Source organism: Marmota flaviventris, chromosome 2 (genome assembly GCF_047511675.1).
Source record: "Marmota flaviventris isolate mMarFla1 chromosome 2, mMarFla1.hap1, whole genome shotgun sequence".
In the NCBI taxonomy this organism is placed as follows: domain Eukaryota; kingdom Metazoa; phylum Chordata; class Mammalia; order Rodentia; family Sciuridae; genus Marmota; species Marmota flaviventris.
The window spans coordinates 36,564,153-36,708,331 of NC_092499.1; the positions used below are offsets into that span (position 1 = coordinate 36,564,153).

At 41.6% G+C, this 144,179-nt stretch overlaps 4 protein-coding genes and 1 non-coding gene across 6 annotated transcripts; 1 reads left to right on the forward strand and 4 right to left on the reverse strand.

Annotated features, from left to right (window-relative positions):
- Positions 1-8,020: 8,020 nt before the first annotated feature.
- Positions 8,021-10,349, reverse strand: Cebpe (CCAAT enhancer binding protein epsilon). The gene is made up of 2 exons (XM_027920129.3): positions 9,151-10,349; positions 8,021-8,526 (listed from the first exon to the last, which is right to left on the reverse strand). The coding sequence occupies exons 1-2, from the start codon at positions 9,658-9,660 to the stop codon at positions 8,191-8,193; spliced, it is 846 nt and encodes a 281-aa protein (XP_027775930.1). The 5' UTR covers positions 9,661-10,349; the 3' UTR covers positions 8,021-8,190.
- A 4,653-nt stretch (positions 10,350-15,002) lies between these two features.
- Slc7a8 (solute carrier family 7 member 8) lies at positions 15,003-72,168 on the reverse strand. 2 transcript variants are annotated; one of them, XM_027920115.2, is made up of 12 exons: positions 71,697-72,168; positions 71,213-71,397; positions 54,870-55,074; positions 53,828-53,979; positions 28,687-28,812; positions 26,925-27,078; positions 26,261-26,384; positions 24,569-24,672; positions 20,608-20,704; positions 18,745-18,894; positions 17,546-17,723; positions 15,003-17,041 (listed from the first exon to the last, which is right to left on the reverse strand). In XM_027920115.2, the coding sequence occupies exons 2-12, from the start codon at positions 71,361-71,363 to the stop codon at positions 16,875-16,877; spliced, it is 1,608 nt and encodes a 535-aa protein (XP_027775916.1). In that variant the 5' UTR covers positions 71,364-71,397; positions 71,697-72,168; the 3' UTR covers positions 15,003-16,874. The 2 variants fall into 2 exon arrangements, with proteins under 2 accessions (XP_027775916.1, XP_027775917.1); XM_027920116.2 differs by lacking the exons at positions 53,828-53,979; positions 54,870-55,074; positions 71,213-71,397; positions 71,697-72,168 and adding an exon at positions 39,751-39,847.
- A 16,916-nt stretch (positions 72,169-89,084) lies between these two features.
- Positions 89,085-89,190, reverse strand: LOC114079046 (U6 spliceosomal RNA). The gene has a single exon (XR_003580428.1). It is a non-coding gene; the product is annotated as a U6 spliceosomal RNA (small nuclear RNA).
- A 14,191-nt stretch (positions 89,191-103,381) lies between these two features.
- Rnf212b (ring finger protein 212B) lies at positions 103,382-132,489 on the forward strand. Its single transcript, XM_027920111.2, has 14 exons — positions 103,382-103,481; positions 104,315-104,367; positions 105,093-105,167; positions 116,366-116,481; positions 116,834-116,894; positions 117,612-117,640; positions 119,067-119,113; positions 119,314-119,356; positions 119,507-119,567; positions 119,931-119,979; positions 128,572-128,611; positions 129,037-129,134; positions 130,177-130,238; positions 132,424-132,489. Exons 1-14 carry the CDS (start codon positions 103,382-103,384, stop codon positions 132,487-132,489), a joined length of 900 nt encoding a protein of 299 aa, XP_027775912.1.
- Homez (homeobox and leucine zipper encoding) lies at positions 130,741-142,767 on the reverse strand. The gene is made up of 2 exons (XM_027920077.2): positions 142,607-142,767; positions 130,741-136,059 (listed from the first exon to the last, which is right to left on the reverse strand). Exons 1-2 carry the CDS (start codon positions 142,644-142,646, stop codon positions 134,504-134,506), a joined length of 1,596 nt encoding a protein of 531 aa, XP_027775878.1. The 5' UTR covers positions 142,647-142,767; the 3' UTR covers positions 130,741-134,503.
- Positions 142,768-144,179: the final 1,412 nt, after the last annotated feature.

Below are 144,179 nucleotides of genomic sequence, written 5' to 3' on the forward strand. Positions count from 1 at the left end.
GTGTGTGTGTGTGTGTTTATGTGGTGCTGAGGATTGAACCCAGGGCCTAACCCACGCTAGGCGAATGTTCTACCACTGAGCCACAACCCCAGCCCATACTCTGTGTTTTCCAATAGCATTTCTTTCACATCTTTGAAGTAGCATTGCTTGTATTATCCTGACTTTTTTGGGATGTTTGTTTCCTTGCTAGACTGGGGGTGGGGTTTGAAGGGGAGGAAAGAGCAAGGATGTAAAGACAGAGTGATAATAAAATCATTTTATTGAGCACTACTTTATAGCCTAGACATTGTTCCAAGTACTTTATACTCAACCAATTCTTCCAGCAACCTTACAAGGTAGGTGGTATTATCATTATTATTACCCTCCCATCACAGCACAGTGAAGTTGGCAGTGTACATAGATGGCAAGTGGCAGTATAGGATTTGAACCGTCATGGGCCCTTGAGCACAGGTGTTACCCACAATGTGCTGCTGCTTCTCAAGTGCATAGAGTAGAGAGGAGGCAGCATTGTGAGGAGAGAAAGAGGACATAGAGAGAAGACTAGGGTGAGGAGAAAAGCTGGTGGCAAGCAGAGGGAACAAGGATATATAGAGAGAATGTTGGGATACGAGAGGATGACCTTAGATGAAAGAATAGAAGTAAGAGTGGTGGGATGAAGGAGACTGGCATGGAGGAGGAACTTAGTGATGAGGGGAGAGGAGGTGATGAGCTGGGTGGGTACAAGAAGGGATTGATAAGGAGCACAGTCATCATGAATGTGTCATCACCCACATGGAGGCTCTGCCAGCATGCTGGCCTTTAGGTTCCTTCACCCTCTAACATGCTCCTCCATCCCACTCCAGTGAGCCACTCCCAGGGGTATACCCAGAGGCTTATCACCAGAAACTGTAGCACCTACGAAATAACTGAATTGAACATCCCCTCTATGATATGATCTCTTTTCTTGGTTCATTTGCAAAGTTGGTTCACTGCAGCTGTTCAACAAGCATTGTGGGGAACCATGTGATCCTTCCCATCTTTAGGTCTCCCTTTCTTTGCTTTGGGTTGCAGTTTCACCACTACAATCCCTCTTTGATAAATGCCCTCCACTCCCCTTCCCTCTCTGTCCTCCTCATCCCACCTCTCTGGTTAAGTGCCAGTCCTAGATGGACCCAACATTTCCAGTACTAGGCTCCTGGGCAGCTAAGGATCACTGGACAGAGAGTTGTCACTCTAAAATCCTCATCAGCTTCAGTTGTGTGCTCCCAAGTCAGAAATCACAGCGATCAGTTCCCTTTCCACCCTCAGCAACTGGGATTTTTAAAATTTTTTTTTGAGGTTGGATAGAATGCCTTTATTTGTTTATTTTTATGTGGTGCTAAGGATGAAACCCAGTGCCTCACATATGCTAGGCAAGTGCTCTGCCTCTGAGCTACAGCCTCAGCCCCAGCAACTGGGATTTTATACCTTCAAGCTTCAAGCCTCCCATTCAACTCAGCCACTTTTAGTTACCTCTTTTTTCTTTTCTTTTCCTGTCCCCCCACCCTTTCTTTCTTTCCCCCTGTGGTACTGGGGATTTAACTCAGGGTGCTTTATCACTGAGGTACATCTCCAGCCCTTTTTATTTTTTATTTTGACACAGAGTCTCAGTAAGTTTCTTAGGACCTCACTAAGTTGCTGAGGCTGGCTTTGAACTTACAATCCTGGAGTCACTAGGATTACAGGTATGGGTCATGGTGCCTAGCTAGTCACCTCTATTTATTTATTTATTTATTTTTGGTGTGGTTAAAATAAAAGCTATAAGACAGAGACAACCTCAGCTTGCCACAAATCTATTTGTGTTGGTCCCCATTGCCATTTCTTCCTTTCTTGTACAAAACCAGGAAATGTCCACTTCTGTTGGAAGATTAGCCCTCCCTTAACACTCTAAACCCCACCTGTGGGAGCTCTGGCCTCAGCTTCCCCTTGGCCTCTTCCTGTGCAACACTGTCCCACTTTGGTCTAGTCTGCTCTGCCCTGGCTGTAGCCTCTGCCCTGAGAGGAAGAACCTGCTTAGGGACCTTTGCATATACTTGTCTCTCACTAGGAACTACTTTATGTCCTCAAAGAAGTCTTTCCAGATCCTCACATTTAAATCAGGTGTTACCAGTCACTCCTCTCCTTGTGTCACATAACAATACCCACAATCTAGAATGATATATTTGTTGGGGTATCATATTTGTCTGTCTTCCCTCACTAAACTCCACAAAGGACAGGGACTAACCTTATTTATCCTGTAGCTCCTACAATAAGTTAAGTGCCTGGCCCAGAGTGTTTAATGACTATTTTTTAGTAAGCGAATGAATGTGGTGAGGGGGCAGGAAGGAGATAAGGATGGAAGATAGGAGAAGAGAGGGAGAGTGAGGAAAGGGTGTAATGAGGGTAGGAGGCAAAGATGAGGCTAGGGATGAAGGGAAGCGCCTGGGAGAAAGGGTACTTCTGCTGGGTCTGGTTGGGGTCTTACTGCTGAGGAGTTTGAAGCCAGGGCCAGTGGGCGGGGCTCCACTTTATCTTGGAGCACAGCCCTAACCTCAAATGGTGACAGAGCTGGAGCCAGCAGGGGTTTTGCAAACCGTCCCGATTGCAGCAGGCCAGCAGTCTGCGGGACAGGCGGGTGGGGTCTGAGCTTATCTCCCAAGTACAGTCCTAACCTCAGATGGTGACAAAGGGGGAGCCAGCAGGCGTTTTGCAAACCGTCCCGATTGCAGCAGGGTTGGATAGCCTGGCCAGAGGTCATAGTGCCACTAGGTACGGGAGACTATCAGGATTTGGACAATTTGGGCTTTCAGGATGAAGCTTAGCTTTCAGGGCATGGGGGATGAATCCATTCTATGTATGGCTTGCTCCACCTCAACAGAGCTCTGTTGCTTCCTAAAAGAGAAGTGGAAAGCTATAGCTCAGCTCTGAAGGTGGGCTTCTCCCTCGGAAGCCTTCCCTTTCCCTTCCTAGGACCTGAAGTCACAATTGGTGGCTTTTTTGATGAAATCGAATTGCATCCTTTTCCTTTGAAACCATCTCTGCCCATGGGAAATATTTCTCATATGCCATTGAGGTTTTCTGAGGCAGGACCACAAGTGCTTATGAGAGTACAAGGACACGCAGGAGTTCTGTCCCAGGTTCGGCTACTCTCACTTTGAAGCAGACCAGACTGAGTATTGGGTCTGCTTGCTGGGGGCTGGGTTCAAGAAGAATGTACAGGCTCTCAGCCCCCGCATCTTCTGTACCTTCATCCCAGGTCTCCTCACTGGCTTGAAGCAAGGCAAGGGGTAGAGGTGAAGAGGCCCCTTTCTACCCACAACCCCAACCGGGATCTTGCAACATTGGGATGGGGGCCCTGGGGGCCTAGGCATGTGGCAATCTGTACGTGGGGGGTTGGGAGGTGTGCACTGAGCAGGGGTAGCTTTCACAAGTTGCTACCTCCTCCTGTCTGACCTTGACAGGCTCACCTTGGACAGCTTCCGCCCGTTTTGTTTTGTTTTTAAATACTGGGCATTGAACCCAGGGGCTCTTTACCATTGAGCTATATATACTTCAGTCCTTTCTATTTTTTATTTTGAGACAGGTTCTCACTAAGTTGCTGAGGCTGGCCTCAATCTTTCAAGCCTCCAGCCTCAGCCTCCTAAGTTGCAGGGTTTACAGGCCTGCGCCACTGCGCCTGATAGTTTCCTCACTGTTCACAGTGTCTCCCACAGTCTTCCTTCTCAACGACTTCCCATGGCCTGAGATCCTACTCAAGAAGGAAAAGTGGGCCCAACTATGGGTTCTAAAGCAACAAGAGTGTGTATGTGCTGTTGGGGCATTGCTTGCTGGTTTTCAAAGATCCCCTGTTCCCAGTCCTTGAGCCTTTCCCTAGGCACAGGTGGCCAACTGTCCCCTTCTGGGCTCCTTTCCTTGGGGAAGCTCTGGGAATCTGACTTTAGGGGCTAAGTCCTGCTTCTTAGTATCTATCTTCCTGGGCAGAGGAAGTAGGAAGTCATTTGCAACTACCTTCTGCAGCAAAGGAAGTATTTTTCTTGCTTGCCACTTGTCTTTCTTTCCATTTGGCCAGTCACGCTTGGTTTCCTTTCTTTTCCTTCATCTATGGACACCTTTTGCATTTGTTCTCTCTGCTCACTTTTCCCAGTTGTACATCAGCCTCCTTCTTGAATATTTTTGTTTCCAGTTAAATATCACTTCCTCCAAGAGGCCTCCCTTAACCACCCCAGCTAACATAGCCTTACTACAAGTTTATTTGGTATTCTTCAAGGGTACGTTCAAATAGAGTCATGCAGAATTGAACGAAGGTACTTTATAACGGTAAAAGAACAGGATCTGGGGAAAGCTACAGCAGTGTTGAGTTACCCTGGTCTCCTGCAGCAGGGGTGCCACTACCCATCAGGCCCTAAACGCAGGAGAGGCCCTGAAAGAGGGGGCAGGAAGGGTCCAGTCTAGCACATCCATCTCCTGACAGTCTCACCCTCTCCTACTGGGGAAGCCTGTTGAGGTAGGAAGGCAACCACCTGAGAGCTGAGCAGGGCAGGAAAGTTAGAGGGGGAATCTAGATGGGCCAAGAACATTAGGCCACCTAGTTTATTGCCTTTGCCTTACCCCTTCAGCTGATCACTTGTCCTGTTCACAGATAGATGCTTGACAAATACTCATCAAATAAATTACTTTGGCCAAAAGCAGTTGGTGTCAGATTGAAAGTCTCCTCTAGGCCTTGTGCCTTCTGGCTGCAAGTCATCTCCCTGGATACAATCTGACAGAGAGGAGTGGGGTATGCTCCCCATTGCCTCTGGCTGGGATGCCAGTGGAGAGGTAAGGATGTGGCTCTCCTCTAGATTCTGGGCCAGTCAGAAAGCCTCCAGCAGGCTCTGGTCCTAAGGAGCTGACAGGTGGGCTGGGAGCTTGGTGGATCTTTGGGAAAAAGGCTTGAGGTGTGTTGGGGCAACCCAGGTCCCATCTTCCAGTACCTTGAAAGGAAGTCGAGGGGCAGTGGTCTTAGCTGAGAGGAGGAAATCCGGAGGTTGAGTCACTCACCACGTTCTGTACAAACCCCCTTATGCAACCCATCCCTCTTGGCTGAAGGGAAGGTGAGAGGATTCTCCTAAGCGCCTGCAGAGACAGGAACCACTCCCTCCCAAACTCAGGTGGCTCCTGTCGATCCCTCCATTGGGGGTTCAGGTCTGTCCCCTCAGTCCAGATCCAAAGCAGGGGGAAAGGGACAGGGTCCTGGCTGGGGTAGTCCTGGTGAACACAGATGCCTGAGGATGCAGGAGGTATGGGAGGGGAGAGGAAACTGGGTTGATCCAGATACAAGTCTCTCTCCCTCCCAGGGAGTTAGTTATTCCTTCATGTCTAACTCAGGCTTTCCCAGCAGTGAACTAGGAAAGACTTCAGCCCTATATTCTGTCCTGAGTCTCTGCCACTGTCGGGCAATTAATGATCACTTTTTGCCCCCCACCCCAGCTTGTATAGGGGATTGCTCTACCACTGAGCCACATCCTTAGCTCTTTTTATTTAGTTAGTTTTATTTTGAGACAGGGTCTTACTAAGTTGCCCAGGCTGGCCTCAAACTTGTGACCCTCCTCCCTTAGTCTGCAAAGTCAAGGATATTACAAGCTAGTGCCACTGCACCCAGTTCATAATCATTTATTCTTTATTTCTTTTTTCTTTTTTTTTTTTTTTTGTGTGTGTGGTACCAGGATTGAATTCAGGGGTACTCAACCATTAAGCCACATCCCAGCCCTATTTTGTATTTTATTTAGAGACAGGGTCTTACTGAGTTACTTATAGCCATTGCTGAGGTTGGCTTTGAACTCTCCAACCTCCTGACTAAGTCTCCCGAACTGCTGGGATTACAGGCATGCACCACCATGCCTGGCTCATGGTCATTTCTTGAACATGATTCCTGTCCCTACCTGAACTGAATATACTTGAGGATAGAGACAAGTGCCAACTATTAAGACAGTCAACTGGCTGAATGAGCTTCAGGAGGCTCTTATCCCCTCTGGCCCTCACTCCTTTATCTATAAAATGTGGCTCACACTATCTTGCTTGTCTGAGGGCAAAGCTCACCAAATGATCTCTTGAGGTCTTTTCTAGCATCTCTTAAAATCTGTGATTTTGCCTGGCATGGTAGTGCATGCCTATAATCCCAGTGACTCAGGAGGCTGAAGCAGGAGGATCACAAGTTGGAGGTCAGCTTCAGGAACTTAGCAAGGCCCTGTCTCAAAATAAAACATAAAAAGGACTAGGATGTAGTTCAATGGTAGAGTGCCCCTGGGTTCAATCCCCAGAAGTAAAACCAAACCAAAAAAATGAAACTAAGCAAACAAAAAAGACTGCTGTGATTTTTTAAAAAATAGTTTTAGTTATAGATGAACATGATATCTTTATTTATTTATTTTTTTATGTGGGGCTGAGAATTGAACCCAGTGTGTCACATGTGCTAGGCAAGTGCTCTACCACTGAGCCACAACCCCAGCCCCAACTCTGTGATTTTTATGAAGCTACTTTTTTGGTACTAAGGATTGAACCCAGGGAACTTAACCTCTGAGTCTTAATAGTTGGCACTTGTCACTACCCTCAAGTATATTCAGTGAAGGTGGGCACATCCCCAGAACTTTTCATTTTTTATTTTGAGACAGAGTCTTGATAAATTGCTTAGGGCCTTGTTAAACTGCTGAGGCTGGCTTTGTATTTTCAGTCCTTCTGCCTTAAGATGTGTGCCATGGTGCCCAACTATGGAGCTAATTTAGATTCTGCCTCTAAACAGTCCCATGATTCTTGGTAATTTCCTTCCCCTCTCCGAGGCCTCAGTTTCCTTATCCGTAAAATGAGAATTTTACAGTTAACTTTCAGTTAGAGCAATGTGGAATCATAACAACTATTCATGCTTATGATATGCCAGGCCCTGTTTTTTATAGGTACACATCTGAAATCCTAGCTACTGAGGAGGCTGAGGAAGGAGGACCACAGATTCAAGGCCAGCCTCAGCAACTTAGTGAGACCCTATCTCAAAGTAAAATAATAAAAAGGATTGGGGATGAGGCTTAGTGGTAGAGTGCTCCTAGTTATCCCCAGTACTGACTATGAGATAGGCACCAAAATTACTCCCATTTTGCAGATGAAAAAGCTGAGGCAGAGAAAGGAGAAGTAAATGGTTCAATGTCACACCACCAGTAAATAGCAGAGGGAGATGCAAACTGAGGCTCTTAATTACTGCACTCTTCTGCCTCCAAGGCTTTAATTCTGTGAAAAAGAAACTGCTTTAAATGTGGGTGTTTACTGGCACAGGCACACTGTCCTCCTCCTCCTCATTATCAATGCTCACATACAAATCAAGTCTCCCAGTTGAGCCTTTCCCAGGTGATAACTGATTCCTCTCCCAAACACTTAGATTCTCCACTTTTAGGGAACCATAGCCCCTAAAATAGGGGTAAAAGATAAAGATGGAAGTGGGTAGGTGGAAACAATGGTGAGGGATGTCAGTCCAATGGACTGAGGCTATCAAACTGAAGAGAAGATACAGAGTGCTGGATCAAGAGCTAAGGGACCATAAATATGGCAGAGCCATCAGAAATTTTCCTTGATCACCTAGGAGCTTTCAGACTATACCTTCAGGCGAGAGCAGGCTAGCACAGAGACTGTATGGTGCTGGAATTGCCCTACCAATTCCAGGGCTCTGTCAGCAAAGTATCCAGAGTTGCACCAGGTTGTGTGTGTGTGGTGTGGGGAGCCTCCCTTCTGCTTGCAGAAGGACAGAGTGGGTGGCTAGGGGCAGGGACAGCAAGTTCAAGGGAGAGAAGAGCAAAGTGACAGACATATGATCTGGCTGTGTGGTAGTTGGGAGAGAGCTATAAGGGACAAGACATATGTAGACCCAGGCACACGGCATTACCTGGCCTCGGTCCCCTGTGCTAAACATGTGCATGCACATGAAAACACATGCGCACGCGCACACACACACACACACACACACAAACAGGCCGAGGCCCAGGCCCAGTAAACAACCCCAGCAGCAAATCACAGTGCAATTTATTCAGAATCATTATGGGTCCTGCCTTCCTTAGCCATCAGCTGCCATTGTCAATGGTCTTGGATTTGGTCTGTGAAGGTCTAGGGTCCCAGCAGAGTAAAGATCTCCAGGGTCAAGCCAGGGGTCTAGTGCCCACAGTCCACCAGTCAGGTTCAGCTGCAGCCCCCTACACCCTTGATGAGGTTGGCAGCCTCAGGGATCTGGCGAAAGAGGTTGCGAAGGGTGTCCAGCTCCTGGGTGAGCTGCTCAACACGGCTGCGCAGGCGCTCATTCTCCGCCATGTACTCCAACACCTTCTGTTGTGTCTCTAAAATGCGCCTCTTGGCCTTGTCCCGGCTCTTGCGCACTGCGATGTTGTTGCGCTCCCGCCGCAGCCTATACTCCAGGCTGTCTTTATTCACTGCTTTCTTGCCCTTGTGCGAGGGGCCGGCTGGAGAGGGCGCCTTGAGAAGGGGACTGCAGGGGGGCGCGGCAGCAGCCAGAGGGGCCTGGAGGGGAAGGCACAGAGGTATGGAGAGATGAGGGCTGACCAAGAGGTCAAGTGGAGACAAAGTAGGAATCTCAGCAGCGGGGCTGAGGGGATCCCTTGGGGGCGTCAAAGAAATCTAGGGTTCTGAGCCAGCTCCTGTTTTCAAGGTAGACCTGTCATTGCCCTGCCTTGGTGAAAGATAGTAACCCAGATGCAAAGGGTCCTCTCCCTCACACCAAAATTCCCTTTTATGCTCTCACACTCTCCAAGGACACTTTTCCTCCATTTATCTGTGGTGAGTCTCTTGTACAATCGGCAGGCATTTCCTCTTCAGAAGCGGGAGGCAGAGAAACAAGAAGAGGGGCATGGTGGGCAACAGGGAAGCTGGCAAGGGGTCTGACATCAGCTAAGATCAGCCAGCCACGGGGGTTTCAGGACAGAGTGGAGTTCAGGGTGAGAGTGAGTTCACAGAGAAGGAAAGAGTGGGCTCATGGTCTGATAGTGAGCACAAAGAACCTTGGATGAGTCCATTTCACAGAGCAACACCAAACACAGACTCAGCATAAGCAGTGGCCTCATAATTCCCCCATCCACATAGCCTTGCCGCAGCCCCTGGGTAGCAGGGAAAACTGGTTGCTCTTACCTTGAGGACACGCAGGGGCTGGCCGGGTCCTGAGAGGGTTGGGGGCAGGTGCATGGCTGTCTGCCCACAGTGTGCCACTTGGTACTGCAGGGGATTGTAGCTGCCTCGACTAATGCCTCGGCTACCCTCTGGCCCCCGAGGCTCCTCCTTCACGGCCACAGCCCTGGGGTCGTAGTTCCCTGGGCTGCTGTAGATGCCAGGTCCCAACGCCTTCCTATCTGGGCCGAAGGTATGTGGGGGATAGGCGAAGGGTCGCGGGTCAGGCGGCAGGTAGTGGGGAAAGGCAGGAGTTCCAGGGACCTTAAGGCCTCGGGTCTCAGGCGCTGGCTTCATGGCAAAGAGGTCGGAGAGTAGTTGTTCCTCCCCAGACTCGATGTAGGCAGAGAGGTCGATGGAGGCCTCATGCTCACACATGTCCCCCAGCTCCCCAGGCCCGGCTCGGCCCTCTGAGAACTCAAGTGGCTGATGGCCACCCCGGGGCTCACACTCATAGTAGGTCCCGTGGGACATGGCCGGCCCGCCCCTTTGGCTCCCCGCCCCTGGGCCCTGCTCTTGGGGCACCCCTTAGGATGCTCAGCTTGCCTTCTGTCGATCTCCCCCTGCCCTAGATCTGCCCTCTCTGGTCTACTCTGTCACCCACTCATGTGCTGCTTCTCTCCTCTCTCCTCTGTTCTGCTTCCTTTTCCTTCCTCTGCAGTCAATGCCTCTCTTCTCTTCCCTTTTTCCCCCCTCTCTCTCCCGGGGGTGACTTAGGGAGGGGCTGGGCACACCCCAGAGGGAGGGATGCAGGCCTTTGAGAAAGGGGGGCCCCTGACCTAGTTAACAGCTGGAGCACTTTGGTGAGGTCCAAGCCAGGTCTGGAGATGCACAGGAGCAGAGGTTTTGGAAATACCTCCACTCCCTTGAGCCCAGGGATTCCAAATCCTTGCTGAGGATTCCAAATCCACACCTCACTCTGAACATCCTCCTCCTTCCAACTGTGCAGAATGAGGTGCCAGTTCAGAGTGAATAGAGAAAGCTCTCTTCCAGTGCCGACCCCCAGCTTGGTCTGAACTCCTCCTTTGACACGCCTTCCTCTTGGTCCCCCCTCCAGAGCTGAGCTCCACCTACTCTGGGGGGGCAGTCAGTTCCTTTTGTAGCCCCACCTCCCAGACCATTCTTCTGAGTGTTGGCCTGGAGGTGTTGTTTGAGGGGTATTGGAAGTAGTGATAGATCCTGGGAACAAGCTATGCATAGAGGCCTGGTGCAGAGTGTGGTCATTTGCTAGGTTTATGCATAGGGTCTGTGCAATAGCCCAAACACTAACATGTTTCCAGCCCTCACTACCTCTAGCAGTCTGGCATAGTCCCTGACTGCCTGGGAACAACTGAGGTGCCTGGTCAGAACTTGGGCCCTGCACCCCAAGCCTGGGGGGCCACTGCCCCCAGAACTTACAGACATGCTCCTCAGGTGGCTTCAGCACCTCTCTCTTCCAACTGCCGTGCATTGCAAGAGATTCAGGCTGGCATTTTGCCCCCCACTTTGGGCCTGAGGCTCTGCCTCCCACTTCCTGTGCCCTGGGCTGCCAGCTCAGGAGCTCGCTGCAGCTCAGTTTGCTGTCTTTCCTTTTGCATGGCCGTTGTCTGACCTCCAGCATGTGTCTCTTGGGTCCACTTCCTCTTGGAGGCTTGAGACGCCTTCTCTTTTGTCATTACCTCTTCCTGGGGCTCTGTTTCAGAGTCTTTAGGAGAAGCCCATAGCTCCCTCTTTGCATTTCTTGATATTGTGCTGTCCCCCAGCTTTCTTTTTCTCTTTCCTTTGGGAACTCTCCACTCTGGCATGTTGGAGACACCTGCTATGGCCTTCCTTTCACCTGTAAAGTTTCATCTTCAAAAGGGGCCCAGGTACAGTGAAAAGAAAAGGACAAATAAGAAATATGTTACTGGCCCTTTTATTATCAGCAAGTGCTATAGTGTCTTGGGGTTGGCGGGGGGGGGGGCAGTGCGGAAGTTTTTATAGGCTGGGTCACTATGAGTGTGCCACAGTAGGGCACATATGGATGGGCTACATGTCTCATTTGCCAAGTCTTGATAACATCCTCCTTCCCATCCTCCCTACTCCACACCTGTCCCAGGTGCTTTTTTGTGTAGTTTGAAGTATGGACAGATATGCTTTATCATCAAGTCCTGACCTGGCATGCTCCTAGATACAGATCTCAGAAAATAGATAGGAGATTTTTCTTCATTTCAAAGGACTCCAGCCAAAAGAGGTACCAAAGCCAAGTGACTTCAATTTGGTGGCAGTGCCTGAATTGACCACTAGGTAGCAATATTGGCACAAAATTGTGGATTTGGGAGTCTGCGGTGGTTTGGAATCAGGTGGACTGCAGAGGGCAGCCTTTCTCAGCCCTGCACTGGCCAAGACTGTTCAACATTGGGAAGAGGAGGAAAAGGGGCAAGGATGGGGGGCTTGCAGTCAGGTTACCAGGATGAGGGCTTGCTGGGAGCAATGGTGCCAGTGTTTGTCTCAAGGAGGAAAATTTCTACCCTCTCTCTGACTTTGAAATAATGCTAATGGTTAGGGCTTGTATTTTCTGACAAATTATGCTTTTTTGGTGATTGAAACATTCCCTTTTTCCATGCTGACCATTTTGCTGTCGTTAAGTAGGAAGGAAGGCAAGGCAAGCAGTATTTTTATTCTTGCTTTATCAAGAAGGAAAACAAGACTGAGCTGCCCAAGGTCATGTGAGAATGCCTTACTGATTTCAGAAAGGGTCTTGGGCTTGTAAGTGAAATGGCCTGGGGCCAAAGGGATGGGGAAAAGGTTGCTGTGTGACTCAGTACCTCCTTCACCCGCCTTGGGCCACCACAGGGAGGGAGAAGTCAGCGTCAGCAGCAGTGAAGTGGGTGCTGGAGGAAGTAGGGGTGTGTGTGTGTGTGCAAATAGAGCCTGCAGGAAATGAGAAAGTCAAAGCTTGGGCCATGGTGAGATAAGGGATCTTAGCCCCTGGCCTCCCTGGTGGGTGCTGACATTGCCTGCACACTGCCATCAGTGTTGCCCAGTAACTGAGGGCTTGGCGGGGACAGCTGTGCTCCTGACATCAGGGCCAGGGAGGGGGCTCCTGACAGGATAGGATAGGAGTGAGGTTGGGAGGGCAGTGCCTATCAAGGGCCCCTTGGGGATTCTTGCTCAGGAGTGGAAAATTTTCTCTTCAGGGCAGCAAGATAATTTTCTTTTCACTGCTGCAGCTGCTACCTGTTTGGATTATCTAAAATAATGAGTGTCATCTCACACTCTGTGACTGATCTCCTTCAAGCACCACGTCCTTGGTGAACCAAGGCTTCTCCAGAGAGAGGTGACTGAGCATGGCGAAGGAGTGTTAGAAAGGGCTCAAATCAGCCTCTGTCACTTATTGATGACCTTGGGCAAATTACTGAGTTGTAAAATGGCAGTAGTAACACCTCCTTCATAGGGTTGTTTAATTAAACTTTGAATAAGATAATACATGCAAAGCAATTAGTCCCTGTAAATGTTGATCTCCTGTCTCCCTTCCTCTGATCTCTCTTTGCAGTTCTTACTGTGTCTCCAAAGCGCAGACCTACTACCTGCTGCCTTGTATGTCACCTCATTTCCACAGATAGGCTTTGAGCACTTAGGTACCAGGCCCTGCCCAGGCTCTGCCATGTACTGTACTGTACACATTCTTGGCTTCTTTTCACTGGGGTCAGCTATTTGCTCTTTTTTTTTTTTTTTTTTTTTTGGTACTGGGGATTGAACGCAGGGGCACTTAACCACTGAGCCAATCCCCAGCCGCCTTTAAAAAAAAAAAAAAAAAAAAAAAATATATATATATATATATATATATATATATATATATATTTTTTTTTTTTTAGAGACAGGGTCTCACTGAGTTACTTAGGGCCTCGCTAAATTGCTGAGGCTGGCTTTGAACTCGTGATCCTCCTGCTTCCACCTCCCAAGCCTCTGGCCTACAGGCATGTGCCACCATGTGTGGCAGCTGTTTGCTCTTTAAAGGTAGGATTGAATACATATTTTGGACCTCTTCAACGGTGGTGACCATATTTCCTGAATTAAATTAAGGACAGGTGAGGTCAAATGAGGTGGCACATGCCTCTAATCCCTGTTACTCAGGAGGCTGAGGCAAGGCGATCACAAGTCTAGCCTGGACAACTTAGTAAGATCCTGTCTCAAAATAAAAAATAAAAAGGGCTGGGAATGTAGTTCAGTGGTAAAGTGACCCTGGGTTCAATCTCTGATACCATAAAACTAAGAAAGAAATAAAGAATTAAAAAGGGCTGGGGATGTGGCTTAGTCGTGAAATGCCCTGGGTTCAATCCCCAGTAAGACACACACACACACACACACACACACACACACACACACCTTAGGGGGACAAAAAGAAATTGAAGTCTGTGCTGACTTTGAAAATTCAGGAATAAATTTGCCATTCCCACAGCATATAGCAAAGTCCTTGGGTACAATGATCAGAAAAACAGTGACTTTCAAAAGGTCTCCAAATTCTCTAGATTCAGAGCATCTGAAATTCCCAGCATTAAAGTGATTGGCAGGGTTAAGACAGGGGAAAGGCCCAGGTTAAAAATAAATGCATGTGGTCCAGGAGGATACCCACTTTTGCCCATCTGATCAGGTTGAAAAGATCAGCAGGTGTCACTTTACAGAGAGAGGGGGGCCCCAGGGACAAGTGTCTCCCTGGAGAGGGGACTGGGGAGAGCTGGACCTACCAGAATGGGGTGACGCAGAGGAGGACTGGGGCAAGCCAAGAAGAGGAAAATTATATGTGTTGAGGAAGGGGGCCTTGGATAACAGCCTCCTGGACAGGACTGGCCTCTTCCCTTTGGGGACAACTTAATGCCAGAAAACTGAGGAACAACAACAAAAAAATCACACACACAAAAATAAGACTGAGAAACGGAGACTGGGTCCAACTCTTTCTCCTTCCTCCGCCCCCCCCCCCCCTTGAAATACTGAACAGAAGTGACTTGCCCAAGGGCACAGTTCTGTTTAGTGAATGGCCTGGGCTTAGAAGCCAAGTATTTGGCCTGCCAGCTCAGTGTCCCTGTGGATGGCGAGTTTCCAGCCTGCCTGGAAGAATGACAGCCACAAAGCAGGAGAGCTGGAGTCGAGGAACAGAAGTGGAGGCGTCTCACCTGCCTGTGTCCTCAGTGTCCAGATGGTGGCGGGTGATGTCTCAACCCCCACCTCTCATGGGCCTGACCTCTGTCAGCAGTGCTCACTCAGGAATGATGCTGCCTCAGGACAGGCTGCTGGGAGGGCTGCCCAGAAAGGGAGGGACAGAGCAAGTACTGGGTCTAGTCCCATCAACTTCCTCTAGTAGTTAACCCTAGACACCAGGAGGAACTTGGCCTACCTTAACTTCTCCTCCTTTCCACTGTCCTAGTCAAACAATCCTCCTAGTCTTCTTCCCAGATGTTTCTGTATGGCTGAGTGGACCAGCCTCACCTCCCAGCATGCTCCTTGGGCCCTCTAAGTCTTTCCATAGACCCAGCTCATCACTTCCTTTCCTATTCTGCTCAGACTTTGAGGGGCACATCCCTGCTTTTGCCTCCCTCTACTAGCCCATGTCGCATCCTGGGTAGTGACTCTTTCTTCCCAACTAATCTGCAGGTTCTCAGGATGGCACAAAGAGCAGGAAATTTAATAACATTTTGAAGTCCTCAGGAGGAATGAGAGGTGACTGTTGGTTTATGGGGTTCCTGAGTATGGGACCCCAGAGAGGCATGGAGGGGGGGCTCTTAGGAGGACCTTCTAAGAAAAAATGCCCAGTGATTCTGTTTCTGAAAGTCGTTTAATTATCAACACAATCAACTTCATTTGCATTTAAAATTTTATTACATGAAAAGAAAGAAGAAAACCTCAAAGGAAACAAAACTTAAACCAACTCAATGACATATTGTCATTAAGGTTCTAACTCCACCCCCCAAACCACCTTACATTTAAAAAATCCAAAAGAAATAGAAATACTAGTTTCAAAAATATTTATCCAAAAAAGTAAGGCATCCACTTTACAAAAAAAACAACAAAATAATAATAACAAATAATGGAAGGAAGGGAGGAGACTGGAGGAATGAGAAGAGAGGGAAGACCAGGAAGATGGTCTTCTGGGGGCCCAGCCCAGCCAGTATCCACTCTGGGAGCCATAACTCAGCCCAAATCTAGCATCTCACCAATGTGGAGAGGCAAGCTGGGGCAGGAGCAGCTCCCTGGATATTCCAGTTTAAGCAGATGGGAGGGGGAAAAGGGAATCTTGCTTGGGATAAAAGAATTCTATGTCCCTAGCACTGCAAGTGGGGTGGGGGTGGGGGTGGGAGAGGCTGCAAGGTCAGGGCAGACACCATCCACTGCTTTGGAGTACAGGGAAAGGTCAGAGCCCGCATACCACAAGGTGCTTTTCTGAAGATCTTCAAAGTGGCTGACATTGTGCCACTGTTCTCTCATCCTGCCCCATGAAGGGTTGGCGGTAAGGCCAGAAAGGAGGGAGGGGTCATTTTAGTTGGGGGAGGGGAGAAGAACTGGCCTTCTGAAAACACTCTCTTCCCGAAATAGTCCCCCAGCCTGTGGAATGGGCAGCTCTGGGGATGTGGGAAAGCACCTTCCACACAGGGAAGGCATTTAATATCAGGTCTGTCCTGAGGGTTAGAAATAAGGGAGTATTTTTAGGCCCAGTTCTTGGATGGAAGGTGACTTAAGGCTGATTTGGCTCTGATTTCAGGCCTGGAGGCTTGGGGATCCTTCACACTGGGCCCCTGAGCCAAGGTCCAGGGAGGAGGAAAGGGCATAACTGGTAGCCGGCAGTGCTGGCTCCGCAAGGATATGTTAGGGTGCAGCTTTGGGGATAAGGGGGCCACTGCTTCTTCCCATGGAGATGGGGAGGGAGGAGGAGCAGAATGGCTTTGTCTTTAGGAGAGACAGGTACGTGATACTGAAATAAAAAGCCTTTTTGGCCTTGGGAAGCTTTGGCACCACGTTGGGGGCAGGATGCAAGAGGCAGGGGCAGGGCTGGGGCTTCTGCCATCTGAACCTTTCCCACTGTGTTCCACAGGCTTGGGGTTGGGGAAGAGGCATCCTCCTCCTCCTTGGTCCTCAGCTTAATGGGAAGGAGGTGTCACAAAAGGAGCCTTTCTTGGATAGGGAGCCCAGGGTGGATGGGTGGAGGAATGGTAGGATGAGACAGAGAAGGCGGCAGAGGGAAGCATCCCCTCTACTTTTGGGTCCCTAGTGAACAGAAAAAGGTATGGGTCTCTCCAGTTGACCTTAGGTGGTGACAGACTCTCTTGAGTCTGTCTTCCCAAACCAAGTTACTGTGTGGTTCTCTCTGAACTGAGGCCTCCTCTGGGCTCAGGGGTGGGGAAGGAAGGCAGTAGTGAGCTCAGGTACATAAGAGACATCTGAGGGTTGGGCCTGGGAGGGAGGCCCTGTAGGGCACCCTTGGTATCTCCACTCTCTTCTAATGGAACATGGGAAACCCTTGTGTGAGGGCCTTAGACACAGGCCCTGGGATAAGAGGCTGGTTCTTTGGGTACAAATGTCAGTGTATTTGTTTCTGACTTCTCACCACTCCCACACACAGGTCCTGGCCCTGCCTGATAGAAGCAGAGGGGTGTGTGTGTGTTGGGGAGACCCAGGCAGGGAAAAGGCAGAGATCAGGATGAGGGAGGAGTAGCCAGCTGAGGGGATGGTGGTCCTCAGGGCTGGGGATGCTCCACTGAGTCCTGGTCCTTGGTGGGAGTGGGTTGGTATATGGCCTGCTGCTGCTCCTCCATGTCCTCATTCACCCCTTCTCTTTCCAACCCCCCCTCCATCTGGGGGTACACAACCACGCACATCTTCTGGCTCACCAGGGTAAGCAACTCTGTGAAAGGAGACCACACAGAAACCGGGTCAGTGCTGGGTGTCTTGCCAACAGGGCCAATAAGACCGTGGCTTTAACCAGCTTTCCACCCAGGCTTTGCCTCAACAGAGCAACCAGTGCCTTTCGGAGATTCTGTCTGGGAAATGGCCACCTCATCTGTCTCCTACATCTTTTGTTAGCTGCCCCTCACTCATCAAGACCCCAGCTTTCCACCTTCCCTATGCCCACTGACCCCCCACTTCCAGGGTCTGCACTGATCTATAGCCAGCCTGGGGCGGCTTCTGCAGGGCAGCTGGTAGGCTGCCTGTTCTCCCAGGGCTAAAGTCTATATGGAAATCTCAGCTGTTCTCTGCTCAGGGGTCTCTGGAAAGATCTGCTGTTTCTGCCCCCAACTCCTTCTCCAGACCCTGTAGGTGAAGATAAGCCTAGGCTTCCTGATCCTGGGGGGCTCCCCAACCAGATGACTCCATTCCAGCCCAGGAGTTCTTGCCTTCACCAACTCACCAATGAAGTCGTTGAAACACTGGGGCTTGTGTTGCCAGTAAACACCCAGGAAATAGACAGGCACTCCTGTCAGCATGATGGCCAGGCCAATGCCGCACACCACCGGCTCCGACCACAGGCTGAAGACCAGCAGGAAGGCCCAGAACAGCAAGTAGATGATGGGGAATAGCAGGTTGATCTGAGGAGCAGAGGCACTGTGAGCTGCGTGGCCCCCACCATTCCCAGGATCGGGGAAACCTCTCTCATCCACATCCTTGAGTGCTAAGGCTGGGCTTCACTTAGCTGTGTGTTCCACAGGGCTGATGCTATGTCAATAAATGTTGATGAACTTGGACAATGGGACAGGAAGAGGATGGGGAAACCAGGGAGGGAGCCATCCTTATTGCTCATGTCCTCCCTCCCAGGTGGGGTCAGATAAGGCTTTGTCATCCAGGCCAAGTGCCTGTGGCAGCCAAAGAAGCCCATGAGGGTTGAGAAGCTTGCTCGTATGTTCCAATGTATTTGCTAAGGTCCTAGGTGGAAAGGGGGCAGGAAGACAATGACCTAGGTCTGTCTGGCTTCACTTCTAGGCTCACTGTGGGAAATGCCCGTCCCTCTCACCAGGTTCAAAATTGTTTCTCTTAAGCAATTTTGAGAAAAGAAGCACACCAAGACCCAAGAAATCAGGAGAGTGAGCATGGCATAAGGCAGGCTGGGGCCCTGACTTTAGTTCAGAAAGAGTACTAACTCCATGGGCTTCACCCATCCTCATTGACCACTTGTGAGTCCTGATTTCTCTTCCTTGTCTGCCCCTCTCAGAGGAGATAAGGTGATCCTACCTCTTCTTCCCTTTAATAGTCTGTTTACTTGGTGATCGAAGCCAGGGCCCTGCATATGCTAGGTAAGTGCTCTATCACTGAGCTAATCCCCGGCCCTTTTTATTTTATTGTGAGACAGGATTTTGCTAAGTTGTCCAGACTGGCCTCAAACTCGTGACCCTCGTGCCTCAGGCTTCCAAATCACTGAGATTACAAACATGCACCATCATGCCCAGTTTGCTCTGGTCTTATCTCCAGTGGAGAAAGGACTCTCATTTACATACTACTACCATCACAAAAATGGTCATCTGTGGCCAATAGCCAAGAATAGAGGTAATTCAGAAATGTGCTCTGCAGCTAGAACCAGTAGAAGAGGGGAATTCCAAAAGGACATACTCTCACCTTGATGGGGCGGGGGATGTCAGGCTTCTTCCAGCGAAGGACTATCTGTCCAGCAACTGTGACCCCATAGAAGAGGTAGTTGATGAAGCCCACGTAGTTGATGAGAGTGTACATGTCACTGGTGACTAGCATCAGCAGGGTGGAGATGCACTGGGGAAATGAGGGGGATCATCAGTGATCAGAAAGGCATTTGTAGACTGAAGGAGATGTTCAGAGGTCCGGAGCAGTTCCCTTCCAGACAGACTGTACCATTTTGTAATGGATGTCTCAAGACAGAGACTTCATGACTACTTTTAATAGCCCAGGTGCTACTATACCTTCTTTGCTAGGAAATTCTTACTTATTACAGGGGCAAAACCAAAAATATTTAACCACTGGTATGGAATAGGGACTAACTACTCAGAATGGACACCTGGATTGGCCAGACAGGTGCCACTGACTTGATGTCAACCTGGTCTCATTTGTATTTCTCCCTGGTTATAGCTCAAGGTAATTTTTTTTAACCCCTTAGGGAAGATTATTAACTGCAGATTAGAGTTTTATTCTTGTTGTCACCCTTTTCTCCTAGCTAAGTCATCTAATTTGTTTTCCTATCATTTTTTCTTTAAAAGCAAATATTAACCCTTGTAACATCCTTGAGGTTTTCATGATGAAGGTCACTTTCCAACTTCAAAATTATCTCTGTGGCTTTCTCAGAACATGCTATACTCTGATAATCTGTGAAGGCCAATGTGAGATCTAATGGTGAGAATAATCAAGTTTTTTTTTTTTTTTTTGGTGGTACTAGGAAGTTAACTCAGGAGTGCTCTACCACTGAGCTGCAACCTCAGCCCTTTTTGAGATAGGGTCTCACTAAGTTGTTCAAGCTGGCCTTGAATTTGTTATCCTGATTCTCATGCTTTAGCCTCCTAAATAGTTGGGATTATAGGCATGCATCATTATGTACTGATTGAGAAGGTTTTAATGGATGAATAGGCCTGATTCTGGCTATACTTGTCTGGCAGACATAGTACTCCACCAACAGTACTGTTAAGGCATGTGACCCAACTGTTCTCTCCAGCCACCTCCTAAAACTAACCAATCAAGATGACCTTCATCCTGTACCTGAACTTTCTGAAACTTCCCTAATGTTGTACAATGCCCTTGACTCCTAGGAGCTCTATTATCCAATTTCTAACTACTTCTCCAGTGGGCCAAAGTAATTTTTAATGTTTTATTCAGGATCCAGAAGAAAAAAATAAAAAAAAACTTAAAAGACTTAATGAGGACAAGTTTTTGTTCCTTCCTTTAGCTCTCTCTAGATGAGTCTACTCTAGGGACATGTTACCCCCATGTCTTCCCCATCCCAAACTTCCTTTTCTTCAACTTCAGTTTATTAGTCTCCCTCTATGATTTTTCTTATTTGATGTACCCTTAACAATGAATTAATTTCAATAAAGTTTCCCAAGAGACTGGCAAGGTATCCTGGGGCAAGAAGCTGGATAGGGAGAGGCAGGCACATGTTGTGATTAGCCGAGAGCAGAGGACCAGAGCTGAATCCCTGCTGTAACAGGTGTCAAGAGGCTCAGGGGAGCAGAACTGTCTCTGTGAGGTCATAGAAACCAACAGCAGTCACCTCATTTTGCCCCCAAAGGATGGGAGAATGAAAAGAGCCTAAAAGCCTTAAGGCGTTTCAGAGTCTTTTTCTCATTCTATTCCTTGATATTGACAAAGCCAATGAATACAATTGCCAGATTATTTATGGCCCATTGAAACTTAGGAGCAGATCAGAGAGTGACAAGGAGGTGTGGGTGCACTCCCACTTGAGAGGATTACAAAGAGAGGTAGGGTATGTATTAGGCCAGCAGCATGAGGGGCCCTTACTGTGAAGAGCAGGGCTGGGATTGGGGTACAGCGCTTCACGTGGATCATGGCCAGCACGCTGGGAAGGTGGCCTTCTCTGGCTCCAGCAAAGAACAGCCTGGCAGGGAGAAAAGCAAGTCAGTCTGGGAGAGCCCATGGACCAGCAAGCCTAGGCTCCTTCTCCATGCCCACCTTTTATCCACAGAGCAGCACCCCTCCTCCAACCAGGACAGCCTCTGCATTGCACCTTCCAGCCCACTAGTCCTAGCACCCATGTTCACAGGTGTAGGTGCAGAGACACCACAGGCAGCTAATGAGTGAAGAGGTCTGGCTGGCTCAGGGTACTGATGATGGCATTGTTGCTCTTCTTCATTTCCAATGCCTGCACGGCTGTAGGAACAAGGTCTCTCCTTTGCCTAGGGTCTTCATCCCTTTAAAAATGTGCCTCCCTACCTTCAAGAAATAAAGATTCCCTTATATACTGTGACCGAACTGCATGTGGAATAATTTAAAAACATTCTTATCTTACTTCTATGGAGGTGGTGGACTGGAAAGGGGCAGTTGGAACCTGGGCACACGGGATATGTTTTGGATGTGGTTGTGTGGCTGTCTATGATTGTCAAAACTCATCAAATTGAACACTTAGGATCTGTGCATTTTATTGCAGGTAAATTGTACTTAAAAGTTATATCCTTAGGGCTACTTATTTTACTCCTAAAAAGCCATGCTAAAGAAACTAATAGAAGCCAGGCATAGTGGCACATGCCTGTAATCTCAATGACTTGGGAGGCTGAGATAGGAGGATCACAAGTTCTAGGGCAGCCTCAGCAACTTGGTAAGGCTGTGTCTCAAAAAAAAAAAAAAATAGGGCTGGAGATGTAGGTTAGTGGTAGAGCACCGTGGGTTCAATCCCCAGTACTGCAAAATAAAGAAATGAAGAGTGAGGTAGTAAAAGGCATGTATATACAAAGACATTCTGATGAGAATAAAAAACTGGAAATATTCTAAATTAGCTGAAATGTATGAGATTGATTTAAAAAAATTATGGTATATATGAAATGGAAAATTACAAAGTCATAATAATGTTTTTCGAACAAAAACTGATTACATAAGAACAAGCTTACAACACCACTAAATGAAAAAAGTGGATAGAAAACTGATTCCAATTAATTTAAAAATTATTTATGGGCACAGAAAAATACACTAAAATGCCAACTGGGTGGTGGGATTGTAAGAAAGATTGATTTTCTTCCTTAAACATTATAGAAAATTTCTTAGTTCTGGTGATAAGGATTGAACCCAGGGTCTTGAGCATGTTATACATGAGCTCTAACATTGAGTTATGCCCCCAAACCCTAGAAAAAACATTTAAAATTCTAAAATGAAACATTTATAATCAGACAATTATATTTAATTTTTAATTTCTAATTTATTCATATTTTGCAGTACTGGGGGTTGAATCCAGGGCCTTGAACACACTAAGCAAGCACTAAACCTCTGAGCTACATCCCCAACCCCTAAATGTTTTGAAAATTAAATTTTTTGAGATAATTATAAATTCATATATAGTTGTAAGAAATAATATACGGGGAACTTTACCCAGTTTTCCCTATTGGTAACATCTTCCAAAGCTATAATATAATATCATGACTAGGGTACTGGAATTTAAAAGTTTTTTTCTTTATGGTGGTACTAGGGATCAAACCTAGACAACTGAGCTACATCCCCAGACTTTTTATTTTTATTTTTTTTAATATTTTATTTTAGTTGTTAATGGACCTTTATTTATTTATATATGGTGCTGAGAATCAAACCCAGTGCCTCACATATAGTAGGCAAGTGCTTTTCCACTGAGCTACAACCCCAGCCCAGGCTTTTTATTTTTGAGACATGGCCTCACTAAGTTGATGAAGTTGGCCTCAAAATTTCAATCTTCCTGCCTCAGCTTCCTGGGTCACTGGGATTATAACCAACTAAAAGTTTTTTAAAAAGAGAAATTGAAGATCCTTAGCACCAGAAAAAGGAGAAAGAGAATGAGAGGGAGAGACAGAGAAATCATAACATAAAATGCATAACAGAAAGTATAAGTTGTTAGCAGTCATTTACATAGTAGTGAGGATTAGATCACTTTTTTTTTTTTTTTTTTCCTTTTTTCTAGGGAAAGAAGGACCTAACTAATGAGAGGAGGATTGTATGATAACAGGAAGAACAGAATCAGAACACTAGGGAGTTCTGAAAAGAACTGTCACTTACTTTGTAATCTGTGTATGGGGTAGAGTGGAGCTAACAATAGCAACTTGTCACTGTGTTGGCGTTGACTGTGGCCTCAAGTACCCATAGCAGCTGCCACCATGAATGATCTAGGCCAATGTCACTGGTTTCATGCGGACTCATGCATCCCCCCCCTCCCCCACCTCCTCATGCTGCTGGGCCTCCACAAAGCAGCCACATGCACCAGGCGGAGCCCAGGCTCTGAGGGCCTCATCATGCACATAGCCTGGGTCTTGCATTCACATCCCTCCTCCACATGCAGCCAGGACTTGGTGTAACTGTCCAGGTCCCACAGTGTTTATAAGTGTCAAGTTTGCAAGAAATAATCCTGGCTGGGCTAGCTGACAACGGAGGAGACAATGACATTAAGCATAACACGCACCCACACACACTCAGACTCCTGGGGAAGGATCATCCTCTCCATACCACAGTGCACAAAAAAGTGAGAGGAGGGAAGAAGGAGGAAGGAATGAGGGAACTGGAAGATGAGCAGAGGAGGCCTTGGGGGTTGAGGTTGCACCTCTGAACCAGAGGCCGAGCACACTCCACACCCCATCTCCTGCATGCACACACAACCATACCACATGCACGCAGACCGCTGCATGGCCGGCCTGAGGGACAAACCCCACTCTAAAGCGACTGTGGGCTGTCACTGTCCTCCAATACATCTCAGAGAGTCTCATGGGTCACTGCTCTTCCACCGCTTGCCCCCGGCTGGGGCCTCCAGGTGGCCACTGCTCCTGTGTAACACGCACATGAGGTTGCTGTGGGTGAGTATCATGGAGTCCCGGGGCACAGGGGACACCCACACTCCATCCTTCCTCTCCTGGATCCTGAAAACATGGCATTCCCTTGTCATTTCACAGGTTCTTCTTCTTGATGTGACAGGAAGCAGTTGAACTCAGGGACTCATCTTTTGAGTAGGACTGTGTTCACAGGGCAGGAGGTGCTTTCTAAGAACTTTGGGGGTCACACAAATGGAAATCATCCAGCATCTGCTAGCCTCAACAGCCCATTATGGAGATGGTAGGAAGGGACACAGAGGTGCCAGACTCCTGAATATGAGAAGATGGGAGTGGGTGGCTCCAGGCCCACTCATACTTCTGGTTTCCTAGAAACCAGGGGGTTGGCTGAAAGGCTCTCTCACTGATGAATGCTTCTTTCTACTCTTCGCCACCCTCTCTCTTCAGATTCTCCACTGAGACTTGTGGGTGGCCTCCTGCAGTGCTGGCCTGTAGAGCAGGGAGTAGCCCTGTATCTTCAGGGCACTCAGAGTGATCCCATCCCACGTGGAGTCTGCTTCCAGAACATTTATGGGAGATAAGGCCCAGGAGACCCCAGGTACAAGTCTCCATCCTGGTCTCTTTCAGAGTGGGGTTCCTTTCTTGCCAGCAGCAGCTTATGTCCAGGCAAGTGAAAAGGGGGCTCTAGGACTGTAGCCAAGACACCATCCTGCTGCCAACCACAGCCCTTGCTCCTTCTGATATGTGCAGACCACTACATGTGAAGCACTTAGGACCTGCATACCACACACCTTGTAGGTCACCACATGAGCAGCATAACCCCTCAGCACCCATACTCACACGCCTCTGCAGAGCCACCACCCAGGTGCCCATACAACCCTTGCAGACAGAGACGAGCCACCATAAACACACAGCAATGTGCACAGAGAAGTGGCCCTGGCTTAGGGAAGGGCCCAGGTAGCACTCACCGGGAAGAGGTGAAGAGAGACCCATTAACTCCTCCAAATGTGGACAGGGCAACAGAAATGGGCATGATCCAGGCCATAACACCTAGGAGCTTCTCTCCAAAAGTCTGGGAGAGAAAACAAAGGGATTAAGTGGAAAAGGAGAGCTACAATTCCCCACCTCCGGTTCGCTCTCCACTTCTGGAGTGTTTTTTTCTCATCCCCATCTGCTGATTCTCTCTGGCTAAGTTCCTCGAGAGCCTCTTCCCACACTCTTCCACAGTGGTAACTAAATATTGGAAGTCAAAACATGCTTTGGGCTAATTAAATGGAGAGTATGTGCTGGTAATAGTAATAGTAATGAAATGACACTTACATCCTTGTTTAATGAATGAGGAAACTGAGGCGCATAGTGATTAGGTAGCTTGCCTCAGATCACACTCCCAGGAAGTAGAGGGGCCAGGATTGGGAGCTGGGTGGATTTAGGCATGTACCCTGCACAATTTCTCTGCCCAGGGAGGGACACAGGCTTGTGAGTTGGGTAGATCTGGGTTCAAATCCTGGCCCCACACTGAGCAAGGTTTTGTTTTGTTTTTTGTTTGTTTTCTGGGGATCAAACCCAGATCATCATGCATGCCAGGCAAGTGCTGTACCACTGAGCACTTTTACTCCTGGCCCCAGATATGTAATTTTGGGGCCTCAGTTTCTCGTCTATAAAACAGGGATTAATCCTGACTCATAGAGTGAGAATTTCTAAGTCCACAGAAACAAATTATATTGATGGAAAAATAAGAAGCAGCCAGTATTTAGGCTGAGAAAGAGAAGGCTGTGAAGTTATAGATTAGGCTTCTCGTATTGAAGGAAATAAACTGTCTGGGGACCAGTCTTCTCTGTAATCCCTGAACCAGATTTGAAGCACCAGGGAGGAACTGTTTAGAATAGGCATTCTGCTGGGGAAGGCCTTTGGTCACAGGCTCTGAACAGTCCTTAGAGATGTGACAACATGTTTAGCAGAGTGGGCCCTTCTCAGATATCAAGGATCCTGGTCCCTTGGCCCTTTCCCCAAAGGACATATACCACTCCTATCTGCAAACTGCTTACCAGCACTCACTTCTCCCTGATGAGGGAAGGAGTCAGTTTACATACTACTTTCTCTCCTGGGGATTAAACCCAGGGGTATCTACCATTGAGCTACATCCCCAGCCCTATTTATTTTTTATTTTGAGACAGGGTCTTGTTGAGTTGCCTCAAACTTGTGATCCTCCTGATTCAGCCTGGAGATTCCAGGTGTGTGTCACCAAACCTGGGCAGCTTGCATACTTTCCAGAGGCAGGAATGAAGGCGGAGAGAAATGGTGTACCTTGTGTAATATCATATCTTTGTAAGGAGCAGTCTGTCTCCTTGACACAATCCTCACACCCAGAGTTTAAAGTGCCCTAGATCAGGAGTTGGCAAACTTGTTCTGTAAAGGATCAGACACCAAACATTTCTGCTTTGCAGGCAGCTACTCAGTTCTGCCATGGTAGCTGCCCTGGAACAAACCCAGCCATCCTGGGCACTTGAAGACACCCTGTCAAGGGCACATGTGGATTCTGCCCTGAGCACTTGGGATGATTTCCAGTTCCACAGGTCCATGGGTCAGGGAAAAGTCAGTGGGCCTAAGGGGGCAAGTCTGTCAGGAATCTGGTTTGAGAGAGTGGGAGTTTGATTTCTTACCACAGCAACTGCGTTTGAAGCCAGCAGCTCCTGGGGGGACATTGCAGTGACATACGCGACATTGGCAAAGACATATACAAATGTGACCAGTGGGATGGAGATGAAGATGGCTCTGGGAAGGTTCCTGTAGAGGGAGAGGAGGTGAGAGGAAGGCTGTGCTGGAATGCCTGCTTTGCCATGGGGTCTGCACAGGACTGCCACTTCTACAGGCTCCCTCTCCCCAGGAGGTAGGTTGTGTCTCAACCAGGACAGGATAATTTAAAGGAAATGAAAAACTTAGGCTAGAAGTATACTCCACACCTGCTGATCTCTTCCTGACCCAGATCTCCACCATGCACCCTTCCCCCTGCCTCCAGACACAATGACTGGCCTATCCTGAAACAGGTGAATAAGATGCCCAGAGGCCTCATGGGGCACAGTTCATTCTCTAAGGGAGTGGTGTTATCTGGCATAGCTTTCAGCTTTTAGCTTGCTTTGGGACAGTCACAGGACTGACTAATGGCTTAAATTCCTGGGAAATAGACTATTATTCCAAAATGGCCACAGGCATGGCCAGAGCTGGGGTGATAAAGAGAAGTGGGCAGAGCACACCTGCTCCATTTTTTAGCACCATGTGTTGTAGCGTTCCATGGACAAGAGGAAGAGCTGGACTATTTCAACTCACTTGTAGGGATCAACAAGTTCCTCAGTCACGTAATTAAGAAAGTTCCAGCCTCCATAGGCAAAGGAACCCTGAAGGAAGGCCAGGGCAATGAGGCCGATGTCAGGTTCTTGGAAATTCTCAAAGGCGTTCTTTGGCTCCAACCAGAAGTATTCTCCTGTGGACACAGAGGGCAAGAGGCTGCTCAGAGAGATGAATTCAGGCCTGTCCCATTTGGTCTCTCACCCCTTCCAGCAGCAAACCTCTGTTTAGTCTCCAGTGAACCTACTGTACTGGAGTATTGAAGGAATGAGGCTAAAAGGAGCAAGGAGATCCAGGTCCAGGACCTCTCAGTACCTGGTCCAAATCAGGTTCAGGTTCAAAGTACAGTTATGAAATTATCCTTTTTTACAAAGGCAGGTTCTTGGATGGAAAAACCATAGTAAATTGGGAGGCTGGATTACTGGCTTTGAAACACAGGAATGCAGTCACTGGCTGTCACCACCTGCCTTGACATCTAAGTTTGTACATTTTCATAAGAAAGGATTAAGAACAACAAACAAAGGGCTGGGGATATAACTCAGTTGGTAGAGTGCTTGCCTCACATACACAAGGCCCTGGATTCAATCTCCAGCACCACAAAATAAAAAGAAAAAAAAAAAAAAAAACAATCCAACATAAGGTTCTATAATGCTATATTAGTTTGAGCTTGTTTTGCTTACTTTGTTGATATCCTATTTCTTTCTAATGTGTTAGGTCTGTCTTTTCAGAGGCCATTAGTAAAGAGCCTTTAAATTGTCTTCCCAGCGCTTAGCACAGTGTCCTTCACAAAGTGGGCCCTCAGAAAAGGTTGCTGGGCTGTAGGAGTAGCTCAGTGGTAGAGCACTTGCTTAGCATGGGCAAAGTCCTCAGGTCAATCCCCAACACTTTAAAAAAAAAAAAAAAAGCTGCTGACTGAGATTGTGATGAGATAGGAGCAAATGACCACTTATTCATCTGCAACCCTGTGTTTAGACAGGAAATGAGGAGATTAGTGTGACCAGGAGAAAGAATTGAGACCAGATTAGGAGGAACTCATCACTATCTTTGATAAGATAGCACAGTGATTTCCTTAAGACTAAATTCCTGAAAACAACATAACCTGATAAAGGACTTATTCCATTAAATCTATCCATTGTATAGCAGAAACTTGTTTCCTGGAGTAAACATCCAGTCTGGCCACCCACTCTGGGCTTGTGGGCAGATGGGAGGTCTCTCTGTCATCAGATTTTCTCCATGAGGCAGTGGCGTTGAGCACAGCCTTGTGGTGCCATGGGCCCCATGGAAACCAAATAGACTCATGCTTTGAAAGGACCAAATCCAGTGGGGAATGCTGGCAGGGGGCCCGGGAATGTAGAGCTCTCTTTTGCAGAGATTATGAGTAATTTTGAAACCTATAAAATTCTCCTTCTCTGTTCTCCATTTTAAGATATATATATAAGGTACCACAGAAGATGAGGGGAGGTACCCTGGACTTTGGGCAAAACAGCAATAGAGACCAGAGATTCAGGGTTATTACTTAGCCATGCTAAAGTCATGAGGCGAGCATTGTCATGGGGGCCAAATGAATCTTTGCAAGCTGGGAGACATTCCTTATCCCCAGCCACCCTGGAGAAATTGGCCTCTCATGCCCTCTGTCAAGTGAATGAAGAAGAGATGCCTCAAAGCCAGAACTGGGAACCCTCACGGTGTGCACATGCAAGGGGTAGAGAGTTATGTGGGGCCCTTGTGTTCCCATGACACTCACCTTTGCAAATCTGTACAACACCCATGATGATGATCAGGGCCAGAGCCAGGAGTTTCCCAGCTGTAAAAATGTCTTGAACCCGGGTGGCCCACCGCACACTGGAACAGTTGACCCATGTGAGAAGCACTGAAATGACAGAGCCCCAGACATGCCTTCAGCAGCTGCAGAATGCCCACTGCACAGGAGCCAATGCGCTCTTTGTTCCTAATGATGGGGTTGTAACAGGCCAGCCAAACATCTCAAAGCTCAGTCCCAGTGACCAGAAACTTTGGCTTGGTTAATAGGTTACAAATGGGGATTACGTGCCCCAAATTAGAGCTTGGTCAAAACATGCCCTGTCCCAAGGCTGGAAGCCAAAAGTAGGCAGGGAAGTGTAGGCACTAGCTTTGGCAGAGGGAGGGGAAATCAGCATCTGATCAGGGCTTAGTATGAAATGCATTATCTGTTCAAGGCAAGTGCTGAGCTGCTGTGTGATTTTTGGATGTCACCTTCCTGAGCCTGATTTGGGGACAAGAAGGTAAGGGACTCTTTTGCTATTTAGATTTATTAAGGTGCAATCTACATTTAGTAAAGTTCACTTTTTTTGAGTTCAGTTTGATGAGACTTGAAAAATGTATTCTAATGCTTTATCACTACCACACTCAATATCCAGAACATTACCAAAACTCCAAAAAGTTGTCTACGTGTTATGCTCCTCTGTACTCAGTCAATCCTCTTCCCTTACCTCTGGCAAATACTAATTTGATTTTGGTCATTATAGTTTTGCCGTTTCCAAAATGTCATACAAATCAAATCATGGAAATGTAGGGTTTTTTGTTTTTTGTTTACTTTTGGTACTAGGTATTGAACTGAGGGGGGCTTAACCACTGAGCCATATCCCCAGCCCCTTTTTAGTAGTTTATTTAGAGACAGGGTCTTGCTGAGTTGCTGAGGCTGGCTTTGAACTCATTATCCTCCTGCCTCCCAAGCCGCTGGGATTACAGGCACCTGGCATACATAGGGTTTTGTTTTCGACTTTTCTTAACATAATGCTTTGAGATCTACTCATGTGGTTACATATATTAGTATCTTGTTCCCTTTTTATTGTTAAATACTATTCTGTATATGGATGTATCGGTTTTTTTCCATTTGGATAGATATTGGGTTGTTCCCAGTATGAGCTTATTATGTGAATAAAGCTACTATAAAGAATTATGGTCTTGGTGGTTGGGGTGGTAGTTCAGTGGTACAGCACTTGCCTAGCACATATGAGATGCTGGGTTTAATCCTCAGCACCACATAAAAATAAATAAATAAAATAAAGGTATTGTGTCCATTCACAACTAAAAAAAAAAAGAAAAGAAAGAATTGTAGTCTTTGAGTGGGTAGTAAAGGGGTGGGGAGGTCTCATTTTTCTTGAGTAAATACTCAGGAACAGGATTCTGGGTCATGGGTCATTTAACTTTACAAGAGACTGCCAAGCTGTTTTACAAAGTAGCTAACAATTTTGCATTTCTACCAGGAATGATGAGATTCCTATTGTTCCTGTGCTTGTCAACATTTGGTATTGTCATTTTTTTAAAATGGCAGAGTGTGTTGGCACACAGCTATAATCCTAGTGACTTTGGGAGGCTGAGGCAGGAGGCTGAGATCTCAAGTTCAAAGCCGCCCTCATCAATTTAGTGAGGCCCTAAGCAAGTTAGCAAGAACCTGTCTCAAAATAAAAAATGAAAAGGGCTGGGGATGTGGCTCAGTGGTTAAGTGCCCTGGCTATTTTATTAAGTGTATAATAGTATTTCATTGTGTTTTTGATTTGCATTTCCCTAATGACTAGTCAAACAAGTTTTCATGGCCTATTTGCTAACTATCTGTGTACATCTTTGGTGGCATTGGGGGATTTCAATGTCACCTGCTTATCTGGGGGCTACCACAATAATCCCAACAACACAAAACCTGCAAGGGCTGGATGAAAGCTCAGAGGCTAAGTGCTAGCAGGGGAAGGCTCTCTCTGCTTTACCCTTGTTCTACCCAAGCCACTCACCAGAGCTCTCTCAATTTCCTTATGGTCATAAAGTGCTTGAGAATAAAGGAGAAAAAAAAAAAAATAGAATCCTCTTGCTTCCCCTCTTCCTGAAACAGTGAACAGACACCCCACACACTACTCAAAGGTACACATCAGGCATTTGTAAAAGCATGGGAGTATTTCTGTTTTCTTAAATCTCTCTCCAGGGCTATGACTTCATTTGAGTGGCTGATTAAGTAGTATTAATATCTTATCCTTAAACTGTACTTTTACTTTCCAAGTGTTTTCCAACTTTACTTGATTCTGCAAACATTTCAGGAGGTTAGGCAAGTCCTGACATTATTATTAGTCTGTAATTTCTCTCTCCTTACCATCTCCACCTGGCAAACTCTTTGTTTATCAAGATCTAGTTCAAATGTCAACTGTTCCACAAAGCTGTGTGATTTTATTTATTTCTAACAACATGCCTGCAAGGTAAGATATATTAGCCATGTTTTATATAAAGAAGGTACAAAGTTTGCCTTCTTCATTAGAGCAATCTTAGCCTACCTTATTTATATCTAATTGGGGTATTTCTTTATATTAAAATAATCTTTGGACTGGGGATGTAACTCAGTGGTAAAGCACTTGCGAAGCCCTGGACCCAATCCCTAGCACCACACATACAAAATAATAATAACAAATAAAATAAGCTGGATGTGTTGTCACATGTCTGTAATCCCAGTTTGAGGCCAGCTTGGGCAATTTTGAAAGATCCTGTCTGAAAAAATAAAAAGGTCTGGGATTGTAGCTCAGTGGCAGACCACCCCTGGGTTCAATCACCAGTATTGCAAAAACAAAACAAACAAACAAACAAAAGACAATAATAAATAAAGTAAAATGATGGTCTGGCTCAATGGTACACACCTGTAATTCCCACACCTAGGGAGGCTGAGGCAGGAGGATCAGTCTCAGCAATTTAATAAGACCTTCAGCAACTTACTGAGAACCTATCTCAAAAAGAGGTGGCAATGTAGTTCAGTGGTAAAGTGTCTGTGGATTCAATCCCTAGTATCAAAAAAAAAAAAGGGAGGGGAGTTTTTCTCTCTCTCTCTCCTTGTAGACTAGGAATGCAGGGACTATAAATTTTTTTCATTTTTTAAAAAATATTTTTATTAGTTATTGATGGACCTTTATTTATTTGTTCATATGTGGTGCTGAGAATCAAACCCAGGAGAGCCTCACACATGCTAGGCAAGTGCTCTACCACTGAGCCACAACCCCAGCTGTTTTTCATGTTTTTAATCCCAGGGCACATACTGGTGCCTGCAAATAAAGAAAATGCCACATTCCCATTAGTCTTCCAATCTCATCTCCTCTACACATTCCACAGTACACACCAGTCTCCCTGTTCTCCAGGAATGTTTTCAATAGGAGACAGTCAGTCCCCAATTAGTTTGAGGGAACCAAAAGAACAACAGGAAGCTCAACTTCAAGAGTAAAACTCCTGACTCCTCGTGGAGAAGCTGTAATCCAAGATGGTGTCATTTAAGGAGAATCAAAACATGTTGTTAGAGGAAAGATTTTTAAGTGCCTGAACAGGGAGAACATTTTGTAAATACTCGAATGTTCCAGATGGACAGAGACGTCCTGATAAATACACATTGGTTATCTTACTCAATTCAGTAAGGATTTCAAGATCATGTGTCTGGTGACAATCCAACCAAAATCACTCAACAACTGGGACTGTGATCTCAGCTTCTCCCTAGGGACCTGAGACATGCTGGGTACCAGGCTGGGCCTCTGAACCCAGGAATCCAGGCAGACACAGCAATAAGGACTAAAGGACACAGGAGGTGGTTTATGAAAGAAGGAAGATTAGAAAACAAAACCCAAGTGGCTCGAGGATGGGATCTTGACCTTAGAGAAGAAAATCCTCTTCCCCCAAGGGAAGGAAAAGGCAGGGAGGAGAGAAGACAAGAAAGTGCTGGGAGAAACAGGAGCAGAGTAGGAAACTTGAAGAAATCCCTCTTCCTAAGAGCAAGAGGGAGAAGGTCTCCACTTCATGTATGCTGGGAGAGAAAATCTCTCTTTACAAGATGGTCCTTGTCATGGCAGTCAGAAAGATTCCTCAGACTGACTGTCAGCTCCATGATATTCTCCAGTGATTGAGGTATCTGAAGATTAGGGACACAGCCTTGCTGTCAGTGTCTTGTTTGGCCAGGCTTTATCTCCACAACATCACAAGAACCTTACCCTTACCCTCACCTAATATTTAACCTCTTACCTTCACAGAGATCTTTCAAAACTTAAAAGAGAAATTCTAAGAATGAGGTGGTGATAGGTAAATTGGCTGTGCCCCCTAATCTCCTCAGAACAATGCTGCTGGCCCTAGGTCTCACCCTTTGCCCTGCAGTTGGGCCATCACAGCATGTGACTGAGGGAAGACAGGGCACTTTGAGTCTGCTGGTGCTGCAGGACAGCTTGCCTCAAAGCAGCTGAAACCTGAGCCTCCTTCCAGAGAGGAAAGGTCAGAGAGTGAAGGCAATACTGGTTGGGTGTTTGCCAAACCCTGCCCTGCTCAGGAGGCTGGCTACTGCCACCTATCTGCCACCCTCCACCCCTTTCTGTTGCTGGCAACTGAGGTCCCCCTCTGCTCAGCTGGACTCTGTATTGTGTGTGCCTGAAATCCAGTGACCTCAGAGAGGCCACACATAGATGGGGATCAGTAACTACTGCAGCCTGAAATGGGAGAGTTTCCATCTATTATCCATCCATCATCCATCCATCATTTACACAGGATCTACTAGTGCTAGGCACTCTGGTATGTGGGGAAGTTATAAGTAAGACACAAGTCTCTGCCCTCAGGGAGTAGACAGTGTAATGTGGGAGACAGGGGAGCTAAGAGATGATCACAAAACAATGTGTCGATAGCAGAGTTATTCATGGAAGCTGGTGGCATCCCTTAGAAGCCCCTAACTCAGCCTTAGGAAATTAAAGATGCTTCCTATATGAGGAGGAGGAGATCCTAGCAACATGAGTTTTCACATTTTGGTCCAGCTAAACAATAAAAAATATAAGACTTTGGTTCTTGTCCATTGTAATCTAGCTGTGGGAGTAGCTGCTGCTTCTCTAGAGGCCCCCATAGAATCCCAGGCTTATCTGTTTCTCTTAGGTATTTTTTGCCTCTCTTTCCCTTTTGTTTCATGGGGAAAAAAAAAAAAAGATGAAAGACCATCCAAGACTGGGTGTGGTGACACACATGTATAATCCCAGTGACTCGGAAGGCTGAGACAGGAGGATCTCACATTCAAAGCCAGCCTCAGCAATTTAGTGAGGCTCTAAGTAACTTAGCAAGAACCTGTCTCAAAATAAAAAATAAAAAGGACTGGGGATGTGGCTCAGTAGTAAAGCACCCCTGGGTTCAATCCCCAGTACAAAACAAAAAAAAATAACTATTAAGGACATGAGGCTTCAAAAAGATGCTGAAATCAAGGATTGGTTACTTAATCGACTCAGAATAAAGAGTTTTAACATCAAGGTGACAGGAGAGATACAAAGAAGGGGGGGGGATTAGAAACCAGGATTTAGTGTCCTGCCCAGAGCCTACAGTTCCTTAACTGACAAGTAGGTAAGAGGGACTCAACCCTTCCTGACCTGGGAAAGCTACACGACTAGCAGAGATGGAGAGATACTGTTCCCACCCTGGAACTTTGATTGCTCACTATGTAGCAGGTGGGCAAGTTCTGTTCCTTGCAAAGAAAGTGACCTCAACTCCACCTCAAGCTTAACCACCAGACTTTGATTCCTTGGTATCATAGAAACCTCTCCTTCACTTCCTCCCAATGATGACAGCATCTCATGAGGTCTTTGGAAGGCAAATAATGGCCATCCCAAACATGTCAACATTCTAATCCCTGTGATTTGTGAGTATTCAAAAGGAACTTTGCAAATGTGATTCAGTTAAGGATCTGGAGACGGGGAGCTTATCCTGGATTATCTGAACAAGCTTGATGTAATCACAAGAGTCCTTATAAGAGGGGGACAGGAGTTACAAAGAGAGAAGTGATGATGGAGTCAGAGGTCAGAAAGAGAGGGAGAGGGAGATGGGTTTGAAGATGGTATGTCACTGGCTTCGAAGACAGAAGGGGCCATCAGCCAAAGAATGCATGACAAGGCAAGGAAATAACTCTCCTCAGAACCTCCAGAGGCACACAGCCTTGCCAACACCTGAGTTTAGGGCTTCTGGCCTCCAGAATTGTAAGATTATGAATCTGTGTAGCTTTAAGCCACTAAGATTGTGGTGTGGTGGCACGTGCTTGTAATCCCAGTAATTCAGGGAAGTTAAGGCAGGAGGATTGCAAATTCAAGCTAGCCTGGGCAACTTGATGAGACCCTCTACAACTTAGTGAAACCCTGTCTCAAGACAAAACAAACAAAAAGGGGCTAGGGATGTTGCTGAGTGGTACAGTGCCCCTGGGTTCAATTCCCAGTACCACACACACATACACAAAGAAAGAAAGAAAGAGATTATAGTGATTTGTTACAGTAGCAATAGGAATGAAAAATGAATATAGGGACAGACATAACACAGAAAGACTAGAAAGCAGGGACACAATCTTAAAGAGAAAAATTTTTAAAGAGAACCAGGTGGGGCTGGGATGTAGTTCAGTGGTAGAGCATGTATGTATAAGGCCCTGTGCTCAATCTCTAGCACCAAAAACCACAAACACAAAATCAAAAAAAAAAAGGGCAAACAGGCACACACAGTATACCATGTTGTCATGGACAACACCAGACTCCAGGGGAGTGTCTGTCACAGGCCTTGCAGGATAGTAGGAGATGGGAATGGAGGGGCTCTCTCTAGTAAGTAAGTAGCAAAGATGAGTGACCCTGCATTCTAGTAAGTAGCAAAGATGAGGTCACCAATGTGCTGATATAGTGGGCAAATTTCCACACTATATGACAACACTCCAATTCTTCCAGCTTCCCAACCCTGCCTTCTCTTCTTTTCCTTGATAATTCAACACAGTAAGAAACCAGCTTGCCCTATAATAACTCTAGCAATGCTTTTCTTATCTCCTCCTGGTACAAAAATTCAGGGTAAAAGACTCCATAGCCCTTCTTCATCTAATCCCAGGTTTCCCTCCATATTCCATACAACTTCAAGCCATATACAACTCAGATGTACATACAAACACAGGCCTAAGAATTATAAGCTTCTTTGAAAACAAGTGGAGAGCCAGGATGGTCACAGGTATGATTCCCTTTTTCTTTATCCCATAATTGTGTTGGTCTTATTTTACTGACCAGAGACTACAATCAAAGGCGGTGAGAGGAATCAAGATGGAAAGTCAAGCATGGCGTAGTGGCACATGCCTGGGATCCCAGCTACTCAGGAGGCTGAGGCAGGAGGATCACAAGTTCGAGGCTAGTCTGGACAACTTAATGAGACCCTCAGCAACTTAGCAAGACCCTATTCCCAAAAATACAATTAAAAGGGCTGAGGATGTAGTTCAGTGGTAGAGTGACCCTGCATTCCATCCCCAGTACCAAAAAAAAAAAAAGGCAATTGATGTTATCTCCAAAGTCTTGTGTCCTAGTTCATTCAAGACAGAGGGTATAGAGTGCATGTTCAGTGTACCATGTTGTCATGGACAACACCAGACACACTTTGGTGGAGCCCATTCTGTGATTTCTCTAGGCTGAGTCAACCTAACCTGACTCAGTGGGTGTGGGACACATGAAGTTAGGGGATTATATATTCTGGAAGGGAAGACTGGGAACGACACTATGGAGGAAATTTTACCTCAATATATTGTAGACTGGAGGTAAAAGAGGCAATTTAAAATTAATCTCTCTAGATAATTTTGAAATAGAACATCCATGAATCACTAGCATAAACAAATCTTCATTTAGAAAGTTTTAAGGATGGATCAGGGAGTTGTGGGCTGCTTTGAAGTTCCTGCAACATCAAAGCCAGGAATTGTGACCTATCACTCTTCCCCTTGACTCCACTTAGTGACACCTGGTAAGTGAAGGCCCACATGGGATTCTTTTCCAAGGTACTGGGGATTGAACCCAGGGGCACTCTACCACTGAGTTATATCACTAGCCTTTTTAATTTTTTGAAATTTTAGGACAGGGTCTGGCTAAATTGCCCAGGCTGGCCTTAAACTTGTGATCCTCCTGCCTCAGCCTCCCAAATTGTTGGGATCACAGGCATGTGCCACCATGCCAGCTCCATGTGGATTTCTGATGCTTTTTGAAGGCAGAATAAGCAAGTAGAGTTCAGAGTAACTTGTGTAAGGAATGAAGTAGTATGAAGAGGCAGGTTTAATAGCGGAGGGAAGGAGAAAGATATGGCTTACTCAGAGACATCTGGCTGGTCTGACTCTGAGAACCATAGAATTTAAAAACTAGAAATTTCCAAAGGCCCCAGTTCCCCTCCCAGCTTGGTCAGTTACTCTCAAAGTGCCTGGACAAGTCAGTTAACCTTTTGCTGCTTTCCCTTCCTCTCTGTGAAGTGGAGACATGGTCCATATGAATTGTGAGAATACTCTTTAATCTTCAAGAGTTAAAAACTACGGAGTTCTATTGTTAGACAGAACATTAGGTACCTTTTTGTAAATGTTCATAGAAATGAAATCAAAAAGAGGACATGATTTTCTCAGGATTATGCTGTCAATGAGAGGCCAAGCAGAATGGTTGGGAAAGGGAGTGGTATGATTGGCTTTACGGAGGCCAAATTGCATATTTGGCATAATTGCTTTGCCTGTCCTTTGTTACTTCCTCCCATCCCCTTGACCTTTTTCCAATTTCTAATCTGATTCATCTTTTTCTCAGGATTCTTCTTCATAAATGATCAACTCTGAGATCCTTCAACCCATGTACAGGCCTGTACCCTACTCCCACAATTCCAGCCTCATGAGCAATCAGAGACAGGAATGATCTTAGAGACCCAGACCTTATTTTATGCTTAAATGAAATAAGACCCCAGTGTGGGGTTGCAGGCACAAGGATGGAGTTGGGGCTGTGGAGTTGGTGAGCATAAGGGTAAGGCACCAGACCAGAAGTGAGAGGGTCAACCCTCTCAACAGAAAAATGACACTAGCCCTTATGATTCGGGTGTCTCTGGAGTGCTGGGCAGGAATGCCCTGAAGAAGGCCAAGGAGGGGTCTCCTCCACAGACCCAGAGGAGAATGAAACTGCCATGTGCTCCCATGTGCCAACTAGCAATGTACAACCATCAATGTCCTGCTGGCTAGTGTGGTGTGGAGACCTTAAAACACTGTGTGGAACAGTAGGTGCTAAAGTATTGAACAGGTGAATAAATCTATACAGAAAATATCAGGGAGCTATCTATTGAACCACTGCACTGTTCCAGGGAGTAAGTATCAGGGTTTTCTACAACATGACATCATAAGACGGCTTTGTGTAGCAGGGAAGGCAAATGCCTGAGATGACAGAAATGGGTCCCTGAGAAAGCCCACAAAGTAAAGGCTATCCCCAGAGACCTCTGGATGAATGTTTTTAAGTACTCCCATACTTCCATACTTCTGGATATAGGTCTCTGGCTTCTTGCTAAGTTGGGCAAGTAAAGGATCGTTTTCTGCCTTTCTCAGTAAGCCAATGAATGCTTTTCCACATGGATCCCCAGACTGATCTCATTCCTTCTACCAAGCCAGCTGCTGCTCCATGAACCATACTATTCTGGTCTGATGGATGAAATTTAAAATAGGGCCATTTGGACAGGGGACTAGACTGGTTATTATAAGAACAGTGCTAAGAAAAATGAGCCAGTTGGGGCTTTCCTTGTACAAAGTTGTCCCTAAAGACAGATATTCCAGGCCTGTACCCTACTCCTACAATTCCAGCCTCATGAGCAATCAGAGACAGGAATGACCTTAGAGACCCAGACCTTACTTTATGATTGAATGAAATAAGACCCCAGCTAATTAGTGGGAAGGCAGGACTGGGACAGCTCTCCTGACTCCCAGTTGCTTATTTGGCCAAAGCCCTAGTCTTCCTTTCATCATATACACATCAGTCTTGTTTCCCTTCATCCAACCCACACATTATCTCCTTTCCCTGCTCCTGTCAGTGATACCCATGGTCACTACCAGGGCCATTTGGGACTCTGAGTTTGTCATTGACCCTAATCCAGATTGGGGTCGGGGCAGCAATAAGTAAGATGCTAACATGGTAAAAGTGGAAGAATAAGATGGCTGCTCCCCAGAAGTATTGGGCACATTACCCCAGGGCTTTAGAAAATCATTTCCCACAGGCCAACTAATTTCTCCACCTTATTTATTTATTGGTACCAGGGATTGAGTGAAGGATGCTTCATCACTGAACTACATGCCCAACTTCTTGTTTTTTATTTTCACATAGGGTCTTGCTAGGTTGCTGAGATTGGCCTTGAACTCGCAATGCTCCTGCCTCAACCTCCCCAGTTACTGGGATTACAGGGGTGCACCACCATGCCTGGATGTTATAACCCCACATCAACTATATCTTATATCCCCCATATCAATATCTGTCACATATTTCCCCCAACATGGGGACCTCCATTTGGATTTCTTGGTCTGTCTGGCACCTTTCTCAGAAGTGGGCTGGAGGTAGCCTGAAAAGACTTGTTTTCCTTTAACATCACTAGAATCAAGACTCTCCAAGGAAGTGAAAACAGACAAGTAGGAAGGAGAAAAATGTGCAGAGATGCCAAAGTCCATAAAGGCAGATGGCGAAAAAGAAAGGGAAAGAGTGAGCATAAGAAATAACAGGGGGAAGGAAGGATGGGGTGGAACAGCACAAATGAGAGAAAAGGAGCTTCAGAGGAACAAAACAGAAGGCCAAAATGGGAGGGGGCTGGGAGAAAGAAAAAAATAAAGATATAAGGCATTAAAAGGACAGCTGCTGAAAAAGGAAGCAGTGACGCCACTTTGTAGAAGTCAGAACGCCCTGTTCCTCTCTAGAACTTCAAAATAAGCACCTTGCTGGGATGGAGCTTCCCAGCCTCTGAAACAGTCATAAATTTCATCAGACTCATGGGCCTGCCAGAAAAGTTGGTTTCTTAGTCTCACCTTGTGCTGGGACGAGCACTTCTCTGCCTTCTGCGGTGCTCTGGCAGGCTTGCCTCCCTGGCTCTGGAGGTGCAGCAAAAAGGTGAGGTACTGCCCCTCAGCGCAGCCCTCAGGATGCCCTGAGGAGCAGGGGCAGCCGCCCAGCGGCGGAAAGGGGTGTGGCCACGCTGCGCTCTCTCATAGGCTGGCCAGGGCTCCTTGGCCTCGGAGGCTGCTCTAGGGAGGAACTGGGCACGTGTTTCTAATTGTGGAAAAACTGCCTGGGTTTGGCTGTCTAACCTCATCTGTTTCCAGATCTAGGAGGTAACCGGTGCCTGCTGCCAAAAGGGACTGATAGGCAAAGAAAACACCGAGCCTCTGAGTTCTAATGCACACAACCAGAGGCACTGATAAGGTTCTAGTTTGGCCCACGCAAATGGCAGGCTGGATGGAGCTATCTTTCCTCCACAAAGACCTCAGCGAGGCCTGGGGCAAATGGGGTAGGGGCGGTGAGACAGAGTTAGCTAGAACCCTCCCAGATTCCCTCCCTTCTCCACCGCACACCCACCCTCCCCCACCAAGACATTGTTCATATGGGGAGAAAGGCCAAATTATAGTCTTCAGGCACCCTGCCTACCTAAAACAAAGGTTCCTATTATGTAATATAACTTGACTATTGAAGTTATACATGTAAATAACTGGACTGCTGAAAGATAAAAACATCAAAAACAAAGAAATAGCAAGCAAAAAAAAAAAAAAAAAAATCAAAGCAGCTTTCTTCATAAATTACGCTTTGATCCCAGTGTCTTTAAAGTACACAGTGGTGAGTTTGGTTTTGAAATAGATCTTGCCTACCACAGTAGAGTTAACGTTTTCCCTTCTTCAGTCCTGTTCATCTGAAAGCACTGACATTTCAGAAATATCAGAAACTCCTATAAGGAAGAAAAGGTGTTCTGAGCCTTCCCTCCAGAAGGGCCTCTCTCAAGCAAGCAGAGGAGGAGGGGTCAGAGAAAAAGGCCCAGAATCACACAGCTTTTCCTGGATTCTATTAGCTAAGCTCTGGCCCCCTGCTGTCCCACCCCCTCCCTACTTCCCCTTCCTTCTTATCCTGCTCCCCTCATTGCCAGCTGCTGAACCTGGAGTTTCTGCTGAATCACCAGCCAGCACTTAGTGGAGCCAAGAAGCCTGAACACCCAGCTCAGCGTTTTCCAAGAGCTGAGTAGTTCTCCCTTCAGCTAAACATGGCTCCTGAGCTTCTGGTGTCGGGGAGAAAAGAAAAAATGAAGATACCCAGAAAGTCAGATTTGCCATGCTGGGCCACCTGGCAGAGCCTCATTTTAATCCTACTCATTATTTTTCCAGCCTGGACCTGAAAAACCACTGTTATTTCATCTACTATTGCCCCAGACACAAGGTGGATGGAGTGCCTGACTGTCCATCATATTAAGTCTTGGCATATGGGTCCTAGGAGATCTGGTGGGTTCTTGGACTGGAAGGCTGGTGGACTTTGTTAGTGTTCACTGAAGTCTGTAAATCTTTGTGACCTAGATCACAAAGATAGGGGACAGATGAGAATAATACGAACATGAAGTTAAGGGAATAATTCTATAAAATGGACTCTCTGTGCTGACCCCCACATGTTTTCTTTTCCAAAAAAGCAAATTTACCTGCAGCCCTGCCTGGTTTAAATGGACAAGCTATGTCACATTGCTCAACAAACTACCTGTTATCTGCAGAAGAAATGAAGGCCTGAAATAATGTTGATAAGAGTAACCCAAATTACCCTGAAAGGCAAGACTTTTGTGACCCTTTTCACAGATTAAATCCTGAAACTCAGGGAGATAAGGATAATTCCTCCTAACCATAAAATCTGTAAGAATTTATGGTTAAGGCCCGTGCGGTGGCGCATGCCTGTAATCCCAGAGGCTTGGGAGGCGGAGGCAGGACAAAGACAAAGACAGCCTAAGCAACTCAGTGAGGAGCTAAGCAACTCAGTGAGACCCTGTCTCTAATAAAATACAAAATAGGGCTGGGGATGTGGCTCAGTGGCCAAGTGCCCAAGTTCAATCCCTGGTACAAAAAAAACAAAAAACAAAAAAAAAAAGCAAACAAAGAATTTATGGTTAAGAATCGAATTAGAACCAGTCAGCATGGGCCAAGGTGATCTCAAGTTGTCATGGCAGTAAACTTGACAGCCTCTTATCAACTTGTTGTCAATCAAAAGTCAAGAGATGGACCTGGGTGGGACTCCTGAAAACTTCTTTAGGATCCCCAGTAAAACTGGAATGTAGGAGAAGCACACTGTTTCTCTCCTCTCTGAGAGGACCCACTCTCTCCCTTGAGAGTGTCCCCCTTCCCATTTCCTATCCATTCAATAAACTCATGCTTGTTACTCTGAGCAACTGTCTGAAATCTTTCTGACTTGATGGCAAGAATTGTAATTTGAGGGTAGGGGTCTTCACGCTGCCTCAGTTTCTGGGAAGGCCCTAGCCCTGAATTAACAAAATTCTCAAAATGATTCAGTGATAACCCAACCCTGAAGACAGCGCTCAACCTTGTCAAACTCTCAAAACAAACCTTGCCCTTTCTTCTTTTCCTCAAAGCTCCCAGTACCACTGGTCCTCCTTCTACTCCTGTAAGTCTTCTGATTTTGTATTTGTGAGTAAATGATATAAATTTGGTGTGTCATATTAACCCTTAAAAGTTCAGCAGACACGATTAATGGATAACTTAAAAAAAAACACAAGCAGAAGCTTCTCTGGGAAAAACAAAGTGATCCTTGAAAGTCAGCAATAAAAAGGGCAGAGGAGAATACAAGTTTCTTGGCTGCTACCAGAAAGGAAGCAAGTTGGTACCACACCTGGTAGAATGTTAACTCCTGAAAAACTTCCAGTTTTGGGGGACCTCAATTCACTTTATTGTTTCCCCATGCAGGGGTGGAGATGATCCCACAAGTCCCCCCCCCCTCGTTTCCCAATTTCCAAGGCATGGCCTATGTAGGCATGCCCTTTGAATAGCAAAACTTTGGACCAAGAGTAAAATATGGAGACCAGGAGAGATACTACAGGGATTCACGAAAGAGGAGGTGATGTGGAATGAAGCAAACTGAAACTGAAAAGATTCTGACTTCTGGGATAGCCAGTGGAGGGCAAAAGCCTGCTGAGAACACACAGGACTGAAACCAGTGGAACAAAACAGAAGGCCAAAATGGGAGGGGGCAGAACTGTCCAACACTAATGGCTCGCTAGGGGAGAAGACCTTCATAAAACTCTTGAATTCTTTGTGATATATGCAGTTGCTTACTATGATGTATAAATTATAAAGCACTGTACAAGTTGTTCTTTTCATTAGAGCTTAAGACTGAGTCCCTATTACAGAAGCATAATATGAGGTTAACAGAGATACCTTCATTTCCATTAGAACTAGGAGGCCTGTGGGGGAGGGAGGTGAAATGGCACTAAAGAATGTGTAGTTTTAGGGCTGAGATTGTAGCTCAGTTGTGGAGCACTTGCCCAGCACATGTGAGACACTGGGTTCAATCCTAGAAAAATAATAAAATGAAGATATTGTGTCCATCTACCACTAAAAAAAAAAAAAGTGTAGTTTTGCCAGTTGTAGTAGTGCATGCCTATAATCCCAGAGGCTCAGGAGGCTAAGGCAGGAGGATCTCAAGTTCAAAGCCAGCCTCAGCAAAAAGTGAGGCGCTAAGCAACTCAGTGAAACCCTGTCTCTAAATAAAATACAAAATATGGCGGGCGATGTGGCTCAGTGAATAAGTGCCCATGAACTCAATCCCTAGTACCAAAAAAAAAAAAAAAAAAAAAAGTGTTGTTTACTCTGCCATTATAAACATGAAGTTCAAAGGCATAGGGGTTGCCTCTTGGCATCAGATCTTAAGTGTTGGAGTGAATGGGAAGGGTGGCAAAGACAGAGGGGCCAACTGAACCAAACTAAACCATACCCATGAAAAAACATTAACAAAAAGAACAAATTTTTTTAAAGACATTAAAATATGATCTAATATTATCCTTGATTTATTGCACATGTCCTCAACAAAATGCACCATCCTTGACTCCTTCACCCTTAGTCACCAAGTCTTGCCAATTCTATTTCCTAAATACCTAAAGACATCTATTTCTCTCAATTCCTACTGCCCCATCCCTGAGTCACATCATTGTCATCTCTATCCTATATTCCTGTCCCTGCACTGTAATGTTTTCTTGCTCTGACATTTCTCCCTGGACAATCCATCCTGTACCCTTGCAGCATGATTCTTTTAAAATAGAAATATGATAATGTCACTCCTCTGGTTGAAAACCTTCGATTCAGCTGGGTGCTGTGGGGCATGCCTGTAATCCCAGCAGTTTAGAGAGGCTCAGGCAGGAGGATTGCGAGTTCAAAGCCAGCCTCAGCAATTTAGTGAGACTCTGTCTCTAAATAAATATATATATTTTAAAAAGCGTCGGGGATTTGGCTCAGTGGTTAAGTGTCCCTGAGTTCAATCCTCAATAAAAACTTCTTTGCTCTTGGGGTAAAGTCCAACCTCTTAAGCATGGCCCAAAAGGCCCTTCACAATGAGGTTCCCATGTCTGCCACATTTTCTACCTCCTAATCTATGATGTGGTATACTGAACTACCTGAAGTCCCCCTGAAAGGGCTATGTCCTCAGACCTTGTCATTGTTAATCCCTTCTGAGAGAACATTCTCTCGGCCCCATCTCACTCTCCCTTCCCCTCCATGCTGGACAGTTTGCCTCACTATCTCCAAATGGTCTTTCAGCCTAAACTTATATGTTCCTTTCTCCAATATTTTCTTCCACCCTGGTTCCCTACTTCTATTTCTCTTTCAGCTAACTCTCTAGTTATTGTCCTCTTGGGAAACTTACCACTTCAAAACTGAAATTTTCTATCTACTTGTTGGAATTATGCACTGGGCTGTGAGTTCCTAAGTATAGGAACTGAGTATTCCCATGCCTAGCACAGTGCCTGGGTTATAACAGGCACTCAGACATTTGAGAATGATTGAATGATTCTGTATCCCCTGGGGTACCTATAGAAGACACACAAGTAGACTCAGTAAAGAGTTGTTAAGAGAGATGACTTCATTTTCTACTGCTGCTGCTTCAAATGAGGGGTTTTGTTTGCTGCTGTATCCCCTGTGCCCAAAACAGTATCTAGTATGTCACTGGCATTTGATAAACATGACCAAGAGTTCCCATCCCTTTATAAGTTTCACTGCTTTAGAGCAGGCTTTTGAATAGGATCCAGGAGTAATGCCCCGAGCAAGACTTCTAACCAAAGACCTTTCCAGCTCCCCTCAGGGCCATGGGAGGACCTGGAAGGCAGAGGTAGAAAACATTTAACTGTTCATCATGAGCGCTGAATATAGTTAAGCTGAAACATTCCAGACAAACTAGATTCTTCCTCCTTGGTGGTCAAACAATTCAACATGCTCAGCTGATTGTATTCCTAAAATCTCTGGTGTACATGCTAGCTACTTGGGAGGCAGAGGCAAGAGAATCACAAGTTCTACACTAGCCTCAGCAACTTAGTGAGACCCTGTCTCAAAATAAAAAAGAGCAAGAAGATGAGAAATTTAGCGAGGCCCTAAGCAACTTAATGAGACCCTGTCTCAAAATATTAAAAAAGGCTGTAAATGTAGCTCAATGGTAGAGTGACATCAGTCCCCAGTACCAAAAAAAAAAAAAAAAAAAAAAAAAAAAATTGTAACCTCTCTAGCCTAGACAAATACTTAGCCTGTTTTTCTCCTGGTTTCAGGTTTCACCCAATTCTGAGCCTAATCATGTTTACTCCACTGCTCAAATTCTTCAGGGATTCACTGGATAAATCTGCTTTCTCTTAATTTTTGTTTGTTTGTGGGTTTTGTTGTTGTTTGTTTGTTTTGTATTTGCAGCACTGGGGATTGAACCCCTGAGTCGCTTGGCCACTGAGAGTCTCCAGCCCTTATTGATTTGAGACAGGGTCTCCCTAAATTGCTGAGGCTGGCCTTAAACTTGTGATCCTCTTGCCTCAGCTGCCTGAGTATAGTTGTGTGCCAGAGCATCTGGCAAAGTCTGCTTTTTTGGGCATGATATACAGGATCCTTCAAGATCTGACTTCTTCTTACCTGTTCAGTGTCATTTTCTATCATTCTCTTAGGCTCCACCCACATAAAGCTACTTGTTTTTCTCCAATAGGCTGTTTCTCTTTTGATCCCAAGTCTTACCTGACTTGGTAAGTCTGGCTGTCCCCTACTTTCTGTCCATCTGAAGCCTTTCTTTAGTTCAACCTGAAAGCCTTCCCTAGCACTCACCTCCCAATTTCAAAGCTCTCTCTGTGTTGCATTTTTAAAATCACACTTTATTGTTATTATTTGTTTCTTTTTTGATTGTTTTTTGTATTGTCATTAATTTGTTGGTATGCCAGTCACTAGACTTTAATCTTTTCCAAGACCATATAAGTCATACCTTATCTCCACTACATGTTCAATACGATGCATAACTGATGAGCTTTCTGGTTATCCACTTCCAGAACAATGATGAGCTTTCTGGAAATCCACTTCCAGAATAATTTTAGTCTTAATGTATCATAAAAATGAAAAATGAGCTGGACATGGTGGCACACACCTGTAATCCCAACAGCTGGGAGGATGGAGGCAGGAAGATCACAAATTCAAAGCCAACCTCAGCAAAAAGCAAGGCATAACTCAGTGAGACTCTGTCTCTAAATAAAAAACAAAACAGAGCTGGGGATGTGGCTTGGTGGTTGAGTGCCCCTGAGTAAAAGAAAAAAAGAAAAAAAAAGAAAAAGAAAAATGCAGTGCTAGTTGAATTAACCCTTGACTAAAACTTAAGAAATTTTCCATATACTTAGATTTTAAATGCTGGCTAGTTAGAAGATATTTAGAGAAAAAAAGGGGTCTTAGATAAATGGGAATCAAATCTAGACCAGTCTGTATTTGTCAGAATTCCTACATACAAGATTGATCAGACACACCCAGAGAACTCTTTGGGGACTAGAGAAGGACAAAAAGGCAGTGGCACCCAGGTATCTGAGGCAACATGTTTCATGTTTGAGATGAGAAGTCTGAGGCTAGAGAATATGAAGGCTCAAGGGATGATGAACTGAAGTTAAGGGATTAGAATCGAGGAAAGACTTTAGAACCCTCAATGCCAAGGGATTAATTTACAGGAGATTTACAAAACAACTGACAACATCCTGCTCCTGGCAGCTGGAGTCTTTGTAGAGGAATTGTAGAGAGCAACTCAGGGTTAGAAGAAATAAAGGAAGTTCTTTCCTTTCCAAATAGCTCAAGAAAGAAGTAGAAATCTGAAGCCCTAGAAAAAAGTAGCCTCTTAGGAATCTCAGCAGAAAGATAGAAAACAAGATAAGCATTTTTTTTTTTCCTTGTGAAATGCATGCAGGTTATTCTTTTCTGGAAGGAGAAGGAATTTCTTTAGGGCAAGACTTACAGGGAGAACAGGGGGCATTAATGAAAGGGGCCAGGCAGGAGGTCCCAAGGGGGAAAGACAGACCCCAAAGGAAAGCCTGTGATTAGGAAGTAAGATGCACAGATCTGGACTGGGGCAGGGAAATGGCTCAGTGGTAAAGCGTGCTTCCCTAGAATGGGCCTGGGTTCCATCCCCAGCACTGAGAGAAGAAAAAGGAAAAGAAAGGAAGGGAAGGAAGGAAAAAAAATACCAACTATTGTTTCAGATTCAGCTCCTATACTGAGCTCCAACAGATCAGGGTTAAAGTCAAAATGAAGTCATTTATACTAAAGCTCCATCCTACCAAACTGAAAGTAGACTGTTTATTTGACCTGCTGAGAATCAGGATTAGGGAGATAACAGTCAAATTGTCCAAAAAAGTCAGATTCAATTGATATGATAATGAAGTTCTCTTTGCTTTAATCCTTACACAAAGAAGTAATTTGAAATAAGCTGATGATAATTAGATAGTTATTTTCTTTTTATTCTGTCTCTCTGTCCCCACCTTATAAGGACAGTAACTTGAAATGACTAATTGGCTTTTGGGGTTTTGTTTCTGCTTTCTTTAAGTCTTTCTTTGTCCATAAAATCAACTTCTTGCCTGGTTTGGTGGCACACACCTATGATCCCGGAGGCTTGGGAGGCTGGGACAAGAGAATCTCAAGTTCAAAGCCAGCCTTAGTAACTGCAAGGTGCTAAGCAACTCAGTGAGACCATGTTTCTAAATAAAATACATAATAGGGCTGGGGATGTGACTCAGTGGTCTAGTACCCTAGAGTTCAGTCCCTGGTACAAAAAAAAAAAAAAAAAAATCATCAAATTCTTTTGCTTGGACTATTGGAATGCTTATTCTCTTTTATGGAATGAATTGTTGCCCAATTGTACAATGAATAATAAAGCCAAGGGCTGGGGGGTTCAGTGGTAGAGCACTTGCCTGCATGTACAAGGTCCTGGGGGTTGGGGGACTGAGAAAAGCCAGTCAAGAATTTTGTCTGTTGTTAGCATGTTGGTGTACACCTGTAATCATGGCAACTTGGGAGCTTGAGGCAGGAGGATTGCAAGTTCAAGGCTAGCCTTAGATACTTAGTGAGGCCCTAAGCAACTTAGTAGAGCCCTGCCTCAAAATTAAAAAATAAAAATAAAGGGCTGGGAATGAGGTTTAGTGGTAAAGCACCCCTGGGTACCAAAAAGAAAATAAGACTGTTGTCTTTTGACACTAGAAACCCAGTAACAGACAAATGATGGGGCTACATGATAAAAGAGTATGTTGCAGAAATAACCTGTCAATATGTATGACTACATACCCAGATACATCAATAGCTGCATTTTATTTAGAACTGTAATGATATATATTCACTATTACTGCTAGATAGGTGTTCAGGGACTCCAAGATGGCAGAGGCAGGGTACAAGAAATATGCCACTGGAGGACAATACAGGGAGAAGAGTCATCATGTCCCTGTTTATGATAAGTTTTATTATACATTACCCATGATAACTCCTGCCACAGGTTCAGGTTTTTTTTTGTGTGTGTGTTTTTGTTTTTGGTACCAGGAATTGAACCCAGGGGCAGTTAAACACTGAGCCATATCCTCAGCCTTTCTAATATTTTAGAGACAGAGTCTCACTAAGTTGCTTAGGGACTCCCAAGTTGCTGAGGCTGGCTTTGAACTTTTGATCTTACTGCCTCAGGCTCTGGGGTCACTGGGATTATAGGTGTGCACCACCATACCTGGCCTACAGGTTCCGTATTCTAAAATAACCAATGGGGAAAATTGGACACTGTTCTAATGAGGTAATATAAGGTAGCCAATGGGAACAAATGGTAAGGTCTTCAATCCAGTCCCATCTCTATAGGGAAGAGAATGCCTCACAACTCAACACACAAGACACTAATTCCCAGACACCAGGACCTTGAACCTCTTTCTTTTGCTCAACCTATCCCTCTCTACCTTATACAGTGTGTTACTTTGACCTTCTCCTTCAACAAATCTGTACTTTGCCTGGTGCTTCTGTGTGTCTTGCTCAATTCTTTGTTCGAGACACACCTGGACCCCAACTGGACATCCCCCACGATAACAATACTAAGGCCACCAGACAGGGGAGGGATCCAGGTGAAGATAAGGGTGACTTTCTCTGTTGACTCTCTTTTATGTCTGACTTGAATCTTTTACATGGAGAATATAATCATTTACTAGGGAGATAATTTTAAAAAGAAGAAAAGAGAGACAACAAGGAAATCACAAAAGGCACTGGAAATCAAGTTTTAATACCTCCCAGTCCCCTTTCCTAACTCCCTTTTTCTGCTAATATGCTTGCTCTGGAGAAGGGAGAAAGGCTTTTCATTTAATTAAAATGTAAAAATACTTTCCTTTTTTGCTGCCGGGTGGCCAGGGATATTCTGCTGACTCAGCAGTGAATAATCAGCTTTGACCTAAATAATAGAATAACTCAAAGTGGCACTGCAGTTGCATAAGAGAGATCCAGATTTGCAGTTCCTTCTTTCTCTCCCTCTCCAACTACCCCCCCTCCCTCACCACCGGGCTCCCAGCTCCGGCAGGCAAGCCAGTTACAGCAGGTTCTTTCCGCCTCTCCACCCCCACCATCTGGCTCATCACAACTTCATTTCTCATCCAATTGCTTCCAAAAACGGCCCCACCACAGAACTATTCTTGACCTCATCTCCTGCCTCGAAGCAAAGCCCAACCCTGAGGCTTTGCCACACCCGCTTTTCCCTGCTAGGCTCTGTGCCCTGTCCTCTAGGACCTAGCTATACACCAGTGACCTCTCCACGGAGGGTGGCCCAAACCTCTCATTGCTCAGTGGATGAAGCCCATCAACAGCATGCCAAAATGAGACAGCAGAAAGCAGAATTTCCTATGTAAATACGTTCTCATCAAACTCAAGCTCTTTACAGCTTCTGCCAGGAGTAGAGCTAGGTTGAGCTTCTCCAGGCTTGATTTCCAAAGAAGGCTCTACCAGGGCTCAGTGGTACGGCACTTGCCTAGCAAGTACAAGGCCCTGGGTTCAACACTAGCCCCGCAAACAAACAAACAAACAAAAAATATTGTACCTATTTTATGCAGTTAACTTATCTGGCACCCGCTAAGAAGATAGAGTGGGTTGGAAGATGGTGGGATTGGGTGAGTCAGAGGGCTGCTGGAATAAAAAATGTTAGTGAAAAATGGCATCCACCAAGCCTTTCTGACAGCCTGGCTTTTGTTTCACTGGATCGCTTAAGAGATGATTTGAGGGACTATATAGAAGTGAGTTTAGAAAACAAGTATTCAACAAACCAGAAAACAGAACCTCTGTACATGCACTTAAAACAACTGGGAACATCAGGCCTAAAGAAGAGAAGGAAGAATTGTGTGTGTGTGTGTGTGTGTGTGTGTTTGTGTGAGTGTTCACATATGTGGATGTGTACAACATCCAGTGGCCTTCACAGCCACAGGAAAGGGATACCGCAAAGCATGAGAAACAGAGCTGTTCTCCATTTCCCCTAAAGGTGACACGAGGAAGAGGCTTAAGTTTAAGATTTTCTTTGGACTGGTGAGGTTAATGCAGAGGTGGAGCACTTGCCTAGCATACACAAGGTCCTGAGATGATCAATTCCCAGTACAGGACAAAAAAAAAAATCTGATTACAAAGGAGAAAAATACTTGAACACCTATTTCAAGGGCACTGAAAAATTCCTGTCTTTGGAGGACAAGGTTGACACTGTCAAGTTGGAGGTAATTTCCTTGCAGTTATACTTAGGGGACAGGCCAGATAGGTTTTATTGAATCTTTGATCGAGGTAAAGATAAAGAGAAGGATCTCCTCATTTTTGTTATCAGCCAGTTTCTAAGTTTCTCCTGGCTTGGTGCTAGCAGTGTCTAGGTGAGGGGTGAGCTGCAGAGGGGACTGTGTGTCCTGACTTTCTGGAGTTGGATACAAGCAGGAGCACTATTTTTTTTTTTTTTAGTACTGGGAATTTAACCCAGGATTGCTCTATCACTGAGTCACACACTTATTTAGTTAGTTAATTTTCAAATAGGGTCTTGCTAAATTGTCTAGGCTGAACTGGAACTTGTGATCCTTCTGCCTCAGGCTCCACAGGTACTGGGATCATAAGTGCGTACCACCTCACCAACTTAAGCTGGAACTCTAATCTCCTGGGAGGATTGGGCCCATCCTGAGGGGATGCCCAAGGCTGCACTACCCCAGTAGTCTTTGTGAAACTGGTCAAACCCTTGAATAACTTCCTGGAGTGTCTTTTTTTTTTTTTTTTGGGTAAGGGGATTAAACCCAGGGATGCTTTACCTCTGACCTACATCTCCAGACCTTTTTATTTTTAAAAATTTTGTGACAGGGTTTTGCTAAGTTGTTTAGGGTCTTGCTAAATTGCTGAGGCTGGCCTCTATCTTGATATCCTCCTATCTCAGCTTCCCTAGTGGCTGGGATTATAGGCGTGTGCTGCCACACCAGGTCTCAAAGATCTTTCCTTTGGTGTTGGGGATTGAACACAGGACCTGTGTCTGCCAGTAAGCTAAATCAGCAACCCAAGGGTTCTTGATTTCTAGTAGGAGGGCAAGGGTGGCCTCTTGTCTGAGACACTTCAGCAGCATCAGCAAGAAAAAGGAAGCTGTCTGTGTGCATAAGACACAGAAACAGCAGTGACCAGCACTCATGTGCTTCCCCTTCCTCCCCCTGTTAGCTTGTCTGATGGCAAAACCAGCAACTTTTCCTGCATTCCCACGCCCTCCATCCTCCCCTTCCCCCAGCTGTGGATCCAGCTAAGAACCAAGGATGATAGTGGCCTTGCAGCTTGACATCCTCAGTGACTGACATGGCTGGGACACAAGGTGCCTACTGCTGTGCTGAGTGCATCCCATTTCTTCTCTCACACATTTCACACCCTCCTGAGACATAGGGTTACAATTTACAATCCACATCTGACAGTGGGGTGGGTTGAGTAACTATGCCAAAGAGTCAAGTCACCCAGTTAGATGGTGTGGAGTGGAGATGCAGGCTCAGGGGCTCAGCCTAGTTCAACAGGACTGACCAAGCACAAGGAATAAAGTCCCAAACAAGGGTCTCAACTCCACATTAGAACTTTGTGTGTGTGTGTGTGTGTGTGTGTGTGTGTGTAGCTAGGGATTGAATCTAGGGCCTTATGCATGCTAGGCAAGCTCTCTGCCACTTAGCCTCATCACCAGCCCCTCATTAGAAGTTTCTTAGGTGGTGGGGTCTCTCCCTGAATTGACCTCTAATGCCAAAGAGGGCAAATTTGTCAAGGCTCCAGATGCTTGCCTGTAAGAGGTATTGGGATAAGTAAATGGTCCTCCCTCCCTGACCCACCAGCATGATGGAAAAGAAGTGCCTGACTTGGGAAAGTTACAGCCAGAAGCATCCCTATCCTCAGCTAAGTATGTGAGTGCTAGAAGTTGTAAGAAGGCAGGGACCAAGCCAACTATGAAGTATGACCTCTGAAACACGTCCAAGTAGTTGCTTGAGAAGTTAGTGTTTGATTAAGGATGTAGAATACTCCAGCCATGGAGATCACAGAGATCAGCACTGACACTTCCTAGAAACATGGCCCTGTGGAACTTCTCTCTTAAGTTTTTCTATCTTTTCCAGCTCACAGAGATCTTTCCCCTTCCCTAAATTTTTACTGAAACTGACTAAATCATAGCTACTACATCTGTTTATATGACTTTCCCCATTTATAAAGCTCATCCAAGTGGGGTATGGTGGTATACACCCTGTAACCATAGCAACTGGGGAGGCAGAAGCAGGAGGATCACTCGTTCAAGGCCAGCCTCAGCGACTTAGCAAGACCCTGTCTCAAAAAATAAAAATGGCTGGGGATATAGCTCAGTGGTAAAGCACCCCTGGATTTAATCCCCAGTACCTAAATAAATAAATACTTAAGTAAAAATTAGCCAGATGTGGTGTCACATGCCTATAATCCCAGCAACTTAATGAGACTCTGTCTCAAAAAAATAAAATAATAAAAAAGAGCTAGAGATGTGGCTTATGGTTGAGCACCCCTGGGTTCAATCCCTAGTACCAAAATTAATCAATCAATCTTGAAAACTCATCCAGGGCAGAGACCAGGGACAAAGTCTCCCAAGAGAGTTTGCAAAGTATGAGTTGGCCAGTTGAGGTAGAAGTGGACCAGACCTTCCCCTACAAAGCCAAAGCAGTCTTCCTATGAGCAGCCAGGATAAACTGGCAAGGTGTGCTATGATGGAGAGGGAATCAGAAGACCTGGACGCACTCAGGGCCTGTGTCCTGGAGTAAGCTACTTGCTTGGCTCTCTGTTTCCTTATCTCTTCTAGGAAAATGATAATACTGACCCAGCTTACCTCATGGTTTTATCATGAGGTTCAAATCAGATAATATAGGTGAAAGTGCTTCATGCTAAGAGCCCTGTCAGTAAAAATGACTGTGCCTCTAATAAGTTTCTCCTTCTTTTTAAAACACCAGATAATTATATGCAGAGTCCATGGTTCCAAAATACACTTGTAAGAAATGGAGAGAAAAATAATGGGGGGAAAAAAAAACAAAAACAAAAAACCAGGAGAACAGGAAGGAAAATCAGATGCATGCAAGCCAATACTTACATAAGCAGATGGCAGCCAGGAGACGAAGGCCAGACTCTGGGGGGAAGCAGGTGGGGAAGAGTGGCTGCAACACATAGTTGGAGAAGGTGAGGGCGATGACGGCTTGGTTGGTGGGGTAGATCACCAGCACAGCAATCCACAGCCTCAGGAACCTGAAGGAGGAAGAGGACAGCCCGCCAAAGGGCACGGCAGGAATTCAGTCATCAGAAGAGAGCCTGGGCAAGTTGGTGGGCAGCCATGAGCAGAGGCAGGTAGATTAAAGGGGTGTGTTTCCTTTTTTCAATTTTCAGGGATGCTAAAGAGCCCAGCTCCCACCCCCACCCCAAATGAGACACCCAGCGCTCTACAACGGCAGTAAAATTGTTTAACGATGGAAAGCTAAGTTTCAACTAGCACCAACACCAGTCTTGGCATCTTTCTCTCTCCCTTCTCCTTTCATCATCTCTTCTCTGCCACTGTGGCCCCCAGCATTCACTGGGGGAAAAATTAAATTTGCAACCCCAGGATTCTGACAGCCAAGACATGCTAAGGGTGTGGTTATATTAGCAACTGCTGGGGGAGGCATCTAGTGGCTTTCACACCCATTGACCCATTGGTGAGAGATGAGCTCCTTGGCAGGTTTGAAGAACCTGAGGAAATTCCAGATTAGGGCTTGATTCTAGAGGGAGGGCATCATCCTCAGTAATATGAAAAGAGGGCACACTTACTGGTCACTCTCATTTGTCAAGATAAAAAAAGGTCTGTTTTTGTGACAACTTTTCCTGGAAGTCTATCGTCAGTGTTGTCACATAGCTCTATTTGCTTTGGCTCACACTCTTGCCCACCAAGATCAGTGAAGAGATTAAAATTACAACCCAGTTCTCCATCACTCTTAGGAATATTAAAGGGACACAAAGCTACACTAGCGACCATGACATGGAGGCAAAATGGCAGCACCACGGAGAGACTGCACGTTGAGACTAGAAACCCCCAATCTGACCTGTTTCTGAACCACCTTTCTCCTTTTCTTCTAGACCACTTAGGCCTCCGCAGATGTGCTTACCCTGCCAGTCCTCCAAAGATGTCCTTGACATAGGAGTAGTCACCTCCAGATTTGGGGATGGTGACCCCCAGCTCAGCATAGCAGAGAGCTCCCACGGCTGTGATGATGCCTGTCACAATCCAGACAATGAGTGCGAGGCCCACAGAGCCCGCATTCTCCAGCACACCCTTGGGTGAGACAAAGATTCCAGAGCCAATGATGTTCCCTGTAGGAAGCACCAGGAAAACGAAGTGAGACAGTGAGGTCAAGACATGGCAGGATTGGCCTTTGCAGGGTGGTCACATCTCTGATCCAATTCTAAATTGCCTATGAGATAAGTAAATGATCTTCAGAAAATGTGTCTAGCAATAATCCCTAGTAGGGATACCTCTAAGCAGAGAACTGACATACATTGGCCAGGAACTTGGTTAAAGTACTTTACGTGCTTCATTTAATTCTCCAAACAACACTCTGGAGTCAATATAACGTTTATTATATTTTACAGAGGAGGAAACTGAGTCTTAGAGATACCAAGAGAGTTGTCTAAATCTACACAGTAGTAAATGATTAAGCAAATACTGAATCTCAGGATACTGTAACTGGGCTACACATGGTCCACCCAAGGTGACAAGGGTCTAAGATTGGCAGATAATGTCAGGACTGGAAAAGTGGGCTGCTCTCAGAGACCATCTGTCAACTAGAAAGCTTAAAAAAGGAGCCAAAGGGCAAAATCTTTTGGACACCCCACGACTAGAGGTTTTCAAAACCTATGAGTATGGACAGCACTCCTGGAAGCTTGGCTTCTACCCCAAACACAACAGCCCCACCCTTAGTGCAGAACATGAAATAACCCTATAAAAACATTCCCAGTAGTCTGGAAATGGTTTGTAGGAGTACAATATGCAAAGCCTCAGCACTACATTCTTCCAAAGGTCATTCCCCTCCATTGTTTCATTTGCCCCTCACAACAACCTTTCAGAATCCAGGAAAAGGAGGAAGGGCAGACATTTCTCTCTATTTTACAAACCAAGAGACTAAGACACAGTGGGGTTAAGTGGCTTCCTCCAAATTCCATAGTTACTGATGGGTAAAATTGGATCTTGAAGTCAGTCTCCTGATGTTTAATCCAATGCTCTTTCCACTAATCCACTTCTTCTATACACACTGGGCTGGTTTTCCCTGAGAGATAAGGCCAGCAGCAAGTACAGAATGAGGACTCCTGGGCTGGGTTGAGCAGGGGAGGAGGAGGAGTGTGGGGCAGTGCCTGACATGCTTCTTCCCAAGTTTTCCTTTGTCCAATTCTTATGATTAAAATGATTAGAGGGGGTAATAGGGTCCAAGCCCTGTTCAGCTGCATCACCAAATGCCTAAGGGAAGAAGCAAGACTAAATGAATCCAGGTGGAAATGCAGGGCTGAAGTATCATGAGGCACGGTGGGCTTGACAGTGTTCTGGAGACATCTTCAATTCCCAACATCTCTCTTTCATGGTTTGGAGAGTGTAAAAAGTCCTATGCTTAGCCAGGTGTGGTGGTGCACACCTGTAATTTCAGGGGCTCAGGAGCTGAGGCAGGGGGATCACAAATTCAAAGCCAGCCTTAGAAAGGTAGCAGACTCCTAAGCAACTTAGCAAGAACCTGTCTCAAAATAAAAAATAAAAAAGGGTTGGGGACGTGGCTCAGTGGTTAAGTGCCCCTGATTCAATCCCCTGTACCAAAAAACAAACAAAAACCAAAAATCAGTTTTATGCTTGACTTTTCTGATCTCAACCATAACTAAACCTCAATTCATTCCTGATACTTTCACTTGTTTTTTTTTTTTGGCGGTGCTGGGGATTGAACTCAGGGCAAGGCAAACCCCACCAACTGAGTTACATATCCCTAGCCCTTCTGATAATTTCACTTGTAAACCAAAATTCAATTTACTTCTTTATTTACTTACTGACTTACTTATTGCAGTGGCGAGAGTGAACCCAGGGTCTCTAGGAAAGTGCTCTACCACATAGTTACATTCCCTTCCCCAAAACCCAATTTTAATCCAGGGTCAGGCATCCAGTTGTTGCACTTAAAAGGGAAGAGAAGAGAATATTCACGTTCTAAAAGCATAATGTTCTATTCCTCTGGGATGCAGAATATGCTGTCCATTTCCAAACTAAAAAATTGTCACGAGATGTATAGTAAGAATGCAGAACAGGTCCAGAGGACTTAAAAACAGTGACAACCAGAGAGACTGAGATATAGAATCAGCATAGGGCCACAGCTGGAAACAGATGAAATGGAAGCACATTTCTTGTCTCAAACATGTGTACGTTCTTTCGGTGCTAACAGTCTATCCCAAGAGAACAGAGCTACTTGTAGAACGTAACTAAAAGAAGAAACAATCCCCCGTCATCAAATCTGTGATACAAATATTAGGCAAAAAGTGAATAGATAAAAGATATCCTGAGTAGCACAAGTTTGTTTTTGTTTGTTTGTTTTGGTACTGGGGATTTAACCCAGGGGCACTTTATCACAGATATATCCCCAGCCCTTTTCATGTTTTATTTTGAAACAAGGCCTTGTTAAGTTGCTTAGGGCCTCACCAAGTTGCTGAGGTTGGCCTCAAACATGTGGTCTTCCTGCCTAAGCTTCCCAAGTTCTTGGGATTGCAGATGTGTGCAACAGTGCCCAGCCCAGAAGTTCTTTCTTTTTTATATTTTTGGTACTGGGATTGAACTCAGGTGCCCTCGATCACTGAGCCACATCCCCAGCCCTGTTTTATATTTTATTTAGAGACAGGGTCTCACTGACTCGCTTAGCACCTTGCTTTTGTGAGGCTGGCTTTGAACTCACAATCCTCCTGCCTCAGCCTCCCAAGCCACTGATATTACAGGTACATGTCACCATGCCTGGCCACAAGTGTTTTTTTTCCCCCCTCCATTTTTTTTATCCGTGCATTAAAGTTGTACATAATGGTGGGGTTCGTTGTTACATATTCGTATATGCACATGTGGCACAATTCTTAAAAGATTTTTTTTCCTTATATGTTTATGTAAAGTTCAGTGATAGGAATGAGAGGACATCTTTCCATCCTCTTCTCTGCTCAACCAGTCCCCACATGTGCTCGGCATGATGTGTTGGCTTAGTGTCCCAGGACTCAGGACATGTTCATCCCGTAACTCCTCACCTGCCAAAACTAAATTCACAGCTGTTCTCTGGAAGACATCAGTGCTGGGAAATGAAAGAACTAGGGACAGAGTTCCTAATAAGAATAGTAAATTCCTAGCCTACCAGGAAGTTATCAAAAGAGTGATCTACAGAGCATTTCAAAGTCAGCCAAGAAGAGAGCAATAGACCTAGGGTTATAAAACCAGTTCAAGGGGTTAGAAAAACAATCAATAGCAGGAGAAAAACAAGGTTTGACTTTGGTCTTTAAGATACTGAAAAAGGAGGAGGGAATAGCTAGGCTGTTTCTTAGAGCTGGGAACGGTTCTGAGGGGGAATGTGAGGGTGGGTGTTATTTGAAAGATCTGACCTTCTTAGGAATGAAGAGTCAATGTTCCACTAAGGGTTCTTGGAAAACAAACATGGCAATAGAGATCAGTAAATCAGATTCAGTGAGTCTCTGCTGTTGCTGTGACATTTCCAGAGTGTGTGTGCTCTCTTTCTCTTTCTAGGTCACAGGAGCCACTGGAAGATGGGATGTGAAAGACTAGAAGCCACTGGAGGGGTCTGGCCCACTTCCTGCTTCCACTTGTTCTTGGAGGCTCTGTGACACTTTCCAAGGAGCTGCCATGATTGGGAAGGTCTTAGTAGATTGGCATTGGGACCTGAGTAATTTTATAAAAAGTGCCCCCCATCTTAATTTTGGCAAAACTAAAATTACAAAGAAGAGCTCTGCTAGCTTGAACTGAGTGCTCAGGAGCAGGAAGGAATGCTTCTCTGATTCTAGGAAGAAGCAACCTAAAAAAAAACATAACCTGGGGCTGGGTTGTGGCTCAGTGGTAGAGCGCACGCCTAGCACCTGCGGGGCCCTGGGTTTGATCCTCAGCACCACATAAATAAAATAAAGATATTGTGTCCGACTACAACTCAAAAATAAATATTAAAAATTAAAAAAAAAAACATAACCTGAGAACATTTCTTCCACCTTAGTTGCTTCTGGAACTTGTGCAGGGGAGGATTGTTGCTTACAACAGAGCAATGCTCTGGACTGGCAGATTTTACATTGCATGCTCAAAAGCAACGTATACAACATACAATCTTTGGTATAATTATTTGATTAATATTTCTCTCTTCCACGGTACTGTAAGCTGCAATAGCAGGAACTGTGTTTCTTTCCCTCATCTATGAAGTGTCCCCTAGTAGACAGACACTCCATAAATGTTTACTGAATAAATAATGTCTGACATCATTTACTGCATTTTTATTTGGAACTTCCAAATCCCGTAACAATGTTGAGTGTGTATTGTACATAGGCAAACAAGTAAATCAACCTACTTATTTCAGTGCTGAGTAAACTAGACTGGCTATTATTATCAACTCCAATTCATAGGGAAGAAAGCAGGGCAATTATAATATTCCCATTTTCCAAATAAAGAAAATGAAGGAGAGGCATTATTATTCCTATTTTATGGATAAAGAAACTGAGATTCAGAGAGGTAGTTACTTGCCTAAATCACAGGGTAAGGTAGTAGTAGCTAGACTGGAACCTAAATCTTCTGCCACAATCTCAAGCATTTCACTTCCCATAGATACTGGAGTAACTTCATGCCCCACTCCACACGGGCAAGGGGAATAGTTTACACACAGCACTTATTAAAGAATAAGAACATATTGCTGGGTTCAGTGGTACACACCTGAAATCCCAGCTACGCTGGAGGCTGAGGAAGGAGGATCACAAGTTTGAGGCTAGCCTCAGCAGCTTAGCGAAATCCGTCTCAAAAAAAAGGACAGGGGATGTAACTCAGTGGTAGAACACCCCTGGGTTTGATCCCCAGTATCCCCCTGCCCACCAAAAAAGAATTGGAACAGATATCTGATTCCTTCCTTCTATCTCAATGGTGATTTACAAAACATTCATGTCCACTACATTACTTGAGTCTGATAACTACTTTCTTAGGTGGGCAGGGCAAGTAGCATCATCCCTATTTACCTTTGTGGGAACTGAGGCTCAGAGAGAAGAGACTTGATCAAAGTCACATACTGCAGAAGTAGCAAAGCCTGGACGAGAGACCAAGTCCTTGGACTCCTGCCAGGGTTTCCTGCAGACTCCATGCTGCCTCTCCTCTAGAAACTGCAGGACACGCACTTCAGCTGGAGGGCTTCCAAACTTGGACACTGTCCAAATGAGACTTTCCTAGAGTGGCTTTGATAAAGGAGAACAGAGAACCTTTCTTTCTTTTTGGTACCGGGTATTAAACCCACAGGCACTTAACTACTGTGCTACATCCCCAGCCCTTTTTATTTATTTTTTATTTTTCATTTTTGAGACAGGGTCTCACTAAGTTGCTTAGAGCCTTGCTAAATTGCTAAGACTGGCTTTGAACTTGTGATTTCCTGCCTCAACCTCCCAGGTCCCTAGGATTACAGGCGTGCACCACCATGCCTGGTGGGAACCTTTTTTGATGAGATTTAGGAGGAAAATCGACTGCTGTGGGGATTTTTTTTTTTCTCTGTTGTTTTACTCTTTTACACATTGTCTATAAGGCCATTTAAGTGTGTGATGCACACCTGTCTGGTAATGCCTAGGTAATTGAGGTCAAGGTTTTACTCCTGCTTCCATCCACCCCAATTAACAAAGTAATCATCTTATCACACAGATCTTCTTTAGTGAAAAATGGATTCTGGGATGCCTGGACAATGAGGCCCAGCTTGGCTTGTTCTTTCAAAGAAAAGCTAAGCAAACCGTTGTATTAAAAATGGGCCAAAAGGGCGGGGGGGTGGGGGCAAGTTGTATCAGCGGGCAAGTCTTCACTAGAAAAATTGCCAGAATTGAGAAAATCCACATTTGCCATGAATAATCACTAACCTCCCCACCTGTATGTCAATACTCATGTGACTCCCATTAAGGCATTACTCACATCCAGGCCTGTCCACACTAGAAAATCTGTAGCCATCAAAGTATTTCCTAGGGCATGGAATTATAGACTTCTAATGCCCAACAGACCCTCAGATCCAAAAGGCTTTGGCTTTCCTTACTTTTTCATGTTAGTCTTGAAGTCTAACCACAGCTTCCTGTTGGGGCTTAGAGGTTCTGGCCATTTTCATGTCCAGAGAAAGCTGAAGTGAATCTGCTTTGTGCTTTCTCCATAAATGGCTGGGAGACTCTCAGAGCTTTTCAGGACTGAGGGAACAGTATGAAAGCAGGGTCTGGCACGCTGGAGAGGCTTTGACTCTCACCCCAGGCCTGCAGGCTCATGTGCCTCTCCCTGCACACACTTTCCCATCAGGGTTGTACAAACAGCTGCCACAGGGGTAGGAACAGGTCAAGACTCCAACATATTCCCTTCAGGACTAAATGTCCTGCAGATTGGAGATGTGGACAGCATGCAGGACTCTGCTGTTCTGGATTCCTTACTGGAAAGGGCAATAAACTCAAGAGTTGGAGGAGCTACTGGGTTCTCACTTTGCCACTTAGAGGCCCTGTGATCTGAATCACTTCCTTCATGTACAGAATGGGAATAATTGTGCCTGCTCTGCCTACTTACAGGGTTGTTGTGGGGCTCAAGGGAGATCACATCCACATGAGGCACTTTATAATCTATGAAATGCTAACAAAGATAAGGACATACTAGGATCTGTAGCAGTAGAGATAGGCACCAACTGTAGAAGAATCCAACAAGCTTGCTTAGGAGGCTTGGCTCTGAAACAGCACTGTACAGCCAGGACCATGAAGCATTCTCTGAGTCATTTGTCTACTTGTCTAGATATAATTTTTAGATGCTGCAGGGCCGCAGGTAATTGCATTTCAAAAAGTATTTATTGAGCGCCCACTCAGTACATGCTTGCTTTGGAAGGTAATTGGGAAGCACTTGTTCACACATGGTCTTTTAATGAAATAAAAGGACATAACTACCACCCACCCGCCAATGAAAGACAGGCATTGTGGCCTGAGGGGCAAAAAGTACTCAGTTTCAAAAATGCCCTGCAAGGACTTAATTTTGCCTCCAGTGTTTCCCTGCCTGATTGGAGAATCACGCAACTACAGGGAAAGACTTTGACTTCTTAAGTGGCTTTTCAATCAGGGACAATTTGCTCCTCATTTTCAGCTGACAAAGTCTGGAGATACTTTTGGTTTTCATACTGGAGTGAGATGTTACTGGTACTTAGGGTGGCAAGGCCGGGAATGTTGCTAAACATCCTACAAAGAACAGATCAGCCTCACACAACAATGCATCTGATTGCTCTACCTTCAAGCTTCAATGTCATCATCTAGTAATCTGGTAATCTCTCAAGTCCCTAAATCCCTTTCAGCTTTGAATGTGGATTTTTTTTTTTTTTGCTAAGCACAAAATGTATGGTTCATGGGAATAACTCACTTTTAATTGGTACTGGGGATTGGACCCAGGGGAACGTTTCCACTGAGCCACATTCCCAGCCTTTTGTTTGTTTGTTTGAGGCAGGGCCTTGCTAAATTGCTGAGGCTGCCTTTGAACTTGTGATCCTCCTATCTCAGCCTCCAGAGTCACTGGGATTACAGGCAGTTGATTCATTTTTTAACTGACAGCTATTGTTCAACAAATACTTTCTAAGCACTTACATGTGCTACACTGAGAATGTGGAGACATGAAATTGAGTAAGACTCAGTCCCTGCTCTCAAGGAATTGTGTGAAGACATGTGTATGCACACATACAGCTAACAGCACCAGGTAGAAGAGAAGTTACGGATGTGCTATGCAACATTTTGACACGGTATTAGGGATGAAAAAGACTACTGGTTGCAGGGGAAAGCTGCTAATGAGTACATAGATTCATATCAACAGAGAAAAACGGAAAGGCAATTGGCTAGTTGCTGAAATGGTCAGTTCTTCCCATCATCCAATCAGTGCAATCAAAATTTCTGAACCAGAATTAGTGAGTGTCTGAGTTGGGAGTTGGAGGAAAAGTAGGGATGATAGAGGACGAGCTCAAGAAGAGAAACTAATATTTACTGAACACATACCACAGAGTAGGGGCTTTGTTTTAACACTCCAAAAGAAACTTTCATTTAATAGCTAAGTAAACTGATAATTAAGTTGTTCAAGGATAGGAAGAGTGTATACAGGGAAGCAGTTTGCAAACCCAAGATTATCTCCAAAGCCGGTCCTCCTCTGATGTATCACTGATGGCTCCTCCCTCTCTATTTGTTACAAATCATGGAAAAATTCATCTTAAGCTTTCTAATTCCAGAACCAGGTCTCAAAAGCCCCCTTAAGGCAGCCTGACCTGCCTATTTCAGCTACTTACTAACCACCCTGCACAGAATTATATTCTACAAGAAGTAACTAAAGTATGCATTTCACAGACGTGCAAGTAGGCACCTTTAAGATAGAGATAAGGAAAAGTACACTGATAATTCTGCAGCAACGATACTCCAAGCAATCTGCCTACACAATATGCAGCTCAGTATGAGGTTGCCTAGGACATCTTCAGGCGTACTGTAAAACTCTCTCCCCAGAAGTGACGTCACTGATGATGCTGAGTTATTTAAAGCAGGGAGCCAACCAATGGGAAAATTTATGACTGTGACAAAGAATAAGGGATGAGATGTGATCAATAAAGCTTCAGTCCAAACTTCAATCATTCTATAAATAAAACAGCTTAAAATAGACTTGAGGGATTATTCTGCTTCTTAGAAATAAAATTCACCACTGCTCAGCACAAAGCCTAGGGTATAATGTACTCAATGAGTGTTTGCTAAATTATGGAATAATCTCCAATCCTATGACCAACAGCCCCCACCTTTTTCCTAAGTGGCGGCTTGCAGTTTGCCATTTCTAGAACTCCACAGAAAAGAGACAGAAGTGGAGGTGAGTCTCTCTAAGCAAATTCTGGGACAGGAACAAGATATGGTTCTTCTTGCTCTGTATGCTCAATAGGGAAATAAAAATCAGAAGAGAGGTCTGGGGATATAGGTCAGTGGTAGAATGTCTGTCAGTCTGAACAGACCCTGGGTTTAACCCCCAGTACCAAAAACAAAACAAAAAGAGAACACACATACACACAAAACAACAACAAAAAGCCAAACACAAAAAAACACAAAAGAGAACAGTTTCTAGACCCCTGAGTTCCTGAATTGTTCTTGTTTTCTTCTTTCCTTCCTCACTTTCTTTCTGTTTTAGTGTACTGGGGTTTAAATCCAGGGCATTTAAGTATACTAGAAAAGAGATCACTAAATTGCCCAGCCTGGCCTCAAACTTGTGATCCTCTTGCCTCAGTCTCCCAAGCAACTGGAATTATAGGTATGCACCACCACCCTAGGCATGGTCCTTGTGTTCTGTAGATTGGAATCTACTCCTGGACTAACTTGCTCCTGGCTGCTTTTCTAGATCCTCCCCTTGCCCCACAAAAGCAAGGAGAAAATAATGAGAGCAACAACAGATTCCTGAGACACTTAAGCTTGTAGGCAGCTGGATTAACCCTCAGAAGAAAACCTTGGCAGCTTGTCAACTTTTGAGAATCCCAAACCTCTACCTCATTTCAATAAGCTGATTTAACTCAGAAAAGTTGTATATTTGGTGCTAGCCTCTTTGAAAAGGTCATCTGATTTTGTACAGCATGTTTTTATTGTTATTTTTCCAAATAAAATGGGCTTTTTGGTTCTTTCTTTTGAACACCACTTTATACCTGCTGACTTCCTCTTTTCTTTCCTGGACTCTTAAAAGTCTCCTGCTAGTCATTCATTGTTTAATTCTGCTAGTTGAAGGAACATTATGTAGCCCTCACAGTACCAGTTTCAATAAAATTGGTCCCTGAGCTCTCTGGTTCCTGGAGGTGGGAAGTGTGGAACAAGATCCCTGGTCTCAACCACCTTGTGCTCCATGCTATAGAACATTGCAGTTAAATCTAGTAGCTTCAAAGTTCAATGACCTTGCTTTGCCTATTACCCAGTCCTTTACCTATTTGAATCTTGCGACCTTGCATTTTTCTCTTTTTTCTTCCTTCCTTCTTTTCTTTTCTTTCTTTCTTAGTACTTGGGGTTGAACCCACAGGTGCTTTACCACTGAGCTACATCCCCAACCCTTTTCATTTTTTATTTTTGAGACAGGGTCTCACTAAATTGCCTAGGCTGGCCTGGAACTTGTGATCCTCCTGTTTCAGTCTCAGGAGTAGCTACAGCTACAGGTGTGTGCCACTGCACTACCTGAACCTTGCATTTCCATAATACTGTATATTGCCTGAAACTATTCATAAAGTACTCATCAAGTACCATGTACCTGGTTATAGCAAGTGTTCAGTAAACGATAGCTACCACTTATTACTTTGCTGGCTATAGACCTCCTACTCACCAAGATATGTTTCTTTTGAAATGTCTCTGAGCTGGCTTCTGTCCCAGAATTTTCTTTGAGAATGATGAGAGTTTTAATCATATTTTCATCCTGAATGAAACAATCCTAATACTCTTATGTCTGTCTGTCTGTATTTGTTTATTTCTTTTTAAAAAAATATTTTATTTTTTAGTTGTAGTTGTACACAATACCTTTACTTCATTTATTTATTTTTATGTGGTGCTGAGGATCGAACCCGGGCCTCACACGTGCTAGGTGAGCACTCCACCGCTGAGTTACAACCCCAGCCCTCTTTTTTTCTTTTTAATGAAAGTACAAACTTAAGAACCAGTCTTTCTACTCCCTCCGTCTGGTCGGCATCCAGCAAACATTTTAGGTATTAGAAGCTAATACAGGGGCTGGGGTGGTGGCTCAGTGGTAGAATGCTCGCCTAGCATACACGTGAGGCACTGGGTTCGATCCTCAGCACCACATAAAAAACAAACTAATGTATCCACCTAAAACTAAAGATACACACATAAATATTAAAAAAAGAAGCTAATACATTCTTTTAGAGTCTAAAATGTGAAATATTCTAAAGTGGTTTAAACCACATGGGTCTGAAGTCTTTTGGACATATCATTTTTCCATCAGCTCAACACCATTTGAGTACAATTATGCCTATGGCCACATTTCTCTGTTGAAAGATATCCTTTTTAAAAAACATTTTTCCCAAAGTTTTTCAGTATTAGACATTTACAGTCCTTCCAGATTCTAGTCTTGAGCTGTCTTCCTCCATGGCCCATTCCACCACCATGTGACACACATCAACCTTTCTCCTGTGGTTACCAAGTAGAAATAGAGGATGCGGAAGCATTTTGGCTCTGGAGTCAGACCATTCAGTTATCAACTGTGTGAACCTCAGCAAATTACCTATCAGCTTTGTGACTCAATTCTCACCTATTTACAATAACAAAACAATAAGATCAATTTTCATAGGATTGTTGTCAGTATTAAATAAGATAGCATATGTAAAGAGCTTATAGCACAGGAACTAGCATTTAGTAAAAGCTGGATAAATACTTTTTTTTTTTAATTGTGTTAGTTGGGAGACTATGGTCTAGTACCTAGACCTGTATCCAGTATCACCTTGCAGCAAATATAACAAGTTTCCTCATGAGCATACAGTGTATTAAAAACAAAAAGGTCTCACAAATTATGAACATTTCTTTCTTAGGCTCTATAGACTCTTGTTTGTCTTCAGATCTAATTTTAGTGCATGTATCTAAATACATGACTAATACACAGTTCCAGACAGTCAGGAACTCTAACGTGGCTGGAAGGTGTGCAATGGAGGAGTTAATGGGAACACAGCTCAGGTTTGCCCCAAGTCTTTCTGCAATTGCACCGGGAACACTGCCTTCCTCCACCCTGACTATCCAGCACCCCAACACTGGGAATACATTAATTGCTTCATCTACAAAAATGAATAAGGACCCCTGCCAAGTTTCTACAAGAAAACATCCCTTTAGGACATAAGAATAGAAATAATAGAAGATCTTGGTTCAAGATTCAGACAAGTTCTGGGTTTGAATTCTAGTTCCAAGACTTTTTAGTCTTGTGACCTTCCACAAGTTGCTTATCCCTTTGAGCTCCTATTTCCTTATCTGTAGGAAGAGATAAGTACCTACCACATAGGGTTTATTGTGAAGGACAAACAGATTTTGTACCTTAGATAACTGGATGAGAATGCCTGTCAGGTGATATATTAATAGTTGTCATTATTAATAAACATGTCATCAACAAGTGAATTTTGCTGGTCTTCACAATCTTTTTAGATTTGGGGGTTGGGGGGGGCTTGATGTAGTGGCATATGCCTGCAAGTTTGAGGCCAGCCTGGGCTATTTGGTGAAACCCTGTTTCAAAATAAAAAATGAAAAGGGCTAGGGGATGTAGCTCAGTGGTAGAGCCCTTGCCTACTATGTGCCAAGGCCCTGGATTCAATTCCCAGTACCACACACACACACACACAAAAAAAAAAAAAATAAAAGATTTTGGGGGGACTCCATATTCATGATGAAATCTAAGGTCATCTGCTACCAAGAGTTGTCCTTAGTCAAATACTCAGAGAACAATAGACTTGTTATGTTAGGATAAGGGTGCTGTTAAAAACTAAACAAGGACTAGGGGTATAGCTCAGTGGTAGAGCACTTGCCTAGCATGCCCGAGGGTGTGGGTTCAATTTCCAAAATCACATACGCACAGAGATCAAAACATACCAACAAAACTGTCCAGGTTGATGAAATTATTCCTAGCTTAAAATGTCCCCATTGCCCATCAGATAAACACTTCTTATTACTAATGTCTTCAAATTTTTGCCCAAGAGCCAATTAAATTAAAAAATAATTTGAGTAATTGTTCTGCTAAGCAATAAAGATTCTGAGATATATAAGACGCTATTTTTCTTCTTTCCTTTCTTTCTTTCTTTCTTTCCATTCTTTCTTTCTTTCCCTCTCTCTCTCTCTCTCTTTCTTTCCTTCTTTCCTTTTATCTGCTTGTCTTTTTTAGAGGGTAGGAGTGGTCCCTATTTCGGAAAAGGGCGTTTTAATTTGAAAGGCTCTCTCTCTCTCTCTCTCTCTCTCTCTCTCTCTCTCTCTCTCTCTCTCTTTCTTTCTTTCTTTCTTCTGGAGCTGGGGATTGAACCCGGGGCCTCACATATTCTAAGCACGTGTTCTACCATTGAGATACATCCTCAGCCAGGACACTGTGTTTTTGTTGTTTTTCAATGCTGGGTTCTAAGCAAACACTTTACCAATGATTACACCTCCAAACCCCAAGACAATAATCTATGCTCAAGGAAATAACAGTTTAGTCATTGTCCTTTTGCTTACAAAGTATCCCAGAATTCCCAGTACCTTAGTATCTTTTACTCCATTTTTTCCCCACATATTTTCAAGAGGCTTCTTTGCCGAGCATGGTAGCACACACCTGTAATCCCAGCCATCTGGGAGGCTGAGGCAAGAGGATCACAAGTTTGAGGTCAGCCTCAGTAATTTAGCGAAGCCTCAAGCAACTTAGTTATATGCTGTCTCAAAAGAAAAAATGAAAAGGGCTTGGGACATAGCTCAGTGGTAAAACGCCCCTGGGTTAAATCTCAGTACCAAAAAAAAAAAAAAAAAAGGCTTCTTAATCTGCTTGCTAGTGAGAATTATTCCTTATGCTTCCTGACCTAACTTTGCCCTCCCCCAGCTCTTACTAAGCCATGCTGTTAATGTTTTTTTTTTTTTTTTTTTTTTTAATAAATATGAATCCTATCTTCTCACTCAGATAAGTAATTCCAGGACATGACTCCTGTAAGTTCGTTTTATATTTCCATAATACCTGATATTCTGTTATTTCTACTTTCAATCATCAATGATAATTATGAATGAAATTTTATGAGCTTATATGAAGTATATAGTTTAACTTATCCTTCTAAGTCAGTTGGGTATGAGACAGATTTGGGTCAATGCTGCTTTCCCATATCATATCATCTGATTCACTTAGGAAATTTCCTGTCTCCTTTTGCCTTTTAATTCACTTTCTTCCATAGTGTTGACATTGAACAGCAAGCAGATCACTGAATTCTGCATGGAAAATGCCAGTTCTATTTTTGCATTTGGTCTTGAAAAACTTGAATCATTATCATCCACTCCGAAACCCCTCTAGAAGAGGACAGGGCAGCACCTCAGCACATCTGCAACTCATAGCCAAGCAGCAGGGAAAGCAGAAAGTATTTTGCCCCTATATCATCCTAAAGGGGACAATTATTTGTATCCTAATTTGAACTGAGGTAGAATAGTGCCAGTTACCTCTACAAGGATTTTTTTTTTGTGTGTGTGGTGCTGGGGATTGAACTCATGCCCTTGTGCATGCAAGGCAGGCACTCTACCAACTGAGCTAAATCCCCAGCCTCCAAGGATTCTTATACTTTGGGAAAAAATCCTGATTTTTCTGAAACCACATACTATATTTGAAATCTCTTTTCACCACAGAATACCGGTATCATTGCTCTTGTTACTGTAATGTCACCATGGGGAACTCTGGCACTACTCACATTGAAATACTATCCATGAGGCCATGGACAAACCAGTAGTAATATTCACCCAGATGAAATTGTACTTATTATATCAGAACACTCCCATTTCTTCATAGTCTTAGAAAAAAAAATTTAAAGAGACAAAGACCTCAGGACATAGGCAACTTCCCTCTAACTGAATACCTGCATTTATGGAGGGATGGGTAAGCAAGGCTGAAAGCAGGAAAAAGGTGGTTTGCTTGTGTTGTGCATGAGGACTCTGTGTATCAATCAGAGCCTTTCCAAAAGGAGGAAAATGCTTAATCCATTCAGTCAAATTGAGGAAAGAGGCAAAAGGCTCTAGGCTATGTATAGATTACAAATTGGCATGAGCTGTACCTATTGAGTTCCTGGCTGATCTCATTTTACAGATCAATTGAGATAAAGTAAAGAGAGGCAAAGAAAATGTAATAAGAAAAAGTAATGAGAGATTGAGATCATGACTATGATTTTTTAAAAATATTATATATTTTTTATATAACTGTAGAATGCCTGGAAAACCTCTATGAGTTAGAGAATTAGATAAAGTAGATCCCATTTTGAAAGGGACTGGAGATAACTATGATCACTGAAGTCTGGGTGTGGAGGTGAAGAGGATTATCTGAATACTGTACTGATTTTATTTGAGTTCAAGAGTGTTCTCCAGTGTCACTTTGCTCTCATGCCAAAGTGTCTCTGAGCTACGCATGAAACATGTTGTTGTCCAGAGAAACTGGTTTATGGGCCACAAGACATTGTAAGCCTTCACAAAGGAACTCTGGATAGAGACCACACATCAACACATTGGGCCTGACCATTCTGTATCCTTCTTGTGGGAAGAAGTAAAGCTGTCTATCAAAGATAGTAGAGAAAACTCATTCTCTGAAGGGCAGGAATGTGCCATTGCTTGACATCCATCCTCAGAGCTTCTCTGAAAAGAGGAAGCTGTGTTGTCTTGAGCTGTAATTGGGACTCCGGCTCTACAGAGGGTCTTTGAGAGAGATATCATCATGGTCTGCACTGGCACTGAAGGCCACCCAACTCCTCACCTTCAAAGCCTCCAAGACAGGACACATTTTACTCATCAATTCCTCCTGCACTTTACATTATAGTTACTATTCCCTTTGAGAACTTACAGAGTCTTCTGTATTAAGAGATAGGTGGATTCTACTAGTCAACTAGAGAAAACTGTAAACTGTTTGTAGAAGACCACAATCGGTCCCCTTTTTCTTCCATAATTTCTTCATCTGTGAAAAGTGAATAACAGCCCTGTCACATCTACTTCACACAGTAAAAGTGCTGCATAGGATGGAAAAGGCTATAAAAAGTCAAGGGATTATTATGGTGGTTGTTGCTATTTTTATTACACATTCCTTAGTTTCATCTAACATACAACAAAATATCTACTAAATATGCCTCAAAAGCCAGTTCACAGCCTGCGGAGGGTGTTTGCATAAAACCAAGTTAAAAAAAATCCATGTCCCTCAGCCTGAATCAGAACCTCCAAGTGAAGAGCCAGGTCACCTATATTTTTAATAAGCTCCCAGGCAATGTCGGAAGGTATAATCAGCCAGGTTTGTGACCCTTATTTGCTCCATTCTACGAAGAGACCTGTTTAGCCCGGTTTGGAGGAAGAGGCGTATGACAAACATGACTTCCATGCCTCTCAAACTTGACCAGTGGAGGTGGGTTAAAACACAGGTGACTGACAATACTTTTCTAAGAGTAGGAAGCAAAACCAGTGCTTCAGAGGGATGAATATCCCACCGAAGGACCCCTAGAGTGCGGAAAGGGCAGTAGGTGGGGAAAAAAATTGCACTCACCTACAATGATACCACAAGCACTGACCAATCCGATCTCTTTCTTCAGAGCTACTCCGCCCCCTCCGGAACCGGCCTCGGGACTGGCCTCCTGCTCGCTCCCACCTGGGTGGTTCTTTTCGGTGTTATTTCGGTGTCTGGCTCCTTTTTCCATCTTTCTTGTTAGGATTCGAACCTCCAAAAGCTCTCTATTTAAATGCATGTGCGGGTAGATAGATATAGAAAGAGAGAGAGAGAGAGAGAGAGAGAGAGAGAGAGAGAGAGAGAGAGAGAGCGCGCCTTTCAAATTAAAACGCCCTTTTCCGAAATAGGGACCACTCCTACCCTCTAAAAAAGACAAGCAGATAAAAGGAAAAAGTAAGATAATAACTATTCTGTATTGACGCTTTCTTATCACTCCTGCTTATGACAAGGAACGTGTTGTTTAAAAAAAGAAAAGAAAAGAAAAAGGAGACATAAAAATTTACATATAAAAATAGAACTGTACCAGCGACTCCAGCTGGAATTCTCCTGAAGGGGGTGTATCTTCGGAAATCAGGATGGTTCTGCTCCGTGGACCAGGCAGTGGCTTATTTCAGACGCTTCAAAAAGACAGTCGTCTGGATTTCCTCGCAGCTCTCCTCCTAACAAAACAGATTGCCTTTACCTCCCCCTTGGTCTTTTCGTTTAGGATGAGGCTAACAGTAGTTTTCATTAACTGGAGGGTGGGAAAAGGCAATCCTCAGGTACTTTCTTCTTTTTCCAGAAAGACAAAAGCTGTGGACCTGAGCGGCTTGCTCCAGATCTGCTTTCCACCTGCTGTGGGATTCTTTCCCCTTCCCGTCTTCTGCTTCCGCTTTTCCCAGATGTCCTCTCCTTTTTTTCGCTGGTCTTCTCGTCCTTTTTTCCCAGGGTCGGATCTCCGATCTTGGTGCTTACGGCACGGACTGCTCCATCGCTCCGGGTTACGGGAGAGTGGTTCCTCCACACGCGAATGTGCTTCCCTTTTAGCTAGGGGTTTTATTTGCTGACCCAGGCTCCGCCTCCACCTCCTGCGTTCCTCTCCATCCTCAGTCCCTTGTCCTCCCTCCTCTTCAATTTAAATATTAGCACAAAGCACACCCCCCCCACCCCCCCCACCCCCATCTCTGACAAAATGGATTTAAACATTTCTCTTTGTAATCGGGTCTTTCTCCTTGTAATTAAGTGGAAGTAAAATCCTTTCGCATCAACTGCTCCGGGAGAGCTCAGTAACCAGTATTGCAAATAGGTCGTACAGCATTTGTGAGCTTTGTAAAATAAAGGAACAGTGGTGCCCATGCTTTTAATGCCATCAGAAATGAACTGGCCAATGTATTGAAATATTTAGGTCTGGATCATTGGAGGATAAAGGAGAGAAGATTGTAGGGATAACATCTTTAAGAGTCGTTTCTTGAAATTAGGAGGAATCCATGGGTGGGGGAGGAGAGTAGAAGGAATTAAAGATAATGCAAAAATTTCATTTAGTGTTATTGTGAACTATAAAGGTGGGGGGGACCAAAATCACCAGGAAGAGGTGGCCTCACTGCTCACAACTCTTATTTAGGTACTGAAACATAAAAGCTATGACTCTGAGCCTGGTGTCACACTTTCCAATATTTTTATGTCTGTAAGTTATTTGAAAAGTAGACATGGGAATGATCAGACCCTCACTACTCAGGAAGCAGATTGACAGACATTGAGAGATGACTAACATTACCATATTGATATTATATCTCTACTTTCCTGAAGAATTTCACTCAAAACTGTTGCTTTACCACGGAAGCAGTGATGTCTATTTCCAATTGTAAAATACTAAAAAAAAAAAAAAAAGTATGAAGCAATGTAGCAGACAATACTATAAGTTTAAAGTTATTGTGGAATCCTATTAAGTATATTATGAACAATTATTTTATTTAAAAATGGGTCTAAAAAATAAAAATTCCTAAACGGAACAATTTACTACAGAAACTTAGACTTTTTGGAAAATGTTCCAAAAGATTTGGGGTTTTAAGGAAAACATACTTTTTATTCTTTAAATTGGGGTTGGATGAGCTATTGTACCAAAAGCTTTTCCAAATGGGGTAAAGTCCGACAGCAATCTTCTTTTCAGTCTGCTCCTTGATCACTCAGCAAGTACTAAGATGTTTCAAAGGTTAGAATTTCAACCCTTCTCCTTCTGCTGGTTCAAGATATAGCAATTTGAAAACCTCAGCAAAAAAAGAAAGAAAGAAAGAAAAAGTGTGGGTGGTGTATAAAGGATTTTCAACAAAAAGAACAGACAAGGCAGGAATATATAGCACAAAACTCTGTGGGAGAGAATGAGTCATGGAAAATGAAAAAATTTGAATTGCCTCTGGCCTTTCCTGATAACCTTAGAAAGCACTGAGGAAAAACAATTGATGGATTCATTTTTAAACAATCCTATTTGAAGACTTCTGCTCAGATTTCAACATCAAGGGATAAAACAATCTTTCTACTTCTCAAACGTGAGTTCTTCTAGTAATGCTTGTAGTTCTAATTTAAATAGTTTAGACTGACTATGGGATAAAATACAAGTATGATGAATTTGAAGTCTCTTGCTAAAACAAGTGCAAAATGACAGTGGGACTATAAGCTTTAGCCCTCTATTTCTGAATTATGAAGCTAAAGGTGGTTGTGAGATCAAATGCATTTCTGGGATACAATGTAGCACCAAACTGGTTGTTGAGGATTAATATTTCTATTTTTGTAGCGCTTGGAATTTATAAGTAACTTGACAGTCTATTAATGGTGTAGTTTAAAAGCTAGGAAAGGAATCTCTCATCCTTCAAAGGGACCATTCATAGTGTGTGCCTCTGTTTAGGTTGGGATCTTTTTGTGTCAAAATTTCATGAGACTTAACATTGAATACATGTGAGAAAGAAAAGTCTTGGTGTAATATGTTGAGAAATAGCTGTAAAAAATGATTAATTGAAATTATTACATTTTGAGCACTGAATTCTTTTTCATCTATGTTCATTTTATATTTATCTTTGTATTTTTATTTTACTCTACATTTATATATGCATGTATGTATGTGTTTATTCATTTCTGGTACTGGGGGTTGAACCCAGGAGTGCTTTGTCACTGAGATATATTCCCATCCCTTTTTAGTTTTTGAGACAGGGTCTCACTAAGTTACTAAGGGCCTAAGTTGCTGAGACTGGCCTGCAACTTGTAACCATCCTGCCACAGTCCAAGTTCCTGGGATTACAGGTATGTGCAACTACACCTGGCTTATTCTACATTTAAACAGTGCTCTGTAGTCTATAAACCATTTTGAACAATATCTCATTTCCCCCTCCTCATTAAATATCTTGGGTAGACAAAAACAGTTATTTTTTAAAAAAAATATTTTTATTAGCTGTTGATGGATTTTATTTATCTATTTATTTATTTATTTATATGTGGTACTGAGAATCAAACCCAGTGCCTCACAATGCTAGGACAGCGCTCTGCCATTGAGCCACAACCCTAGTCCCCCAAAACAATATTTTAATGATTTATTTTTTATTTTTGTGGTGTTAGGGAGTGAACCCAGGGCCTCACACATGCTAGGCAAACACTCCACCACTGAAGTAAAACCCCATACCCTATTGTATAGAGTTTAAAGATTAGGTAACTGAGGTTTCAAGAAGTGTCTTGCCTGGGGTCAAAGACCAGACACTTAATCTCTTCATGGGCAAGCAGGAGATCAGTGGTTTACACTGATTATTTTTTTTCAGGGCACTATAGCTCAACTTCTTTCACCCTATGGAAATAGAAGATTTTTGAGTATTACCTGGGCCCCTGTCATGTTTTCTAGAGTTGGTGTCATAGCTGGGCCCTTTAGAGATCCACCTTGATGCCAACATTTTTGTGAAATGAGACCAACTGGACTTAACCTGGGCCCTCTACATTTGTCACCTTTTTTTTTTTTTTCATTTTTAGCTGTAGATGGACACAATACCTTTATTTTGTTATTTCATTTTTTTGTTTCGTTTTTTAATGTGGTGCTGGGGATTGAAGCCAAGTGCCTTATGCATGCTAGGCAAGCGCTATACCACTGAGCCACAAACCCAGCCCCCATTTGTCACCTTTTTGACACAGTCCCTGGCTGGTCTATATCCTAAGAACTTAGTACAACTGTTTCCAGCACCTAAATGACTACTCCCATTGTTTTGCAGGCTTAAACTAGGAAGAAATTGATCCCTTTAACTTGGAAAAAGGTGGATGATGGAAGGGTCGTTTTCTTACTGTGTGGATTTAGGCAGAGAAAGGCTGTATGTGACTGACACCTACTGCACAAAAAGGGAGATGGCATGGAACTTGCTACTAGTGATAGTTAAACAAAAACACTGTCATGCTCCAGTATTCTCTTTTTGAAACAACACATAAAAAGTATCTGTTAATGTGAAAGAACAGAGCACAGAGCCCACTGCATTCCTGTTTTTTTTTTTTTCTCCAAAATCTGGGTCAAATAGACAGTACATTATTCTTGTTCTTTATAACAAGAGTCTGAGGCCACTCAGGACCCAAACATCTCCCTGGAACCAACTCACAGCCCATGTTCCCACTCCATTCTTCTTTTTGTATCTGTATGTCTAAAATCAGAAGAAAACCCTTTTTTTAAAAAATATTATTTATTTTTAGTTTTTCGGCAGACACAACATCTTTGTTTGTATGTGGTGCTGAGGATCAAACCTGGGCCGCACGCATGCCAGGCGATGCGCTACCACTTGAGCCACATCCCCAGCCCCAGAAAACCCTTTTTAAAAATAAAGCCTATGGTCCCCAAGATGATAGCTTCCTGAGCCAGTGGTTCTAGGAGATTTTATGTCATTTGAAAATGGAAAAAAAAAACCAGATGAAAATTCAAGAGAAAGAAGAAGAAAGCAAAAAAGAGAAAAAGACAAAAAGGTCAGAAAAAAAGGAGGATGGAATGAGAAGACTCAGTTAACAAGACTCAGTTTGCCTGTTTGCCTGCTGGACATATTCATAAGTTCAAAGCAAAGTTGTATATTCTAGGGTTTAATGCAGTCCTGAGAATTTGGATGGAGCAGACTTTATTTTGTTATGATGGTTAATTACTTCATGCTCTTCTGGATATAATGATGAATCCTTGCTTTGACATTATAGACAAAAATTCCAGCAGATTATCCCTCTGTCTGCTGCACTTGGCTGGAATCCATAGAGTCAACTCAGTACTAGTGGGAAAGAAATATAGATACACTCTCCATAGTAGGCTGCACACCTCCTTGACTTCTTTTCTGGGTCCAATCTGTCATGGGGCATTAATATTCTTTCTAAGGATTTACGTGACTCTAGTCTTAAGTATTTTTTTTCTTTCTTTCTTTTTCTCTTTTCTATTTATTTATTTATTTATGGTACTGGGGATTAAACTCAGGGGCACTTTATACTGAACCACACCCCCAGACCTTTTTATTTTATTTATTTTGAGACAGGGTCTCACAAAATTGCTTAGGTCCTCCCTAATTTACTGAGGCTGGTCTCAAACTTGCATTCCTCCTGCCTCAACCTCCTGAGTCACTAGGATTACAGGTGTGCACCACAATGCTCACCTAGTTCTGAGTACTTAATATGAAAACTTCCACTTTGTAATTGGTTTTTATTATGTTTACCCAAGATGAATGCTCATATCTTTTAAGATGTGGGAGATAAATTCCTCGAGGGTATAGACCTGCTTTCTTCCTTGTAACCTGAGTCCCTAAGAATTTGGATGGATACCTAAAACAGTGTCTGGAGCTTAATTAATAGAATATGAATAAATGATGACGTACATTAATGCATAATAAATTAATTAAATAATTACAGACTGGTTAATGTGCCAGGTAATGGTAGTAACATGTAGACCTCAGAGTCTGGACAGGGAGGCTGGATTATAGAAAAAGGAGAAAATACAGTCAAGGTTTTAACTTTGACCACTATTTCATGTGGAGTACAGATCTCTGTTCCTTTCTTTCTCCCTCCCTCCCTCTCTCTCTCTTTGAATATTTATTTTTTTATTAAATTAATTAATTTTTTTGGCACTGAGGATTGAACCTAAGGAGTACTTCATGACTGAACTAAATCCCCAGCCATTTTTAGTTTTAATTTTGAGACAAGATCTCACTAAATTGCCCAGACTGGCCTCAAATTTGCAATTCTCCTCCCTTAACCTCTTGAGCAGCTGGGATTACATGTACCACTACCCCACATGAGCAAGATTTCAAGCAGGCCCTCAACATTGTGGTAGCTAATTCACACTTACATTTACCTTCTCCTCTATTTATTTATTTATAAATACTTTATTTATTTAAATAGTTGTAGTTGGACACAATACCTTTATTTTTTATTTTTATGTGGTGCTGAGTATCGAACCCAGCGCCCTACACGTGCCAGGCGAGCGTGCTATCGTTGAGCCCCAGCCCAACCCAAGCTTCTCCTCTTTTTAAACCAACACTACTCTTCTCCCAAATCTTTACTTCCATAACTAAATGCAATGGTTTGGCATCTTGTTTAGTGCAAAACCAAAAGCACTACCAGGAGATAAAAGAGTGGAGAAACTTTTATTATTTGCAGGAAGTAAGGAGAGCACTGGGGTTATTTGCAAAGAATGTTCCCGCTGAACAAAGAAGTCCTGGGGATTTTACTGGGGAGCCTGAACATGTCCATATAGGAAAACCCTAGCAGGCACTGGCACATTTCTTAGCATGCTCAGTTCAAGGTCATCCACCATGTGTTTAAAAAGAGAAAATAGCTGGCACCATGGCTTGTGCCTATAATCTAAGCTACTTATGAAGCTAAGACAGGAGGAATCCAAGTTGGAGGCAAGTCTTGGCAACTTAGTAAGACCACATCTCAGAATAAAAAACAAAAAGGATTGGGGACATAACTAAGGGGTAGAGCACCCTAGAGTTCAATACTTGTGATGGGGGAAAAAAAAAGATGACAGAAAAATGCTTCTGGGTAGGCTCAGTTCAGTATTTGAATGAGCCAAGTCTACTCTAGGTTGTCTAAAAGAATGTGTCAAGTTGACTTGATGACCTTGGCTGGTTCCTCCTAAGTCTTTCCAAGAGTTAGCTGAAACAAAAAGAAAGAACAATTTTCTTATAAGGGGACTGCTGCTCCCCCTACTCCCAGAAGCATAGGAGTTTGCCCCTAAAGTTGCCTGGCTTGCTTAGTGGCTAACACTTTCAGTTGACATCCTTGGTTATTATTTCATGGAAAATATAGGAACAGACAGAAGAGAACTTCTACATCCACTGTCCTCTAAATCTCTTAATCTGCCCGTGACTGCCCATGTACTCTGCTCTCTCCACTGAAATAAATGTCATCTGTGCTTTTATGTATCTCCCTGCATGTGCTCCACCTTCCCTACCCTATCTCCTTGCTCAGGGTCTTTGGTCCTAGAATTGTTCCTCTTTGCTGCATCATCTATTTTTCACTCTTCACTGGATTGTTCCTATCAGCATAGAAACATGCTGTAATCCCTCCTACTAAAAAATGAAACAAGGGGCTGGGGATGTGGCTCAAGCGGTAGCGTGCTCGCCTGGCATGCGTGCGGTCTGGGTTCGATCCTCAGCACCACATACAAATAAAGATGTTGTGTCCGTCAAAAACTAAAAATAAATAAATATTAAAATTCTCTCTCTCTCTTTCTCTCTCTCTCTCTCTTAAAAAAAGCATACAAAATTAAAATAAACATTAAAAAAATAAAATAAACTTAAAGCTCATGTCAGCACCCCCAAAGACATGACTACAGACTCCTGTTCTCTCTTGTCTTCTCAATGTAGCTAGATTGATTAAATTCTTTCCTATTTCATCATTATTAAAAAAAAAAATGAAACAAAACAATCAGGACTTCCCTTTACTCCTTGTTCCTTTCCAGCTACCACCCAACTTTTTTTGCTCCTCTGTTTCCTCTTCCTTAACCTCCGTTCATGCTTGGGCCCACTGCACCAAAGCTTTTGTCCCCATTACCTGGCAGAAGCCGTTCTTGAAAAGACCACCAACAGCCACCATATGGTCCAATCTGGAGATCACTTCTCAGTCTTCATTTTACTGATTTCACAGCAGCATGTGGCCATTTGATAGCTCCAGAGCTCCCAGCTTTTCTCAATTTCACTAACCTCCTCGAAGGCTTCTCACAGTCTCCTTTTTCTCTTCTGGACCTCTCCTCTTCCCTATCTTCCTCACTAGCTGGTGATCAATCCTTTTAATTTAATTTATTTATTTTTGTTACTAGGGATTGAATCCAGAGGCATTCAACCACTAAGCCAAATCCCCAGCCCTTTTTTTGTATTTTATTTAGAGACAAGATATCATTGAGTTGCTTAGTGTCTTGCCATTGCTGAGGCTGGCTTTGAACTTGCTATCCTCCTACCTCAGCTTCCCAAGCCACTGGGATTATAGGCATGCGCCACTGTGTCCAGCTTTATTTTATTTAGTTGCCCAGGCTGATCTGGAATTTGTAATACTCCAGCATCAACCTCAAGTAGTGGGGATTATAGACACAAGTCACCAGGACCAGATCCAGTATGTTTATGGATGAAATAATCTGACATCTTGGATTTGCTTCAAAATAAAATAAGGGGTCAGGCACTGTGATGCACGCCTGTAATTTCAGCTGCTTGGGAGGCTGAGGTAGGAAGATTGCAAGTTTGAGGCCAGTCTGGGAAACTTAGTGAGATCCTGTCTCAAAATAAAAAAATAAACAAACAAGGCTTGGATATAGCTCAGTTCTGGGTTCAACTCACAGTATTGAAAAATAACAACAACAATGATGATAATAACAACAATAAAAATAATATAAAGGGAGGGAGGAAAGGGTAGATTATCAATGAAAGAAGGTTGGTAGTTCATACCATTCAAGCTGGGTGGTAATAGAAGTTTATTATATCTTTAGTTTTGTATATGTTTAAATTTTCCCATAATAACAAATAATTTTTTCATGTTTCTTCACCATCATTTTTATAGTGCCTATAGCAGTGCTTAGCATATATAAACACTCAATACATATTTAATCAATATTCGTTGTAAGGGCTGAAGGTGTAGCTCAGTGATAGAGTGCTTGCCAAGCACACCTGAGGCCCTGGATTTGATCCTAACTACTGCAAAAAGAAAAAAAAAAATTCATTGCAAATTAATTCAGTGGAGAACGTAGAGATATATTTTCAATATAAGTTTTGTATCATTTATTGACAATTACTGGTTATATAAATTTCAGTTTTCTGAGGATTTTAGGGTTTGTCCTTCTAAGCTATGCATCTAAGAATATACTAATTATGGGAATGTCAAAACTTTCATAGCTAATTCAGTGATACTATAACCTTTAATTGACATCAAACCAGTTTTTAAAAACATACCTTGGGGCTGGGATTGTGGCTCAGAGGAAGAGCCCGGGTTCTATCTTTAGCACCACATAAAAATAAAGGCATTGTGTTGTGTCCATCTACACCTAAAAAAATAAATAAATAAATATTAAAAAAAACATACCTTTATTTTATTTTACCTCTTCCTTACCAAATCATGATAATTAACTGCTATTTCCTATATCAGAAATATGTAGCAAAGTTAGGAAGAAAACACAAGTCTGATTAGGTGAAAATTTATGGATCTAGTTACTTAAAACTTTCGGCAGGCTATAGTTTGGATATCACTGATGTAGATTATGTTATGTTTTAGGAGATTTTCAACACTACTCAAATTATCAGAGTAATAGAGAAAGAAATTCTAGTTGTTGGATTTTTGTTTTTGTTTTTTGGTACTGGGGATTGAACCCAGGGGTCTTTACCACTGAGCCACATCTCCAGTCCTTTTTTTTTCTTTTGAGACGGGATCTCACTAAGTTGCTTGGGGCTCGTTAAGTTGCTAAGGCTGGCTTTGAATTTGCAACCCTCCTGCCTCAGCCTCCCAAGCCTCTTGGGATTACAGGCATGCACCACCATGCCTAGTGAGGAAGAAATTCTAGTAAAAGTTGGATTCCATGTACCTAAAGATGCTGAATAAATTTTATTAGCATATTCAGGCAGTAGTGATTAACTGGTTACTGTGCTAGACACTGGGGATATAATGGTGAACAAAAGCCATCTCCTTCAAGGACCTTAGATACAATCCCTTGGGATCTTTCTTTTTCCTCCTTTAATACAAGTAAAGCTTAATTACCTGGATGGCCCAATAAAGGATCACCAGGTTTTTAAAAAATATTTATTTAGTTATAGATGAACACACAGTATCTTTATTTATTCTTATGTGGTGCTGAGGATTGAACCCAGTGCCTCACACATGCGAGGCAAGCACTCTACCACTGAGTTACAGCCTCAGCCCCATAGGATCACCAAATTTTTGAGGAAGGACTCAGTATAAAAGCAAAGTCAATGACAAGTAGGTGATGCACGGAGCAGAAGAAAACGTCCCCAAATTTCAAGAGGTAAGAGAAGATGTCGCTTCCACACAACAAAAATAGAAACATTCAGAAAAGGATAGAAAGTTCTTAGAAATTAAAATATAACAGAAGTTAAAATATTCAGGATAAATGTTAGAAAATAAAGTTGAGAAATCTGTAAAAGACAGCTTCAAAACAGTGGAGAGACAAAGCACAAGAAAACTAGAGCATTAATTCAGGAGTTCCCAACAGCTGGTTAGTAGGAGTTTAAAAAAAAGAGAGCCAGGCATGGTGGTGCACACCTGTCATCCCAGCGATTTGGGAGGCTGATGCAGGAGGATTGCAAATTAGAAGCCAACCTCAGCAAGTTAGTGAGACCTTGCCTCAAAATAAAAAATAAAAAGGTCTGGAGATGTAGCTTGGTAGTAAAGAGCCCCTGGGTTCCATCCCTAATGCCTAGTGCCTACCCCTCCGCCCCGCCCCCCCCCCCAAAAAAAAAGAACAGAGAAAATAAGGAAGATTAAAAGATCTTTTTTAAAAAATGTAAATAATTCAAGAAAATTTTCTGGAACAGAGGAAGGTGTCTGGGCTGACACAGCACTCTGAGTGTCTAGCTCAATAAAGGATAGAAAAAAAGCCAACGGTGCAAACCTGTAATCCCAGCTACTTGGGAAACTGAGGCAAGAAGATCCAAGATCCAAGGTCATACTGGGAAATTTAGCAAAACCCTGTCTCAAAATAAAATTTTAAAAGGGCATAGGATGTAGCTCAGTGATAGAGGTGGGAAGAAAAGAATTTTGAGGCAATAAGCATCAATATTATAAAGGCCAACATTAAATAATAAAGAGAACTATCAGGAAGACAAAACCTTGAATTTCCGTGCATTTAAAATAAGAGTGGAAATATATGAAGCAAAATCTGACAGATCAAATACAAATTTGATAAATATGCAATCAACAGGAAGTATTTTAATGCATTCTGTTAGAAGCTGATAAATTAAGCAGCAAAAAAAAAAAAAAAAAGTAGACAGGAAATAATTGAACAACAAAATTAGCAAGTTTGACTTAATAGATCTCAAAAAACCCCTGCATTAAAAAATAGAGAGAGAGGGCTGGGTTTGTGGTTCAGCGGTAGAGCGCTTGCCTAGCATGTGCAAAGCCCTGAGTTCGATCCTCAGCACTACGTAAAAATAAATAAATAAAACATATTGTGTCCAACTACAACTAAAAATAAATATTAAAAAAATAGAGAGAGAATATGCTTTATTCCCAAATATACATGGGATATAAACATTTCCTTCTACTGGGTCACAAAGGAATTCTTTTTCAGTACTGTTGATTGAACTCAGGGGTGCTCCACAACTGAGCTACATCCACAGCCCTTTTTATTTTTTATTTTGAACAGAGTCTCCTCAGGTTGCCCAGGTTGTCCTTAAACTTTTGACCCTACTGTCTCCCCTCCCCAGTTACTTGGATGACAGGTATGTGCTGCCACAGCACAAAATAACTCTTGAAATTTTATATATTTGCTCCCTGTCTGCTGGCACCCCCTTGCTGGGAATTGAACCCATGGCCTTGTGCATGCTAAACCTTCACCCTGCCACTGAGCTACAATCCAGTCCCTCAAAATTTTAGAGATACTTTTATTTTTAACAGTACTAGGGATTGAAACCCAGGACCTTGGACACACTAGGCAAATGCTCTTACACTGAGCTACACCTCCAGCCCTTTTAAAAATTTTATTTTGAGACAGGGTCACTGCCGCAGTCTGGCTGGGCACAATCAGGAGCCACTTGTCAAAAGAAACTAACTTTATTTTTAGAACCAAACACGCCAAACAAACAGCATCTCAGGAAAAACCCCTCAGAGCCTCAACTGCCACCACCGGCTTTCCACAAGCCTGTCTCTCCCCCCCACAAGCTTCTCCCCACCTCCCACAATCCTCCTGCTCTTGAGGCCGATTGGCTGGGTCACGTGGGCAGAGCCAAAAAGTCCCCCAATGAGCAGCTCCGTGGTCTGAAAGGGCAGGGAAACAGTCCAATGAGCATCACCGCAGAGGAGCCAATCAGCTAGATGTTGCTGGGGCCAAGGAGCCAATCAGCTAGATGTTGCTGGGGCCGCTGTGAGCCAATCATCAGCCGGCAGCTGGATTGCTGGCAGCTGGAAGTTTGCTGGGGCCCCTTCGGCTGTGGCTCTCAACATCTCCCCCTCTCTGTTTAAACAACAAGCATGTGGCTTAGGGACCGTGCCTGTTAGGCAGTCCAATTCAACATATGGTCCTTACCCGTCATCGGATGAACTGACCTCTAGGCGTCAGCCTCCTGTCTTAGGTTGGTACCACTGCAATTGGATCATACCCGTCACTGACTACCGGTCCAGCATACAGCCATACTTGTGGATAGGCCTTTGCACCAGTGGGGGGGTGAGGTTCTTTGCCTCACCTCTGTTGGCCCCCAAATTTTAGACCATCACTAGTAGAGGAGGATGCAAAATGTCATGACATTAAGCCAATTGAGGGCTCCTTTGAAAAATTGTACCACCGGTGACATCATCAGCAAAAATACCCCAACACTACCACAAGTCGCTGCACCAACAGATAGTTCAAAATGCATACAGGTGAGCTCACAATGTGTCCAGGCAAGTTCTGCAAGCAGTTCAGTGATGGCTATTGTAGAAGGTGTAGATTGGTTTTATCTTTGACTTCACCAGCACTGGGATGAAGATAGGAATTCTGGCAATAATGGCTAAAGAAAAAATTATGTAACATTACAGAAGGCACTAAAAGAAAACAATTTTCTTAACAATTTACATTGTCTTCACCGGCACTGGGATGAAGATAGGAATTCTGGCAATAATGGCTAAAGAAAAAATTATGTAACATTACAGAAGGCACTAAAAGAAAACAATTTTCTTAACAATTTACATTATCTTTAAGAGAATTATTAAATATAATGAAAAGGAAAGGTGAAAGTAAACAAACAGATCTGTTAACCTTCTTTTTTGTTTACATATTAAAACAATCCTCAACAGTTGTTTACCCAATATAAATTAAACCATATAAATCACGTGAAAAAAAAAATATTTGGATCCATTTTATCATGAGCGCTCATCATATATGATATATGGACATTCAAACATATAACACAAAACACAAGTGTGCACACATAACATAATACATACAACACATAACATTATAGTAAAGGCCTTATAACTTTTTACAGGTGAAATCTCCATTGCAATGTTTAAAAACTCTATAGTCAAAAAATAGAACTGATCAGCAAAACATTAACCTAGGTCTGTATGAGCTCAAAAAACAAAATAGAACTTCATGATATGGCAAAGGGCAATAATAAAATAGATATTGAAAAAAGCATCCTGGTTCTGTTGCAGATGTAAGAATAGCCAAACTGGAGTTTTGGATATCAGTTGTTATGGATTTAAGCCAAATCATCTTCTTTTTGGTCTGTAGAAATCGCTTTAGTTAATCTTTCTGGAATCCAAATCGGCTGCTGTTCTCCCTGTGGAAACACATAAACAGACCCCCGACTCCAGACAATCACTGGGTCAGGACTTTGGTTAATCTCTCTGGAATCCAAATCGGCTGCTGTTCTCCCTGTGGAAACACACAAACAGACCCCCGACTCCAGACAATTACTGGGTCAGGACCTTTCCATTGTCCTGTTAGAATATCCTTCCAAAGTACCTTGGGCTTATGTACATTTTTTGGACACATATGCCTTTCCGCAGCACTAAGTCCTGATGAATCCAAATTTAAAAAGTTTAGAGTAAAAAGGGTTATTTTAAGTTTATCTTTGGGGAATATATACCCCTTCCCAATTCCTTCTTTTTGCTTTAATAAGTACATTTTAATAGTTTGATGAGCTCTTTCAACTATGCCTTGTCCCTGTGGATTGTATGGGATTCCTGTTATATGAGTAATGCCAAATGTTGAGCAAAATTGTTTAAAAGAGGTAGAAGTATAACCAGGGGCATTATCTGTTTTTAACTGTTTTGGAACACCCACAGTGGCAAAATTTTGTAAGCAATGAGCTATAACATCTTTAGTTTTTTCTCCGGCATGAAGGGAGCCCATCAAAAATCCAGAAGAAGTATCAACTGTAACATGCAAATATTTTAATTTTCCAAATTCTGGCAAGTGTGTGACGTCCATCTGCCAAATATGGTTAGGTATCAATCCTCTAGGATTGACTCCAAGATTAACTTGTGGTAAAAAGGTCACACAATTTTGACATTGTTTTATTATTTGTCTAGCTTGTTCCTTAGTTATTTTAAAACGCTTTTGTAAAGTATTAGCATTGACATGGAACTTTTTATGAAAATTTATAGCTTCTTCTAGTGTAGAGAAAATATGTATGTCATGTGTAGTTTTATCTGCTAAATCATTGCCCAAACTAAGGGCTCCAGGCAATCCTGTATGTGCCCTGATATGTCCTATAAAGAATGGATCTTTTCTGTCCCAGATTAGACTTTGTATAGTGGAAAGCAAAGAGAAAACAGTAGAAGAAGGGGAAATCCTACCAGCATCTTCAAGAGATACTATAGCATTAACTACATACTGACTATCAGAAAATAAATTAAATACAGAATCTTTAAACATCACAAAAGCTTGTAAAACTGCATTAAGCTCTACCTTTTGAGCTGATTGTTTGGGTACTAAAAATGTAAAAGTTTGATCAGGGGTAACTACTGCTGCTGTACCATTATTTGACCCATCAGTGAATATATTTGGAGCATTCATGATAGGTGTTTTTCTTGTCATTTTTGGAAAAATTACAGGATGCAATGCCCAAAAAGACAATAAAGGATTAGATGGTAAGTGGTTATCAAATGAAACATTAGATTTGCACATGATTATTGCCCAAGTATTTAACTCATTAGCTAACTCATCAATTTGATTCATAGTATATGGAGTAATAATTTTATTGGGAGAAATTCCAAACACTCCTTTTGCTGCTTTTATTCCTTTGAGTATTAATTGTCCTACAGCCTCAGGATACCTAGTAAGAATAGTGTTAGGAGAATAAGATAAATGTATCCATAATAATGGACCTTCTTGCCAAAATACTCCTGTAGGAATATTTTTTGTTGGTAGTACAATAAATAATAAAGGCAAACTTATATCAATTCTATCCAAATGCATATTTTCCATATATGTTTCAATGATTTTTAATGCCTTTCTTGCTTCAGGCGTTAACATTCGGGGTGAATTTGGATCTGATGGACCTTTTAGGATATCAAATAAAGGTCCCAACTCTCCTGTTGGTATACCTAAATAAGGCCTTATCCAATTTATGTCTCCTAATAACTTTTGAAAGTCATTAAGTGATTTGAGTTGATCTACTCGTATTTGAATTTTTGGTGGATGGACCATGGTTGAGGATAATAGAACTCCTAAATAATTAATTGGAAAATTTAATTGTACTTTATCTATTGCTATCTCTAGATTATAATTTTTTAATAAGTTTGTAAGTGTGGCATAACATTCTAGCAATGTGTTTTTATCTTTGTGTGCTAATAATACATCATCCATATAGTGAAATATTTGTAGTTCAGAATTTTGATTTCTAAGTGGCTGGATTGCTTTGTTAACATAAATTTGACACATAGTTGGGCTGTTAGCCATCCCTTGAGGGAGTACTTTCCATTCATATCTCTGATCAGTCTGGCTGGGCACAATCAGGAGCCACTTGTCAAAAGAAACTAACTTTATTTTTAGAACCAAACACGCCAAACAAACAGCATCTCAGGAAAAACCCCTCAGAGCCTCAACTGCCACCACCGGCTTTCCACAAGCCTGTCTCTCCCCCCCACAAGCTTCTCCCCACCTCCCACAATCCTCCTGCTCTTGAGGCCGATTGGCTGGGTCACGTGGGCAGAGCCAAAAAGTCCCCCAATGAGCAGCTCCGTGGTCTGAAAGGGCAGGGAAACAGTCCAATGAGCATCACCGCAGAGGAGCCAATCAGCTAGATGTTGCTGGGGCCAAGGAGCCAATCAGCTAGATGTTGCTGGGGCCGCTGTGAGCCAATCATCAGCCGGCAGCTGGATTGCTGGCAGCTGGAAGTTTGCTGGGGCCCCTTCGGCTGTGGCTCTCAACAGGTCACCCTAAATTTGCCCAAACTGACCTCAAACTTGCAATCCTCCTGCTTTGGCCTCCTGAGTAGCTCGGATTGCAGGTATGCAAAACAGCACCCTACCCCAGCCAAGATTTTAAAGATTTGAGAACACAAATATACCACAAGGGTTCTTCAGTCAGGGTGCAATTAAGTTAGAAGTAAAAAAATTTAAAAGAAGGTTAAGGGCTGGGGTTGGAGCTCAGTGGTAGAGGGCTTGTCTAGCACATGTAAGGCACTGGGTTCAATCCTCAGTACCACCTAAAAATAAATGAACAAAGGTATTGTGTCCATCTACAACTAAAAATAAAATGAAGATTAAAAGACACATTTGCAAAATCAAAAAAGAACTAAGTAACTTGACTAAATAATAATAATGGACATAGCTGGAAGTGGTAATGCACGCCTGTAATCCCAGCGGCTGGGGAGGCGGAGGCAGGATGATCACAAGTTCAAAGCCAGTCTCAGCAATTTAGCCAGGCACTAAGCAACTCGAAAAGACCCTGTCTCTAATAAAATACAAAATAGAGCTGAGGATGGGGCTCAGTACTCAACTGTCCCTGAGTTCAATCCCTGGTACCTTCTCCCCAAAATAAATAATAATTATAATAATGGACATAAACAACTATTAGTTAACATACAATGCAAGTACTACATATAAAAACCTGTGAGATATAGCTAAATTACTAATTTGAAGTAAATGTAAGGTCTTCAGTGCATTGTAGGAAACATGAAAGAGTTAAAATAAATGACTTAGACTGTCAAAGGCATTAACTGTAATTTATGCCTTTACTTATAACTTATCTTCAACCATATCTCCCTTGTCTACTTCAAAGCCTTTGATATGCTTTGTTCCTATGATTTCCCGTCACTACTTAAGTGTTTTGTAATCACTTTTCATCACTATAGTCTCATTTGTATTCAGTAATCCAGTTTAGTATTAATTTTCTCCTTCTTCATATAGGAACCTAACATGTTCAGTAATCTCCTTCCAATACTCCCTGCACTCCCACATCTTAAATGCAAACTGTGTTTTCCCTTGACAGCACCATAGCCCTCCCAGTGCTTGCTGTTCAGTAGAGGTGCTTTCTTGGCCTATTCTATGGAGTCCTGAAAGGTGGAAAGGACTAACGTTTACTTAGTAACCACCATGTACCCAACAATGGAGCAAGATGTCTATTTAATAATGTTTTAATTCCATTTAGCCTCCCAAACAACACTTCAAGGTAAACACATGTGGTTTACCACTAACTTTTCAAACCAAAGCCTAGACACTTAACCATTAAGTGCTGGAAAATTTCTCCCTTTCCCTCTCCATTTTAAAATGAGGTTTCAAATGCACAGGGGTGGATCCAGTGCAAAAATATATGGAATGCTTCACAAAATTTGTGTCATTGTTGCGCAGGGGCCATTGCAATTTTCTCTGTATCATTCCAATTTTAGTATCTGTGCTGCTGAAGTGAGCATTTCTTTTCTTTCTTTTTTGAAGTACTGGAGATGGAACCCAGTGTCCTGTGTATGACAGGACATGCTACCATGGAACTATACCTTCAGCCCCTGGAAAATTTCTTTTTGACTCTAACTGCTAGTCCTTTGACTCTCTTATTGTCTCATTTGCAATAAACCTGCTCTTGGTCATTGTCTTCTCTGCTCTCTTTCAGCCCCCTTCTCATTCTTCACTGTGCCTGAAGTGATCACCCCAAATGCACTGGTCCAACCCTTACTGGCTTCCAAACATACTCTGCATTATAATGCTGCTCTCAGTGACTGTGGTCACATCTGCCTCCTTGCTGTCCTCAAATGCATTTGCCAAAGGGCTTTAGTCTATGTTCTTGCTTCTGCCTAGAGGCTTCCCTTCCCTCTTAGCTTAGTTCACTGCTATTCTGACTTCTGATCTAGCATAAGACTTACTTCTTCAGAGAAGCCCCTAGCCCTAGATCTTTGCCTCAGAGTAGTCACTTATAATTATACATTTATTATACAGTGTCTGCATTAATTATGGTGACTTTATGACTAATGTTTATCTCCCCAACCAGACTGAAAATTCCGTGACAGCAGGAATGTTGGTTCTTTCTGTTTACTAATGTCTCTACAGATCAGTACAGTATCTTGGACAAAGAAGGCACTCAGTTAAAAATTGCTAAATGAGTCAAGCTTGGTGTCACAGGTCTGTTATTCCAGCTACTGAGGAGCTGAGGTAGGAGGATTGCAAGTTTGAGGACAGCTTGGGCAACTTAATGAGACCCTCCTTAAAAATAAAAAGTAAAGGGCTGGGGTTGTGGATCAATGGTAGGGTGCTTACCTAGCATGTGTGAGGCCCTGGATTTGATCCTCAGCACCACATAAAAGATAAATAAATAAAATAAAGGTATCATGTTCATCTACAACTAAAAAAAATATTAAAAGAAAAAAAGTGAAAAGTGTTGGGATGTATCTCAGTGGTAGAGCACCCCTGGTACTGCAAAATAAATAAATAAAATTGCTGAATGAATAGATATGGGATATGGAAGTAGTTACACTTGGATATATGAATCCATAGTTCAGAAGACAGATCTAGGCTAAAAATTCAGATGTATGAGTTAGTAGCACCTAACTGGCCACAGATGTTCTCACCCATAAAGAGTGCTTCTGGTAAGAATATAGGATCCAGCTCGGAGTTATGGATATAACCACTTGTGTTAGCTAGCTTTCTATTGCTATCAAAATACCCAAGATAGTTAAAAGGAAAAAAGGGCCAGGTGCAATGGCACAGGCCTGTAATCCCAGCAGCTCAGGCTGAGGTAGTAGGATCGCAAGTTCAAAGCCAGCCTCAGCAAAAATGGGGTGTGCTAAGCAACTCAGTGAGACCTTGTCTCTAAATAAAATGCTCACCTCATGATGGCTGGGAAGCAAAAAGAAAGAGGAAGGGGCTGGGGTCCCAATATCCTCCTCAAGGGCAGGACCTCAATGACTTAATTTCCTCCCACTCAGTCCCACCTCCTAAAGGTTTCAGTAGCAGCACAGGCTAAGAAGCAAGCCTTTAACAAAAGGGGCTTTGGTGTACATTCAAGATCCAAACATGAGCTCTAGTCATTCGTTGGGTTTCTCTTGGTTCCCTGGACAAAGCTCTTCTTTCTTGTGTGTTTTGGACACAGCTATAGCCACAGCCTTTTGCTATCAGCCATGCAGGAGACCTTGGTGTTTTCCCCTCCCTCTACCCCTTTTAGTGCCGTATCAAATTGGTTACCAGTTCTGTTGGTTCTACCTCTGAAAATTGTCTCATAGCCATCCGTTGCTGCTGTCCTGTTGCAGAACCACCCATCTCTCTCCTGTCCCACTGCATGGTATACCAGTTAATCTCACTGTCTGTGACCTCCCATTACTTCTTTTGGCCCAAAGAGTTGTTCTAATAAACATGGGATTGATCATGTTCTTGTGCTGCTCAGAGGCCTTTGATGGCTCTCCATTGTATATAGCAGTGGTCCCTAAGGCCCTGAGGGGCTTTTAAAACTAGACCTCTCTAAAAATAAATAAGATGAAATCAACCAACCAACCAAACAAACAAAAAGATATAGAAACTAGACCTGAAGGTTGTTCAGTAAGTACTGAGTTATGATTAAAGTGAGAAGTTCTAGACTACTGCTACAGTAGGGTGATTATTTATAAAAATGGAGTACTATATGATTTTTAATATTTATTTTTTAATTGTAGTTGGACACAATACCTTTATTTTATTTATTTATTTTTATGTGGTGCTGAGGATCAAACCCAGGGCCTTGCACATGCCAGGGGAGCGTTCTACCGCTGAGCCACAACCCCAGTCCTAGTCCTGTATATTTTTAAAAAGCCAAAATGAATGATTTAGGGCCAGGGATGGTTGGGGGCTTCTCTAATAATAAGATGAAAGAATTTTAAAAGTTTTCACCATAAATAAATGATATTATATGATTTATATATGTATCAAGACATCACATGGCACCCTATTATTAATGTGTCAGTTAAAAATGAATTTTTAGTTAAACAAACAAACACCCCACTAGACTCTAAGAAAGTGCTTTGTGATCTTTCAGTTTAGACCGTCTCCTATGGTACCCTCTGGTGGCAAATTCCTGCAATAGCCCATCTTCATTTTACCCCCCAAATTCTCTGAGATTATAATTTAATGGATGTGTCTATTGCTTAAGAGGAATATTAGCTTAAGAAAAAGTCTAAAAACCTATAAAGAGGCTCAGTCTCTCCTTCAGTTTTGTCTCATAACATCTTCTCCCTGCCATCTCCCTTCATGCCCCACTCTCAGTTCCCTCCAGGCACACAGGACCACCTTATACTTTCTCCATATCCGTGCTTCTTTCTACTGATGCTTTTCCTTGGCCTGGAACACCCTTCCCCCACCTCTGTAGGAGGAAGCATCACATTGTTTAAGGCTCAAATGACTGTCCTTTTGGAAACTTGCCCAAATGAACCCAATTTCTCTCTTCTGTCTGCTCTCAATGACATTCTGTATCTCCTCAGGGAAGCCTTCCCAAAATGTGCACTCTCATGGATCCTGGTGCTTTGTCTTTTAGGACAGTACTTAATATACCTTATGGCTATATATTTATTTGTGAAATTTAAAAACAAAAACAAGAACTCTCTCCTATTGTAGTGAAGTGTCTTGAAGGCAAGAGCCGTATCTTTTACCTTGTACAAGTTAGTACATCACACAGAAGCTTACTAATATTTAGCCAGGTGCAGGGACATGCTTGTAATCCCAGTAACTTTGGATACTGAGGTAAGAGGCAGTATCCAAATTGCAGCTAGCCTGGGCAATTGTATCAAAATAAAAATGAAGAATGGCTGCAGCTGTAGCTCAGTGGTAGAACACCCTGGTTTATTTTTATTATTTATTTATTCTAATCAGTTATACATGACAGCAGAATGCTTTTCCATTCATTGTACACAAGTGGAGCACAATTTTTGACTTCTCTGGTTGTATCCAAAGTAAGGTCACACCATTTGTGCAATCATACATGTACCTAGGGTAGTGATGTCCATCTCATTCCACCATCTTTCCCACCCCCATGCCCCCTTCCCACTCCCCTTTGCCCCATCCAAAGTTCCTTCACTCATTCCATGCACACACACCCATTATGGATTAGCATCCACTTATCAGAGAAAACATTTGGCTATGGTTTTTGGGCATTGGCTTACTTCGCTTAGCATGATATTCTCTAACTACATAAATTTACCTGCAAATGCCATAATTTTATTCTCTTTCATTGCTGAGTAATATTCCATTGTGTATATATACCATAGTTTCTTTATCCATCCATCCATTGAAGGGCATCTAGGTTGGTTCCTCAGTTTGGCTATTGTGAATTGTGCTGCTATGAACATTGATGTGGCTGCATCTCTGTAGTATGCTGTTCTTAAGTCCTTTAGGTATAGACCATGGAGTGGGATAGCTAGGTCAAATGGTGGTTCCATTCCAAGTTTTCTAAGGAATCTCCATACTGCTTTCCAGATTGGCAGTACCAGTTTGCAGTCCCACCAGCAATGTATGAGTGTGCCTTTTCCCCCACATCCTCACCAACACTTTTTGTTGTTTGTATTCTTGATAACTGCCATTCTGACTGGAGTGAGATGAAATCTTAGAGTAGTTTTGATTTGCATTTCTCTAATTACTGGAGATGTTGAAGAACACCCTGGTTTAAATCCCCAGTATTATGAAATAATAATAATAATGTTTATTTTCTGGGTGAATTAATATTTCTGAAGTTATCACAAGTTCTACTTTGCTATATGTGTAATTATACATACATTTGGATTTCCTATTAGGCCATAGGGTTTTGTTGTTGTTGTTGTTTTGTTTTGTTTTTGTTTGTTTGTTTTGTTTTTTGTGGTGTTAGAGATCAAATTTAGGGCCTTGATGTGCTAGGCTTAGCTATCTACCACTGAACTACATCCCTAGTCCCAGGTCTTAGGCTTTTTGAAGGCATATACATTTCTTTTTTTTAAAAAAATATTTATTTATTTATTAGTTTTCGGAGGACACAACATCTTTGTTTGTATGTGGTGCTGAGGATTGAACCTGGGCCGCATGCATGCCAGGCGAGCACGCTACCGCTTGAGCCACATCCCCAGCCCCTATATATACATTTCATCCCAATGTAGCTTACATAAAAGTGCTTCACTAGAACCTCAAGAGAATATAAACTCCATGAATGCCAGGACTTTTTTTTTTTTTTTTGGTACTGGGGATTGAATAGAGGGGTGCTCAACCACTTAGGCACATCCCCAGCCCTTTTTATATTTTGATACAGGTCTCACTAAGTTGCTTAGGGCCTTACTAAGTAGCTGAGGCTAGCCTTGAACTTGTGATTCTCTCACTTCAGCATTCCAAATCACTGGGATTAAAAGTTTTTGCTAACATGCCTGGCCCCAGATCTTGAATAAGTTTTTCTAGATTAGGTAATAGTACAATATCAATGTTATTTTCTTTTCTTTGTTTTTTCCAGGACTGGGCATTGAGCCCAAGCTTTCATGCATGCTAGGTAAAAACTCTACCATTAAACTACATCCCCTGCTCTGTTTTTAAAATTTTATTTTGGGAAAGGGTCTTACTAAGTTGCTGAGTCTGGCCTCCAACTTGTGATCCTCCTGCCTCAGCTTCCTCAGTGTTTGGGTTTATGGGCATGTGCCATCTCATGCCTTGCTTCATCATTAATTTCTTAATTTTGATAATTAATTAAGAAATTAATTATATAAGAGAATATATTCTTATATAAGAGAATATATAAGAATATATATAAGAGAATATATATATATAATATATATATAAGAGAATATCCTTATTTACAGGAAGTGTATGCTGAAATATTTAGAAGTGGGCATTATGTTTGCAACTTATTCTCAAATGTTACAAGCAAACAATAATGGAGAGAGAAGCTCAAAAGAAACATGGCAAAATGTCAACATCTGGGGAATCTTGATTAAGGTAAATAGGAATTCTTTGTTCTATATTTGCACTCTTAATATAAAATGATCAAGTTAAATGTTTAAAAAGGGCATGGAACAGGATATAAAGTGTAATCCAATTTCTTTCTTTATTTTAGTATTAGAGATTGAAACCAGGAACGCTTTACCACTGAGCTACACCCCAGCCCTTTTTGCTTTATTTTTTATTTTGAGATGGGCCTCACTAATTGCTGAGGGTCTTGTTAAGTTGCCAAGGCCTGCTTCTCCTGCTTCAGCCTCCGGAGTTGCTAAGATTACTGGCGTGCCACCGTTTCTGTGTTGGGGAAAGGAAATATTAATACATTGTTTTATTTTTATTATTTTAATCTTTTCCTTAGAGGTGCAGGATTTTATCTTACATCAGTTATGAGGACATGTCAAAGTGAATTTAATAGGAACTGAATATAAAGAGCATTCAATACTATGACATAATGATCTGAAGTAATTTTGAAGTTTTCTACCTCTTGCTCCCTTTTGTGTGTGTGTGTGTGTGTGTGTGTGTGTGTGTGTGTGTGTGGTTGGTCCTGGGGATTGAACCCTGGGGTACTCTACCACTGAACTACATCCTCAGCCCTTTTTATTTTATTTTGGGATAGGACCCTGTTATATATTTATAAATATGTTAATGATCTGTGGAAAAATGCACAAGAACTAGTACCATTAAAGCCATTGGAAAGGAGAACTTGTTGTCTGGAAGCAGGGTGGGGGGAAGGAAGCCAAATTATTCACTCTATGCCCTTTGACACCTTTTAAATTCTCACTAAGTAAATAATTTGCCTGTCAAAGATAAACATAGTTTTAAAATAAGGAAATTTTAGTTGGGTATATAGCTCAGTGGTTATAGTGCTTGCCTAGCTAGGTTTTAATCCCAGCACCATAAAAAAATAAAAAATAAGAATGAAAAGCAAAATTTTGAATAATGAAGAATTTCAAACATACTCAAAAGTGGAAAAATAATTCAATAAACTCTCACATCCTAGAATCATCACCTAGATTCTATAATTTTTAAGATTTCACTTGCAGTGCTCTACCTATCCATTTTTCCTGAACTTCTTGATAATTTTTTTTTTTTTTTTTGCTACAGGTACTGCTCAACCACTGAGCTACATTCCCCAGCCCTTTTTAAATTTTATTTTGAGACAGAGTCTCACTAAATTGCTGAGGCTGGACTAGAACTTGCGATCCTCCTGCCTCAGACTCTTGAGACACTGGGATTACAGGTGTGTGCCACCCTGTCCAGCTTAAAAATCTTTTTTTTGTTTAAACCTCACTGGATGGGCTTAAGAACAGAATGAACAAGACAGAAGAAACAATCAATGAACTTGAAAACAAAATAATAATAATAATTTGAACAGCACAAAGAAGTGGATCTAAAAATACGAGCAGAGCCTCAGAAATCAGATTTGACACTGTGTCATTTTAGTTCCAGAAGGAGATGAAAAAGAGTGTGAGACTGAAAATATGTCACAAAAAATAATGACTGAAATCCTTTCAAATTTGGTGAAAAAAATAAACTTCAGATTCAACAAGCTGAATGAACTCCAAGCAAAATAAGTTCAAAGAAATCTATGCCAAGACAATCATAAACAATAATAATAATTTTCAGAAAAAGATAAAGATAAAATCTTGATAGCTAGTGAAGAATGACACATTAACTACAGAGAAACAATGATTCCACAGACAGTATATTTTTCTTAGAATTCATCAATACCAGAAGGAAACAATACGTTTTTCAAGTGCCGAAAGAAAAGAGCAATCCATCCAGAATTCTATACCCAGCAAAAATATTTGTGAAATCAAGGCATTCTCAAATGAAGGAAAACTAAGAGAAGGTGCTACAAGCAGACATGTACAGAGAAGGAATGACTAACACAAGTCCTTTAAACAGAAAAGAAATGATAAAAGAAGGAAATTTATGGGGCTGAGGTTGTAGCTCAGTGGTTGAGTGCTTGTCTCGCATATGTGAGGAACTGGGTTTGATCCTCAGCACCACATTAAATAAATAAATAAAACAAAGATATTGCATCAATCTACAACTAAAAACAACTTTTAAAAAATAAATAAAAGAAGGAAATTTAGAACAACATTAATGAAAAAATAACAGAAAGAGTAAAAATATAGGTAAATAGACTATTCTCTTGAGTTTTCTAATTATGTTTCACATTGAATTATGTTGACACCACTAGGCTTGTTATGTACAATAAGAGATGTTATATATGGTAATGTCTAGAGCGATCACTAAGACTCTACATAAAAATACATTATAGATAAATAAAAGTGGAATTCTAAGAAATGTTCAGGTAACCCACAGTAAAGCAAAAAATTTGAAACGGGAATGAAAAATAGAGGAATAAACAGATAACAAACAAAATAGCATACTTGTGTCCTAACTGTAAATAATTACATTAAATTTAGATGAATTGAAACATAAAAATTCATAGAATAAATTAAAAAACAAACATGGGGGCTGGGGTTGTGGCTCAGCGGCAGAACGCTTGCTAGCATGTGTGAGGCACTGGGGTTGATTATCAGCACCACATATAAATAAATAAAATAAAGGTCCATTTACAATATATATATATGTGTGTGTGTGTGTAAATATATATATATAATTTCAAGTAAAGAAATTATCCTGAGTGTAAAGGAAAAAAAGGCAATCTTAAATGATTATCTATAGTGTGGTTCCATCTTTTGTCTACTAAGTTACACAAGCAATTACAAAATATTTTTTAAAAAGCTACTCTTTGATGAATTTTTTTGGTCTGATAAATATAATTTTCATAGGTTATTTATGTTAACATGTAATGGGTTTATTATTGTTTTCATATGAATTAATAAATATTTTTAAGTTTCTCACTTTTAATTGCTAACTGGGTAAATATTGATTGATACAATTCACATTAAAAAAAAGTTCTCTGGAGGTGAAGTGGATCTTCAATAATTTTTTAAATGTAAAGGACTCCTAGAAACAAAAGTTTAAGAACCACTATACGAATGAATTCCTTAGGAAAACTTCATATTCACACTTTTTGTTAGCAGCCTTTACACCTGAAAAAAATATGAGCAAATGTAAAATTCTTGGATATTTTCTTTCTTTGAAAATGTTGTTTCACAAACAAAAACAAAACAAAACAAAAAAAGAAAATGTTGTTTCCTTGTTTTGTTTCTAGCATAAGATGCTGCTGTGGAGAAAGCTGATCAATTTCATTCCTTTTCCCTGTAAATGACTAGTACTTTTTGTGTGGATGCTCAAAAGTTTTTTCCTTTTCTTTATAATCCAGTAGTTTTCCCAGAAAATGTCTTGGTTTGACATTTCTGGATCAGTTTTGTCTTATACATGGTGTGTTAGCTTTGTAGTCACTGTGACCAACACACCTGTGAAAAAATGACTTAAATGAGGAAAGATTTATACTGGCTGACCATTTCAGAGGTTTCAGTCCCTGGTCTCCCAGCTCCATTGCTTTGTACCTGAGGTAAGGCAGAACATCAAGAAAGAAGGGCATGACACACACACACAAAAAAGTTGCTCTGGGATCAGGGCCTGGTGGCACAGGCCTGTAGTAGCAGCAATTTGGGAGTCCAAGTCAGGAGGATTGCAAGTTCAAGGCCAGCAGGACAACTTAGACTCTGTCTCAAAATAAAAAGGGTTGAAGGCTGAAGGCTGGGTGCAGTGTTGTATGCCTGTAATCCTAGTGGCTAGGGAGGCTGAGGCAGGAGGATCATGTGTTCAAAGCCAGCCTCAGCAATTTAGCAAGGCCCTAAGCAACTCAGTGAGACCCTGTCTCTAAATAAAACACAAAAAAGGGCTGGGGATGTGGCTCAGTGGTTGAACACCCCTGGGTTCAATCTTTAGCACCCAAAAGAAAAGGGTTGAGTGGGCTGGGGATGTGGCTCAAGTGGTAGCGCGCTTGCCTGGCATGCGTGCGGCCAGGGTTTGATCCTCAGCACCACATATAAACAAAGATGTTGTGTCCGCCGAAAACTAACTAACTAAATAAATATTAAAAAAAAAAAAAAGAAAAGGGTTGAGGATGTGACTCTGTGGTAGTGGAACTCTGGGTTCAATCCTCAGGACATCCTCCCATCCCCCAAATAAAAAGAGACACACACACACTCACACACAGATAGATATGGGGAAGGGCGGACCAGGGACAAAACAGATCCTTCCAGGGCATGCTACCGGTGAGGTGACCTATTTCCTTCAATTAGGCCCTCCCTTCTACAGTTCCCCCTGCTCCAATGATGCCATCACATTATTAATCCCTCATGGATTAATCCATTATGAGGTCAGAGCCCTCATTGCTGCACTGAGGACCAAGCCTTCAACTAATAAACCTTTTGGCCACAGTCCAGATCCAAATCATAACACAATAAGGACTTTCAATATGTAGAACTCGTGTTATTTCTGGAAAAATTTCTCAGAATATAAATGTTAAATATAATGTTCTGATACATTGCTTTAGTTTTCTTTGGAGGAATGAAAATGTGTATAAAATCTTTTCTGGTTGTTTTTTATATTTAGAAAACTTTTATCTTTATTTCTTTTTAAAAGAAAAAAATTTTCTCCTTTTAAGCTTATGGTTCTTTAACTAGGTTATTACTTTTTATTTCTGAGAGATTTGTTAGTTCTCATTTAATATCCAACAGTGTCCTAACCACATCATCTTTGACGTTTTCCAGTTCTGATTTATATCATTCTTTCAAAGCATCCATTATTTTGTTTTATTATTGAATGCAAGGTTAAAATTTTTGTCTGCTTTGTGACCACATTTTCTAGTGTGTTCAGTCATTTATTGGAACATTATTAGGTTTATTTTTACCTTTTTGCTTTCACAGTAACATACAAGATTAGATCATAATCATCATTCGTCCTCCCCCCACTTTTTTTTTTTTTTTTTTTTTGCCAGTATCAAAAGTTCAAGAATTGAACTCAGGGGCACTTTACCACTGAGCCACGTCCCCAGCCCTATTTTGCATTTTATTTAGAGACAGGGTCTCACCTAGTTGCTTAGTGCTTCGCAGTTGCTAAGGCTGGCTTTGAACTTGCTGATCCTTCTGTCTCAGCCTCCCAAGCCACTGGCATTACAGGAATGCTTCACCGGGCCCGGTTTACCGACCCCAGGTCTTTATTTTTTATTTATTTATTTTTTTTTAGAGAGAGAGAGAGAAAGAATTTTTTAATATTTATTGATTTTTATATTTTTTAGTTTTCGGTGGACACAACATCTTTATTTTATTTTATTTTTTATGTGGTGCTGATGATGGAACCCAGCGCCCTGCACATGCCAGGAGAGCGCGCTACCGCTTGAGCCACATCCCCAGCCTATCTTTTTTTTTATATATGTATTTTCAGTTGTAGTTGGACACAACACCTTTATTTTACTTATTCATTACGTGGTGCTGAGGATTGGGCGAGCGCTCCACCGCTGAGCCACAACCCCAGCCCTCCCTGCTGAGGGCCCAGTTTTCAAAAGCGGTGAACATTCTTGAAGTGTTAGCAGAACACTCTGCCCAGGCCCCGCCCATTCCTGACGCAGGGCCGGAGCCCCACCCACTCGCTTAGCACACCGCCAGCCCACCCACTCGCATGCACTTGCCGATGGCCACGCTCCGCTGTCTGCCTCACCGCGGCGCCAGGCCGGCTGTTAATTTTCCCGCCTTTTCCTGCTCTTCCTGAGGAGGACTGGATGCTTCCATGAAACCGGAGGTCTTCTGGATAACAGCAGCAAAGCTGTTTGGGAAGGAAGGTAGAAAAAGAATTTAGGGGAAATTTGCTGTTGCTGAAACCTCGTCACCCCCAGAAATGAGGCGAGTTTTTTCCTCATCGGGGATATATAGCAGGGCCTTTCCACTACCTCTTCAGACTCACTGCGCATTAGAAGTTAGTGAACTGTGGGGATCTGACGCACTGTGGGATGCCTTTTTGTTGGATTATTTATTCATAAGTTTTTATGGTAAATCTTTCCTTTTGTGACAAAATTATTAAAGTGTGGTGCAAACTAGCCTCATTCTTTTTTTTTTTTCTTTTTCTTTTCTTTCTTTTTTTTTTGGTACTGGGGATTGAACTCAGGGGCACTCGCCCACTGAGCCCCATCCCCAGCCCTATTTTGTATTTTATTTAGAGTCAAGGTCTCACTGAGTTGCTGAGCACCTCGCTTTTGCTGAGGCTGGCTTTGAACTCGCGATCCTCCTGCCTCAGCCTCTGGAGCCACTGAGATTACATGCATGCACCACCGCGCCCGGCGTGCCTCATTCTTTCTTTCTTTTTTTTAGACGAATGTGTTTTTTTAAATACCTTTATTTTGTTTATTTTTATATGGTTCTGAGGATCAATCCAGATGAGCCACAACCCTAGCCCCTCATTCATTCTTTTTTAAAAATATTTTTAGTTATAGATGGGCACAATACCTCTACTTTGTTTATTTTTGTGTGGTGCTCAGCATCAAACCCAGTGTTTCACACTTGCTAGACAGGTGCTCTACCACTGAGCCCCAACCCCAGCCCCTCCAGTTTAATTTTAAAAGAAATCACACTAATAAGTATATCCTTAAATAGCATATTTATTAAACAATTAAACAGGATTTCATTTAGGAGGTATGATGTAGTTCTATGTTTTTGATATGTCAATGTTTTCCCTTTTGGGGGAATGCTGGGGATTGAACCTTGGATTGCTGTATGGCTGAGCTACATCCCCAGCCCTTTTTATTTTTTATTTTGAAACAGTGTCTTGCCAAGTTGTTGAGGCTGACCTAGAACTTGGGATCCTCCTGCCTTAACTTCCAAAGGACCTGGGGTTTCTAGGCATTTGCCTCGTATCCCACTGATATGTTGATTTCTTGATTTAAAAATCCCACTAAAAAGCCAGGCCTGTAATCCCAGCATCTCTGGTGGCTGAGGCAGGAGGATTGCAAATTTGAGGTCAGCCTGGAATATTTAGCAAGACCTTGAACCAAAATTTAAAAAAGCATTGGAGATGTAGCTGAGTGATAAGAGTGCTTGCCTAGCATATGTGAGGTCCTGGGTTCCATTGCTAAGCACCTCCCCCCACCAAAAAAAAAAAAAAGTAAATTCCAACGAAGTGCTAAGTCATGTATACTTAAACAAAATTGAAATTGGCAGAAAATACAGGATTTGTGGCTTCCATGTCTAATAAAAAGGTAATATTTAATGTGGGAACAAAAAAATGTTACACAGGGAATCAAGAGACTCAGATTTTTTCTCTTTCTTTTTTTTTGTGTGTGTGATGCTGGGGGTTGAACCCAGGGCCTTGTATATGCAAGGTAAGTAGGCCACCAACTGAGCTATATCCCCAGCCCAGGAGACAGATTCTAATCTTAGAACTGCCACTAATTAAAGATACAACTCCAGGGCTGGGATTGTAGCTCAGTGATATAATGCTTGCCTAGCATGTGGGAGGCACTGGGTTCGATTCTCAGCTCCACACATAAACAAATAAAGGTCCATTGACAAAAAAAAGAACACACACACACACATATATATTTTTTAAAAAGGGGGCTGGGGTTGTGGCTCAGCGGTAGAGTACTCGCCTAGCACATGCGAGGCCCTGGGTTCTATCCTTAGCACCACATAAAAATAAATAAATAAAATAAAGGTATTGTGTCCAACTACAACTTAAAAAAAAAAAAAAGAACTCAGGACAGGACAGATTATTTAATTTCAGCAATCATCACGTACATCTTTTGGAAAAGATAAAATTGGACACAACATTAAATGATTTTCAAGGCCCATCCAGATCTATGATTCTGAGTTTCTGTAGAGCAGAAGGAAAATGAGATCATATTATCATTCATCAACTCTGTCCCCCTTACATAAAATATGTCCTATGTGATCTACAACTGGTCCACTACCTCCTCTTGGCTTTACTTTTTCCGAATCACAGGAAACAGTGAAGAAAGAAATAGATGCTTTTCTTTTCTTTTTTCTATTGTAACAGGGATTGAACCCAGGGATTAACCACTGAGCCACATCCCCAGACCTTTTTTATATTTTATTTTGAAACAGGGTCTTGCTAAGTTGCTCAGGGCCTCATGAAGTTGCTGGGGCTGGCTTTGAACTTGTGATCCTCCTGCCTCAGACTCCTGAGCCACTGAGATTACAGGCATGTGCCACCATGCCTGGCTGGTTTTTCTTTTCTTCTTCTTCTTCTTTTTTTTTTTTTTAAATATTTCTTTTAGTTTTAGATGGACACTGCCCTTTATTTTATTTATTTTTATGTGGTGCTGAAGATTGAACCCAGTGCCTTACTCATGCTAGGCAAGCGCTCTGCCACTAAGCTATAACCCCAGCCTCTGGTTTTTCATTTTTTAAGATTGTTTTTTCTAATTATACAAATTAATTTCTAATTATGTAAATTAATCCAGAAAACTTGGAAAGGCAAAACACACACAAATAATCTCACCACAGTTTTCCTATTTTAAAAATATATTAAATATATATATATATATATATATATATATGTGATGTATGTATATGTATAACATAATTTTCAGTCTGCTTTTTCTCATTTTATAAGTATATATACTTCTTTACAGTCAGTTGGAATGCCGACAATGATGAGCATCCCAATAAGCAATCAGAAACTCAGCAAACAGTGTTACATAGGTTTTTAAACAAATAGTTATATTAGGCCCCATTTTATTCTTTTTTCTTTATCTGCTCCAGAATGGATTGGTTTCACTGCAACCAATGTTTTCGAAAAGATGGGGCCCATTTCTTTGTTACCAGCTGTGGCCATATTTTCTGTAAAAAGTGTGTGAGTCTGGGTAAGTAACTTTACTGTTTTCAGATTCAGGCAAAAATATTCACAACGGGAACAATATGGAGAGCAAAGTGGGAAAAACATTTATTTCCCAAGGAAAGAACAGTCAGATTAGGTTAGCCTCTGGAGAAGATTTTTCTCTGTTTATCTCATGAGCTTTGTAAGTTATCTGCTAATGTAACAAACTGGTTTGCTATATGGTAATAGCAACTCCTGTTGGAGTAGTTTGTCTCTGTGAAGCATAATCCATGTGATTTCTCCTGACATAGAATTTATCTTAATTGATAACCAGCACCATTACTAAAATTTCACTATACAGGGAAAGATTAGAAATTTAATTTTTGTTCCTTTCAGATTGGTGAATAAAAGGAGAACTTCAAAGCAAGACCTAGGAATATTAGCAAAGTCACAACAGAATAGGAGTAACTAGGGCATTTCAGGCCGTACTCACTGTGTGCCTGCTGTTGGTAGATAGGATAAAAGAGTAACTTAAAATTAAATCATTGGTACTCTGGTGCTCTTACCAATACTTTGGTATTCCTTTGGGGGTATTTAGAATTGTCTCTGCTGTCTCACACACAAAAAAACTAGGAATTTAAAAAAAAAGAGGAGATGAGTAGAGGTACTCTGTGAAAGTCTTACTTATTCTTAGGCATATTAGTTTGGAAATACTGATTTAGAGAACTGAGCTTAGGTTGAGGCCCTTTTATAGTATTATGGTATTCTAAATTGAGAACCCCTTTGTTTTTTTGCTAGCCTACTTGACTGTTACCATGTACTCTAGGAAAATCTTCCCTCATGCCAATGAGACCAAACATTTTTCTCTTTTTCTCCCAGAAAAATGTGCTGTTTGTGGAACTCCTTGCAAACATCTGGCTCTTTCTGATAATGTAAGTTTTTTTCCTTTGCCACAAACCATTGTTACCGCTGTTGACCGAGTCCTTGCTTCCCCAATGTTGAAGAATAACACCAGAGAAGCACGCCGAGGCAAGGTCAGAGTGGAAAATTAGAAGTTTATTAAAGGACAGCAGAAAGACTTCTCCCGGAGGAAGAAGGGGACCCAAGAGGTGGAATCCGTTGAAGGGCGAATGTGTTCTCCTTTTTATAGTTTTTGGTGATGGAATGTAGGTGGGAAGGTTTGGGACACAGGTGAGCTGAAGAAGTAATCTGGGCATTTCCGAGTCAAGTTTGCTGTTCATTAACATTTCTTTGGGATGGGCTATCTCCAAATCTGTTGGGGGCTGTTTCCTGGGCTCATTAACATTTCTTTGGGATGGGCTGTCTTCAAATCTGTTGGGGGCTGTTTCCTGGGCTTCATTAACATTCCGAGAGTTGCTCAGCTTTTCCGGAAATTCATTCTCAACATGTCCTCCATTTTAGATTTCACTCGATATTAGGCCTGATTTACCTAACTACACTGACTACCTAATTTTAAATCTGGCTTCACCATCATACCCTAATCCTGACCTGTAGGAAGTATGTATAAATTACGATGATTAGGGAAAAAAAGAAAAGAAAGGAAAAAAAAAACTTACACAGAGCAATAGTAAAAATATAAAAGAAATATTTCATTCCATTGTGGATATTGTCATTGTGTGTTTTATTTTCTTCATAGCTAAAACCTCAGGAGAAGATGTTCTTCAAAAGCCCTGTGGAGACAGCTTTGCAGTATTTTAGTCATATCTCTCAGGTATGAAAAATTAAAGTTAATAAAATATGATTTTCCAGGCAAATTCTAATTGCATCTTATTCTTTTATCAGAGGTTCTCTTTACACTGCATTTGAACACAATGGAGGAAATTGCTCTCTTTGTTGTCTTCCTTGATGATATAGATCTCAACCAGTTAACTTTTTAACTGACCCAGAATCTGTGAAAGGCTATAAAAATCACTATATAATTAAATCTTGCTTTGTTTTTCCTAGTTCTACTAAGTAGGTCCTAAGACTAAAAGATATCCTAGGGAGTTTTATCATCTTTCTCTGCAGATAGATGCATCTTCTAAGAATTGCTTTAAATATATAGGCTTGGCCGGGCATGGTGGAGCACACCTGTAATCCCAGTGACTCCGGCGCTGAGGCAGGAGGATTGTGAGTTCAAAGCCAGCCTCAGCAAGTTATCAAGACCCTAAGCAACGCAGTGAGACCCTGTCTCTAAATACAAAAAAGGGCTAGGGATGTAGCTCAGTGGTTGAGCACCCCTGGGTTCAAATCCTAATACCAAAAAAAAAAAAAAAGGGCTTTGTCTTATAAATAATGGACTTGGTTTTATTTCTCAACCTTTTGCTTATATACCTAAGTTTATGAAGGTATGCCTTGTTCTTGATTTTAATTTTTCAATAACCTTTCTAATAATATTTAACTTTTCACTTGGAGTTTATAACTAGTTGCCTGCATTTTAGAAATTTTTTCTCCTTTCCTGATACCCCATTGTTGGAAAACCTTTGACTTTGTTAGTAGCAATAGGAATGTAGAAGAAGGTAAGGAAAAGGCAGAACAATCATTTGACAGAAATTGCCATTTTTATTTATTTATTTATTTATAGTGGTAGATGGACAGAATGTCTTTATTTTATTTTTATGTAGTGCTGAGGAGTGAACCCAGTGCCTCATACATGCTTAGGCAAGCGCTCTGCCACTGAGCTACAGCCATGTTATAAAACACTTTGGCTTTTCCTTTCTATTCTAGTTATCCACTGAGATTATTTTGTAATCTTGTAGTATTCCTATCTTGGCATATTTCTTGAGACTCTATCACTGTTTCTTCTCTGCACTCTTTTTTTTTTTTTCTTTCTTTGTTGTGGTTCTAAGGATGGAATCCAGAGCATTGTATGGGCCAGGCAAGTGCCTTACCATTGAGCTACATAAGCTACAGCCCCTTCTTATAAGAATACCTCTCTTCTAAACATGAAGGTGATCCTTGGTTATTTTCTTACTGAATATAGTAGACATCATTTTTCTTTAGTATCCCTCTGGAGATAGAATGAGGAGAATTAAAACTTTGTGTCTTGTCTTTAGTTGCTTAGGTAAGCCATCATATTTGATACTATGTTTAACATTATGAGGAGATAAAATGCAGCTGAGACTCAAGGATAAATGTAAAATAGGTCACATGAACAAGAGAAAGAGCAGACCTTTGGTTAATAACTAAACTCAGGGTTAGTTAATGATCAGTAGAGAAATCGTATGTAGTCTGAATCTTAACCTGTCTAATCAGAGAACCAATCACACATGGTCAAATAATCAAGATAAAATAAATAGAAAGGGTCAGTTAATCATCACTTCAGTGAAGGACCAGTTTGGTGAAGTCAGCAAAGTCTAAAAACGTTTTCCTAATCTGGGAAGTTGAATAACTGATCCCATGTTATACCTAGATTGCTTCATTTAGATATCTGCTCAAAACTTTGTTTTTCAGTCAGACCTTTACAGACTCCAATATCTTAAAGTAGCCCAATGCTCTTCCTCTTTTAAAATTTTTTTTTGGTACAGAGGTGCTGTACAACTTAGCCATATCCCCAGACCTTTTTATTTTTTTCTTTTGAGACAGAATCTTACTAAGTCGCTGAGAGTCTCACAAAGTTGCTGAGGCTGGCTTCAAATTTGTGATCCCCCTACCTCAGCCTCCTGAATCTCACAGATTACAGGTGTGTACCACCATACCCAGCTAGCCTCAACATTTCCTATTCCTTAACCTGCTTTATTTCTCATTATAGCTCTTATCTCTGTAATTATATTATGTATCTGTGTATTGTCTGAAGTCTACACTGGAATATAAGCTCCATGAAGACAGATTTGGTTGGTTTTGTTTATTGTTTTTATTGACTAGTTCCTGATGTATAGTGTACACTCAAAATACTGTTGTTAAATGAATGAATAGAAGTATCTCTGAATATGCATTTGTATTCCCAGTCTCTGTAATGACTTAACAAGAGCCTTTTTCTTCCATAGTCTGCACAATAGTTAATCAAGCTGCCTGTTTTGCATTCTTTACTTACTTCTAGATAAGTTTTTGAAGGTATTTGAGAGCTCTGTATGTATTTGTTAGCTTTCTTCTATTGCTAGATCATAGACTGCCTCTTTACCCATAAGTAATCATCTTTCAAATTCGTGACAGTAATTGTTTATTCTTCGGCAAAAGCTTTCCATGATTTCTGTGGGCAGAAATTGTGTTTTATCCTTTGTATTTACATCCCACTTTGCCTTTAACTGCAAAATACTTAATTCTGAAAGAGTGATTTATTTTATTTGTTCATGTGTCTGATTTACTCACTGAACTATACACTTTTCAAAGGCAGACATTTTTGTAACACCCAATGTCTAATTAGGTATTTAACATAAATTAGATTCTTAAGAAATGTTTGCAAATGAATGAACGTTCTCACTTTAAGGATGGTTAGGAGGGAAGTTATTTAAGGTAAAGTCAGAGAAAGAGGTACTTGTAGACCAAAGTAAGGAGTTTAGTTCCTCTAAATGCAGTAGGATACCATTGAAGGGTTTTATATAAAGAAATGATTATCTGATATATAATTTTAAAAGAGAATCTGGCTGCTGAGTGGAGAATGGACTATAAAGAGGTTAAGAATAGAAGCAAGAAGATTAGTTAGAATGCCAAGGGGAAATCTAGCAAAACTGCTTAGCTAAAGTGACAACAGAAATGGAGAGGGGTGGTTAATTCTGAGATATTTTTCCTAGCAAGAACTATTAGAAATTGCTGTTTTTTTGTTTTTGTTTTGTTTTTTGTACCAAGAATTGAACTTGGGGGCATTTGACCACTGAGCCACATCCCCAGCCCTATTTTTGTATTTTATTTAGAGACAGGGTTTCAAGTTGCTTAGTTCCTTGCCATTGCTGAGGCTGGGTTTGAACTCAATGATCCTCCTGTCTCAGCCTCCTAAACCGCTGGGATTACAGGTGTACACCACCATGCCTGGCTTAGAAATTGCTGTTGATTTGGATGTGGGCAATGAGAAAAAGAGAGGAAACCAAGGAATATATCTTGGGGTTTTGTATTGAATAGCTGAGTGGAATGTGTACACCATTTACCAAATAGAAAAGATTACTTTGAGGGGAAAAGATAATCTTGTACATAATAGGTTTTAGATAGATGCTTGTTAGCAATGCAGGTGGAGAAGTCAGGAAAGCAGATTCCAGAACTCAGGGCATAAGAACTAGACTGAGATAGTTGACTGGTTTTGGCAATGTGAAGATAATCGTTGGTGTTCCATCACAAGAGCACTAAACAAAGTCTTGAGAAGGAACACTAATTTGTAGTGCATTGATGGGTATTTGTCTACATTTAGTCTCTTTCTTTATCTCCTAAATCTCTCCACAACCCTTTGCAGTTTGACTTTTGTCTGACTGAATCTCTTGCTAAGAGAACCAATAACATCATCATTATCAAATCTAGTGAATTATACTGTTTGTTCTTATATTTGATCCCCAGTAGCATTTGAAGTGTACTCTCTTCACCTTGAAATATTCTTTGCCACTATAATCAACATATCCTGTTTCCTTTTCGGATTCTCTTTTCTCTGTTCATCTCTTATCTATATTTCTTCAAGAGTTCTATCCTAGTTATTTGCCTTAATTTTTTATCCCCTCCATGGATAATTTCATCCACTCCCATGGTTCAGTTATCATTAGCATGTGGATGACTTTCAATTATCTCCAGTAAAGATCTTAGCCTGACTATGAACTCAGAGGAATCTTCCCTGATCATTATATCTAAATTAGGTCTGCCCATTATTCTCTTATCAAAAAATTCTTTTTTTTTTTTTTTTGGTGGGGGGTACCGGGAATTGAACTTGACCACTGAGCCCCAGCCCCAGCCCTGTTTTGTAGTTTATTTATAGAAAGTGTCTTATTGAGTTACTTAGTGCTTTGCTGTTGCTGAGGCTGGCTTTGAATTTGGGAGCCTCCTGTCTCAGCCTCTTGAACCACTGGGATTACAGGCGTGCGCTACCACGTCCAGCTCAGAAAACTTTTTGTTGTCATAATAATACTTAAATAATTTTTATTTTTATTGTTGTTAATTATGAGCTTTATAGACTGCAAGATCCATAGAGTCCAAGACCAATTTTGTTTTGTTCATTATTATTCATCTTCCACAATATTCATAGGCAGCACTCAGTAAATCTTTGCTGAATAAATGAATTCTCTTTGGTATGTGTATGTGTGTGTGTGTTTACATGCTTACATGGGTGAGAAAGAGATACTGGGGATTGAACACAGAGCCACTGAGTTTGAATCACTGGATTAAACCACTGAGCCAAATCTCCAGGCTTTTTAAATTTTTATTTTGAGACAGGGTCTCTAAGTTGCTGAGGGTGTGCTACAATGTCCAAGTCCCCAGCCTTTTTAAAATTTTGTTTTGAGATAGGGTCTTGCTAAGTTGCTGAGGCTGGTCTTGAACTTGGAATCCTTCTGCGTTGCTGGAGTTATAGGTATGCACCACTGCACCCAGCTGAATTGTGTTACTCTTGAACTTCAGAAGCATATATTTTTGCTGATTTGAGGTCTCCACTAACTCAACATTTCCCATATTGAACTTGTCATTCTTCCACCCTGTCTTACCAACCGCCCATACATACAGGAAAATAAAGTACTCTTTCTCTATCATGGTGAATGATAGTCACCATCTATATTAATAACCAAACGAAAAACCTGGGAGTCACTCTTGCTTTCCTTTTTTCTTCACATGTCCAGTTTATTACTAAATCATGTTTTTTCTCTCTCTAAAATATCTCAGGTCTATCCACTTCATGTCCAAATTCTAGTTCATGCTACCAAAATTTCCCATCTAGATGACTATAGTAGCTTCCTAACAGATCTTTTGGCCTCCATTCCTTCCCTTTTCCTATCATTTATCAATTCTGAAGCCAGAATTGTTGTAAGTATGATAATTTTCTTTCTTCCTTCTTTCTTTCTTGCAGGGCTGGGGATTAAACTCTGGGCCTCGCCTGTGCTAGGCAAGTGCTCTACCACTAAGCTATACCCCTAGCCCTATTTTCCTATTTAAAAGCATTCAATACAACCTTGCTTTGAAAATAAAGTTAACCCTCTTAACAAGTCCTAGAAAGTCAGAGCTGCTTATCTTGTTAAGTCTCATGTTTTGATGCTTTGTTTCTTGCTTATCTCTTTGAGTATCCTGTCTTATCCTCAGCCTTCCACACCCAACTAAAACAAAGACAATCTACTCTATTTTATTTTATTGAGATGGGCTATCATTGTTGCTGGCCTGGAAATCCTGGGCTCAGGTGATCCTCCTGCTTCCGTCTCCTGGTGCACGCCTAGTTTCTCAATTATTAATATATATAGTTTTATCTGTTGCTTCTTGGCCTTTGTACATGTTGTTCCATCTGTCTGGAATGTTCTTATCCTCAAATGTACATGGATAAATATACATAGTATGTAACACTATGTTGTACTATAATTTTCACTTTTTCCATTGAGGGCATGGACATTATTATTATTTTATTATTTATTTTGGTACTGGGAGTTGAACCCAGGGGGCACTTAACCACTGAGCCCTTTTTTGTATTTTATTTAGAGACAGGGTCTCACTGATTAGCATAGGGCCTTGCCAAGTTGCTGAGGCTGGCTTTGAACTCTCCATCATCCTCCTGCCTTAGCCTCCAGAGTTGCTGGGATTACAGGCATGCACCACTGCTCCCGGCTATGGGCATTATTATTCTTATTCATCTTATATATCAACTCCTAATGGAGTGTGAGGAAACAGAAGGATTTTAATAAAGAGTTTTTGAAAGAATGAATAGAACAATCTTACCTATTAAGTTGTACTTTTAAATGTTTAAGAAATATGGTAAAGTGGTAATACTGGGAAAATTCATGGAGGTGGAATCTCAAGATCAAATCTGCCTTCTGGCTTGTAATTTCATTTCTTTGACCCAGTCATACTCCCTCACATGTATTGTAAAATAAGAATATTCATCCTTTTCTTTCTTTCTTTTTGGTGCTGGGGATTGAACACAGGGCCTCATGTAGGCCAGACAAGTTCTATCATTGAATAAGGTGCTAGCCTCATCCTACCTCTGGTAATTATCTAATGAGATGAAAGCATTCTGAAAACTATCAAGTACTTTGTTTGTTTCAAAAGTAATGTGGAAAATTCATAGAAGGTTATAAAAGATCATAAACCCACAGGACAATACAGACCATATAAGTAAAAGAAATCTTTATATTAAAATAAATTTCAAAGATGATATATCAAGAACTATGTAATGTTTTGAACAACCAACAATAAAAAAAAAAAAAAGAAAAAGAAAAAAAAATAAATAAAAAATATTTTCAGTGTTCAATAAAGCTTTCCAAAAGAAAAAAAAAATAAATAAATTTCAAAGGGAATTATAAAATACATCTACTTTTTAAATAACAGCTTTATTGAGATATTTTTACTTGCCCTTTTAAATTATGCAATTTGGTGGTTTTCAATAAATTCATGGAATTGTACAATCACTACTACCTAATTTTAGAAACATTTTCATCACCGCAAAAGAAATCCTAAACTCATTAACAGGTACTTCCCAAATCTTTCCCATCCTCTGCAACCCCAGACAATTTACTTTCTATTCCTATAGATTTGACTATTCAGGACATTTCATAAATGTGGAATTATATGGGCTGGGGATAAGGCTCACAGGTAGAGTAGTTGCCTAGCAGGTGCAAGGTGTCCTGGGTTTGATCCCCAGTACTTAAAAAAAAAAACAACTTACCTTGTGTGTTCTTGTGTCTGACTGCATTAACCAAGCATGTTATTCATAATGTCACAGCCTCATTAATATTTTATTCCTTTTTATGGCCAAATAATATTCCACTATATAGATTGGTATGCATGTTATTTATCCATCCATGGGTAATAATATAATAATATAGTTATTACCTTCTGTTCGATATTTGAGTAGCTTCTACTTTTTCCTGTGAATAGTGTTTCTGTGGAACATTAAAAGCTTTTGTATGAGTGTATATTTTCATTTCTTTCTCTCTCAAATATTTTTTTAGACCTTGATGGACCTTTATTTATATGTAGTACTGAGAATCGAATCTAGTGCCTCACACATGCTAAGCAAGTGCTCTTCCACTGAGCCATAATCCCAGCCTCACCTCCTTTTTTTGTACTAGAGATTGAACCCAGGGACCCTTTATCTCTGAGCTACATCCCCAGTCCTTTATTTTTTTGTTTTAAGACTTTAAACTTGTGATCCTCCTGTCTCAGACTCCTAAGTTGCAGGGATTATAGGTGTGTGCAACTATCCCTGGCATATTTTCATTTCTCTTTGGTAGATACATAGTAGTGAAATCACTGGGTCAAATGATAACTGTACGTTTAACATTTTTTTTGTGTGTGTATATGTATGATGCTAGGGATCGAACCCAGGGCCTCACTCATGCTATGCAAGCACATTACCATTGAGTTACATCCCTACCCTTTTGGTTTATTTTTTGAGATGAGGTCTGGCTGTGTTGCCCAGGCTATCTTGAATTCCCTGGTTCAAGTGATCCTCCTGTCTCAGCCTCTGAAATATTGGGACTATAGGCATGTACCACTGTACCCAGCTTATACTTAACTTTTTTTTTCCCGTAACTTAACATATGTTTTATTGATAAGATTTAAAAATTCACAAGTCAGTGAAATAAACAAAAAAATACCGTTTGTCTCAGCTCATTGGACAATTTTAAAGTTAAATTACTTTGCATCACCCTAAAAATATTAATGTAAATCTGATGTAACAATAATTGAATAGGCGCTGATAGCCATAGCATGGAAAAATAATTGCAGCTATTGAATCTTTTTTTTTAATATTTTACTTTTTAGTTGTAGTTGGACACAATACCTTTATTTATTTTTATATGGTGCAGAGGATCAAACCCAGGGTCTCGCACGCGCTAGGCGAGCGCTCTACTGCTGACCTACAACCCCAGTCTCCAGAATCTTTTATTCTGTGAGCATAGTACACATATTACCAAGTACCTGAAGATATCAACTGAATCCAAGTCACTAAAAATACATCTTTGACTTATTTAAAATTTAAACATACAAGGATATATTTTTATTTATTAATTGGGACTACTCTGATAGTTTCACTTATGGAGTGAAATAGATAGATGTGGTTTAAATAATGAAATATATATAGTGGAAAATATAGTTATTACCATCTGTTCGAGCTGGTGACCTATGCTGGCTTCACAAAATCTGATTATTCTAATAACTTAAGAAAATGGTGGAGAAAGTACGCCAACACACAGAAGTACTTTTTAAAAATCTGGAGATGGTTCTGTGACCTTAGAGGTCCGTGGAAAGAGAGAGAGCCACTGGAATTCTTTATTTTTACACAGGGGATACACAAGGGGAGGTTCCATGGAACATTCTATCCCCAAAAGGGCAAAGGGGTAGGATTACAAAGGAACAAGTGAGTATAACTCAACGCCAACAGGTGACACCCACTCCTGGAAACACAACTCATTATCTGAGATTGGGGGGGGTAAAAATCCAGTGCATTGCAGGGTGCAATAACTGTTCAGCACCCCTTTACTCATGACTTAAAGGTGTGTACATAGCTCCTGTCCAGAGTGGCTTCCGATATACAGGTAAAAACAGGATTCTTTTACCATGTGAGTCATTCTTCCTCATCACCAACATTTGTTTGTTTGTTTTTATATGTTCTTTTAGATATACATTACAGTAAAGTGTATTTTGACATATTATACATACATTGTTGTATAACTTATTCTAATTAAGATCCCATTCTTGTGGTTGTACATGATGTGGAATATTACTAACATTTAATATGGTTGACTTTTTATCAAAGAAGAACAAATCTCTTTACAGAAATAGATGTAGTCCTTCCCATCTTTCAGGCCAGAACCAACCATCTGTGAATATATCTAGTCCCCCAATTGAGACAGACCTTTTTCATTTTGAAATTTTGATCTGTAATTGAATTTGTTTCAAGTGGAACATTCTAAATGTTTAATATTTTTATGAATCTCTTGCTCAAGTACAGAGCTGTTTGTGCTGTTATGTTTAACTTTTTGAGGAGCTGCCAACAATTCTTTCAAGTGGCTATACCATTATGTAATTTCACTGGCCATTTTAGGCTATTTGTATGACTGAATAAAATACCTTAGACTGGGTAATTTATAAACAACAGAAACGTATCATTCACAGATCTTGGTCAGTCCAAGATCAAGGCCCGACAGATTCAATGTATTGTTAGGGCTCACTACTTTCTGCTAAGATGGCTCCTTCTTGCTGCATTCTCAAGGAGCAAAAGGGGCAAACAGGATCCCTCAACCCTTTTCTAAGGCACTAATCCCATTTCAGAGTGCTCTGCTCTGTGGAACTAATCATAGGCCAAAGACCCCACACTGTTATATCAGGGGTTAGGTTTTAAATTATGAATCTTGAGGGACACAAACATTCAGACAACAGCAAGCTAGTAAATATTTTAGGCTTCCTAAACCATGCAATCTCTATCACAGTTCAAAGCATTCATCAGTCAGTAGTTTGCTAACCCCTGTTCTACTTTATGGGTTTTTTTGTTTGTTTGTTTGTTTTGTGGTATTGAGGATTGAACCCAAGGGTACTTTATTGCTCAGCTCCATCCTCAGCCCCTTTTATTTTTTATTTTGGGACAAGGCCTGGCTAAATTGCTGAGGCTGGCCTTGAACTTGCAATCCTCTTGCCTCAGCCTGCCAAGTTGCTGCAATTCCAGGTGTGTGCTACATGTCCAGCTTTATGTTTTTTTAAAAGACTTTTGAAATCATGTGGTTTTTTTCCCTAATATATAAATAATTACCACATTACCATTGGAAGAAAATCTGGTCACTAATTGAACAGAGCTTCTCCATTCCTAATTGAATTAAAAATTGGAACCAGGCATGATGGCATATGCTTGTATTCCCAGCAACTCAGGAGGCTGAGGCAGGAGAATCACAAGTTTGAGGTCAGCCTCAGCAACTTAGAAACACTGTCTCAAAAAATAAAAAGGGCTGCGGATGTGGGAATGTAGCTCAGTGGTTGAGCTCCCCTGGATGCAATCCCCAGTACAAAAAAATAAATAAAAATAAAGTAGTGCACAATAAGTTTTTATCTATCTATAACTAATTTAAGTCTGAAAGAAAGATTAAGTTAGAGATTATATAAATATAATTCTGTAGGGACATGGCAAGATCAAATTGCAAATTAAATGAAAAAAAAAAAAGTTTATGGGATGAGTACTAAGATCTAGGGAAGGACCCTTGACAAAAAGTTTATAGTCTGAGCAGGGAGGAAACAGATGAGACATAATTACTGCTGTGTACTCAAAAGTAGAGCCTGACAAAGCCAAAACACATTCTAAATATTAACTTTAGATCTGATTCAGCAATCTCACAATGGGTACATTGTATAACAAATGCTAAAGTGACACAAAAAATAAAATTATATGTTCATGCCCAGAAATAAGATTCAGGAATAGATACTTCCTGGGTGCCTCTTCACCCTTTACTGAAGCAGCATAAATAGCCCACAAGTGACTCCGTGTAAGTGTCTTAGGGAATATAAATTGGTTACCAGTGTTCAAGCTCATCGTTGTAGGCAAGGTAGAACCGATTCTGAGCTTGAAAAACAGTTTTTGCTCAGGATGAATGATTATATTTTTAAAGGGCCATATTCTCATTATTAGAAAGCCAGTGTCCTGAAAATAAAAACTTTCAGCTTTCTCTAGTGCTGAACTCTCTAGTTTGGATGAGTCTTGAATTAAACCAGATATCCCAGGGCGGGGTGGGGGGGAGAGCAATAATAAAGTATGAATTGATGGATTTTCTTCTCTTGCCAGAAGTGGGGGGAAGAAAGTTATGGGAGTGATGTCAAAGACCTGTTTTTCCCTAATAGGTGTGGAGTTTCCAGAAGAAACAAACAGATCTCCTCATCGCCTTTTATAAGCATAGAATTACAAAGTTAGAAGCATCCTTACAGGAAGCACAGCAAACGGTGGCCAGCCAGGACAAGTAAGTGACAAGTCATATGTCCACATAGCTTTTTTTTTTTTTTTTTCAGAGAAACTGTCATCCTTATTTTCTTGTGGTTGCAAAGACTGAAAATTGCCCAATGTATATTCAGGTACATAATTGGATATATGGAGAAGAAATGGAATTCTGTGGTAACTCCCCTGAAATTGTATCAAGTGACTGCTTATTTTTGCCTACTTGATTATTTCACCATCAAAGCTTTGCCATGTTTATCTTCAAGTATCTCTTAGTAAGCATTAACTAGATGATGATGATGTTGTTGATGATGATGGTGTTATTAAGACTTTTTCTCCAACTGACCTGGAGCTGATTATTTCCATTGTTCGCCTAGAGAGCTGTCAACCTTAAGAAAGGAGAATGGAGAACTGAAGAAATTTCTAGCCCTACTAAAGGTGAATGAAATAGAGTTTCTTTTCTATTATTTTCTCTCCTGCTTTTGCATCTATCTATATAGCTGGCTATAATAAAATAGGGCATTCTAACTTTTTTCATATGATGACACACATGGAAACTGATATTGTGTGTCAAGCACACTGAAATAAAGGAAAAGGCTACAGAGACCTTAGAGGGATGTAAGTATTAATATTAGTACACTTGTAACCCATTGAAGATTAATGAGTTGTGACGTACCAATTAGGAAGCTTTCTTATAAATGAAAGAGACATCTGTTGCAGCTCAGATTGTCACTTGAAGAAGCCCAAGACACCTCAGGACCCTTCTTCTCCCAAACCCTCCCTAGACATTTCTTTTTTTCCTAAAACTATTCTATGTATTTATATAATTTTGTTGATCTCATTCCTATAACTGATCTAGCAAATTGTCGTCATTTTATGTTCCTTTCAGTCCCTAGAAACTCTCCATATTTCACTACATATTTTGGTCTCTAGGATTCCCAGTGTGCTTTTATAAAGAAAAACTAACATTGTATTTCATCAAAGCTAATAATTTCCTAAGGAAACATTGCTCCTGTTTTTTCTCCTAGCTAGTAGGAAACCTTAGCAGCCATAATTAAGAGACATTGCATCTGAGTTATCTAACAAGTAAGACTGAGATACATTGATTAGGACCTTTGATCTTCAGCTTCCTTTTTCCCATTTTTTAACCCACAGGAATCTCCAAGTCGGTACCAAGGAAACAGGTTAGTTTATGAGCCACTATACTAGCCCCGCCCCCCATCTCGAAAACTTTTTTTTTTCTAAAAAATATTTTAATTGACATAACAATTGTACCCATTGTAAAACAATTTATGGGGTGTGATAATTTAATACAGTTATACAATGTGTAATGGTAAAAATCAAGGTAATTAAATTCCCATTCCTTAAATGTTTATCATTTCCTTGTGATAGGAAGCTTTGAGCCTCTTCTTTCTTGACTCCTGGCTGTGTGGGCTTCAAGATAAAGAAAATGATTGATGAATTTCTCTCGTATTTCTCTGAGAAAGAATTATTCACTGAAAAGTGCTTGAATTTCTCTCGTATTTCTCTGAGAAAGAATTATTCACTGAAAAGTGCTGAAGTGAAATTTGTTTAGTTAAAGTGAAATCTTGATTGTAATACCCTTGACTATCATAAGATAGTCACACTACTCATCCTTCAAAATTCAACTCACATAATATCCTCTGCAAAGACTGCATTAGGTGAAGTTAGATGTTGTGTTCATTCATTCAATAAATATTGATTCACTGCCTACTCTTTCTAAAGTACTATATTAGGTGGGTCTACAGCACTAGTCCTTTTTAGTTGGTGACATGGGTGTCCTACCAACTGTTAAATATTTTGAATACCAACCCTGAATCGGTGGATGAAAAAGACATGACACCCTTCACTCACATAAGTTACTGCCTAGTGTTTTTTCTTTTGTACTTTCAATACACCCATTATTTTTATTCTTTTTTTTATCCTGAGAATCAAATTCAGAGTCTTGTGCATGCTAGGCAAGTATTCTATCACTGAGTTATAGCCTTAGCCCCTGATTTTTTTAATATTATATTTTTTGTAGTAGTTGGACATAATACCTATTTTTTATTAATTTATTTTTATGTGGTGCTGAAGATCGAACCCAGGGCCTCACACGTGCTAGGCAAGCACTCTACCGCTGAGCCACAACCCCAGCTACGCCCCTGATTTTTTTTTTTTTTAACAAAGTATCTCTCATTAGCCTGTGAGTCTCTCAAAGAGAGGAATCTTATTCAAGTTATTTTGTAATTTTGAGTTCTAGGATATATATCGACATAAAAAATACTTGTTGGATAGATGGATTTGATGGGTTGGAGGATGTAAGGTTGACAGTATTTGATGAGGCACTCTGGAAAGGAAGAAAACAAGTACTTCAGAAGAACTTCTACTATGGAGAATAGGGGAGTGGAGAAGTTCTTGCTTAGGAGTTGGGGAATAAAGGGATCTCATGGAAGCTTTGCTTCCATATTTTGGAGTGATAATTCTAATACATAAGATAAACAATCTATTCAGAGAGGAAGTTACTGTTTCTATAAACAATGATCCGATTGATCCTCTAAAATGACACTTATGCTTAGTGAGATTAGAGCTACCTCTTTTTGCTTGCAGGCTGACCACACCTCGACCAGTGGGCATTACTTCTCCATCACAGTCAGGTAGACAATATATTTTTGACCACATATCTGTGTGAGATGAATAAATATATTTTCTCATATGGAAAATGGTTTTCTCTCAGAGAACATAATGTGATTTTCCTAATATTATGTATGACATGAAAAACATCATACAACCAGGTAACCAAGGCAGCGTGCACTAGTGATGACAGCTTTTTATCCTGCATGTTATTCTCTTTCAGTTACTCCACGACTCAGTTTCCAGCATAGCAGCCAAGTGGTCAGGTGAGTATAAGACCTTTACTGCAACATGAAAAACTGTTGGCAAAAGTTGGAAGATGAAGTAAATATCTAGATGTGGCTCAGATTGGGACTTAAGAGACTTTGGGTCCATGTCAAAGTTCAATACCAAATTTTTTGTCTCATCTTATATAGTCGGTCCTCCTCTGTGGAGTCTCTCCCTTATAGAGTGGCTGGCTTTGGTAGCGCGGGCCAAGTAAGTAATATTCACTTTCTCTTTTCAAAATTTCATTTCTAAAGCTTAATGAAAGCAACAATTTAAGTCAGGATTCTGAAACTTATCCTGGCTTTGGCAGAAACTATTTGATGCCCTGCAGACCTTTTTTGTTTGTTTGGCAATGGAGACCTGATATTAGAAGCTGACACTGAATCGATAGGGATAGAAATAATAGAAGTGTTCAAGGATGAAATTAGCAGTGTCTATCATGTTAATTTTAGAAGTAGTAAAGTATGGATCTTTCTTGAACTAGTGTGACTACTCTGGGAGAACAATATATGCTTGAATGTGTAGTTGCAAAGAAACAGGAAGTATTATTAATGTTTATTATTTGTCCACTAGGGAGGCAGAGGACGGCAGGGAAGGAGCACTCCCAGAGACTCTTACGCTGGTGAGACAGGGGGAGGGGGAGAAGGTGTCAAAAGTCAACATATTCTGTGTAGAAATCAACAGATTTCTGGTTTTCTGTACAAAGTATCATTTCACTGTTTTTTTCCCTAAACAATTACTCCAGATCTCAAGACATATATTACATGTTTGAAAACAATGATATTTTTTTTTAAAGAGAGAGGGGGGGGAGAGAGAGAGAGAGAATTTTTTAATATTTATTTTTTAGTTATTGGCGGACACAACATCTTTGTTTGTATGTGGTGCGGTGGATCGAACCCGGGCCGCACGCATGCCAGGCGAGCGCGCTACTGCTTGAGCCACATCCCCAGCCCCCAACAATGATATTTTTATTCTCAAACTGATAATGGGAAAATAAAGTTGAGTAACAGAAAGCCATTGAAAATTTCTGCTCAGGAAATTCAAGATTACTTCTGAGTAAAATAATTAACTTGAATTTTAAAAACTGCCACAAGATGGCAGTACAAATTAGGTCTAAAAGGACAATGTAAATTGTTAGACTGAAGGATGTCTGGCTTTTGCACTGTGTATTAAACATAAATGTATTTCAATGAAGGAATATTTTTATTTCTTCACCTAATTTCTTATTTTTGTCCTCTTAAAACTATAGTTGTTGGGGCTGAGGTTATGACTTAGTGGTGGAGCACTCACCTAGCACATGCGAGGCACTGGGTTCAATCATCAGCACCACATAAAAATAAATAATTTAATAAAGGCATTGTGTCCAACTACAACTAAAAAAATATATATAAGAAAAAAACTATAATTGTTGTTACTGTTTTCAAGGGCATCAGCCAGTCCCAAGAGAAACGTATCAGAGAGGATTTTCTTTTTCTTTCACAAAAAACAAATTTGAAATTTCTGAGTCCTTTTTTTTTTGTACCAGGGATTGAACTCAGGGGCTCTTAACCAGTGAGCCATATCCCCAGCCTTTTTAACATTTTATTTAGAGGCAGGGTCTTGCCCGAATTCCTCAGAACCTCACTAAATTGCTGAGGCAGGCTTAGAACTCACGATTCTCCTGCCTCAGCCTCTGGAGCTGCTGGGATTACAGGCTGCACTACCACACCCTGCTCCAAATCCTTTTCATTTGAAAAATTCAGAGATTTTTCCTCCAGTTCTTCAACATTCACCCCTTTGAAAAATGTAGATGGTCTAGCCAATTTATTTAAGTCAGGTTGGTAGTATTGTTTCCTCTTTCATTCCTGGTTTTGGTAACTGGAATCTTTTCTTTTGTCTTGGTCAGCCATTTCAAAGAACCAACTTTTGGTGTTCTATATTGTTTTCTATTCTGTATTTCATGTATTTGTGATTTAATCTTATTTCTTCTGGTTATTTTGGGTTTAGTTTGTTCTTTTTCTATTTTCTTAAGGTAGAAGGTTAAATTATTGATTGATATTAGACATTTATGATATAGATATCTACAGTCATAAATTTCACTTTAGTACTGCTTTCATTGCATCCTATAAGGTTGGTTTATTGTGTTTTTGTTTTTATTCATCTTGAATTGTTTTCTAAGCTGGGCACAGAGGGCTGTTCCTGTAATTCCAGCAACTTGGAAGACTGAGGCAGGAGGATTGCAAGTTTGAGGCCAGCCCAGGCAATTTAGCAAGCCCCTGTCTCAAAAAAGAAAAGGGCTAGGTGGGCATGGTGGCACACATCTGTAATCCCAGTGTCTCAGGAGGCTGAGGCAGGAGAATTGCAAGTTCAAAGCCAGCTTCAGCAATTTAGTGAGACTCGGTCTCAAAATAAAATTAAAAAGGGCTGGAGATGTGGTTCAGTGGTTAAGTGCTCCTGAATTTAAGTCCAGGTGCCAGTAAATAAAGAAAGAGAGAGAGAGAGCTGAGGATGTAGCTCAGGGGAATACCCCTGGGTTCAATTTTCAGTAACCCTCAAAAGAAAAAAATGTATTTCCTAATGTCCTTGTGATTTTTTTTTTCTTTGACCCATTGACTATTTAGTGGTGTGTTAATATCCACATATTGGGCTGGGGTTGTGGCTTAGAGGAAGAGTGCTTGCTTAGCATTCATGAGGCCCTGGGTTCGATGCTCAGCACCACATAAAAAAACTAAAAAAATAAAGGTATTGTGTCCACCTACAACTAAAAAATAAATATTAAAAAAAAATCCACATTTTGTGAATTTTCCAAATGTTTTCATTATTTATTTTGAATTCCATTGCTTTGTGATTGGGGACACATTGATTTTTTAAAAATTTATGGCTTAACGTTATCTGTCTTGGAAAACGTTTTATATGCACTTAGAAAGAATTTATTTTCTGCCCTTGGATAAAATATTCTATAAATTTTAGTAGGTTTAGTTGGTATATAGTGGTGTTCAGTTGGCATGCTTCTGTTTCTTGCTGGATCTTCTGTCTAGTTATTCTATTTTTTTTTTTAAGTAGGGTATTGAAGTCTTCAACTATTACTATGGACTTGTCTAATTTTTTCTTCAATTATGTCAGGGTTTTTTTTTTATCATGTGTTGGGGGGCACATACCTGGGAACTCAGGGGCACTTTACCACAGAGCCACATCCCTAGCCCTATTTTTATATTTTATTTATTTATTTATATTTATATAAATATAAAATTATTTAAATTTTATATTTATTTATTTTAGAGGCAGGGTCTCGCTGAGTTGCTTAGTGCCTTGCTGTTGTTGAGATTGGCTTTGAATTTGCTTCCTGCCTCAGCCTCCTGAGACACTGGGATTATAACCGTGTACCACTGTACCCAGCCCCAATTATGTCAGTTTTTACTTTTTTTTAGAACTGTTATTAGGTACATATATGTAAATTTATGTCTTCTTGATGGATTGACTCTTTTATCATTACATAATGTCATTCTTTGTCTCTAGTAATATTTTTTTTTAATTTAGTTTTTTACTAGTATAAACACTCTTCTGTTCATGGTTTGCATGAAGTATCTTTTTCTGTCTTCTTTCCTTCCTGTCTGCCTTCCTTTTTTTTTTTTTTTTTTTCTGTGCATGTTGCTTGTGATTAAACCCAGGACCTTGCATATATTAGGCACACACAGTGTATCACTAAACTATACCTCCAGCTCCTTTATCCTCTACTTGTTTTTTGTTTTGTTTTATTTTGTTTTTGAGATTGAGTCTCTTGCTGCCTGGAGTGGTGGCATACATGTATAATCCCAGCCACTTGGGAGGCTGCTGCAGGAGGATAGCAAGTTTGAGTCCAGTCTCAGCAATTTAGTGAGGCCCTAAACAACTGAGATCCTGTCTCAAAAAAAAAAAAAAATTATATATATATATATGTGTGTGTGTGTGTGTGTGTGTGTGTATGTATTAATTTTTGTATATATACATATGTATATTTGTATGTATATGTGGCAGGGAATTTTTCTTAGAGATTACTATTAATATCTTAATTTATAACAATCTATTTTGGATTTAATACCACACCTAATTTCAATAGTATACAAAAATTTAGTCTATGTAGTTTTTCTTCCCACTCCATTGTGCAGTTAGCATACATACATCTTTATAAATTGTGTGCTCATTGACAAATTGATAATTATTGTTTTATATAGTTGTTTTTTAAATCAGAAAGAAAAAAGTTACAAACAAAAATCCACTTCCACTGTCTCTCCCTGGTGCTCTTTCTTAAAGGTATATTTGAGTTACTCTCTAGTATTCTTTCATTTTAGGCTTGGAAGACTCTCTTTAGTATTTCTTATAGGGCAGACTTTGTTTTGTTTTCCTTTGTTTTTGTATTACTGGAGATTGAGCCCAGGGCCTGTCTAGGCAAGGCAAGTGCTCTACCACTGAGCTACATCTCCACCCATTTTATTTTATTGTGAGATGGGGTCTTGCTAAGTTGCGCAGGCTGACCTCAAACTTGCTATCTTCAGGGCTGGGGTTGGGGCTCAGTGGTAGAGCACTCGCCTAGCACGTGTAAGGTGCTGGGTTCGATCTTCCACCACATAAAAATAAATAAATAAAAGTATTGTGTCCAACTACAACTAAAAAAGTAACAACAACAACAACAACAAAAAAACTTGCTATCTTCCTGCCTCAGCCTCCCAAGTAGCTGGTATTACATGTGTGTGTCCCTATGTCTTACTGTCAGGCAGGTATTTTTTTTTTTTTTTTTGGTACCAGCAACTGAACCCAGGGGTGCTTACCCACTGAGCCACATCCCAGCTCTTTTTATTTTGAGCACTAAATTACTTAGGGCCTCAAGCTAAGTTGATGAGGCTAGCTTTGAACTTGCAATCCTCTTGCCTCAGCCTCCAGAGTCACTGGGATTATAGGCATGTGCCACCATGCTTGGTAAGGCAGATTTTATAGTGCTGAATTCTGTCTAAATATTTATTTCTCTGGGAGTGTCTTAATTTCTTTTTCATTTTTGAAGGATGATCTTTTTTTTTTTTTTAAAGAATGAGAGAGAGATAATTTTTTAACATTTTTTTTTTAGTATTTGGCAGACACAACATCTTTGTCTGTATGTGGTGCTGAGGATTGAACCCGGGCCGCACGCATGCCAGGCAAGCGCGCTACCGCTTGAGCCACATCCCAAGCCCTGAAGGATGATCTTGCTGGATATAAATTTTTGGTTGATAGTCTTTCAGCACTTTAAATATGTTATCCCACTGTTCTGGCCTTCATGGTGTCTGATGAAAATTCAATGCTAATCTTTTTTTTTTTTTACCTTTGTTTATTTTTATGTGGTGCCAGGGATCAAACTCAGTACCTCATTCATGCTAGGCAAGCGCTCTACCACTGAGCCACAACCCTGGCCTCTCACTGCTAATCTTATTGAGCATCCCTTGTACATGATGAGTGACTTCTGTCTTGCTGCTTTCAAGATTCTTTGTTTGAAGAAGTAAAATGGCATTGGACATCCTGCTTACCTTCTTTTTTTAATTTGTTCTTGTTTTAGATATACATGATAGTAGAATGTCTGCTTCCTTTCCTTTTTTTTTTTTTAGCTGTTGATGGACCTTTATTTTATATATTTATATGTGATTCTGAGAATTAAATCCAGTGCTTCACACTAGGCAAGTGCTCTGCCACTGATTTACAACCTCAGCCCTCTGTTTCCCTTCTTAAAAGGGTTTCCAATACCTTTTTACTTTTACATTTTTCCTACACTCTTCAACCTATTCAAGGGCTTCCAATTACAAGACTTAATGGCCATTTTCATTCCTCTTCTACCAGACATGCAGCAGTTTTCTACGATATTAATCACTTTTACATTCTTAAAATAATTCCTCTTTTTCTTTAATCAAACTCCAGATTTTCCTTTGATCTTCCTGACTCTCCCTTCACTTTGCCTGTTCCGCACCTTCAAATCACTTAATGAGCCAACACAACAGTTTTAGGGATATTTAAAATAAGGATGAACATTGTTTCATATAATAAGATGACCTTGGTATATGATACACTCTCTCCTAAATTCTGCCCACTTTGTTTGGCTGGATCTTTATCATCCTGTAGGTCTTAAGTCCATTTCACAGAGAGGCCTTTCTTGTTACTCTCTGACAATACCTTGCTTTTTCCTGTTCTTCATCAAAATAGCCAATGATTAAATGAACTTAAAACCAAGTAAGGAATTGAACCTCTTATATTAATGTGTAGTATCTTACAGTGTATCAGTTCATTTAATCTTCACAATAAAACTGTATGTAGGGGTGGTTATCATAGAGCCTATTTTAGAGGAGGAGTGTTAGGCCCTAGACATTAGTAACTCCATTTTGGTTCTAGGACTCCATCTTGACCCAAACTGAAACTTATAAACTGTCAAGAGAAAGAGACTTAAGATACCCTGTTCCCATAATCCCCTGGCCCCAAGGTCCCTAAACACAAAAAACTGTTGTTATCCAAGCACCTGCACTCAAGATCAACTCTAACTTGCTCTTGTTCCTTGTCCAAAGATATATAAGCTTCCCTTCAAGTGACACTGGCTGCTGCACCTTGCAGAAGGGCAGTCTGGCAGATATTCTCTGTGAATAAACTTGTGTTTGAACTCAGAGAGAGAGAGAGTGTGTGCGCGCGCGCATGCGCTCTCGCTCTCTCTCTCTCTCTCTCTCTCTCTCTCTCTCTCGGATATTTGCACCAGCTACCCTAACAAGGAGAAAAAAACACAAGGTTAGGTTTGATTACAATATGTCTCGTTGTAACTTTCTTTGAGTTTATCCTATTTGAGGTTTGTTGAGCTTCGTGAATTTGTAGGTCATTTTTCAGCTCATTTGGGAAGTTTTGGGCTATTATTTTCCAAGTATTCTTTCTGCCTCTGTGCCTCTTTCCACTTCTTTTGAAACGCCCACTGTACAAACATTGGTAACCTTGATAGTGCCCCATCAAGGTCTCTGAGACTTTGTCCAATTTTCTTCATTATTTTCTTCCCCAGAACAATTTCAATAGACTTAAAATTAAATTTGCTGATTCTATTTCTGCCTTCTCATATCTGCTAATGAGCCCTTCTAGTAAATTTCTCATTTAGTTATACTTTTCAACTCCAGAATTTATATTTGGTTCTTTTTTATGTAATTTTCCTTTATTGATATTCACTGTTGAGATGCCATCTTATCACTTCCTTTAGTGTTTTAGATACGGTTTCCTTTACTTTTTTGGTGGGTGAGGGTACTGGAGATTGAACCTGGAGGCACTGGGTTCATGCCCTGCCCTGCCTTTTTATTTTTATTTTGAGACAGGGTCTTGCTAAGTTGCTTAGGCCCTCTCTATGTTGCTGAAGCTGGCCTTGAACTTGGAATCCTCCTGCCTCAGCTTCCCAAATCTCTGGGATTGCAGTAAAGTGCCACCATGCCTGTCTCCTTTATTTGTTTGAATATATTTAAAATAGTGGATTTTTTTTTTTTTTTTTTGGTACTGGGGATTGAACCCAGGGCACTCTACCTTTTATTTAGAGATAAGAACTCGCTAACTTGCCTGGGTTGACCTCTGACTTGTGTTCCTCCTGCCTCAGTCTTCCAAATCTCTGGAATTTCAAGCATGTTGCCACTGAGCTTGGATAAAATAACTGATGTAGACGTCTTTGTCTAGAAAGTCCAACGCCAGGATTTCCTCAGTTTCTATTAATTGCTTTTTCCCCTATGTATAGGCCACAGTTTTTTGTTTCTTGGCATATTCCATAATTTGCACTTTCAGCATTCAACCAGCCAGTTCTTAACTGAGCCTTGACTTTACTTCCTGCTTATATAGCTTCAGGGTCAGCTCTGGGTGAGCATTTAGGGCTTTCTTGGTTGTTTTCTGAATTTGTTTATAGACCTGGGCATGCACATTACCTTCTAGATTTGTAGGAATGTATTGGAACTTTTTAAAGCCCCTATGGACAGCTCATTCCCTGACTTTTCCTTTACACATTTTAGTTAGACTATTAGTTGCCCCAACTGATAATCATCTTCTAAGGCAGCCAAAAACAAGTGTCTCTAATTGTTTTCAACAAACACTTCTAAGGGAAAAGACTTTTTTGTACTTGGTTAGCTCTGAGCTCCAAGATTTGGTGAACTTGAGTTCCAAGTCAAGTCAGAGACAGCTTTGCAAGTGAGATCTTCCAGGAAACTACTATACAGGTCAAATAATGACAGTTCTCTAAGAATGAAGCTTTGAAAGAGTTCCAACCCCATTCCTTCCCTCTGACTGCCAGAATTGATTTTCAAAGGTACCATGGAACTAGAGGAGAAATGAGAAGTAGAGAAGTTACAGTGCCACAGAGATTACTGCTTTTATTGACATTCAGCTATTTTTTCCCCTGAGTAAATATTTTCCAGATTGCTACAAGCTCTCTATTAATTTCTAGAGTTTTTGTTTTTTGTACTGGGGGATTGAACCCTGGAGCACTTTACCACTGAGTACATCTCCAGTCCTTTTTTTTTTTGGAGACAGTGTCTTGCTTAGTTGCTGAAACTGGCCTCAAACTTGCAATCCTCCTGCCTCAGCCTCCTGAGTCAGTGGGATTACAGGTGTGTACCACTGTATCTGGCTAATTTCCAGAGTTTGAAAAGGTTGACTCTGAGCATTTTTTCTAGTTTTTTCATTGCTTTAATGAAGGAGATGATTTTTGGAGCTCTTTGTTCCACTAGTTTTACTGATGTTACTCATCACCAATTTAATGACTCATTGTCTTTAGACATAGTTTTTGGTAATCTTCATCAGAGGTGAGGGCAAAATACAGATAGATTAGCGCACATCAAGGCAGTGATTTATCCTGGCCCAGACTCATGAAAGGGAGAAGAAAGCATCCTTATGAGATGCTGCTAGATGATTTTGTGAGACTTTCCACTCAACATCGTCCCCTAAACTTATACTAAGTATCCTTGTGGGCGTGGGGGTGCATGCCTGTAATCCCAGTGGTTCTGGAGTATAGGATAGGCTGGTTCAAAGCCAGCCTCAGCAAAAAGCGAGGTGCTAAACAACTCAGTCAGATCCTTTCTCTAAATAAAATACAAAATAGGGCTGAGGATGTGGCTCAGTGGTTGAGTGCCTCTGAGTTCAATCCCCATACCTCCCCACAAAAAATCTTTGATCCCCATTTCTTTTGCCCTGGTTCCTAATATATCTGAATCTCACAAGCTCATTTTTATGCTTTCAGAAACCCCTTCACCAGCTTCAACTCACAGCCTATCTTACAGGTAAGTAACATACTTCTTTTCTTTAGGAATCTGTTCACACCGACATTGCCAGTATCCCTGGGATTACTTCTCCACTAGCCTATACCACTGAAGTTTATAATTTGTTTTGTAAAAAAAAAAAAAAAAAAAAGGAGAGGTTAATAACATTGTGTTTAATGTACATCAGAATTTTTAAATTTTAGTTTCAAACGGGATCCCCCCCCCCCCCCGGCCTAAAGGCATTGGCCTTTCTTTTACACATTAAAAAAAATTTTTTTTTTGTAGTTGTAGATGGACAGAATGCCTTTATTTCATTTATTTTTATGTGGTGCTAAGTATTGAACCCAATGCCTCATGCATGCTAGGCAAGCACTCTGACACTGAGATACAACCCCAGCCCTTGATCTTTCCCTTTTTCTGCTGATGCTTTTATTTCCCCTCCATAGACCTTTATCTGCCTCCTCTGGACAGGGGATTTTGTCTTTCAAACCATATCTAAATGGAGATTCAGGCCACACAAGAGTCCTCACCCCTAACAATTCTGGTAAGTTAAACATTCCCAAAGGAGTGGAGTTTCAACCACTGACACATATACTAAAATGAAGATTTTCCAAGATAACAAGAAATTGAGATTCATTCCCCAAAGAGCATTGTTTCCAGTTGACTCTAATATATATAGTTAAGAGTCATTCTAATTCCTATACAATGAATGAATTTTGCCTAAATAGTCCTCACCATGTTACCAGTTGAATCCTATACTGTTTAGCCTGGTTGGTCTATAGTATTAAACTGGCTTTTTTGTTATCTTGAACATGCTAACAACTCAATTTTGAGAATTATAACACCAACATGCTTTCTTCTCCCTGTGCTTTTCAGTAAAATTACTCTACCACCAGCCAGCCCTTTTGATGCCAGCCCATCTTCCATAGTTTGCCTAAATCTTTTTCAGTGCCTATCTTTCTACTTACAGTTAAACTCAAATCTCAGGGGGCTGGGGTTGTAGCTCAGTGGTGGAGTGCTTGCCTCGCATGTGTAAGGCACTGGGTTCAATCTTCAGCACCACATAAAAATAAATAAAAAATAAAGATATATTAAAAAAAATTCTGGGCTTAAATTTGAGAAGTTTTTTTAAAAAATTAAAAAATAAAATCTCAGATGGCTCTCTCAGTACCCCATCTTCACAGGAAAAGAATGGATTTTGTAACCTACTATTTTTTTTTCCTTTAGTACTGGGTATTGAACCTGGGGGCTTTATCACCAAGTTACATCCCTAGCCCCCCCTTTTTTTTCTCCCTTTAATTTTTTATTTTGAGACAGGGTCTCACTAAGTTGCTTAGGCCCTCATTGAGTTGCTGAGGTTGGCCTCAAACTTGCAATCCTTCTGTCTCAGCTCCTAAATTGCTTGGATTATAGGTGTGTGCCTCCATGCCTGGCTGCAACCTACTTCTTAAATTATGTAGCTAATACTCTTTTCCCTTCTGTGTTCCTTTATTAAGAGCTACCAAGATACTTGATCCACAAGTAAAAGTAACTGCTGAGGAACTGCCCAAGTAAGTTGTCTTTCACCATTCCATCCTATCCTTCAGGTCAGAGGGAGAGCAGAACCACACTAGAGAGTCTTCCAGGTTTCCAGCTACCAGTCCTTCAGGTAAGCCTGGCTAGTACAACTTGTTTGTGCATAAAAATTCATATGGTTAGGCCTACACACTAACAACCTCATTCTTGTCTCAGGTTAGAGTAGTACAATGTAACCAGTGGAGAATGACATGGGTTTCAACTGTGATAAACATCTGTTAACAATTTTCCAGGATAGTCTCAACTTCAAAGGTTCTATCCTATTATGAGACTAGCTTCCTGGTTTGAGTTATTTAATTAAGTCACATAATAGTGAGTAGTGAGAAGATTTACTAAGAGGTTTTGGACAGAAAGGACACATTGACATTCCCAGTAGTTCCACAAGAGAATATTTTCAGTGAAATGTCTTTCAGGTGAAGGTACTGTTGAACTGGGAAAAACCACATTTATTTCTCCAGAGATAGGTAGAATAATGCCTTGTAAATTTATAGGACTGATTCTGTTTCAAGCAGCAAAAGGAAAGGGGCAGGGTAATGAGAAGTTTGTAAGGGCTCTATTAAATGAAAAGTCCAGTCTTGATTTTTAAATGGATTTTTATAGCTTGGGGTTTAAGGGTATTTAGGTCCTTTTCCACTCCAAGCTCCCAGTTACCCCAGGGAAAACTCCTGCATACTAAGTCTGGTATATATTTTGTTCCTACAATCTAAAATGCCCTTTATTTCATCAGCAAGAAATTAGGATCTAAGCCTTAAGAGGCAACACTGGGGAAATAATATCCCTCTCTAAGATCCTCACAAATGGAGGGATTAACCTACAAATGGAAAATGACTTGAGACCTATAAAACAACTATAAATATATGGTCCTAAATTGGATCTCTATTGAAATAAGCTATTTAAAAAAATTTTATGAGACAGTTGAGGAAAACTAAACATTATTAGAAATTTGAAACCTACTATTTTTTTTTCCTTTAGTACTGGGGATTGAACCTGGGGGCTTTATCACCAAGTTACATCCCTAGCCCCCATAACTCTAAAATGTAATTCTACTTTTTTAAAGGATATCTTCTAATTCTCACCTCCAATAAATATCCAGACTAAATATTCACTACCTATTATTAAAACTTTTTTACAAACTCTGTGGGAAAGATTTACCCTGAGACAAATAGTTAATAGAGAGGGGATTTTGTAAAGATAAAAAGGTAGAAGACAAAGTGGACCCAGTATCAAAATTAAACAATTTTTAGCACTGGGTATTTTTTAAGATATGACAACATTGTTATTGTTTTTATTTTATGTATAAAATTTTACATATAAAATTTTGTATGGTGGGAAGTTAGATGATGTCTGGATTTTGTTTTAATGTAATTTAGTGGAAGAGAAATAAAAGATTGACAACGAATTACTTATTGAAGTTGGGGTTTGTTTGTTTTGTTTTTTTAAAATTTTGAGACAGGGTCTAAGCTGCTTAGGGCCTCTATAAATTGTTAAGGATGCTCTCAAACTTGTAATACTTCTGCTTCAGCCTCCCAAGTTGCTAGGATTTCAGGTGTGTGCCTGGCCTAATCTACTTAAAAACTTTAAAAAGTTTTTAAAAATAGTTTTTGGGGCTGGGGTTGTAGCTCAGTGGTGGAGCGCTCACCTAGCACGGGCGAGGCCCTGGGTTCCATCCAACTACAAGTAAAAAATAAATATTAAAAAAAATAGTTTTTGAAGAAAGTGCATCCTCCCAGAGGCATAAGAATTCTACCTTCTTGCTGGGTGTGATGATGCATCCCTGTAATCCCAGCAACTCAGAAGGCTGAGGCAGAATAGCAAGTACAAGGCTAGCCTCAGCAACTTAGTGAGACCCTATCTCAAAATAAAAAACCAGGCTAGGGATGTAGGGAGGTGGCTCAGTGGTAAAGGGCCTCTGGGTTCAATCCGCAATACCAAAAAAAATACCCTCTTGGTAAACATCTTTGGGTATGGTAGTCATATGTTCCAGATCTTCCAAAACAGTTTGATTTTCACATATTTGTCATTATTATAAACCACTGAAATATTCAAGAGAGCTTCATAGGTAGCAACAAAGCCTTGTCACACAAAATGTACAAATCTGTTTGGAAAGCTTAATCATTATACAATGGGGAAAAGTCATGGGGGAAGCAACAGGGGTGGTTTATGTCCCAATAAACTTCATGTAATAGCTTAACAGGGTCTTATTAGCCTTTTCTGTTGTTTATAAACACTCAAATCTGCCTTCTTGTTCTCTGCTGCAGACTCTCTACCAACAGAGGCAGATGGGATTAGCCAGGGAGAGAGAAGAATGGACCACTTCCAGATAAGCCATCATCAAGGTCTGATCTATACATATTGCTGAAGGATGGACTGTAGTATCCAGTACTCATTAGCAGAAATGACCTTGGAAAATGTGCCCCTGTTTTGTTTCCTGGTTTCATTCTGTACCTTATTTCCTTTTGATCTTTATACTTGATATTACCTCTCAGGAAAGTGGTCAGGTCTAAATAAGACTAATGATGTTTCTCCCCGAGAAAGTATATTACTCCTTTCATTTCCTAACAATTTGAAATTAAGGCTATAAAATTAATTTTTGGCATCATGCTTGGAAGTGAGGAGACTGGGTAATATATTCATCAACTTGTTTCATTTCTGGATTTCATTTTTTAGCTTTGGGTATATTTTACCATGCCTATGTTATGTTATCAAGTACCAACTCTTGTTCTTACCCTATTATGCTTTTCCTATTTTTTGTTTCTCTACAACTATTTACTATTAAATATGTTGATTTTCCTTTGTTAAAATAATTGGAGACACAGATATACAGCTTATTGGAAGATATGGATGAACCAATGGAGTTAACTCCAAGCCTGTTGAATCTGTCACTGCTGAGACCTCAGAAATTTTAATCATTATCATCTGTCCACTGGAAAACAACATGTGTGGTGACAGATTCCAACCTACTGCCTTTTAGTTTTTGTTCTTTTAGTTTACCTCAAGTCCTGCCCCTTCAAATAATAAAATGTATACTAAATCTGAACTCTTTTAAAAGCAATGCTGGGGATCAAACTCAGGGCTTCACACATGGTAGGAAAGTGCTCTACTACTTGAGCCACACTCCCAGCCCCTAAATCAGAAATGTTAATGGACTTGGCTCCATTAATCTCTAAACCATAGGCATGGTAAAGTGGAGAAAAGAGAAACAATTTTATTTTTGGCCTTTTTATTATTATTCTAACAATTTGGGGCTTCCACTCTTATTTTTAGATAGTTAACCCATTGATATCTTTTTCTTTGTATATGATCCCAACTGAAGAAAATCATTCCAAAACATCAATAATTAATTCAGTTAAGAGAGGGAAAATTCTCTTTGGATGCAAATTGAGCCAAGGAGGTTGGGGTGGGGGTTGGAAAGAAGAAAAATCAGTCTTTGTCAAACTAGAGAGGAGCTTGTGTCAAGTTTGTAAAACCAAACCTGGAACTTCCTACCATCCGTCCTTTGAACAGGAGAAATCATCCCCTCTTCTCCATCACTCTATTATGTAATTCTACTTTTTTAAAGGATATCTTCTCCTAATTCTCACCTCCAATAAATATCCAGACTAAATATTCACTACCTATTATTAAAACTTTTTTACAAACTCTGTGGGAAAGATTTACCCTGAGACAAATAGTTAATAGAGAGGGGATTTTGTAAAGATAAAAAGGTAGAAGACAAAGTTGTCCCAGTATCAAAAATGAGAACATTTTTACCACCAGTGATTCAGTGATGAAGCAGGTAAAACACAGAGCCATCAAATTGATATAAGAAGAGAGAATATTTCTGACAAGGCCTGGTACCTATTGAGAATCTTAGCTGCATTATTACAGAATTTGTGCTCAGAGAGGAAGGAAACAGTACAAGACAGCCTTATATTCCAGGGAAAATGGTGGGATTGGTGATTCATTAGAATTATTAATTAAATCAGAATTCTTTACCCCTTCTTTCCAGACCTTCTATGTATGTGTAGCTGAGGTCAGTTTTCTGTAGTACACTATGGGAAAAGAATACCCTATACAAGAACAGGAGACATTTCCTGGCCCAGGTTCTTGGCCTCCTCTACATGTGGCTAGAGTACTGGATTATTTGCTGATCCAATCCCTGATTTTGTGTACTATGATCATCCTCCCTGGTCCACCCTCAACTTACTACAACCCCATCACCCACCCTGAAGAATACAAAAGCTTTTAAATTCTTTGCCACAAGGTAATTAAAAAAATGTAGTTTCTTTGCTTAAAGTTACTAAAATTTGGTTCATCTTTTAGTAACAGATCTTTTCCTTCCCAAAATCCCTCCCTCGCTCAGTCCTGTATGATCACATAATCCTCCTCCTCCTCATCTTCTTCCTCTTCTTCTTCCTCCTCATCTTCCGGCAGTTCCTCTTCTTCCTCTTCCTCTTCTTCATCTAGACAAACTACCACCTCAGCTGGCTCAGGTAATCGAGAGTCAAACCAATCCAGTACCTGCTGGGTGCTAAGTCTTGATGCCTGACTCAGCTGAGGGATATCAATTTCCCGTAGCTGTTGGTGGGCTGCCCAATACTTCTCCAAAGGTCGTATATCCGGTGGGGGCGGGGGAATTGGTAGAGGTGGTGTCTCAGCCCATTCTTTCAAAGAGCGGGTTGACGGTGGTGTAGGAATTGCTGGATCTTGAAAACTAGGGGCACCAGGTACTGCGTTGTCCCGAAACCATTTTAGTTGCCCATGCTTCAAAGCATAGCGTGTGTCACCAAACCACTGAATGATCTCAGGCCGAGGTAAACCAGTGATCTGTTCCAATTTATGGTAATCCTCACGCCGTGCCCATTGGCACTGTAGAAAAAAGGATTTGAGAATAGCCAGCTGCTCTTTGGTTTTACGCTTAGTCTTTCTCTGGCGTTGCATATCTGGGGAAAGGTAGTCTGTGGAGCCAACCCTACCTGGTACTGAGTTATGCCGTAGCCCTTGAGGCCAGGCTGGCTCCAGATGTGGGGGTAGTGCCTGTTCCTTGGGTGAGAGTGACTGTGGGATACAGCCTAGTGACTGGAGGGGTTTAGAGGTGGCAGTAGCTCCATTAGCCAGTACCCGGAAAGAAGAGGAGGTAGAGGAGGAAGAAGGAGTCATACTAGGTGCTGACTCCTCCTTACAACTACTGGCAAGTAATGAGATTGATGGGGGCTTATCCAGAGTACCTACACCATGTGAGTGGTCAGGACCACTGCCTGCCAGTTCCTTAGAGAGACCACTGCTTTGAAGATCCTGCCAAAAATCTGATTGGGAGAATGTTCCACTGCCAGGTGTCAAAAGGGACTCCTTTGCTTTCTGGTGACTCAGTGGCAGTGCTGATATATGAGAGAACTCCTCAGGTTCTACCTTCAATCCTTTTATCTGGGGGGGCTCTCTAAAAGTCAGAGGGCCTATTCCAAGATCAACTGGTTCTGGAGGTGGCACTGGAGAAGGTGGCACCTCCTCTGGTGGCCGCCCTGCATGATGAGTAAAAGAGAGAAGGGATTTGAAGTGGAGTTGGTCCCGATGGTATACCACTCGTGCTCGAGTCTCTTCTATTTCTTCAGATGACCAGCTAATGCCACAGCGGAGGCGCTGGGCCATGAACCAAGTCTTGACTTTCTCCATCTGTAGCCCATAACGTAGGCAGAGAAGGGCAATGTCTGCTAGGCTGGGATAGGGAAAGTAGCTGAAGGTTTGTAGCAGGTGTTCATTGCTGTCTAGCTCACTGGTCTGGGCTGCTTGGGTCCACACAAGCTGTAGCTCCTCAGAAATTGGAGGAAGGCAGATGAGCCCTGCTGGTGAGCTAGTAACACTGCTGGCCTCTTTATTAGGAGGCATGGTGCGGTCTGATTTGTGCCCTTCAGAGACAGCTGTAATAAGAAGAGAAACAGCTCAATCACTGAGGCTCCTCTTTTGGCACAAAACTCAATTTCTACCAAACTGTTGGATACCAAACAATTAACTTTCTATCTGCATCATGTTGTATTGCTTTTAAAGTGTTTCAACAATTTCTTGTTAATTTTCAGAACCTTGTGGAGTCATCAGAGAGTTGTTACAATTCCCATTTTTTTTTAAAGCCCATAGAATTTAAATTATACCAAGTCATATGACTAGTAAGTGTTGTCACCAAGACAGAAAACCCGTCTATAGAGGTTCAAAAGGAAGAGCTTTTTTTTTTGGTGCTGGAGATTGAACCCAGGGGTGCTTAACCACACTGAACCACACCTCAGCCCTTCATATTTTTTGAGACAGGGTCTTTCTAAGTTGCTTAGGGTCTTGCTAAATTGCTGAGTCTGGCCTGGAACTTGTTCTCCTCCAGAATTGCTGGGGTTACAGGTGTGTACCACCAATGCCCTGTGGAAAGGCTAAAAGTTATTCTTATAAAGCTTTTATCTTTCCAATTCAACTTTGCTTCTGGAAGCTATTCCCCCATCTCTCACCTTCTAAATTCATGGAACAGGTGTCACAAAAGGAGACTCAAAAACAAAAGGAACTGTTACTCTCCACCTCCTAACAATGTATGATTACCTCTTGAATGTAGAGATAGGTTGGGAAAATAACTGATGACTATCTGTAAGGTGTAACAGCATTGTCCTCTGCCCAGCCCCCAGCCATTTCTTTTTCTTTCCCTTCCGGGAGCTGGAGTACCTTCAATCCCTACACTCAAACCAGAAACCTTTATTATTATTTTCCATCTCAAGTAGGATAATATAGAGATCTAGGATAAATGGGGCTCACTCACCCTGGGTTTAGGTCTTGTGGAAAAGGGAATGTTTCCTTCCCCAAAACAGCCTCTTAACAAAGGTTATCCCCTCCCCCAACCTTTATCTCTTCCTATAGCTCAGCCTCTCTCCAGGGAGCCTGGAGAACTCCTTCCCATACTGGCAACCCCCTCCAGGTTGGGCAAAAGGCCACCTGCTGTATCTTTTCAGTTCAGCTTTCTCCTCAACATCTTGTGGACTGGTTCATTATAAATTGTAGCCAGCTCTTACAAAAGATACCCAGCAGAAGCACTGCTCCCAGGGTTAAGGATGTGGGGACTACAGGGATAGCCCCAATTGTGTTTCATTCCTGAAATACCTGCTCAGGTTATTTCCCAGAAAGTTCTGTTGACAATTTTAATTCATTTCCCTATGTGGACTGAGAGATCCTGTAACACATCACCCTTTCCTCTTAGGAGAATCCCATCTGTATTTATAAATATTACTACTAATCTGTTAGATTTCTACGTAAATGTTACATGATGAACTGAGAAAATAAATATCAAGTCCAAAAGTTACAACAATGCAATATCAGGGATTTTATTTATTATTACTATTATTTTTGAGGTGCTGGGGATTGAAGCCAGAGCTCTTGTGTGTGCTGGGCAAGTGCTCTACCACCAAACAACACCCCCAGGCCCATGGACTTTATGATTGAAAAAAATTCAGAAGCATTTTTGCACTTGAGGCCATTTCCTTTAATAATTAAATCTAGCAAATTGAATGCCATGCAAATCTTAAAAGCAGTACAGCTTTAATAGTACCTTATGGGATTAAATGGTGACAGTGTGACATGGTAGGTAAAAACATGAAATACATTTTGGGGAGAGGGGTTAGGGGTATTGGGAATTGAGCCCAGGCCCTTATGCATGCTAATTATGTGCTTTACCACTGAGCTACACCCCAAGCCCAAGAAAAATGAACTGAGTTTAAATCCCAGTTCTACCACTTTTTCTCTATGTAGAATGAGTTTCTACAATTTCTAAAATTTTAGCTATATGAAATTGATAAAAGTTACTGAAATTGTGAGCCTCAGTTTCCTCATATAAAAAAGGAAAACAATGCTGAATGTATGTGAACAGTTAGATATTTTTACCAAGCACCTACTATTGCTAGGCATTATGAATAGAAAGGGGTTAGAGTAACTGTGAAGACCTGGAGGACTGAGGTGTGGCAGTTTTGAGGTTAACTGCCAGCTTAATTACTTCTAGAATGTTGTTTGTCCTTAGGCAAATTATTTAACCACTCTATAAGCCTTATTTTCTCATCAGAAAAAAAGTTATCTACCTGGAAAGTTTTTTGACTAAATTAAAAAAAAAATGCCCTTGACATTATGCCTAGAACAAAGTAAAGGCCCAATAAAGTTGAGCTTTTTTAAATTACTTCAGCTTCATGGGTGACTCTGCTATAAATTAATGCTCCCCTTGGGAAAATGGGGCAAAGACTGTATTCTTTAAAATCATGGTTTTTCATTCTGACTGCAGAATCCAAATTCTAGCTAACAGTGGAGGAAACTACAATTTTAATGATTTTTTTCTTCTTGCAGTCTGAGGATCGAACCTAGGGCCTTACAGATAGGCAAGCAAGCACTGTACCTATGAGCTACATCCCCGGTCCCTATAATTTTACACTTTTTAATATTTTGGAGTTTGGATACAATTTCAGAGTGTATGGTTTTGTGTGTTTTTTTTTTTTTTATGTATGAAAAATCACAGTTTTGGGGAGAATTGCTTCCAAAATTTTAATCCATTTTGAATGCCATATGAATTGCTCCACCTTTCCCCTTCTAGTTTCATCCTAGACACTGCTTTATGGCCAGGGGCCAACTGCTGTTTAGAAATGTGTCCCCCACCCCCAGAAACACCATCAAATCCAAGCTGGAGAATACTTTATGATGGCAATACTTGACATCTTCTTAACTTCTTTTTTGTCCTTTTCCATCAGGACACCCAATTCACACTTTAAATATGAGGAAAATATAGCATAAGTCCCAGGAATAAAGCAGTTTAGTCCTTTGTGAGGATGAGAACTGACATGAGAATATGAGACAGTCACAGTAATAATCCTACAAGGAAGCATTTTGCTTTTTATTATTATTATTATTTTTTTTTTAGTTGTTGATAGACCTTTATTTATTTGCTTATTTATATGTGGTGCTGGGAATCGAACCCAGTGCCTCACATGTATAAGGCAAATGCTCTACCTCTGAGCTACAACTCCAGCCCCTGCATTTTGCTTTTATTCATGTGGTTTGAATACTTCAGATTCTCATAGCATCAGCTTGATATTTAATGTAACATGCATTTATGCAAATAACACAAACATCCAGTTTTCATTTACATAAAACTCAAGTTATAGAAGAATTCCTGAAATGAAATGGTGGCTTAAATCAAGGCACAGGTATATGGATGGCAATTCCCTGGAAGAATCTGGCTTTAGACTACAAGGAAGCTACCACCAAAGTGGCTCATGAGAATTATAACAAGTTGGGCAGACACTATAGTAATCAAAACCACAATTTAAGCCGGGCACAGTGGCCCATGCCTGTAATCCCAGTGGCTCCAGAGACTGAGGCAGAAGGATTGCAAGTTCAAAGCCAACCTCAGCAACAGCAAGGCGCTATGCAACTCTGTGAGACCCTGTCTCTAAATAAGATACAAAATAGGGCTGGGGAATATGGCTCAGTGGTTGAGTGCCTGAGTTCAACTCCCAGCACACCCCGCCCCCTCAAAAAAAAAAAAAATTTAGACTCTGTAGTATCTATTCTCATGCCTCCATTTTGGATAGAGAAAGGGAAACAAAGCTGGAGAAGGACTCCTAGGGCAGAGGTGTGCTTGTAAGTATCTCTCCTGAATAATCATTACATTTTATTCCTTATTAAATAGACCAGATATGCCCTACTAGTATGTTAAGTCACTAATAAAAAAATGCAGAAAGCCCTTCTTTTCCCCTTGGGCTTTTTGCATCCCTGAGCAAATGGCAGAGAATGGGCTGCATTAACTTAAGCTTCAGTGTTCACACAGTCCTAGGAAAAAGGAGGACTTTGGAATTTTCCTGTTGAACATAGGCTTATGGTTAAAGTGGAAGACAGTTAAAGTGGGAAACTAGTTATGATCCTGCTGAATTCCCAAAATCTTTAATCAGAGATTTGAAGTACTACCTAAAAATGTATTTTGGTAGTTTTAAGGACTTTTCGCGATACTTATATGCTTCTTAACTTTTTGGATCATAAGAATCAAATAAAAGTTACAGATCCTTAGAAAGTTAAAATAACTCCTCCCCCAAAATAAACATTCACATACTCAGGGTTCACTGACAGCCAAGAAGTCAGGTTAAGAAATCTCTGCCTTGGGGTTGGGGTTGTGGCTCAGAGGTACAGTCTTGCCTAACATGGTGAGGCACTGGATTCAATCCTCAGCACCACATAAATATAAAATAAATATATTGTGTCCACCTTTAACTAAAAAACAAATATTAAAAAAAAGAACCTCTGCCTTATGTCTTTCCAACTTTAATAAAAGCAGTGGTGGCAAATGCTTAGAGAGAAACAAGCAGCTTGATGTGCATGAACAGGAAAAGATCCACAAGAATTCCACTTGATTTAGAAGGGTCACAGGGTATTCATAGTGTCAGCTGGAGAGAGTGAAAAGGGTGTTTAAATGACATACTGAACTTGTAGGTCATTCAACCAATACCCACAAGTTGTAACTGGGTAGTAGAGGTTAGTAGGCTGCTTTTTAGTGCACCAAAATCATTGATTTCATTCAGTCTGCTTGGAACAGCATTGTGACTCCAACAAAACTTCTGTTGCTCAATGTGTGTGTGTGTGTACATATATACATGAGATAATGTAACTAAACATCACATCATATGATGAAAAATACTACATTAAAAACTGTTGGGGCTGGGATGTGGCTCAAGCGGTAGCGCGCTCGCCTGGCATGCGTGCGGCCCGGGTTCGATCCTCAGCACCACATACAAACAAAGATGTTGTGTCCGCCAAATACTAAAAAATGTTAAAAAAAAAAAAAAAAAACTGTTCCTATATGGTGCATGCCTGTAATCCTTGCAGTTTGGGAAGCTGAAGCAGGAGGATTATAAGTTCAAAGCCAGCTTCAGCAAAAGCGAGGCACTAAGCAACTCAGTGAGTCCCTGCCTCTAAATAAAATACAAAATAGGGCTGGGGATGTGGCTCAGTGCCCCAAGTTCAATCCCCAATACCAACAACAACAAAAAAAAGCAGTTCCTATAGCTGGGCATCCATGTGTAATTCCAGCAAATTGGGAAACTGAGGCAGGAGAATCACAAATTTAAGGCCAGCCTCAGCAACTTAGGCCCTAAGCAACTCAGTGAGACTCTGTCAAAATAAAAAATAAAAGGATGTGGTTCAGTGGTTAAGTGCCCCCTAGGTTCAATTCCCAGTACCAAAACAAACAAAAAAAACCCTGTCCTATAAAAAAACTAGGGTCAAGTGGTTTGGAGAGAGATAATAAAAGGAGAGTATACATTTAAACACTGATAAGTTAGGAGTGGGCAAGACAACTCTAATAAAAGACTGGATATGAGACAAACATCTCAAAAGTATTCTTCACTTAGATTGCTTCCTAAGTGTCTAATTTCATGTCACTTAAAGAATCCAAAACTGAAAGTCATAGATGATCAAAGTGTTTAGTTCTCATCCCAGACTGCATCCTAGAATTACCTGGGAAAATTAAAAACCAGGCCACTCTTCTCCCTACTCTGATTTAATTAGTCAGGGTTGGGGGCCAGGCATCCATAGTTTATTATAAAGTTCTCAGGATGCAGCCAGGTTTGAAGAGTCCCTTGTGTAGTTAATACTAGAAAGGTAATTGGGAACTCCAGTCAGCAGACTTTAACACAAAAAAGCCTCAGCACTACACCAAAAGGCCTGTGAAACGAATGTACTTTGAATTATATTAAGATATGTATGCATTATTTTTAACTTCCCAACTTTTTCAGTTACTGCCGTCTGTCTAATCATATAAAAGGTCTTCAGATGAATGATAAAGGAGGCTCATAGAATAAAAAAGATCTCCTGATTTGGGCCCAAACGGGTCTCAGCTTTAGTCTTCTTTCAGTTTAGAAGTCTCAGACTAGTACGCAACACCAGGAACCTCTGAGGACTCGGACTCTCAGTTTCCTGGTTGGTTTTCTGACTACAGCTGGGCACGGGAGTAAGAAGGGGCAGCTTTTTCTAAACCTTTCATTCCCAAAGGCCACTGCTCCCCAGAAGTAAATTCAGGTTCTGTACGTGTGTTGAGGTAGTCATGGGGATAGGGTGGGAGGGAAGGCCTGGGAAGGAAACGTTTCTCCTATCCTCCATTTCACAAGCTGTCTAGAAGGCTCTGAACTGGGTCAGAGAACAAAAAGTTGCTACACTTGGGATGGTGAGCCCCAGGAGGCAAACGAATCTCAATCCTTTCCTCTCCAAGGGCGTCCCAACCCAACCTTCCCCTCCTCCCTACACACCCCCTCTCCCCCGTTACAACAGGAGGAATCAAAAAGTCCTGAGAAGAAAGCGGAGAGAATCGGACGACTTCGAACCTACTATTCTCCTCCAGGAGAATGGGGATCTGAGGGTCGGAGATTGTACACCGGCTGGGAAGGGAAGTCCAAGGGGCTGGGGATCACTCACCGCGGTCCAGCCCGGGCGGCGGCTCCCAGCCTCGCACCATGGGCCGGGTGTGGGTGGGTAAGAGGGGAACAGGGCAGGGAGCCTCCAGGTGGGAGTGATGCTGCTGCCCCGTGCGGCCTGCTCCGAGCCCACCCGCGCGGAGGGCCAGGACCTGACTGTCCCCCCCCTCCTACCCCCGCCCCAAGAGCGTCCCTGGCCCTGCCCTCCCAGCTCTAGCTACTTGGAGGCGGGGCGGATGGGTGGGGCGGTGCGAAGGTGGCCTGAGTCCTTATTGGCGGTCGCAGGCGGGCGGGCACCAGCGCAGCGCACTGGGCCGGCCATTGGCTGCGTGGATCTCAGCTGAAGTCTGCAATTGGCTACGTGGACCTCTGCGGGTTAGCTATTGGATGTGTGAGGCAGGGAAGATGTCCCCCGGTACCAGAGTGCTGTGAATGGTACTCTCCACCTATTCGCACTGGACCTTCTGAGTACGAGCCACTTTCCTCCCAGAAATGTCCCTTGCTAAACTGTCTGGACCACCAGCAACTTCCATTTGTTTCCTCCTGCGGGAAGCCCTCCGCAGATCGTAACATCCCCTTCCCCGGGGTACATGTGAGCTGTGCCTTCCCCAGCTGAGAGCCCAACCGCCGCCAGCAGCTTTAGCTATAGCGAAGTGTGTAAAGCAACAGGGAACTTGTTCTCGAGGTGGGTCAGATGTCTTGCCACCCGAAAAAACGAGCCCAAAGACGGGCCGCTTCCTGGATCAAACTGGCACCAGACAGGTGTTCTCAAGGACGAAGTGCTGGAGCGGTCCCTCTTTGGGACTTACCAAACTCTCAGGCTTCCCTCCCTGTCCTGGTAAAGAAGACCTGGACCTGTGCCTCATATTTGGGTGCCTTGGTTTACACTATTGAGAGAGGGTTGACAATAAAATGAAGCATTATCCTTTATAGTATGAAATTCTGGGCCAAAATTTATATATTTAGGATTCACCATCTTCTGACTAAAACGTAGAAGCCATAACTTCAGAAGTGACTCATCTATTCTCATATAGGTCTTTGAAAAAGCCCCATCTTGCCTATTTAGGTCATTTAATAGAAAACTTCAGACTCTGCCCTATATTCTCAGACCTCACAACTTCCCTCTCCTTACATGTCTCCCAAAACCAACCACAAAACTACTTTTCGTTCTTCATTGTTCCACTCAGTCTTAGAGCTCTTTTGAGGTTGCCACACATCTTAAACTTACCTGCTTCAGCGCTGAGCTTTATTTTCTATTGCTGTCCCCTTCTTTGCCCCTGCCTCCCCAACCCTCCTCATTACATTTGGTAACAATAGCAATTTCTAACAGCCATCCTACTTCCTTCAAACTAACATCTGGCAAAAATATGGGGTAACCAATAGAAAGACATATACACTCATCTTTAAGGCTAGAAACTCTTGATACCCTGAGGTTTGAGCCAGGATTAGTTGTTGAGAGCCGTAGTCAAAGTGGCCCCAGCAAACTTCCAGCTGATTGGCTCACGTGGCCCCAGCAAACTTCCAGCTGATTGGCTCCTCTGCGGTGAAGCTCATTGGGCTATTTCCCCGCCCTT

Bases quoted from the DNA above. Each gene is read 5' to 3' on its own strand.
- Rnf212b (XM_027920111.2), top strand. From the start codon at position 103,382: ATGGATTGGTTTCACTGCAACCAATGTTTTCGAAAAGATGGGGCCCAT. The intron at 116,482-116,833 runs GTAAGTGACAAG...TTGTTCGCCTAG, and splicing joins ACGGTGGCCAGCCAGGACAA to AGAGCTGTCAACCTTAAGAA. The intron at 119,568-119,930 runs GTAAGTAATATT...TTTGTCCACTAG, and splicing joins GCTTTGGTAGCGCGGGCCAA to GGAGGCAGAGGACGGCAGGG.
- Cebpe (XM_027920129.3), bottom strand. From the start codon at position 9,660: ATGTCCCACGGGACCTACTATGAGTGTGAGCCCCGGGGTGGCCATCAG. The intron at 8,527-9,150 runs GTAAGAGCAACC...CTTCCCCTCCAG, and splicing joins AGCCCCTGCGTGTCCTCAAG to GCCCCTCTGGCTGCTGCCGC.
- Slc7a8 (XM_027920115.2), bottom strand. From the start codon at position 71,363: ATGGAAAAAGGAGCCAGACACCGAAATAACACCGAAAAGAACCACCCA. The intron at 27,079-28,686 runs GTGAGTGTCATG...CTGTGTCCACAG, and splicing joins TGTTGTACAGATTTGCAAAG to GAGAATACTTCTGGTTGGAG. The intron at 17,724-18,744 runs GTGAGAGTATGT...TCTGCTCCTCAG, and splicing joins ACATCCCCCGCCCCATCAAG to ATCAACCTGCTATTCCCCAT.
- Homez (XM_027920077.2), bottom strand. From the start codon at position 142,646: ATGGTGCGAGGCTGGGAGCCGCCGCCCGGGCTGGACCGCG. The intron at 136,060-142,606 runs GTGAGTGATCCC...TTCTTATTACAG, and splicing joins GCCGCCCGGGCTGGACCGCG to CTGTCTCTGAAGGGCACAAA.